At 41.0% G+C, this 144179-nt stretch overlaps 1 protein-coding gene across 1 annotated transcript; it reads left to right on the top strand.

Annotated features, from left to right (window-relative positions):
• The first annotated feature begins 33265 nt into the window (after positions 1–33265).
• On the top strand, positions 33266–122713 carry Ptprc (protein tyrosine phosphatase receptor type C). The gene is made up of 32 exons (XM_048358255.1): positions 33266–33379; positions 33461–33564; positions 76377–76406; positions 78629–78763; positions 81353–81801; positions 84019–84135; positions 84302–84392; positions 85347–85559; positions 86961–87116; positions 89243–89380; positions 94083–94442; positions 96307–96468; positions 98760–98968; positions 100333–100393; positions 102836–102944; positions 103815–103849; positions 104298–104407; positions 106339–106429; positions 106523–106599; positions 108974–109010; positions 109105–109202; positions 110520–110645; positions 111727–111884; positions 112100–112235; positions 112719–112868; positions 113969–114059; positions 115420–115553; positions 116751–116885; positions 118708–118830; positions 119019–119197; positions 120543–120678; positions 122217–122713. The coding sequence occupies exons 2-32, from the start codon at positions 33504–33506 to the stop codon at positions 122490–122492; spliced, it is 4383 nt and encodes a 1460-aa protein (XP_048214212.1). The 5' UTR covers positions 33266–33379; positions 33461–33503; the 3' UTR covers positions 122493–122713.
• The last annotated feature ends 21466 nt before the right edge of the window (positions 122714–144179 follow it).

Below are 144179 nucleotides of genomic sequence, written 5' to 3'. Positions count from 1 at the left end.
TAGGCAGGACCCTATTTTCCCTGTTAGTAATGTCTGATCTTGGTGTTTGTCTTTTGAATGTGATGCACTAATGCTTTGGCTGGTCTCTAACAGATGGAAAGATAGTGACCCCCAAGTGGGAGGCACAGAGAGGAGGAAGAAAATGACCACCCATTGCTGACAGCCACAGTACTCAGCCTAGATTGTCCACACCGTGTGCTCAATCTTTCACAACAGCGCTAGTGACTTGAATCCCAGTTTGACCTAAAGAAAAAGGTGTTCAAAAATAATGTAATTTAAAGATCCAGTCTTTTGAAAAGTAAGACCAGTGGGACTTGATTGCAAAGTCAAGATCACGCGTGGTGTGTGTGCTGGCGGGACCTCAGCTGGCAGCCCTCCACGCTCTGCTCTTGGTCCCTTGGAGATCTCGCACGCCGAGCGTGGGAAGTGGTGCAGGCAACCACAGAATTGAAGCTGAAGAGTTTAGCAGAGCAAATGCAAAGAGCATTTGTGTAGCCAGCCTAGCAAATCCCATTCAGTTGAGTATACACTGACACCTTCCCTAAGCGGAGCATGCAATTGGGGTTCTACAGCTCAACCAGTGTGCTTTTACTGGACCAACATGGGATTGCAAAAAGAGCTTGCTTGGGATATGGCAGAATGAGTTGCCCTAAAAGGAACCAGACTCAAAAAGGAGGGAACAAAGATGGAAGACAGTTCCAAATCACGATTGAGTGGTCTGTGCTTTGTGCTATTTCTTTGAATTGAATTGACAATAGATGTGTAAGTGCGTCCATTCGTGTGCTGACTGCCGTGGTTGTAGCATGGAGCTGTAGAGGGATGGATGGTGGGAGGAGGGTAAGGAGGACACATATGGATTTCAGCCTGGGCCTTTGGGAAAGAGGATTCCAACTGTAGGGGTAGAGGCCCCGCTGAACTCCACAGAGACACGACACTGCCATGTTGTTACGGAATGGTCTCTTGTCCTTTTGTCAAATCACCTCTCTAGGACTGGACTGGGAATGCATTTATCCCTATTAAGTTTTGGAAGTGAACATGGGAATGGAAGCTGGAAACATAAGAAGGACACTAAACATTATATATTCAGCAGGGGATTTCCTTGAGTTACATGAGGTCTCTGAATACATTAAGATCTTCCCACGCCCCACGCCCCCCCCCCCCCCGCTCCCCGCTCCACACCATAGGACAGAACTACCCAGTGCTAAGCAGAAATGTGATCATACTGGGTGTGGTCAGCCATGTTAATGGTGGGTGACAGGAGGGCTTCCTGTCATCTTCAGTAAGGAGGAAGTGCTGTGTGTGTGTGTGTGTGTGTGTGTGTGTGTCTTGGGGATTTCCCACTGTTGTGTGAGTTTCGGTGGGTGTTTCGGGGAAAGGAGGGGGAAGAAGGGACAGGGAGATGAGAAACGAATAGAGCACGTGTAGCAAGTCTGCCAGCAGGTGAAGCTTCCACGGTACTGGACATTGCTCTGTTCCTTCAGGTCTGGGAATGATTGGCTTTAATTACCTGTTTAGTTTTACTCCCATATTTCTGGGCTACCACATCTGCTTTTAATTTTCTGTCCATTACCAAAGCAATATATATTCCATGAACAAAATATGGAAAAGATGTAGAAGACAGGGAAAAGAAAATAAAACTGGCTCATAATTCTGTCATCCTACAATAACCACTATTTAATATTCCATTGTGTTTCCTTGTAGGTATTTAGCTTTACAAAATAGAGATGATACTGTACAGAGTGCTTTATATCCCATTTTCTTCTGTTTTCTGAGTGTCAGACTCCCAGATGTTCTTTACCATTCGAGAAGTCACTGGGTGACCCTCCACCCTAATGCTGCCCAGCTTCTGCCCACGACTGGGCACTTGCTGCCTCTCAATGGCTTCCTCCATGTCTTTCTTAGCGTCCACAATCGTTCCAAAAAAATCTCATCTTTGATTTCACATCTAAGCCTCTCTTTGCGATCATCCAGCAAAACCTCAGCCAAACTACCTCTGTAGTCCATATTAAATATTCCTGGAGAAAAAAAAATTACAGTTATGCCAACTCAGTAAATGTTGTTCCCCTAACATGATATCCTTCCTTAGAGGGACGTGTGAATGCACCACTGGCTCTCTTCATTGCCCTCTGACCTGAAGACTCTGTCTTTAGCTCTCATCTGAGGCTATCCTGTAACTTTAATCATTCTCTTGAATGTCTCCACTACACTCAGCACGAACATCCCCTGCTCCGTGTGGACATCCTTGAGCCATGTCTCCTTTCCTTTAGCCTGGAGGACTTTCTGACTGTGACTTGTACAACCTTGTCATGTAACACATGCTCAGTAAGTGCTTGCTAAATAAAAGAGCAAAGAAATCAGAAAAAAAAAACTTATTTTCCAGCCTCCACTTGCCAAGGGGAATTTGCTTCCATTGTTCCCTTGCTGTGGCGAGCGGACTGGCTGGAAGCAAGAAGCTCATGGTCACTTTTGTTCTATCACACTCCTCATACTTCTCCACCAAAGGAGTCCCCCAAACAGAAGACATTGTTCCCCTTGTGTGACAGGGCATGATGTGATTGGGTGTGTCCTATCAAACCAAGACCCGTCCCTCAGCTATCCAGAATTCTTTTATCTTAAAATAATCTCTAAATGGAGACAGATTTGTCACCTGACTCCTGACATGTTCACTGCAGTGTGTTTTATAACTCACCAGCCAAGTAAATGACTGAATTCACCTCCTCCCTCAAGTAAATGTTGTTTTTCTCCAAATGACACCCTGTCCTATCTCCCTCTTCTGGCTTCTTAAATGTTGCACAAGATAACTGTCTCCCAGAGTCTGCACAGATCCAGCATGAGAAATAACGTGCTGTGATTTGCGAGCTTTCCGGTTGGGGGTGAGTCAGGACTCTGTGACGTTGTGTATCATCGAAGAAACAGGGAGCTCCAACTCACTCAGCAACATATATTTCCAATATGAACTTTCTGGACAGTACCCTCGCTTCAAGGGTTTTCAGGCATGCATGATATTTGGAAATGTTGTAAAGATATTTTACAACTTAGAAAGAAACTCCTGAGTCCCCTGTATCTATAACCAGCGTCCACAATCCCTTCTCCAGAATAACTAATTATTGCTTCTCCTGTGGACAACTGTGAAATTTATTGAACATATTTGGAAGATATAATATGCCCCAGAGAAAAGAAAATTAATAAATGCTTGTATATCTAGAATGAGAACAAGTAACAAGGGAAGACAAAGCTTCATGTTATTTGACTCCCAGATACACCTGCTCAACCCAGCAGAGACCTGTGTCCTAATAAAGGATAAATTGCAATCTGAGAGCTATCGATGCACATTTTGACTATACTACCAAGGTATTTATTTCCATGTCACATAGCAGAATGAGACAGGAAATCTTCTATTATTTATGGCAAGTAATTCATCGGTATACAACTCTCAAAGGCCTGACTTTCTGCTTTATAACATGATCTCCAAATGCAATAACCATCTAGAAGCACTCCACTTCCTCTTGCAACTCACAATGGCCTTCTTGATAAATATATTCTTCTCTCCCCAATATATCTAAAGAACGTATTTCGATTTCTTTACTGAGAAGCACAAAGTGTTGTGAAACAGGGAGAGCAATGTATCTTCTATGAAGATATAAAAAACAAGCTCGTGTCAAGAAAGTGTTTATAGGTACAGTCCCCAGTTGTTACAATCGAGTTTTCTTTTGCTGGTCATTGTACCTCGTTTATCTTTCACTTTCTTGTATTTTGATTTCTAGATGTTGGACCCCTCTGGACTGAACATCTTGTGTATTCTGCACAGTAACTGAGGTTTTTCCAAAACTGGAGACTATAGTAAGAATTGAAATCCATAAGCAAAATGTTCAAAATAAATCAATCACAGCTCAGTTCCTACCTCTCCTACATTATTTCGAACATAGAGAAATGAAGGGCATTACAAAAGGATTCCTTATCAGAATTGCCTTTAGGAATAAAATATACTCTAAGAGTTTTGAGCTGAGGGGCTCTGACTTCATAGCTTTCTTTCAAAAATATTGCTTGTGTAACAAAACGTACAAATACACAGACTTCATAGAGAAAAAAGCATTTGCTCCCTTCCTCTAATATCTGCTTCCTCCTACTACCCTGATCCGGGCTGAGTGCCAGTTCCTGTGGCAAGGCCTTGAAAGCAATGTGTAGCTCCCTATTGATTGAGAACATACAATTTGGCTCCAAGAAGTCTACAGAATGCATCAGGAGTTAACACTGTTACCTACCTGCCTTCAATGTATCTTTGTTTGCTTACCACAGGAAAAACAATTTAATAATAGGCAGTTTACAGTCTTGCTTATAGTGAACTGGTGACATTCCGTTCTCTGGGTACTGGCAAAACTCAGCCAACAGACTTGGTGGTTGTTATTTATTTATTTAATAAAGTTAGCTTTTAATGGCCCATTTGTGATTGAATCCAGAATTTCATAGACTATATTACTAACTTCTGGTATAAGTAAGGGCCCTACATTCTACCAGAAATTTCTGGCTCTGTCTACAAGATAGACATATCTGGTTGAAAATGAAATATGATAGCTATTTTGTTTATATAAAAATTCTAGCTTGGATATTGTAAATAAACTTGTGGATTTAACCCAAATGAAAAGTAAACATGGACATAAACGATAAATTCACAAATACTGTTGTGAAAAGTTGCCCCTGTTAACTTGTGTATCTCTAAACAGAGGACAATAATGATCTCAAATTCTCATGAAGTGAATGTATTTGGAAAATACAGTGTTGTTAATGGTGATTACACCATAGGTCATGATAATCAGAAATGCCAGTTTAGAAACTGTCATTGGCAATAGATTTTTTTCCTATTGTTTTTCACTATTACTTTGAATGATTATGTATTTCTATTGAATTGGATGGAGTGTGACTCACTTTTTGTTTTTGAGGTAGGGCTGTTCTAGAGGGACGGGATTCATTTTCATTTCAAAGAGGCTTTGGAAGAAATAAAGATCATTTCAAGTCATTTCATTTCTTTGTTTTGATAACTTTTTTCCCTAGTCAAAAGAAGCAATTCTTATTTCTGACCCAGTGTAAAGTAAATAATCGAACCTGTATATAGGGCTGGGGAACACTTATTTGCAACATAATAAAAAATGAAATAGAAATCAAACATAAAATATAGAAACATTTCAAAACCCTCCTTCTTCAGGCTCCAAGTGTTTCATTTCGCAGGCTCTGGTCAGCGGTCCTTCCTGCACCTTTTTAAAGGGCCCTGAGTGGCTTGGCTTTCTGCCATGTGTTTTCCTTTCACCCCAGTAGCATCTATGTTTTAATGGCAACCTCTGGTGCTACTTAGAATTTTCTCTCTTTTAAATGCCTTCTTATATCTAAAGGGTAAAAGAAAAGAATCAAGGAGATACTCTTATTCTTTTTTTTTTCTTTCCTGCTTTCCTTTCCTCTTCCACTCTATAGAAAATAAAGTTCAGGTATTTAAGATCCTCATTATGAAGATGTGTATAATTAATTCACAAACACCTATTTCCAGATGTCATTTTGTTGTTGAATACCTAATCTGGCCTCATAGTCAAAGAACAAACACTAGATTCATGACACCAATCCTTTCTGCTTTTGGTTTATTCTACAAATAATCTTATCAAGAGATAGAGATCAGGAGTTCATTCCCCCAATGCTACCATACCCAAGTCAAATGAAATTTAATCTTAAAAAATTATTTTCATTTATCTTATAAATGAAATTTTAATTTTGAATATATATTGAAGAACATTCTTCAACAAAGCATTTGTTTTTCTCTAGAAAAGAATGTGAGCATGAATAATAGAAAATTTTGTTCCTAAAACTGTGCTCCAGTGGCTCCACCGAACTTCAACCAGAAGGCCAAGGACTGCTTTCAGCATTGCAGGCTGTCAGTGAGGGAGTCTGCTTGACTTTACAAGTCATCGCTCCTAAAGTAAAAGGACTTGACCAGATGGCTTCAAATTTCTTAATTACTGTATACTGATGAATTTAGCATAGTGAGTCACAGGGCATAATTAGAACTAGAACAAACAGCAAATTTACCTTTGTAAACGTGTTTATTACTCAGTTTAGCTTGGCATTTGTACATTGTGTGGTCAGTTTTTTGTAATTGAAATGAGAGTTAAGATAATTGTTGGATGCCCATGGCTTACACTTGTAATCTTAGCAACTCAGGAGGCTGAGATCTGAGAATCATGGTTTGAAGCCAGCCTAGACAGGAAAGACCACGAAGCTCTTATCTCTAGGTAACCACCAGAAAACCAGAAATGCAGGTGTAGCTCAAGTTGTTGAGCACCAGCCTTGAGCAGAAAAACTGAAGGGATAGTGCTCAGGCGTACACACAAAATAGAATTACTATAAGCAGAATTAAATTTGAAGGTGTGATAATCATCTGTAAGACACACAAGATAGCAGTACTTACTCTCGTTGTCAATGTTCCGACAAATGTACATAGAGCACATCCCTGTTACATACCGGCTTTGCTGGTCCTTGCTTTTCCTTTAGATATTTCCCCCAAGTTTCTGTATTTATTCTTCTCCACTTCTGCATTCTCTAAGTCATCTTCTTCCCCATCTCTAGCTTCAGTTATCACAGAAATTATGGACTTACTGAATTACAGGCTTATTGGGTAGCTGACAAAAGCTATGAAGCACCTCATCAAAGATTGCATGACTATGTGCCAGCTAACGTTTATTGAGCAGTTATATGATTTATTAAATATTTATAATAATCTTATGAGATTGGACAGATTATTAAAGATCCATAGCCCTGTAATGATGTATTCCCAAGGTCTATATGACAAGGCTGAGCCCCAAGTTGTAGTCTTTGGGGGTACGGTGGGCCCTTTAGAGGTGACCTTCTATGAAGACCTTATGTCATTAGCATCCTGTCCTTGAAAGGGATTTGGGGTTCTGGGGTGGGTGATTCCTCTCCTCTCCTCTCCTCTCCTCTCCTCTCCTCTCCTCTCCTCTCCTCTCCTCTCCTCTCCTCTCCTCTCCTCTCCTCCCCTCCCCTCCCTTCCCCTTTCCTCTCCTCCCCTCTCCTCCCATCCCTTTCTCCCTTTCTCCCTTCCTCCCTCCCTCTCTCCCTTCCTTCCTCCTCTCCTCTCTTCCCCTCTTCTCCCCTCCACTTCCTTCCTTTCCTTCCCCTTCCTTTTAATTAGTTTTCTTCCCTTCTCTAGCTGTGACCAGGACTCCATTAAAAAAACATATTTGTAGACCATATTCACTGAGGTATAACAATCATACAATCAATGACAGGTAATTAAAGTATACAGTTTAATAAACTTGAACACACCTGTAAAACCATGATCGTCTTTAAGTTAGCAGGCATATGCATAATCTTCAAAGTTTCTGCAACATCTTTCACTCGCTCCTGCACAACCACCCCAGCCTCCCTGGACACAGCCAATCACTTTTGTATTGCTACACAGCAGTTTCCGGGTTCTAGAGTTTTCTATTAGTAGATTCACGTGATATGCTTGTATTCGACAGGGTGTATGTATTCACTCAGCTCATTGTGCAGTCCATTCACAGGGTCATGTGTAATAGTAGCTTAATCCCTTTTATTCTAAGTAGTAGTCCAGTACGTGATTATGACAAACTTTTCTTATTCATTCACTTATTGATGGATATTTAAATTGTTTCCATTTGGGGATTATTATAAGTAATGCTGTGATGAAAATATGCTTTCAAATTTCTTAAGTAAATAACTAGGAGTTAATTGGCTAGCGTGTATAATTTATATATCTTCAACTTTTTTTTTTTTGCAAAATTGCCAAACATTGTTGGAGAGTGGCTGTCCTATTTACATTTCCATCGTCCATATGTGAGAATTCCAGTTTCTCTACATCCTTGGCACCACTAGGTATGGTCAATCTTTTTAATTTCAGCTATTCTAATAGGAGTCTTGAATAGGAGTTACCCTCATTTCCCTTAGGACATATTGAATGAGCATCTCTTCAGATGTAGATGTGTCTTTGCCATCCACGGGGATTCTTCAAATGTCTCTTCAAATATATCCCCATTAAAAGAAAAACAAAAACCCAAAAACCTGAGATTCTTTTTCTGTTGTCAGTTTCGAGGATTCATTGTTTACCTGGACATAATCCCATTCTATACCCCAGTAGCAAGAGTTTTCTTTGTCTGTGACTTGTCTTTTCATTGCCTAAATAGTAGCCTTTGAGATCAGAAATATTGACAGTATACAATTAGTTCTTTTTGTTTTATTGTCTTTATTATTTATTGTTTTATCATTTTTGTGTTTTTTCTTCTGAATTTCAAAAGGTAGGACAAAGGGGTTATGATTCGATGTGTCTACCAACATGGCCAGTGGCCAGTGCGTCTTTATCAGTCACCTCTTCCACCAATCATCCCCATCCCAATGGGCCTCCCCCCAACACTTTTCACATTCCCACTTTCTTGTAAATCACATGTGTACCTTGAATATTCTGGCTTTCTTTATGCCCCTTTCCTTTTTGTTGTTTTTTTTTTTTTAAGTTGATTCATCCCTTCCCATTGCTGCCTTTACAATCTTATTTTAGCTTCTTAATATTTATTTTGTTAACCTGTCTTTTTTTCTTAACAAGAATTGTTATTGATCCTTTATTCTTCTTTTCTCAACTGGGCTTGCCTCTTCTAGGTCCCTTGAATTTCCATGAAAACGATATAATCAAATTGTCTGTTGCTGGGCTGGGGATATAGCCTAGTGGCAAGAGTGCCTGCCTCGGATACACGAGGCCCTAGGTTCGATTCCCCAGCACCACATATACAGAAAACGGCCAGAAGCGGCGCTGTGGCTCAAGTGGCGGAGTGCTAGCCTTGAGCGGGAAGAAGCCAGGGACAGTGCTCAGGCCCTGAGTCCAAGCCCCAGGACTGGCCAAAAAAAAAAAAAAAAAAAAAAAAAAAAAAAAAATTGTCTGTTGCTACAGAAGAGCCTGATGATATTCCCTTTAGAGCTGTGTAATCTGTAGGCCAACAGAAAAACACATTGAGTCTTGCGGCCGATGAGTAAGGATCACTTCTCTGTTTATATCACTTTACTTACACTTTTCTCAGTAATTACTTGGCGGTTTTTAGTGTACATGGCGCGGAACCTCTTCTATTAGAATCATCTCTAAGTTTCTGATTTGGGGCACCATGAAAAAATGATGCCTCAATAGAAGTTTTAAAAATTTTTGCTTATTCATCTGTGACACAAAATTGATTTTTATTATTGATCTTGTAGTCTGATACCTCATTAAGCTCATTTACATTTTTTCTAGTACCTTATTCTCATCAGATAATTTTAGAAGTGATCACACCACTGTCAAATAAAGCAATTGTATTTTCTTATAATTCTTATTAGCTTTTAGTTATTCTTTCTTTGATGCTCTAAAATTTTATTTTTACTTCTAGCCTTGTGATCTATAGTTTATTATTACAAATAGTTTTAATTATTTAATTCTCTATAGGATAATTCAATTTCATATTAATGCAATCATTAGTCAGTCTTATTAAAATTCTTAAATATTTATAAAATCATGTCTAATATATCTAAGTAAAATGTGGCCACTTAATAATGTTTGTGTGCTCATTGCAGTAATCAACATATTATTTGTACATATTAGTGGTTTTCATGTAGAAGTTTTCAGTGTAGCATACAATGATCATGTCCATTCACTCTTTTTCCACCCTGTTTCCTCCTGCCCTTCTCCTCTTCCTCCTCCTTCCTGCCTCCCTGTCTTAGTAATACCTTTAATACTTTTAGGTCATCTTTTGGCTCTATCATAGTGGGTCAACTGCGACTGTTTGAGACCTCAGCTATGTCCTATCCTGGGAAAGATTTCATGTGCATTTAGGAACGATGGAGCATGGTGTTGGGGTGAGTTCTCTGTCCTTGTGCTAGAGCCAGTGCTTCCCTTGTCCTCTGGTTCTTCTTGTGGCTTCTGCCTGGCTGTGCTGGCCATTATGAGAGTAGAATTATATAATTATGTGTGTGTGTGTGGGGAGGTCTCCAATTACTGTAGAGCCATTCATTTCTCCCTTCAACTTAGTCAGTTTAATTTCATATAGTTTGAAGTTCAGTACTACATACATGTTCAGTTTTTAGGTGCAGAAATGTTGCTTTAACTTCTTAACTTATGGGTGTTTTCTTTATGAACTTAACATGTCCTTTATGCTTCCTGTAATCTTTCTAAATTTAAGCTATTTTTTTCTGGTAGCAGCAAAGACACCCTCAACTTCTCTTTTGGTTACTATTGCATGAAATAACCTTTTTCCATCCTTTCATTTTCTATCTATTAATATTTTAGAATGAGGAATAAGTCATATATAAATATATATGTATATGTGTGCATGGGCAAGGTAATAGGGTATAGTTAGCTCCTATATTTTTACGCTATCTTGTTAATCTGTCTTTTGATTGGAAAGATTAATTTAGTTATATTTAAAGTAATATTGATAAAAGGTACTGAGTTCTGCTATCTAGCTATTTGTTGAGTTCTTTAGAATTCAGTTGATATTGTTAGTGAAATTTTATATTTATTCCTTTTTGTATATATTTGTTAATTATGTGTTTTGTATTGAATTCCTATAGGGTTATTTGGGAAAGGGAGAGGAGGAAAGAGAGAAAGAGGGGGAAAGTTGGGGAGAAGATTATGAGAGAAGAGATAGCTAACCCACTCTCTTGTCAGGTAGAAAGTATTTGTGTGTGTGTGTGTGTGTGTGTGTGCTGGTCCTTGGGTTTGGTCTCAGGACATTTGCATTGTCCTTGTGCATCTTTTGCCCAAGGCTAGTGGTTTATCACTTGAACCACATCTCCACTTCTGACTTTTAATAGGAGGTAAGAACCTCACTGACTTTTCTGTCCAGACTGACTTCAATCCTTGATCCTCAGATTTCAGCCTCCTGAGTAGCTAAGATTATGGGTGTGAGCCACTGGTGCCAAGTTTAGAAACATCTTTCCTTCCTTCCTTCCTCTCTTCCTTCCCTCCCTCCACCCCCTCTCTCTTTCTCTCTCTCTTTCTTTCTTTCTTTTTCTTTCTTTTGTCAGTCATGGGGCTTGAACTCAGGGCCTGGGTGCTGTCCCAGAGCTCCTTTGCTCAAGGCTAGTGTTCTACCACTTTGAGCCACAGCACCACTTCCTAAACATCTTTTCTTGAAACTCCCATAGCACACGCATTATAACCCACCTGTTACTGGTACTGAGCAAGCAATCCATCTAGAAGCCCCAGGTACAGAAGGGCCTGCAAAAAGATGTTACCACATTTCCATGATCTCTTGTGGGTGATCAAATGGGAGAAGAGTTCAGGAGCCATCAGAAGACAGTTTAACCATCGGGGACTTCCCTGTACTGCCCACTCCACGCCAAACGATACGAGAGTAGTTTATTAGTTCCACCCTGGAATTGGCCTGTCCCCAACTTTCAATATTCTAACTATTCTGTAATAAAATTGGAAATATTGCCCATTCTAGTTTACCAATAATTCTTTCCACCTTTGCCATTCTCTTTTGGTTCCTGTGTTAAAATGGGTTGAGATGAATTTTTAGCTTCAGGACAAAATTTCTTCTTTGTTTTTGTTTTTTTTTTTGTTTTGTTTTGGCCAGTCCTGGGGCTTGGACTCAGGGCCTGAGCACTGTCCCTGGCTTCTTTTTGCTCAAGGCTAGCACTCTACCACTTGAGCTACAGCGCCACTTCTGGCCATTTTCTGTATATGTGGTGCTGGGGAATCGAACCCAGGTCCTCATGTATACGAGGCAGGCACTGTTGCCACTAGGCCATATCCCCAGCCCCCAAAATTTCTTCTTAGATTGAAAGTTTCCATCTTTGAATCCTTCCCCCCATCCTCAGTGCTCCGGGTGTGGTCAGTTTGACCTCTGTGTTGTTCCCCTTCATTCGCATTGTTTCTTGTTTTGAACGTCCCATGCTGGTCTGGCTGGTTTCTTCACTCCCATTCTTAGTTCTCTATAACTCTTGCATAATATAATGAAAGTAGATAAAGGAGATTTTGCTTTTTTTTTTTTTTAAAGCATAAGGGATTTGCCTCAGTGGTAGAGCGCTTGCCTGGTAAGTATGAGGTCCCAATCCACCAGTACCACCACCACCACCAACTATGATTAAAATAAGGCTAAGCGTTTTGAAATGACAGAGGACAAAGAGAAAGGAATAAAAGCAGAAGTCAGACTCTTAATGACCTTTCTGTTGTACAAGCCCAAGCGCTTTAACATCGGCCACACCCCAGAGACTGAGAACTTGAGGGAAGAGATTAGAGCTGCTCTGTGAACATTATTTACACACAGCTGCTCTGGCAGTGTCGCCCGCACCCGTGTGTGTGTGTGTGTGTGTGTGTGTGTGTGTGTGTGTGTGTATTAAAGGAAAGAATGGGTTAGAGTTGCAAATTATTATGGTGATCGTTCCTAAGTCATTTATAGCCAGAGCTTTTTGAATTAAGTTTTCTTTCATGGAAAACCTATCCCATGCTCCTTTTGACATATATTTTTAATTTGGATAGCTTTGCTAACTAGGCTATAAAATGAAGGGAACAAGTAAAGTAGTGTTAACACTGAAATAATGTACATACAAAATGGAAAGCATTAAGCAGGTTATTCTCAATCCTGTAATTTTACAGACTCTTCCCACTTCAAGCATCAAGATTTTGTGTGAAAGTGTTCATTGGAATCACACTTTTACCATTTTGAAGTGACACTTGAAGACTTTTAAACACCCAAGAATATAAAAGCTAATACATATAAGTAATTAGGGAAGAAAAAGCCCCTGAGAGGAAACAACTAGTTTACTAAATACTAAATATAAAAACGCATCAGTTGCCTAAAATGAATACAAGATTTTTCACAGTATTTTTTTGTGTTAGTCCCATGCCTATTAACAGGAATTTTTGTCTACTGCAAGTAATGGGATTTTTTTGTCTTTGCGTTATGTTTTTCTTCTTTGAGTCTCTGTCTTTTGTGTCTTGCTCTGAGCTATCACCCATAGTAAACCAAGATAATCCACGTAGATGGTAATTTTTTGTCAGAACCAAGACACTAATTGGAGATAATCCCCTGTCTCTACACCGACTCTAGGGTCAGTTGTCTAAACTACAATGTCCTAATTAACCTTGAACTCTACTGTTAGAGTTTTGCTATTTCTGTCTATGATTGACACGCTAAGATCTGGGCAATTGGATCATCCATCCAGTTGCATCTGCTAGTTAGGAAATGCCTGCAAGCAAGCTCTTCTTTTAAAATCTGCACAGCAGGAGAGATTTTTACAGAGATCAATGTGTGTTTCTAAAGGCTACTGAGAAGAATCTCTCCAAAATTACACAGAACCCATTCTTCCTACAACATTTCTCCTACTCCATGACAAATTATTTCTCCAAACACCCTTGCTCTTAATAGCTGCAGCAATAACTTTAAAAATGAGTTACCTTTCCTTTACTAGGATCTTATTATTTAATTTTATCTTCTCCTTTGTCATAACAGATATACACTCTAAACTACAAAACAATTAAATCCAAAATATCATCATATTTTTAAACCCTACTGTTTTCCTTTGCTTCTTTATTATAATTGCCCTATTGGTAATGTATCTGCTTCTGTGCTCAACCCTAGACCTTTCTTTGTGGATTATACTACAAGGCTCTTACTTAAAAGTCGATGTGTTACCATAATGCTTGTAATAAACAGATCAATGGATAAGATCTGTTATTACTTGAATCAGAAAGCACTCCATTGCATTATGAAATCAAAATATATTTAGTCAGAAATACGAACAACAAGTGGAACTGAAATCCTCTTAATGTAATGACAAAGGTTGATTTCATTTTGAACAAGTCTATGTGATGCGATTTGTCCACTGTTGTCTTGGTAACCTCACCTTACTGAAAAATCTTAAGTGTGTTGATTCTCTGTTACTCAGTCTCTGAGGAATGATAGCTATCAGGTTAACCTTATCTCTTGGTCTAGCTTGGTCTTGAACTCTCTGAAAGACAGATGTTCTTCATATGATGGGGAGTGGGCAGGAGAGAAAACTCACATGAAGCCAGTAGGAAACCAATAAAAAAAAAATTGTGGTGCATTTCTCTGGACTCTCTGGAAGAAAAAGCCACTCAAGAGAATGAAAATGAAGTCACAAATACAATTCTGTTCTTACTTAACAGGTGGCTGTCCATCTTCTGTCTGTAGGTATATCTTTAGCTTAATGAAGTTGCCAAGAATTTTCCTTTTGGAAAAAGGTGTCTGGTTTTGTCGTTACAGTCGTTTCTAGGGGTAAGTATGTCATAGAAGCAAATGGCAAATACTGGACTTGTGCTACATTAAATCAGTGCTTTGCAACTGGGGACAGTTTTCCCTCCATGTGATCACGTCTGCACACGTGTTGAGTGTCATAACTGGGGTGGGAGGAGCTTGCTACTAGGACAGTGCAGAGTCAATGCTAGAGGCACTGCTGAACAGCCCCCAAAGTCCCAGGCAGACTCCGTAACAAAGAATTCCCACACCAAAGGCGTCAATCGTGAGAAGACTCACATGAACTCGAACAAGATCTGCCAGGTTAAGTCATCCAAATGGGGAATTTCTGTATAAAAAGTCAAGGTTGTGAGTCCTTTTGCTTTTCCTTTTCTTTTTGGAGTGACTACAATTTCCATCTTCAACAGCGTCCGATGAAAAGCTCCTCAGAGTGACCAAGTCTGATGAAATAGAAAATAATTTGGTGGAGGCGGCAGAGTTGGGGGGTGATTTGTGGCAAAGCCCCCCCCTTCCCCCCAGGAGCTGCCTTTTGAAGAGAGGGAAGAAACCCCTGTGTATCAAGCACTGGTATGCAGCTCATTAGTTACCGCACGGCATTCTGTTCTTTACAAGAGACACTTCCTCCAGGGTTGCGATGGGGGGAGAGGACCCTCGAGGGATGGGAGCGGGTGGGAAGTTTGCAAGTCTGAGAAATACAAATCTTTGAGGTGACTAAATTAAAAACATGCTAGGAAGCTATAAACTCACTACTGAATCTCTGGCCTTGGGTCAGAGTCCCTGCAGGAGAGCTATTTCCTCAGTGCCGGTGCTTGTTAAGTTTTTCTGTAAGCAGCAGCCCAGAGCTAAGTCAGCTCTGAGCAGGACTCTGCTCGGCCACATCAAAAATGACAACAGGCGGGCCCTTGTGATAGGCATGGTGGGAGGTTCACCCCGGGTGAGGAGTTTGCCACAGCACACCCCGGGGAAAATAGCAAGGACGAATCTAAATGTCTGCTTCATTGAAAAATCACTTTGGATGGCACAAAGCCTTTCTTTCTTTCTTTTTTTTTAGTTGAAAAGCTACCAATTTCTATATTCATATGTGTAAGAGACAGAGATTTGCGATGGGCTGTGCAGAACAACTCAGTGACAATTGCTGTGTGTTGTCTTCTCCATACTCCTCATCAAATAACACCACACCCCGATCCATTGGCTTTATAGTTTGTGCTTTGTGCTTTGCTAAGAGAGAAAATAAACAGTGTCATAATTACACACCGCAGTTCCAATGCGTTTTTAAATCAATGCGATGAGGAAAAAGAAAAGAAAGGACTGCCCAAAGTTAGGCTGTTAACACTGGGCAACTACTCATGCCATCTGGTAAGTGTTTTCAGGACTGTGGCTGAATAGCTTTGGAGGCTCAGGGCAGGAACTATCACTGGTGGTGAGACTAAGACATCTTGGCCTAATCAAACAGCAGAAGCCTGAGACCCACTGGCTTGTTACTGCTGAGTAATGTCAGTTAAGAAAACCCAGTAATAAAACTGAGACCCAAAAGACTTTGCTTCCTACTCTCTAGGCCTGCTGAAACCAATTATGTTGTAGATGTTGAATATGGAATTAGTTGAGAATAATTTCCAAAGTATGCATATACAGACACATCCTAAGACAAAGTCCTAGGATGTCAACTGCAATAGACAAACAAAATTCTTAGAGGTGTTCATAAAAGAGTTTTTTTTTTTAACCAGATATCTCAGCTCTAACTATATCTGTATGTCACATTCAGTAACTCTATTCCTAAATATTATATCACAATTTAACATTATTGTTATTATATCTCAGCTAAGTCTGAAATATTACAACGTAAAGATGTTTACAGAAATGAATGTTAACTTAAAAACATAACTGAATATCACATTAGCATCCCAACTTCTGAATCCTCAAAGCAAAAGGAAATTTGTTGTATATTTGATTAGGAATTTTCCCTTTCTTTTCTCTGAAACAGTGCCTGTTTCTGTATTTTTTTCTCAACTGTGGTTTTATTTCCTTGTTTTCTTTTGAATCATCTATCTGTATTACAATAATGAATATTGAATTGTGTAAGTCCCCTGTTGCTATTGCTTAGATCGCAAAAATGTATTGTATTGAGATGATGTTCAAAATACCCACTTTATTTGGTTTATCATGCTTAAGATATGTTCTTTTAGGTGTTTATATTATCCATTATAGTTTGAAATGCTAAAATAATCAAGACACTCGTTTTGCCAAATTTTGCAGAGTCCCAGATAACAGCTTGTGTTATTCTACATAAATAAAGTTTTTGTGCTATTGGGAGATGGATATAGTTGGAAACCTTCTGATTTCTCCAGGTAAGGCACACTATTTAGGGATCTTTGAAATTGTCAAGTCCCTGCATGATACATCCTGTTAAATACATGACGGCCCTTGTTTTGAAATTTTAAGAGCTTTTTTGTAGTAGTGATTTCTACCAACCGACCTTGTTTTTTAAAGCCCCTTAAGATACATTATTTTATCAAACAAATGCAAGAACAGCCTGTGAGCTGTGCTAATTGGCCACCTCTTTCTAAAACCAGGTTAGAATTCTAGCCATGTATAAACCAAATGGTCTTCTATGCTTTTTAAAAATTGATTTATTTATTGTCAAAGTGATGTACTTAGAGGTTACATTTCCTATGTAAGGCAGTGAGTATATTTCTTATAAAACTTGTTACCTTCCCCCTCATTATTCTTCCACCTTCCCCCCTCCCCAATTCCCTCGCCCCTCCCCAGGAGTTGTACAGTTCGTTTACAGCATCTAGTTTTGTAAGTACTGTTGTTACATTGGTTCACCTTTTACCCTTTGTCTCTCCATTTTGATGTTCCCCTTCCCTTCCCTTCCCTACTTCCAATAAACATATACGCAATACCCAGGGTACCAAAATCAGTTACAATGACATCAGGGGTAAAACCATGGTGAAGAAAGACAAAAGAAAATGTCATAATTTCACATGGTACATTGAACCTAACAACAACGATAAACCACTTATTTCTATAACTTGGAGTTCATTTTGCTTAGCATCATCTTATATGTTCATGTGTATATAGCTATTGAGTAACTATGATCTTCTGCTAGGACTATCCTAGACGTGTACTAATTATTACCAATGAGGGAAACCATAAAGTTTAAGTTTCTTTGGGTCTGGCTCACTTCACTGAGATATAAAGGTCAGATAAAAATGGGAAAAGAATTATAATCTTTTTATTTTAGTTACACTAACCACAAAAAATGTCATTTGGTTTCTAAAGATGATACCATTATCAATTTGCCTCTGAGCAAGCCAAACATTTGACACTAGTGGATTCTAATGTGAAATAATAAGACATCAGCTTAATTCAGAGAAACATTTCTCAGAAAACTTTCTCTCAACTCAAATATGAATTGAGTTTATTAAGTTTAGCAGATTTATTATTATTTTTGCTATCATACTCAAAAGCACAATGGCTGGGTACTGGTGGCTGATGCCTGTCATCTTAGCTACTTCGGAGGCTGAGATCTAAAGATCACAGTTCAAAGCCAGCCCAAGCAGACAAATACAAGAGACTCTTACATCCAACTAACCACTGAAAGAATGGAAGTGGTGCTAACTCCAATGGTACAGCATGAGCCTTGAAAAGGCTGAAGGACGGTGCCCAGGCCCTGAGTTCAAGCCCCAGGACTAGCACATACACACACACACACACACACACACACACACTCTCTCTCTCTCTCTCTCTCTCACATACACACACACGTGCAGTGGATGTATAACAAAATCATAGCACTCCATGATTACATCATTCAAAAACCACTTTACTACATTAAGTTTCAGAGTTTCTGTGGTTAAGAAATTTGTTTATATTCGCATATAAATAATGTTGTGCTTATTGATAGAAAGGGAAATTGCATTGTTTTCTTTACTCACAAAATATACCTAACCAATTCATGTCCTTTGGTATTTATGGAAGGATTGCTAAAAGAGATTGATAACCAAGTGGGAATAAAGAGAGAGATTTATCCTTAGTACTGCTGAACAAGAATGTTGTTACTGTTCTTTTACACTGTTAATAAAGAATCATATGGTATTACTAAGCAACACGGCTTCCTCGCCTCCCTGGTGTTACTGTATCCTAAGAGTCAACAACCAACCACCAAGCAAAACCAGAAGGCAACACAAAGAGTGTGGGGAGGCCTCTGGAGTGTGTTTCTTCTTGGAAAGAACCCCAGCAGTTCTGACGTGATGGATGCGGCCAGGATCTCCCCGTTTACAGAAGGCACAAAGTAAGACTGTGTGGAGAAAGTTGCGGTTCTTCATCCTCTCCCCTAAGCCCTGGGCAGCCTCCTCCTCACGCTCGCGCCACGCCTCTGCCGCTGGCTTTTCCGTGGTTACTTAAAGATAAGATTCTCACACTCTTTCTTGCCCAAAGTGGCTGCAAACCAAGCTCCTCAGATCTCAGCCTCTGTTGTAGCTAGGACTACAGGTGGGAGATACTGGCACTGAGGAAAAGAATCGGTCTCTTAAATGCTTAAGGCCTCCGGAAAAGGACAGGGATCATGGAAAATGTTCTGGCCCAGGTCCTGTGTCCTCCCGTTGAAACCTGAGCACCCTGAACGTATGTACCCCTTGCTAGTCTGGGCTGAATTCTGCTTTCTTCAGCCATTTGATGAAGGCAAACCCTTCTGGGTTTCACAAAAGGAGGGATCTCTTTCGTGAAATCCTCTAGGATGTCCACTGTCTTAAGAATTTTCTTCCTATTCTTTTTAAATATTGGAGTTGTGTACATTATGGAACATCACGGTTAGCTTCTGCTGGCTGCTCTTTCTTTTCTGTTCTACATCCAACCCCATTTGGAGCTGTAAATGTTGGTATTAATAAATGCTTTTAATTCTAATTCCAAGTCTTTTAGGAATAAGAATACTTTGGGAAAGGCTGTCATTTCTTTTAACCATATAAGAACAATCTATTTATAATAGGAGCAAATTGAATGTGACCTGTGACTTGTGCTTTTTTGTTGTTGTTGTTGTTTCCTTGCTGGTTCTGGGCTTGAATTCAGGGCCTGGACTCTGTCCCTGAGCCTCTCTGTGCTCAAGGCTAGCACTCTACCAGTTGAACCCCAGTACCACTTCTTGCTTTTCTTGAGTAGTTTATTAGAGACAACAGCCTCACACTTTCCTGCCTATATTGGCTTCGACGCATGATCCTCAGATCTCAGCCTTCTGAGTACCTAGGATCACAGGCATGAGCCACTAGCATCCAGATTACTTGTGCATTTTTGGTGTAATATTTTAGTATGTTATAACAACAGAACATACAGAACATATGCTCATGACTTAGGCTGAAGTCCAATTAGTAGAACCAACATAACCAACAATGAAAACCAATGATCTGAGCTTCCAGCTCAGGAAACTTGACATAGAATTGCAAACTGAACCATTGTACTATCTAACAAAATGATGTGGATAGGAGCAAATGACCAAAATGATGAGCTATAAAATAAATATGTGTGAGAAAATTAATGAGACCAAGAAACCATTTTTTTGTAAAGACAAAAACATCTGTAGCAAAACGGAAGCAGATACTATTAAATACCAATATCAATCATTAAGTTTGGTAGCAATTCAGATCTTATAAACTCTGAAAAGACAACAAAAAGGTCACTAAAAGGAGTTGTGTCATTTGTCAGAGCTAAAATATGGAACCAACCCAGATGCCCTTCAGTAGATGAATGGATCAGGAAAATGTGGTACATATAGTGGAATTTTATGCCTCTATCAGAAAGAATGACATTGCCCCATTTATAAGGAAATGGAAGGACTTGGAAAAAATTATACTAAGTGAAGTGAGCCAGACCCAAAGAAACATGGACTCTATGGTCTCCCTCATAGGGAATAATTAGCACAGGTTTAGGCAAGTCACAGCAGAGGATCACAAGAGCCCAATAGCTATACCCTTACGAACACATAAGATAATGCTAAGTGAAATGAACTCCATGTTATGGAAACGACTGTTATATCACTGTTGTAATCACTTTCAACATGCCATGTGAAACCGTAGCTTCTATTGTTGATGATCCTCTTGTATCCCCTTCCTGTGGTTGTACCAACATTATCACTGTATCTTATCTGAGTACACTGGATACTGTATATACTCGTATTAGAACTAGGGAAGTGAAAAGGAATATCAAAATTGAGAGACACAGGATAAAAAGACAAACGACTCCCAAAGCAATACTTGGTTTACACCAACTGAACAACTCACGGGGGGAAAGGGAAAGGGGGTGGGGGGAGGGGAATGAGGGAGGAGGTAACAAACAGTACAAGAAATACACGCAAGGCCTAACGTATGAACCTGTAACCTCTCTGTACATCACTTTGACAATAAATAAGGGGAAAAACATTAAAAAAATAAAAGGAGTTTTGTCAACAAAATGATGAATCTGAGTTTAATTAATGGTTTCTTTTTTATTGTCATTATCTAGTTGTACAGTTACCATTTGACACATGAGTTTGTGAATAGAATGCACCTTTACTCAAGTCTCCCCTTCATCTTTCTCCCTATCCCTCTCAATCCCACCCTTCCTCTAAACTTTTTTAATTTTATGGGATGTGCATTGAATTTTATTAATTAATAATTTCTAAAGAACACAATTTATTAACTCTGTCTTAAGATAAATTTGGGTACATAAGGTATTTTAAACTACAAGTTGATTTATTCATTAGGAGCCTTTGCTTTCTCCTTTCCCTTGAAAATATCACTGCGCTCCTGTCCATTTTTGTTGCTGAGGCTCAGAACAGAATAAAATACTAACACCAAGATGAGAAACATATAAAAACAATATACCAAGGACCATACGTCACGATATCACTATAGACTATATTCTAAGAATACAAGAACCATTCAGGAGCAACCAGCATATTTTACCCCACAGTGAGACAGGTAAATACCCACGTTTGTCCCCTGAGCATGCCAATGGAGCCAGGAAGGCTTCCAAGCGCCATGTCTGTGACCTTCCACCACCTTCTACCTCCTGCCCTTGCCCCTCTTTCTGCAGTCCAAGAAGCCGTCGAACCTAGAACAATCACTCTCCGGCCTACATTCCAGAAACCAGGTGGCAGTCCTCCCAGCTGTGGTCACGTGACTGGCAGGCGTGCTCCCGGGGGACAGGTGTCCCAGGAGGACCCTCGGAGGCTGCTGCCCAGGCCCGTGTGGAACAACAGCCTTACCAGGCTCCCCTCAGCTCTGTCTCCCCCTCCCCATCACAGCTTTGGTCCAGACATGTTGCCTTTCAACTGTCCATTCCTCTGCTCACATGCAGCCCCAAAGCCGTTTTCCTGGGCCCCTGGGTCTTCATTTCTGAAGGCCCCCAGGTCATATAAAAGGGTATTTTTAAGTTAGCATCAATTCGTTGTCCACAGTTGGGGGGGGTGTTGTCATCTTGATTAGGAGCACCCCCTTTGTTCCTCCCTTCTACTCTCTCCCCCTTTGCAAACCAGTCTCATCAAGGCCATGTTTGTTTTTCACAGATGCACACAACGTGCCCCTTCCTCCACCCCAGATCCTACACCCCACGCCAGCCAGGTTTCAACTTCCTCATCTTCTTCTTTGTGGAGGTGCATGCTAATTGTCCGAAGGAGTTTCACCATGTGTACATCATACTCCAGTCAGATTGATTGCATACACACAGTCCTTTATGTGTATATGTATATTTCGGGTCTAACCTAAAATCTCGGAGAAAAATATGTGACCTTCATTCTTCTGAACTGATTACTTCATTTAATATTATAGTTTTCAGACCCATCTGTTTTCCTACCAACAACACAATTCTATTCTTCTGTATGGATGAACAATATTCCATTCATCAGTTGTAGGGTCACTAGACAATTTGTGTAGATTGGCTATTGGGAATAGTGAGTAAATAAACTTGGGTGTAAAAAATGGCCTGACTGACATTCTTTTGGAAAATAAAACTTTGATTAGATTATATTTGTTATGATTTTCTGTTGTTAATATATTCTTGGTTATAGATGTGTCAAGAGGTGTCTATTTCAAAGGATGAAGAAAAATATTACTTTAGTTCTCCCTGTGATAAAAAGTTATGCCAAATCTTACACAAACTGATAGAGATAACGGAACAAATGAAACATTTCCTATTTTGTCTTAACGAGTAAATCTTATTATCAAAAATTTACTCTAGTACAATCTTATTCTCAAAAAATGTACACCTACTCCCAAGAAAAGTACAGAGCAATGCAAAACTACAAAATTAAATATTAACACAGAGAAAAAAAATGAGCATAGCATACCAAGTACCATGTATCACTATAGACTATATTCTTTAAGAATATAAGGACAATGTAGTATCCAGAAACAACCAGTGTATTTTGTACTATAATGAGATAGGTACAGAAAGGAAGAGAGAGAGAGAGAGAGAGAGAGAGAGAGAGAGAGAGAGAGAAAGACAGAGAGACAGAGAGACCAAGAGACAGAGACAAGCAGACAGGAAGAGACAGAGAGACAGCCAGAGACCCATGGGGACAGATAGAAGGACTCGGGAGCAAGGGACACAGCCAGAGCCACACAGGTTGACCCAGGGAAATAGAACACTTGTGTTTCTGCCTCTCTTCTTCTTCCTTTCTACTCCAAATCCCCAGCCTATGAGTTACACTGCCCCCATTCTGGGCAAGGCTTCCTTTTTTCATAATCCACTCTGAATTGCAGGAGCCATACACCCAGGACTGTTTCAGGCCTTCCCAAGCTGCCAGGGGGAAATTCAGCTCGAAATGGAACCCGAGTCAACCCCGGATGTGCTGATTCTTCCCCGGGCTATGAACTTCACACTTCCACCTGCCATCAAAGGGAGCAGATGTTGGGCTCAACAGAAGACACCTGCCAATTTGTCTCTGGAAACTGGTGGATGGGTCAGGGCTGGCGAGAGGGTCTGGAATCTGAGGGTGCTAGCATTCCATGGTGCGTCTCACACTCATCCCAGAGAAGATGGCCCTTCCCCCGAGACCAGCTCTCCATCTTGAGCACGGGACACCTGGGAGATTCCCAAGGTTCAATCCTGCCCTTTGCCAGCTGCAAAACTGAGGCCTGCTCAGAGAAGTTAAATTTGCAGGTTGCTCAGTTAACTCGCAGAAATATTTGGTATGTCATCCAAACTCTATCCATGATACAGCTGTTAGTGAATGTTTATATAAGCCTAGTTCAAGCTGCCATCAAACTGTGGTCCTCAGACTCAGCCTCCTAAGTTTCTAGAATTTACAGGTTTGAGCCACTAGCACCTGGCTTCTATTCCTTTTTAAAATTTTGCACTCTCGTATGAAAGTGATACAGGATGTGAGTGTAGGTCATTTATAAGATGTAGCATGAGGAAGGAGAAAAAAACCTCCAAGCCAGCTTTTTGATAATGTACAGGCATAATTTGCTCATAAAACTTTGATTTGAGAGAGATTCTTGTTGCAAATATAATAATCAGTTTGACTTTTGGTTTAGCTTGCCTGCAGAATATAAATCGTTCTCTCAGATATAGAGAAAAAGGTAGTGTTAGAGGAAGTTATTCATTTATGATTTCATGTTCTTTGGAATAAACCCCCCTCCCCCCCACATCCACACAGAGAGACACAGAGGCATACTCAAATGCTCACCTAAGTGGAGAAGAAGAAATACGAGTGCAATCGAAAAATAGCTGAATTCCATCCAATGTTTCTTGAGAAGGTTGCTATCAGTCACATTTATTGTGTACATAGACGAATGCTTTTCTGGTTAATATCAAGTTCATGTATTTCTCATATAGGGTAGGATTAAAGTCATGATGTGATTTACTTCGTGCATTAAACATTCGAATTTTACAATATCTCAGTCATTACAAAAACAAAACTAGAAAGGACAGAGAATTATGTCATCTGACAATCTAACAAATAATAAATTACCCGCCTATTTTGCACACTGTGGATATGGCTCTGCAGAATTTGCACTTGCTTAACACACAAGTGCACTTGTACATTAGTGGGACCTTAGAAACAGTGCTCCGTAGACTCTTCTCCGTTGATCAATATATTTTCACATGGGGGGGGGGAAGATAGCTAAGTTTATCCATGAATGTGCATTTGCAACGTCCTATCCTATCACTATGCATTAGTTACACACATACCTTGAGTAGAGTGGCAATTTGAATAGTAACATTGGCTACTATTAGAGTATTACAAATTAATAGTACATCAGAGCATAAAGACCAAATAGGAAAAGATGCCACTACCTGTAAGTTCAGCCTTTGGGATAAAGTTTCATGCTTATTACGGTGATTATTGTTATTAATATTGTCCGTCGTGGGCCTTGAGCTCCGGGCTTGGATTCTGTCCCTGATCATTTTTGCTGAAGGCAGGCTAGCACTTTACCACGCGGAGCCACGGTGCCACTTCTGGTTTTCTGAGTAGTTGGTTGCACCTAAGAGTCTCATGGACGTTCCTGAGGATGGCTTTGAACTTGGATCCTCAGTTCTCCTGAGTAGCTAGGATTACAGGCGTGAGGCACTAGTGTCCGGCCTCTACACGTCTCACTTTACAAACTCCTTGAGTCTGGCGCGCCTGTAATCGTTGTTACCGAGGAGGCTGAAAGGTGAGGATCGAGGTTCAAAGCCAGCCTGGACAGACAAGTCCTGGTGAGACTCTTGCCTCGAAGAAACCACTCGAACGCCGGGAGTGACGCAAGTGACAGCTGTGGCTCAAAGTGGGAAAGCACTGGCCTTGCACGAAAGAGCGCAAGGACAGTGCCCCCGGGCCCTGAGTTCAAGTCCCACACCCATCAACAAACAGAACAGTGTGAACAAAAGATGTGGCACGCTGAGTGTCTACGCGGATTCGAGTCCTCGCTGGCCCTGAGCACCGTGGTGTGGTTTTGACTCTTCTCTCTTCGCCTGGTTTCCCCCCACCACCCCACCCCTAATCTAGGCCTTGGACTAAGAGCCCAGGCCGCCCCGCTGGGTGCTATGGAGCGAGCCAGGGGCTGCTGCTTCCTGCTTCCCCTGCGCGGGCCTGGGGGAAGTCGGGTCCCCGGGGCTGACACCGTCGGGGGTGGGGTGGGGTGGGGGGGGGGTCAGGTACTGTATGGTTGAAAGGGGAACCGCGGACTTCCTCTCCCAGTGCAGCTCAGCGGAGCGCGGGGCTCTGCTCACATCACCCCAAGAGCGAGCGGGTGTCCTCGGCCCAGGAAGACCTCCCTCCACCCCCCCCACCACCCCCCCTCCACGCAGGCAAGAGGACACGGGGGGCTGTTCCCGTCCTGCCGCCACCAGGCCACCACCCACGGGGTGGGGGTGAGGGGTGAGGGGGGGGCAGCCCGGGGAGAGCAGCCGCCAGGCCTCCTCCTCCAGCAGCAGGCTCTGTCTTCTAGCCATCCCCCCCCCCTCCAGACTGCTCCTTCCCGGGTTGGGACAGAGCCTGGGGGCGGGGGGGGGGGCACTGGCTTCTAACCACAGGCTCTGCCCGGATGAGCTTCGCCTTGGGGTGATGCTGCCCAACGCCCTGATTCCGCTCAGTGTTCCCACCAGGGATTTTATATCATCAGGTTCGCTTTGTCTGAGTGTGTATGTGGGCAAAAGGAGAGAAGTGGGGGGGGGTGTAGGGGGAAGAGAGAGATAGAGAGAGAGAGACAGAGAGACAGACAGAGAGACGAGACAGAGACGACAGAGAGAGGACAGTGAGAGAGACAAGAGTCAGAGAAAGAGAAAAACAGAAAGGAGAATGAGAGAGTAGGAGACACAGATACACATGTGTGCATGCGCGCGCGCGCGCACACACACACACACACACACACTATACACATCACCAGAAGTTTGTCCCACAGGTCACAGCTTAAAAGATGGTAAAAGACAGAACTCTAAATGAAAAGTCACCAGAGGACACGTTAGTCTTTGTTACCCTCAGATAGAAATGGGTTGGTGACAGAAAGAAAGAAAACAGGAAGTAATTAAGAGATACAAAACAGAAGCAGTAGAAGCTGGGTGAGGAAAGAGAGAGAGAGAGAGACACACACACACAGACAGACAGAGAGAGACACAGAGACACAGACAGACAGACACACACACACAGAGACAGAGACACAGAGACAGAGACAGAGAGACACAGAGACACAGACAGACACACACACAGAGACAGAGACACAGAGACAGAGACAGAGAGACACAGAGACACAGACACAGACACACAGAGAGAGACACAGAGAGACAGAGACAGAGACAGAGATTAACCTTTATGTTCGCCCCTGTGCCTCACGGGTCGCAGTGAGCTCTGGGGTCTCCCAGGGCTCTGCCCGCCCGCCCTCCCATCCTAGGGATACACAGGACACACATGCCAGCGCCACACACTGGTAGGGCCTGTTGCTTCCACTTCCTGCGCAACCACGTGGCCTTTATCCAGAGAGTGAGCCAAGGCTTGGACATTATGGCTGCCCCTCCCCTACCAGTGCCCAGTTATCCAGAACCTTCTGTCAGTGACATAAGCAAATCCTGAAGGGTCCAACAGTCTGTGTCCATCAGAAAGTTGGACACACACAAAGGGATACGTGTTTGTTCTTCACTTGAGAGGTTGCATTGTAGCAAGTTTTACATTTCTGACTTTCTGTATTGAGATTCTTTTTTTTTTTTGGCCAGTCCTGGGGCTTGGACTCAGGGCCTGGGCACTGTCCCTGGCTTCTTCCTGCTCAAGGCTAGCACTCTGCCACTTGAGCCACAGCGCCACTTCTGGCCGTTTTCTGTATATGTGGTGCTGGGGAATCGAACCTAGGGCCTCGTGTATCCGAGGCAGGCACTCTTGCCACTAGGCTATATCCCCAGCCCTTATTTTTATTTTTAATAATGTGCTAGAAGAATGTTTTAGTATTCTTTTCTTTTTTACCTTCAAGTTATTCTGGGCAGAGTTTTTCCGTATCTATACCTAGAGTATTTTTGCCAGTAATGTCTAGAGGTCTCAAAACTTCTATTTATATGCATCATTCTACACGATTGGACTATTAGCCAATATACGCTCAGGGAGAGATCACCTTTCCTGTCACCCCTTTCATCCTGATTTGGGTGGATCATGTGACTTAGTGATTGTCACCTGAATAGGTGACAATACACACTCTGTATGCAAAAGCTTTTCTGGGCATTCTTTTTTGAAAGAAACCCCAAGAGATCCTAGAACCTCAAGATCAGGAGAACTGGGTTCTTGAATCACTATTTGGAGATCAGCTGCTAGTAGACTACCACATTGGATTGCGTTGTGAGGGAAAAAAGTATTTTACTCGAATCTTTACAAATGTGTGTGTCTAGCTCTTCTATCAAGTAGTATTACCCATACTAATCAGTGCCAGCAGTACAGTGGCCTTCACTGAAGCAAAGCTACGCATTTGGAAGATCATTTTTCTCATATACACATACAGTGTTGACGATGACTTTGTCTTTGCAAACACAAAGCATAAAGGTGCCAAACTGAGCATGAGTACCAGATAAGATTTTGTTTCCTCAAGCTAAAGTGTTCAGAAATGATCACATCCTTGCTATCTTCTGTAATTCAAATCAAATATGACTTTATTCCTAAGAAACTTATTCTTTGGGTTCGGTCTGGTTGTAAGAAAGCTGATCATCTTAGGTGGCCTATTCACTTTAGCAACTAATTATGACATTTATTGGTCTAAAGGCACAATATCCATATTTTAGATGGCATGCTTGCATTGGAGTCACAGAAACACATCACATGATCCCTTAATGTACCAGGTGCCATAAAGATGACAGAAAAATTCTGTGGGAGGATATTGGCAGGATACTTGATTTCATCAGAGAAGACAGGGTCAATAGAGCTCGTACTTGAAAGATCAGAGTATGGTTAGAAGACTAGGGATGGATGTGGGGATTAGGCAGAGGCTTCAAGGTAAAGAGGACATCACATGTAGCTTGAGAAGACTGTGATTCAAAAGGAGATTTCAGTAATGCCTGTAACTAGGGTAGGGACCCCAAGGGCATCGCGAAGTGGGGCTCAGAAGAGAGGAGGTCCTCTTAAGTATTTTTTCTTTGAATCTTAAATTCAGTGGGAAGATACGTACCCAATGGAGCTTGCATATACAGGAAGTGGTTTCATTTAGGAAAGCATGGACAGTGGTTTTGCAAGTAAGAACTAATTAATATGTACTGAATCAGATCTAGGCAAAACAGGAGACCATTTTAGTTGTTTATTCAAGAGCTGTTAGTAATTAAGTTGGAGGTGATATCAACAGAGAGAAACTGATACATTTAGGATATATTTAGGAAATTTCATAGAGATGTCCTTATAATTAATGAATTAAATGGAGTAATTTAGGAATTTGGATAGACTTATAATAGCTACAAGATTCCACCAAATTCTCAGCACCCTAGTTGGCATGTCTTAGCACAATAAAGGTGATAAAATTTGTATGTCACAAACTGTGTTCTGTCAGCCCAGAGACTGATTCAATGTTGCATCAAAAACTCACATACCCTTACATGGTAAAACCTTGAGAAAACTCAGAGAATGAATCTTTTAAATGTGTCTCAGTCCCTGGCTAAAATAGTTCATGGTCAACTATTCTGAGGATGGGCTTATGAACCAGGGAGCAAGGTGGTTTTGAAGAGAACAAATATGGTTTTGAAATAGAAAATCCCTTAGAGGGGCTTCTTTAAAGAAAGGAGGGAACCTACACTGGGAAAGTGACTTGAAAGTGGTTGCCTGAAGGAACTCTTCACAGAACCAGGATGGTGGCAGATGAGCAGAGCATTCTGCGAAGAAGGAAACGAACCCAGAGCTAAAGAGGTTGGCATTCCGTGTGGCCAGAGTAGAGTGGGGGAGAGGTGAAATGGGAAAGGTGACACGCAGCCCGGAGTGGATCGAGTCACCTCACTGAAATCTAGAGCAATACGGCCAAGTTTGAAGCCAGGACTCTACTGCCAGATAGATGATCAGTTTGGTTGCTCCGTGGAGGGAATATAGAAGGGAGATAAAAATGGAAGCGTCGAGGTCAGTGAAGAGGTTCTTTCAACTCTTGCCTCTTCCGTCCTTCTGGCAGCTTGCCTTACCAAGGATGTCACGCTGGCCTGCATCGCCTGCTTCTGAGCTATCAGCTTGTGAATGTGTGAATGTGCTCTTGTCCATATGCAACAGGTTGTATATTTCCTGTGAGTGTGCAAGACGGGCTTTGATACTTAAAAATCTAGTGTTTCCCGAAGACCTTGCACTTCATTTTAACAGACTAAAATAAGACATATAGGGGCTGGGAATATGGCCTAGTTGTAAGAGTGCTTGCCTCCCATACATGAAGCCCTGGGTTTGATTCCCCAGCACACATATATAGAAAATGGCCAGAAGTGGCACTGTGGCTCTAGTGGCAGAGTGCTAGCCTTGAGCAAAAAGAAGCCAGGGACAGTGCTCAGGCCCTGAGTCCAAGGCCCAGGACTGGCAAAAAAAAAAAAAAAAAAAAAGACATATAAAGACTGGCTAAGGTAGCATGCTCCTGGAATCCAGGCACTCAAGAGACTGAGACAGGAGGGTCCCAGGTTTCAGAACAGCCTGGGCTATAGAGTGAAACACTGACATGAAAAATTCAAATATTAATAAATGAAACATACAATGTTACTCATCTGGCACTAAGCAGTCTTTATTCCTTGGGCAGAATAGTTCCCACTTGCCTACAATAAAATTGAATCTTAAAATACACACACACACACACACACACACACACACACACACACACACACACACATATATAGATAGATATACATACGTACATACATTTAAATACATAACTTGCAAACCCTTCTTTGATGATCCTTTAACACTGCCCAATCTATACTTCTTGAGTATATTTTATATACTTTTCTCTCACTCTGAAGAGAGTCCATTTTACACTTTCTCCTGGCCTCTGATGTTTCTGTGTTTTGCCATCCAGCGTGCCTACAGCGCAATGGTTTGCGATCAGGTCAACAGTGGTAATTCCCAAGGAGATTTCCATTGAGAAGTAGGGTGCTTGAAAGGAGTAGAGTGGGGTCAGGGGGAGAGGGGTGGATGAATGAAGAGGAGAAGAGGGGAAGAAGGCAGCCAAGAATCCACTGTAGAGCCTACAGCATTGAAGAAGAGTGAGGGAAGGGGTGGGTGGGGAGGGATGGGTGAGAATGTTGAAAGGAATGACAGGGACCCAGATGCACTGGATTCATCAACTGCTTTGTTACATGGCAACTCCTTTGTACAATACTTAAAGACAGCTAAAAACAAAGAAGTAGGCCAAAGAGTTGAGCATTCAAAACCATAGCCTTGGGTATCAACATTCATTGTGAAACTTAGGACTCACTTTCGCAGGTACCCTATTTAGTAACCATTTTTAAACTAATATGATGGCCTGTACTTTATACACATAAAACATTATAACAACCTCTTTGAACAGTGAACTGACAGTATAACAAAATGAACACCAGGACATTGGAACATGTTTTGTCAAGGGAAGGGCAAGTGAGGGAAAGAGAAGGGGGTTGATGGATGGAGAAAGGAAAGATAGGTGACAGTAATAATATTCACTGTAAATATATGAAAATGGAAGGAGGTAAATTGGGGAAATGAGTGGGTTGGGGGGAGATGGGGGGCATGATGACGAGGAGGACGCTGATCTAGATGTATTGTACTCGCAGACATGTTGACGTGAAAACTCTCTGTATAACTGCTTAAAGATAATAATAATTTTCAAAAGTACCTGGAATGAAATGTGTGAGGAAAGAAGTGGGAAACCTGAAAGAAAATAGTGTAATAAGATAAAAAAAGAAGATAGAGAGAAATGGGAAACTTATTCAAATCATGAGTTACTTGCTTCTTATCTATAAGACTTTAGACAAATCACCTAACTTCTCTCTGAATAATGGTGTATTGCTCAAATTTGAAAATGTATGTCAACTGCTATACAAACTGAAAGTTCCATAAGAGTGCAATGACAATCATAGCCACACAGAAGAATAATCATAATTACAATATCATTAAAATATAATTACAGCTGAATCCTAGTGGTTCACACCTGTAATCCTAGCTACTCAGGAGGCTGAGATCTGAGTTTAGAGATCCAAAGCCAGCCCTGGCAGGAAAGTCTCTGAGCTTCTATCTCCAATTAACTAGCAGGAAACCAGAAGTGTAGCTGTGGCTCAAAGTGGAAGAGTGCTTGCCTTGAGCAGAAAAGCTCAGGGACGATACCCAGGCCCTGAGCTCAAGCCCCTGACCAATGCCCCAAAAAGGGTAATTATAAAGAGATTAGGCTGAGAAGTCATTTCTGTGTATAGAAGTTTGACTGCATAGCTCTCAAATAGACAAAACAAATTAGCTTCTTAGTATCAACCATGTATTTACCTAGGTACAAAACTCTACAATGATTCTTTATTTAAAAATTTATCTTATTAAACAGGTGATGTACAGAGGAATTACAGTTACATAAGTAAGGTAATGAGTACATTTCTTTTTGAACAGTGTCACCTCTCCCTCACTTTCTGTCATTTTCCCTCCTCTAACTTCCCTTCCTCCCATGTCGTACAGTTCATTTCCCACACAGTGTCTGGTGAGTATCTCTTTTGCACTGGTTCACCCTTGCCCTGCCTCTTCTGTAATTCTTCTCACCTTCCTCAAATCAGATAAACTTATATACAAAACAAAGGGAACCAAACTCAGAAACAGTGACCGACCACAGGGAATAAACCAGAAGAGGAAAAAAATGAAAGACAAAAGAACTGCAAACAGTACACTAAAAGAAAAAAACCCACAAAAACCCCTCTTGTTTCCATATCACGGAGATCATTTCCACTAGCATCATTTTATGTGGCCCTATGTGCATGGCTATTGGGTTATTGCGATCCTCTGCTAGGAGTGTTCTAGGCATATTATAATAAGTCTTAACTGGAGGTTTTAGAGTCACTCCAAGTGTCCTGTCTACTCCTAACTTCCCAACACATTATTCAGAGATCAAATAATGAATTATCCCTTAAGTCTTACTTGTAAATGCATCTAGACATTTTGCTAATGAGGCCACTTCATTCATGCCAAGCAGCATCTTAATTGATAGATTCACTAAGAACACACCAGAACATGATGAGCCTTATATCGATCTCTCAATCAAAATTGATCTTCCTTATCAAAAAGATTGGAAAACTACCATGAGAAAAAAGAAAGTTGTTATAAACAAGACAACACTTGGACTTTATTGCTTTTCTTTCTCTCAACAGTAACACAACGGATATCTCCATTTGCAGTAGATATTAGAGAACTTTTAGAACAGGTTTTGTTGAAGTAGAAAGAACAGGACAGACTGATTTTTTTTTTTCTCACAGCAGAAGCTTGTGGGGAACCTGACAATCTTCTTGAGGACAATTTTGCATAGTAAATAAGTCTTGCTGCTAAAATTGTCTGGGCCTAGGTTTGAATTGTCTTGTAGTGAAAGACACTATTTGTAAAAAGAAAAAAAAAACAACGAACCAGAAGAGTAGTTTATAGATTCATTTGGTTATCTAAATAAATCAAGTTTAAATGTTTAAAAATTCAGTTACTGTGACATCTTTCATCCCCTTTGGAGTAGTCTTGCTGAATACAACATCATTTGCCACAAGGTGAGAACTTGAAGGACATTTATAATTTAAAAATGTGTGTTTATCACTAGCTCCAAGTAGTTGTCCAGTTTTAACATGCCAGTCTCAGAGTTCAGTGCAACTCCATCAGTACCATTTCCTTTCCATTGGTCTCCCCCATCTTTTACAACACATTTAGATATTTGAGAAAATAAAAAAGGACTAAAAAATACTTAAAATCAATATTACTTATGTGGTGTTTAATAGCATATCTCTTGAGAGGAAAATCTTATAAACGACCTCCTTTCTGAGTAGAATTTCTTCAGTTAAGGAAGTAAGATGCATTGCTATGACTTTAAACTTTTTTTTTTTGCAACTTCCTGCGAAGGGGACTCTTCACAACATTTTTGGAGAAGTTAGTAAAAGCGAATCTGACATCACTCCCTAGCAGTACTTGCAGCTAGCAAGTGGTTTTGTTCTTTGGGTAGCAGAGGAGGAAATTGCTCCTCGTCCGATAAAAAGCACAGTGAAGAGTATGTGTGGATTTCTTTTATTTCTTGACTTGGTGTTTTACAGACAATTTTTGGCGAGATAACCTTTGATTTGCCTTGCAGGTGGACGCATGGTGTTTCTCGGGGCCAGGACTGATTTCCAGATATGACCATGTACTTGTGGCTTAAACTTCTGGCCTTTGGCTTTGCCTTTCTGGACGTGGAAGTGTTTGTTACAGGTAAGTAGAAGGATTATTAATTTTTTTTGCCCTTTTGGAGAAACTGGTTTGAAATGGATATTAAAAATAAGTTCTGTTAAGTGACTGACACTGATAAGAAAAATGGCCAAGGTTGCGTTGGCTAGGAGAGACAGAGGCTGTTGTAAGATAGAATACATTGTTTCTGTTTAAAAAATGACAGAAAGGTTTGGGAAGAAAGAACACTATTTAAAATGAAAACACTGCTTATCTGTATCTTTATTTACAAAACAACTAAAGGATATTACAAAAGCAACAGTTGCTTCACCTTCCATGAGCTGGTGAACATGAGTTACTGAAAGTCTAAGGAGTTGTTTAATGACAAATTCTCAGTTTGTATGTTTTAAGCAACAACAACAAGTGCGCTATCTCCCAGTCGGAAGATGTCCTGAGTTGCATGAAATCCAAGTTTTGGGGGGAGAATTTGCTTCCTCAAAATTTGATTATTGTTGAAATATTTTATTGAATCTGTAGGCATATAACAGTTCGGAAATACATTCAATAAAATATTAACTTTCTGCTGCTATTGTCTGCTTCGAGTTAAAGTTTTTGCTAATGGTTCATAAACTCTTGCTTTGGAAATCCTGGGGAATGCTGCCCTTCCTTGGAGCTGCAAAATGTCATGGCCTTGAGGTTGTAGAAATATTTAAATCTTGAAGAACCATGCAAATGCAATGTCCTTCAAAACGAATTGAACCTTGTATAGTCGGCGTTTTGATCTTTGTACACTTGTGGTCTATTTAATCATTTATTTCTTGCACAGTTTCAGTTTAGGTTACACATACTTTTTTCTCTTTTTAATAACATGTTTAATAATATAACATTGTCTCTTTTTACTGACAAAGGAGGTTTATTATGATGTTTTCATACATGCATACATGAGTATATTTTTATTTACTATTATTAACTAACAAAAAGATATACAAAATTTCTTGTGAGGAAAAAGATAAAAAACCTTTTAGAAAATGATTAAGGGGACAGTGAAATGGAATTATTCTAGAAATTCTAAAATAAATGTAGACAATACTTTTTTTTAAAAGTCCTGCTTCTTGAATTTCGCTTCACAATAAGTGTTTTGTTGTTGTTTGTTTAAAGACAGTAAGATGAGATATTTTGTTGTGGTGATATTGTTTGTAGTGATTTTCCAATGGAAAGAGCAATTTTTAAAAATTCCTGTGGGAACAGCACACTTGTGAAGTATGTAATGTCCTGTCATCAGTGAAAAGCAAATCACAAAGAATCATAATTAAATAAAGTACTCTATGTATTTTATCATTAATCAGAGCATATTTTTTTACTAAAAATTTCCCTTCAGGAAATGTTGGTAAGCGGTGTGTATATGTGTGTGTGTGTGTGTGCGCGCGCGCGCGCGTATGCGTTTCGTTGTTGGGCTTGAAGTCAGGGCCGGGGTTCTGTCCCTGAGCTTTTGTGCTCAAGGCTAGTGCTCTACCACAAGTAGAGCCACCGCACTACTTCTGGCTTTTGGGTGGCTAATTGGAAATAAGAGTCTCACAGATTTTCCTGCCCAGGCTGGCTTTGAACCACAGCCCTCAGATCTAGTCTCCTAAAGGTAGCTGGGATGGCAGACATGAGTCTGTAAAGCATTTCTGAGTGAGAATTAAAAGAACACTGAAATATTTTACAGGCAATAGAAAAAACTGTATGAAAGTTTCAAATCAGTCTATCAAATGTTATTTAACATTCGAGAAATCTTTGGATTCCTCATCAATGAGGTTGAGTGAGCTAGAAACCTTGAAACCCACATTGCCTGTAATAACTTCTGCTACAACTTAATGGCTATGCAGAGGGAGATTTATTTTTTTTTAATTTTTATTATCAAACTGATGTACAGAGAGGTTACAGTTTCATACGTTAGGCATTGGATACATTTCTTGTACTGTTTGTTACCAGAGGGAGATTTATTAAGAAAGACTGACTTTACTTGGAATTGCTCACAGTACTATTGACATCAAACATTTTTCCAAAGGGCTTAGTGAATCTTGCTCATTACATATGCTTATTTTTGAAAAAGAATAGTTATTCACGTAGTCACTTGTATCTCTAAATAGTGTGCCATTCTAAGACACACTTGGTGATTCAGTGTATAATTTAGGAAGTATTAATGCTTCAAACTGAACATTTTTATTTAGAAACACCAAATGAAGCAACAAGTGAGTTGGTCTTACATTTTATTTTAATATCTTAACATTAAGTTTGTGTCTAGGATACATGAACTTTTGGACAGCAAACTTATATCCTCTAAATGTATAAAGAAAAATAATCAAGTATAGAAGAAATACCAATGCATTACAACTGGGATGTTTTATTTAATTTCAAACACATGTCAGGAAGGCCAGTGCTTTACCACTGTAGGCATGGATACTGCTAAGTTCTTTTACATGCACGTGTCTGTTCTCTTCTGTGGAGGTTAAGAGGAGATATATTCCTCTTTTACATCGTGTCTCTTCGTTGGAACTAAAACTTTGCTTGTCATTTGTAAGCAGTTGTAGGCACAACAAGGATTTAGAAAGCCCAGGTCACAGGGAGTCTTCTAATAAATGTGAGGGCAGACAAATCTCCATCTTTGAGCAGTTAGAAGTATTTTGCATTATGCCACACAGAGTATGTTGAGTGTTCGGAGTCAACACTGCAGAGACCCGTTTTCTGAACGTAACTCTTCATTTTTCCATCCGCATTGAAAAATCCGCACTTTGCCTTGAACGTCGCCATCTGGCCATGTAAAGTCATGATGTAAAGTGGATGAAGCCAGTCTCGGGAGTGGCCCAGACTTAGTGACTCCATGAGGTTCTGTGATCTGGGAATGACTGCTTATTTGTTTCTTAAAAGCGTTGTTCATGCCGTCCATTTTTCTGAGACTCTCAACATTGCTCGAATTAGGTAGAGGAGAAGACCCAGAGGATTTACAGAGCTGGATGTCCTTTTCCTCTCTTACCCTCACCCAGAGTGCTTTGCTTGAGCTGGATTCCTTCTCTCTTCTATTTGATATCTTCTCATTGGTGAGAAAGAACAACACTCCATTGCTCACAGACATATCTGTGTATAGATACATTCATGCACGCTAGCTGCATATGTGCTGCATAAAGTTACACTAGGTACATACGCTGTTATACATGCTAGTTTATTATGTATCATCTATTCGGGGCCTTTTGCTCACTATCCAGGTACTCAAACACTTGAGCCTTGTCCCTAGTCCTTTTATGCTTTAGCTAGTTTTCAGTAGGGTCTGTCGTTTTTCACAAAGCCAGCCCAGAGCCATGGCCTTCTACTTATGTCTCCCTTATAGGTGGTTTGACAAGGACACACCAATACACCTGGCTTATTTTGTTGAGGTGGGGGGTCTGTCTTATTTGTTTGGGGTTGGATTTGAACTATAATCTTCTCAATCTCTATCTACCTAGTAGCTGGGATTTTATGAACTTCAGTTCTTGGGTTGTTTTATTTTATTTTCTGTTTTGTTTTGTTTTTGTCGCCAGTCCTGGGGCTTGGACTCAGGGCCTGAGCACTGTCCCTGGCTTCTTTTTGCTCAAGGCTAGCACTCGGTGACTTGAGCCACAGCGCCACTTCTGGCTTTTTCTATATATGTGGTGCTGAGGAATCGAACCCAGGGCTTCATGTATACGAGACGAGGACTATACCACTAGGCCATATTCCCAGCCCCTTATTTTATTTTCTATAAGCTAGTTTCATTACATGTTTCTGCCGCATGGCCCGTCCCATGCATGACTTATGGCCATTGAACTCCTCAGTCAGACTGAAGCTCATGGTGATAAAAGAAGAGAAAGAGAACAACCTCTGACAAAGAGGTCAGAAGAGAATACGAGCACAAAAACAATTTGGGCAAGATTAGATAAATTAATTTTTCAGTCCTTAACACACATTGTCTTCTTTTTACTTTGTTATCTCATACATACATAGTCTTCTTTGCTATTTCACACATATATATTCATAGACATACATGAATATGTATATGTGAATACATATGAATGAATATACAAATATATATTCATATATATATGAATGGTTTTATATATGTCTATATATGAGTATATGTATGTGTGTGCGTATATATGTATGTATGTATACGTATGTGTATATATCCACTGCTGGCTTTTTGGGCTTACTTGGAGATAAGTGTCTCACGGGCTTTTCTTTTCCAGGCTGTCTTCTAGCCACAATCCCCAGCTCTCAGCCTCCTGAGTAGTTAGGATTAAACACCCAATGCTTGAGAATGTCGTTCCTGACTTTTCTTTGATCTGCACTTTGGTCACTCTGCTCCTGTCGTTCGAGGACTCAGGTTCATCCTTCACATATATATGCCCAGGGGGAGAAAAGTGAGACATGGAGTGGAAAACTCAGGCGTTACCATGAACAGAGTCAGGGCCAGCTGTTGCAAATCCTGTTTGGGGGGGTCGGTGGAGGTGGGGTTTCCAGAGCAAGCTTTCGGGAGTGTGTGACTGGACTTCAGACCCTGAAGATCCAGGTAGACAAGGAGCAGGGCAGTAGCCATATTGATTCACTTTGTTCATGGATACAGCTCTAATGGAGACAAAACTTCACATTTAGAACCTGGGTTTGTATGTCTATATGACAGAGACAAATTCTCATTATGCTGATATTCTGTTTTTCCAGTTATCCTAAAATTATGAAATGATGTATGCAGCACAAATAGATTTGAATCTGAGCCTACTTAAATCTGAATTCAATTTGTCTAACATCTTCCCAAGGATGAGTTATCTGACACATAGTTGCCTAGTGCCAAAGGGTAAGGTACTAGAGTATTTTCAGGATATCAGATTCATTCAGCAAAGTGATCTCCATTTCGACATCATTTCCAAGGATGCAGAAATGAAAAATTTATAGCAAGTATTGATTTTGTGCACATAGACCTAGCCAATGCATTTTAAAGTCTTGAGAAAACTCAGCCTGCATTCATTCTTGTTTTATTTGCCAATGTGTTATTTTTAAATTCTAGCAAGCCTCAGGCGTAATTAATGTAATGTTGAAAGTCATGTTTGAGAATCACCAAAGATCATGAAAAAAAATAGAGATGAAAAACTCTTCTTTTCTCTCATTCAAGACAAGCATACATGTACAAATATATGAAGCTACTGTTTGCAAACTTTTCTATGTGCATTAATATTTTCTACAACTGGTTCAGTCCTGAAAGTTAATCAGAATGACTTTTTTTTTTTTGGCCAGTCTTGGGCCTTGGACTCAGGGCCTGAGCACTGTCCCTGGCTTCTTTCCGCTCAAGGTTAGCACTCCGCCACTTGAGCCACAGCGCCGCTTCTGGCCGTTTTCTGTATATGTGGTGCTGGGGAATCCAACCTAGGGCCTCGTGTATCCGAGGCAGGCACTCTTGCCACTAGGCCATATCCCCAGCCCCAATCAGAATTACTTTTCATATTTTACTAGATTAAGTACTACAGACTCAAGCTCCAACCATATGAACGTATTTTATGGTATACATACATATATATATTTATACATATATATGACCTCTATTATATATAACATGTCTAACTTTCACTTTCTCCTAACAATGACACAAAGGTCTGGAGTGAAGATGCTAATTCACTGAGAACTTCACTGTTCAGATTTCACTTTTTGAGCTATTGCAAGCCTAAGTTATAATGCAACGGTAGTGCAGTCAAGTGAAAAGAATCATATCTATATATTTAAAAATAACAGCAGACTAAAATTTGAACAACTAGGAGAAAATCTTACAACTAGTGCTTACACTGAGTGGAAAGCAAGAGCAAGGGCAGAGCCGACGGTACACTTTATGTACCGTGAGTGGAACACTTGGTATAGGAAACTTAATGAAAATCACTGCTAGGCAAAAAGAAATTCTCTTCATTTCAAGGAAATTAGGAATGACAGGAAGTGAAGCAGGAGCCATTTCCACTGGCCAATGTCATGGCATCTGGAGTTAGAAATGTTTTTGAAATCTATTCTATGCGCTGTGTAATGTTGGTCTCAGTCCTTTTTCATCTTTATGCTACAGTTTCCTTCTATAAAGTGTCCTAAGCATTATGAGTGATGTTTACAAAAACACTTTGAAAACCGAGAAATCGTCCTTAAATGTATACAGTGTGTTCATTGCATCTTATGGCAGCAGAGCGTGTAGTAGGTCTTCAATACTGAATGATGTCCTGTTCTAACCACATCTCTTCATTGAAATCCCAGGAGGAGGAAGAGCAGGTTAAAAGTTCTGTGGTCAAGGACAAAGACTTGGATGTCTTTGATTTCCTTTAACTTGGCACTCCCTTGCTTTGGGTATGTTTCTAGGTTCCTCTGGCTGCGACTTTATCGACACATTTCCTAAATCCATCCTACCTACTATTGTATGTCAGGGATGCTGGCCTTTGTTGTTCTTAACAGTAGTTCTGTTTTCCTTCCATTCTCCGATGCTCATCTTTAAGATTATCAGGATTATCTCTGCACACTCACATCTGTACATCTCTCCTTGAATGGCTTCCTGTGGAGTAGAGAATATTTGCACCAGCTGATTTGATACTCAGGATATTTTGACTCAGCCTTTATGAAAATAAACACTAAATACTGTGTTAAAATATACCAAACACCTGCAAGATTTCCTTGAAGTGCAGGAAAAAAAATCTCCACTTAACCAACTTAATTCCTGAGTATTTTTACCTAACCTAACTAAATAATTGCCAATATTTCAAAGTTTATTTTGCTGAACTAATATTGAGCTGTATCATTTTCATTTAATTATTTACACAAAACTATTACACTCATAAATCAATGTTACCCACATCAAATTATGAGAATTATAGCTTATGCTTCTGGGGGTTTTATTTTGTAGTCATTATTTTTCTGAGAGTAATTTTAACTATGCACTAATAAAGATTTAAGTCTTTCAAAAATGTTTTAATTCTTTTTAGCCAGGAACATTTTCTGTATACTGTTTTAGTGCATGCTCATTTTTAGTTTATTTTTGCACATCAATTTTACATAAATGATAACATAATGTCTTTTTTCCCCCCTTGAAACCTGTATTGGGCAAGGGTAACCACTTTCAGATTTCTGTTGTGTTCTTGTTTCTATGAGTGATGTTGATTTTGAGATGGAGAGCTCTTTCCTCTGTGTTCATTTTTAAATTCTTAATGCATTTTTCTTAATGAAAATTTTAGAGACAGTGTTGTTCTGCCACCATCTACAATTATAAGGCTGAATGCTTTTGTACAATGTCCTGACCATCATAGGCACTGGGTACCAAGTTCTTCCTCATTCATGGAACCGGAAGTAGACAGAGGTATCAGTGAGTGCAGGAAGTATCCACGCATGGTGTCACATCACCTGACCTGGCTCTCTGCGTCTTAGGAAATGGATAAAAGCAGTGGGCACTGCCTGTGCAATTCCAGTCAGACCGTCTCCATTTCCCTCGCAGGATTTTTAACTACTTTGTGACACCGACTATATTGTTAGACCTTGCATTTCCCTAAACTTGCATTTCTTTTTGTGAATTAGTGGCCATGCTGTTTTTCCCCTTTATACCATTTTCCCCACAATTGAGGAAGTTATAATTGCTCTGCAAAACTTAGCTCAAAACTCATGTCCCCGGGAAGCTTCCTCTACCTCTTACATACTCTCTCTTCTGCCTCCCCCCCCCCACCTCTTATTTTTTGTGCCCATCTTGGGGCTTGAACTCAGGGCTTGGGTGCTGCTCTGATCTTTTCTGTGCAAGTCTAATTCTGTACCACGTGAGCTTCACTTCCGGGCTGGCTATGAACTGTGATCCTTAGATCTTTAGATCACAGTAGCCAGGATTACGGGCATGAGCCATGAGCACCTGGCTTTTCTATCTATTTTACACCTGGTAACATGGGGTGCTCTACAATACACCTTGCTTCAGCTGGTTAATGGTGATGATACTCTTTTATAAATTATTAATATAAACTCATTAGTTAAAGTATATATAGATTATGTCTGTAATCTTAGCCACTCATGAGGCTGAGATGTGAGGATTGTTGGTTGAAGCCAGCCTAGGCAAGAGAGTCCATGAGACTCTTATCTCCAATTTATCATCAAAAAGCTGGAAGTGGAGCTGTAGCTCAAGTGGTGGCGTCACAGACTTGGATGAAAAAAGCTAAGGGACAGTGCCCAAGCCCTGAATTCCAGTCCTAGCACCAGCACAATAAATAAAGAATTAAATAAATAGTATCTATATGTGGCATAAAACTTTCCTTGTTAATACTACTCATAAGTACCCAGTACTGCATATTTTTTCTGCAGAATTTTCAAGGAAAGATATTGGGAGGTATGTATATTCTCATTAGCTATTTTACAAAGAAAATGGGTAGACACAGGAAGGAATTAATCAGCAGTACGCATGGTTTATTTCATAATTTATTCTGTAAAGGAAATATTTATCTAGAGAAAACAGTCAAAACACGTATAAGAACATAACACATAAACACATGCTAGGCATTTGGGTCATTTTACAGAGTGGTCTCCCAAAGGCACCAGCTCCTGTCAAAGGGGTTTGGGAGAGGTGGGGGCTGGATTTAGTTTGGGTTCATCTGTTGCCTGGTCTATTCTTCTTCCCTTGGACTTATCAATCTTGTTCAGCCTGATACTCAGAAAATTGCAGGCCAGATCACGATTTTTGACAAAGCACAGCAAGACCAACAGGTTGTTGGTTGACCATTTCTCAGAGGCCCTTTGAGTGCACATGACCCCATCCCCTGCTCTAGCTCCTTCTAAGAACCCCAGTGCCTGGAGCCCCTTCCATTCCTTTGACAAAGACTAATTCACTGGATATTGACTTCCCTTATATAAAAGCAAAAACGATTATCTTTGATTAATCTGCCTTTACCACACATGCTGGCGTCCCTCAGGGGATGCTAAAGTGGCCTGTTCCAATCATCTTGAAGAGGAAGCTAAGCGAATGTAGGACTCGGTCTGTCTTGGGGTGAGTGATACCGGGAAAAGAGCGGATTTTCCCTTGCCTAGTTGTTTTTCTTATATTACATAAACTGAAAGCCATTGAAGAACTCACCAAGCTTTGTGTCTTGAAGTGCAAGGGAAGTAACTTGACCTTTAACGTCTTTGATGGTTGAGGTTCTCATCTCACTGGAGGAAGCGCAGACACCAGATCATCCTCTCCTAGTCCCAGAGCCACTGAAACCAACCTGGTGGAGCCATCTTCCGAGTCTCCCTTCCAGAGACAACTTGGCTAAGCTCCGGAGAAAGAAAAGGAAAAAAAAATATGCTTATGGTTTGTTTAACGTGACTAATAGGAAATGCCAATCCCATCACTTAAGTCAAATATTCTACTTTTGACTTCTTAGACCCACCTTTCCAAACACTCGTATAGATTCTAAAATGACATTTTAAACCAAAATCACATGCACATGTTTCAGCTCTTGATGAACCTGTGTTTTTATGTCCTGAATTTATCAACGGTTGTCTTAGGTTTGGTCAAAAAATAGACTGGCTAAGAAAAGCTCAGGGATATGAATAGGATATGACTTTGGAGTTGGAATAGGGGAAGAAGATTTTTATGAGAAGTTGACAAGCATAGTAAAGGAAAGAGAGCTGATAAGAGACATTAGACTAGTTGAATCTTGGCTTTCAAGGCCCTGATTCTGCTAATCACAAAGCATTGTGGAAATGATCAGTCAGAGCTCAGTTTCCTCAGATGTAAAATGCAAATCACAAGAAGTAATAAATGGGATCATTCACTCACTGGTTTATCAAGTATTTAGTAGGCTGTCCGTATGTGCAAGAAGCTGTTCTAAAATAGAAAAATGTATTAATAAAATGTATATTCTAACAGAAATGGAGGGACAAAGGGTGAACGAATGAAACAGGGCAGTCACTGGACAGACGGGAAAATCTGGGAGAGAGGGAGGGAAGGGGGGACACTGTACAAAAAGAAGTGTACTCGTTACCAGACTCACATAACTGTAACCCTTCTATATATCATCTTTATAATAACAATTAAAAACTAAGATACCCTTATATTCAAGCATGGAGAGATAACATAACTAAAACAAATCAGATAGTAATAAGTATGGTAAAGACTATGAAGCAGTCTAATATAATAAAGACAGGCAAGATTCAGAGGCAGATGTTTACTTTTCTTGTTGGTTGTGGGGCTTGAACTCAAGGCCTGGGCACAGTCCCTGAGCCTCTTCTTTCTCAAGGCTAGCACTCTACCACTTGAGCCACGGTGCCACTTCTCGCTCTTTCTGAGTAGTTTATTGAAGATAAGAGAGTCTCAATGACTTTTCTGTCCAGGCTGGCTTTGAACCTATGATCCTCAGATCAGCCTCCTGAGTAGCTAAGATGACAGCCATGAGCTGTTGGCACACAGCTGCAAATGCTTCTTGAAGCAGAAAAGTCAAAAAGATCTTTTTGAAGAAGTGTCTTTAGCAGCTGACATGAACTAGAGATCGTATGACGAGGAACTGGCAGGTGCAAAGGCCCTGTGGCAAAAGAAAACAAATGGTTGGATTCAGAGGGTTCAGGTGCATGCTTCCTGGTGAACAGAGACTGAGAGGTGAGAAGGTAGACAGATAAGCAGGAGAAAGGTCTGTAGAGCCCCGTGGGGCAGGATGAGAGTCTGGATTTCACCTAAGTGTGCAAAGAAAAATTCGAACCTTATTTCCATGTGACAGAGAGTTGCGGCTGCTGTGAAGATAAGAGATTTGATATAAAGCACGTTGCGTTGGCAGGGGGTGGAGGGGAGCCATGGTACTCTGTACTCAGGGTTGGCAGTGGAGGTGGTAACAAACAGAGGGGTTTGTGTCACATCAAAGGAAGTGTCTACTTGCGACAAGTGCAGACCTTGTAGAGAATGACAGGCCAGCAGCTCTCCCTTTGAGCTTCCGGAATGGGGGAGCTGGGAGAGGGGTGCAGGGTAGAGGCTGGTCTTCTGCCCATGGCAAACACCTGGCTGTGGCTAGCTCGCACAGAGAGACGCAAGGTGCCCGCTGGACACGAGGAGGGACGCGCCACGAGTCCCAGATTTTACAGTCATGGCACTGCTGGCACTTCAAGCTCCAGGGTTGACTGTGAGGCCATGGACCAAGCTCCCAGCCCCCAGCACCCTCTGCATCTAGATCCACCCCTGCCCCCCAACCCAGCACCCTTCCTAGGGGGCAGCTCGAGAGGAGGGAGGAGGAAAACTGGAAGCAGCTTACGGTGCCCTCTGTGAGGGCAGAGCAGGGGAGAGGACTTGGTGGGAAGTAGTGAGACTTTACTCAATTCCGCACAGAAGCCCCAGCTCCTGACATCTCTTCAAAGGTCAAGTCACAGTTAGGAATAGCGGCAAGTACCTCTATTTAAAATCGCCAGAAGAGTCACTGTTATCAAGGAATGTATAACAATGTTTGGAATAATTATCTTCAAATAATGCATCCCTAGTTGGATTGGGTGCACCCCCCCCCCTGCCCCCAAGAACGTTGCAATGTTACTTAATTCATTTGAACAGAAGTTGTATAGTATATGGAGAGACTCCTAAGTTAGAAGGTGAGCTGACATTGTCTGGAGAATTGCCTTGGCCCTGTTAGTTGGATGCATATATTTTGTTTCACTGCATTTTGATTAAAAAAAAATAGTAAAAGATACTATTTAAGCCAGTACTTGGATAGGTTGGGAATTTGTTATGAGTTTATTGGTTACATAAAAAAAGCTGTTTTAAAATATGATTTGAAAGCTTGAACATCTTTGAGAAATTTGAAAGCAATTGATTATTAAAGTGGTAAATATTAGGTGGAGGTTACTATCACTTATAGTTAAAAATCAAACAAATAAAATGGCAAACATATTATATATACACTATATATGTATTATACACATATCACATGTTTTTATAATACATATATATGTTTATAATGTTGATTTCAAGTGTGGCAAGTTTTCTCAAGCGACAAAAACCTCAGGAGAGATTTTTTAAACCTTTTCAGCTCACCCTGTTTTGATGAACTTGTAGATAGCTAATAAGAACAGTTAGCTGAAAGACACAGTGTTGATCAGCCTGAAACTTTCGTTAATGTTTTATGGTATTACTACACTTAGCATAAGTTTACAACTCATCACAAAGAAATATGTCAACTTCGGTTTGTTGACCCTTAGAAAAGATACTGATTATTATATCCTGAAAGGAAAATGGTTATGATTAATTAGTTTTTTTTTCTCATATGAAGTAGCAAAATTGAGTAAGGCAGGAAGGGGAAGTAACGAAGGACACGCCCACCCGCCTGTGTGCTTCTTCCTCTTCGCACTGTGTCACTCCTACCTGTTGTTCCTATTTGTTAGGATTGCTAAATGAATGTACAAATACTCCTCGGTCATTCGTTCTTAAAAAAATCTTTCATTTCACTGCATTGATTTTATTTGATTTTATTTTGATTCATTTTATTTATCTTATGATGCTAGGAATCAAATCTATGACTTTGCATAATATGCTGGACCAAAACGTTACCACTGAGCTATACTCTCAATCCACGAGTTTTAATAGGCGAAGCATAATGCTTACATTGGGTGCAAAAGCAATCGAAATATTACTAGCATTTATTCTGGGATATAGTAGTTTAAATTTTTTTTTTCAACTTACTAAAATTTCAGTAGGGAAAAATATCATAAGTACACAGGGAAAACCACATCCTTTTCTCTTTCTTCCCCTGCTTAACCTTCATATAAATATCAAGGAGAAAAATAATATAAATAAGACAAGTTAAGTACATCTGATTCACCCTCATTAAAAGAATAAATGTGGGGCTGGGAACGTGGCTTACTGGTAGAGTGCTTGCCTACCATGCATGAAGCCTTGGGTTTGATCCTTCAGTACCACATCCACAGAAAAAGCCAGAAGTGGCGCTGTGGCTCAAGTGGTAGAGTGCTAGCCTTGAGCAAAAAAGAAGCCAGGGACAGTGCTCAGGCCCTGAGTCCAAGCTCCAAGACTGACAAAAAAAAAATAATTGTGGGAAAAAGGATGAGAGGAGGGAGAGACTGGAATGAAGTGTGTGGGTGTGACGTGCATGCTGCTGCTGTGTTTGAGGAGTGGATAATTGTGCTCAGGGCTTCAGGCGATGGAGCAGAACATGTCATTCTTGGGACACGGGAACTCTCATGCATGTCAGCAGTAGAGAGATGAAAGCCTAGTAAACCCAATGATCTGTTTTCAATCATGGGAGTTCCACTGTGTACATGAATATCCTTGTGTAGAGCTCTTCATAAAGGGTGGTGAAATCGATGACTAGACTAATCTGTTGTTTATATTATTTATGGTTAGCATAATTGTTACGCTGTGCATTTAGAAAACTAGAAAGGAGCTTTCATTCTAGGAGTTAAAGGATAGATATCTTGACTCTAAAAAAAAAATCACACCAAGAAATACCCCATATATAACTCTTTTAAGTGAAATACAGAAATACAGAAAATTTATCTGTTGTCAGTGTGGACTCCTATTTTGTAATTCTTCTACAAATTTTTACTCCGTACAGAATGAAAGATTAAAGGAAAATGCAGATCAGTGTGATTCCTAAAGCTATGATTTTGTGCTATCTTGTCTTCTGCTTATGTAGTATCAGACCTAGAAAGATAATTCCTTCACAGTCTACCTATCTGCTCGACAGTAATCTTTATACTTTAAGACAAAATCTATACATAAATATAAGTAAAATCAAAATAATATGCCTTATCTGCTAATCCATCCACGAATCCATTCCATATTTCATACAGAAAATCTTACTTTGCTTAACAAAGGCTGAGCCTATGGAATTTTCAAAGATGTCACATGTCAAGTATCAGGTGTCCTCATTTGCCTTTTGCTCTGGGAGTTAACATGAGGATTGGGTGCGAAAAGACCACATTTCCTCCCTCTGCCTTTTCTACCAATCCTCTTTTATAAATAAACATATGTCACATTTGCTAATCCAGTTGACATGATTCTAACATGTACTGTTTCAACATACAATGAATTATGGCATTCTCAAAGATTAAAAAGTGCATTTGAAATCTCTTAGAAAAATGATATGAAGAGCTAACCTCCAAAGTTTGATTTTCCTTTATGGTGTCAATTGATTGAAAGGCCATCAAAATGCGGTTCAAGTGTCTGTGGGTTAACAATAATGATGATGGTTGGCTCTGCATATATTCCTTTCATGCAGAAAAAAAAGATTATTTTTTTCTGATTGAAATAGATGATAAAAAATAGCATGAGAAACAGGGTTCGTCTTCTTATTTTATAATGAAAAGAGATTTGAAATTAGAGAGCCACCAAAATCTATGTAGATGACAGAACTTAGTTTTGTTCTTAGAGAGAACAACTGTACTTTTTTTTAACTTTCTCTGTTTTATTGTGTAATTTTTGCAGTTCATGCTAAACTCTCCAACTGACAAAATTCAGCACACAGCAAGTAACTTCAGTTGCTTGGTCGTTCTCTTGAAATGCAACTTGCTCTTTGACTCACTTCAATTTTTCTTACTTAATATAAGAATAATATGCCTTGTAACTCAAGAAATTTACATAAAGAAGATGTGTCAAAGTTCACCTGGATATATATATATAGCAGCAGTACATTAACAAGAAAGACTTTTTTTCATTGAAAACAATGAGTATTAAAAAAGAAAATTTAAATGCTGGTCAATAGAGAAGGAAGGGTATGTAAATAAAGTCATAATATTCAATATACAAATATGAAAATGGAACTAGGAAAATTGTGGGATGTGTGGGGTTAGGAGAGATGGGAAGGAACAATGGAAGGGGTGACATTGATCAAGATGGACTGTACTCATAAATTGAAATATTGAAATGAAATCCCTGTGTACAACTACTTTATGATAATAAAATTAAAAATACCCATCAACTATTTCCACATTAAAATGATTAATAATTACAAATCCATTAATAATTTAGGGAAGGTTTTATCTCCAGAAACATATCAATGGCTGAATCCATCAAACCAATTCAATTAATTCAACAATAATATTTTATTCTTTTCCTATTACTTTTAGAGTCTATCTCATGGCTATAGTCAATGCAATTTAATTTATACACCAGATATCAGGAAAAAAGTGTCTTCTCATTATCATTAGAGGCAAGAATGCTTTGTAAACACACCACTTTATTTTTAAATAGCAACTTTGAATTTCGTGTTCTTTACTATTTCATAAAGACCAAGTATTTGTCACAGCACTCTATTTCAGAATTAATAATATTTCTCTTATTTGAACTTGGATACTGAAAATAAAAAGTTTAAAGAAAGAAAAGAGAAGAAATGTCAAAAACAGGGATTTGTTCAAATGGAAGGTATCTTCCATTGTCTAATAACTCAATTTCAGTGGAAGGAGACCTTAGAAATCAATGCTTTAAATTGGTCTACCCCCCCAAAATGAAAAAAAGCTGAGACTCAGCTATGTACTGACTCATCTATTTCAGTGAAAAATGAAGTGTGATCCAGAGTCCTCTCACGATTCTACAGGGCTCTGGTCCAATACAGTGACGTGAATATCAGATGAGACGCTTAAGATCACGTTTGAATCCTCACTCCACTGCTGCTTTTCCTTCATCCCGCTTAGATTCTGTTATTTGATAGTGAGCAGGTTCTTGACTCTTACAGGCCTCGGTTCCTTTGCCATCAGATGGAGGGCACAGCCTGGATCCTCAGTCGTGACCCCACAGGAAATGGGGTGCAGTACTACCCATCCCGGCCCATGCTCCATGATGCCTTTTCCCACATCCCAGCTGTTATCTCAGGCATTGCCCAATGCCCAGAGGGAAGAACTGCTGCCCCTCATCACCCTCACCGAGAACTGCTTGCTTCTTTTCTTGGATTGGTCCAGTGTTAGCATTGTGCTGTTGTAAGCTTCACGGTTGCCCGGTGAGGCCTCAGCAGAGGTGCCCACTAAGCACTGCAGAAAGCACCCACTACGTGCTACTACCGCCTCGTTCTGCAGGCCAATGTAAGACACAGAGACCAGTTCTGTTCAGTCTCTGAATCACAAGGTACTGGTGCTGCTCTTACTGTCCCTCCTCTTCTCTCCCTGTTCACCCTCTCCAAAACACAGACCCTACAGGAGTTGCTAAGGCCATCAGGCACTTGTCTGGCAGTAGGTGGAGACCAGTGGGGCTAGCATGGCGGCTCGGCCGTGCAGTACAAGGGGATTTTCTTTCTCATGCAGTGCAGCTTAGCTCTCCGAGGACCGTTCCTGTTTGTGTTAATTGCAAGAAACGCAGGACATGCAGAGGAGGCTGGGGGGCCAGTGTGTGAGCAGAGCGAACGCTCCTCAGGTGGGAATGGAGAAAGCGCAGATAGGTTGGCTACGTTCTTCCTGGTGGAGATAAAACTTGAGACAGCCACATCCTGTGACAAGAAACTATTGAAGTAAGCAGACTTAGAGCCTAGCGTGGCAGTAGAGTGTTAGCCAAGGAGACTCAACGAGAAGACAAAAAGAAAATCAGTTTTGGAAGGTGTGCTGTTTGTGTTTAGAGTGCACTTAAACCCCCTCATAAAAAGAGCATTCTTCTTCTTTTTTTTTTTTCTTTTGTAATTTTTTTTCTGTTGATTTTTTGAAGCATTTATAGAATTTTGTTTTGTTTTGTTGTGTTTCTTGCCAGTCCTGGGGCTTGCACTCAGGGCCTGAGCACTGTCCCTGGCTTCTTTTTTGCTCAAGGCTAGCACTCTGCCACTTGAGCCACAGCGCCACTTCTGACCGTTTTCTATATATGTGGTGCTGAGGAGTTGAACCCAGGGCTTCATGTATACGAGGCAAGCACTCTACCACTAGGCCATATTCCCAGTCCCAAGAAGAGCATTCTTAACCGCATTGCATATGGATAGATGGACAGACAGACACATAGACAGACAGATAGATATGGATGAAATATTTTTAGTTACCTTTTTCTAACAGAAATATGTGTAATACAATCTATAGCATATGCTTACTAGTGTGGTGATAATTATCTGGGTGATTTTGCTAATCAGAGTGTTGATGATTAATTTTTCAGGGTATTAAGTTTTCTGTGTTTACTAACAGATAAAGTGCTAATGGAGAATTTTCTGTTATTCAGTATTATTCCGTTACTAATGTTACTTTTGACTTTTTCCCCACTCAAGAACTACATTAGAAGCTATACTATTACCTGTTTTCCTTAGATTCAAGCGACGCTGATTTTATTTCTTCCCAAGATGAGATAATAGGCGGCAAAAACAAACCACTTCCTCACTTTAAATTAAAAATAATTTCATGATAAAATTTCATCTGAAATCCCAGATATATTTAAAGTATCCTCTGCATAACAACAAATTATCATGTCAAAAGTAAACTATGTTCATTTCTGACACTACTTCTGACCCTGGACCCAGTTCGAAAGCGGAAGTTACAAAATATTATCAGAAATCTCTTGCTCCATGTTTTATTTTTCTCAATTTCCACCCAATGCAAACACCAGATGTCTGTAAAAGTCCATTCTTGCCACATGCCATCCATGCCAGGCTTCGTCTGCGAGATCTTTGTATGGTTGTCCTCCGGTCTTTCGGCCTAGTGGCTCATCGCAGCCCTCTTCTCGACTGACCACAATCCTGCTAGGTCTCTTCTTGCCATGAAAGAAAGTCGTTTCTAGTGGCCTGTCCCTATCATTGGAAAGGAGGAGTCCATTGTGATTGGTACTCAGTGAACTGGTTATATAGAACCCCATCCACGTCTGTGGCTAGCAGGGTTGGTTTCGTTTTCTTGGGGAAGGTGCGAGCTCACACTGATTGCTCACACCAGTGCCACTGGGCTGGTTGGTGGCAACGAGATGTCTCTCCTTGGGCCTTCTTCAGGGTTTTGTGTTTCCTTTTACTGTAAACTCCTGTAAGACAGAGGTTTCTCCATCCTTGCTCTTGTGTACTCTGTGTTAGACATTCCAGAGAAGCCTTTGAACATATTTAAATCCATTCCAAAATGAATAGAAAAAATGTACCTCTATAACTCTTTTAGTTAATATTGTATCATGAGAATGTTTTCAGTTTGTTGGACATAGATTATTTGATGATATTAAGGACTGGTATCCTGAAGGCAGAAGTGATAAGCTTCTAAGCTTAAATTTTATTTTATTGCAGTTTGCACTATCAGTAATCATATTCATGAAAGAAAGGGATACAAAAACGATTTCATTCCTTCAGAGAGAATGATGAAAATATGCTAGAATGTTCACCATGACTTAAACATCTCTACTGAACCGCGTGCTGGTGACTCACGCCTGTAATCCTAGCTCCTGAGAGGGATGAGGTCTGAGGATCACAGTTTAAGGCAGATCTGGGCAGGAGAGTCTGTGAGACTCTTCCTTCTAATTCAACAGCAAGAAGTTGGGAGTGGAACTGTGGCTCAAGTCATAGAGCACTAGCTTGGAGAGTGCTCCAGCCTTGAATTCAAACCCCTGTACTGGCACACACACACACACACACACACACACACACGGACACACACAACTAACTACGCACGTACACACATAACTCTACCAAATGAGGAAAAGATTACTTTTGGGAAGTGGTAAATTTAGTGAGGTGGAGCACTTGTCTTATACAGACGAAATCAGCACATTCTCTCTGCCTCTTCCACACTTCCTACTCTCCTTCCTAAAAAGTGCCCAATATCTGTGAGCTGGAGTACTACATGCGACACACCTAAATGCTAACTGCAAGATCTGTTGGAACTGCACTCCTGTTCTACTGTCCTCTGTTCTAAACAAGTATGACAATTTAAGTACACTTGGAGGTCTTCAGAGAGCATCAGTACAGTCATCTGGTGGATTTTTTTTGTTGTTGTTATTGTTCATGAAAGTCAGGAAAGAACTTCAGTTCCTCTTCTCTTTGAAGCATGAATCTCTAAAGATGTTTTTCACAAACTGAGAATGTGAAGTTGAATGTGCTCCAGCGCTCCCTTGGCCCTTTCTGCAGGCAACTCCTGCACTGGGCAGCAGTCTCCCTTTTCCAATGTGAACAAGAAAACGGATGTCTAAAATAAATAAATAAAAAGGAAAGAAAAAAAAAAGAATTTCTTCCTAGAGAACATTTTTGCCAACAGTGTTTTCACCGTATCTTCACGGTGCCAGGCATGGTGGTACACACACACCTGTCACCCCAGGACCTGAGAAGCTGGGCCATAAAGTAGCAAGCGTTCCAGGCCGGCCCTGGACTACAAACTACATTTGAAGCCAGTGTTGACTAAAGAATGAGCTCAAATACAGGCTGTCAGCTGTGACGGTAGAAAGGAGAAAGTTGGTTCAGTGGTATGGGAAGAATCTGAATGACTAGAGTGGGAATTCTCGGGGGAGACGCGCAAGGGTCTCATGGGCCCAGCGAGTTTCCATTCTGCCATCCAGCCTTTCTGTCCTCGCGCTGTGGAGACGCAGCCCTCGCACAGTGAGTGATTCAGATGGACCATGACGCGCAGTGCCAGGGCTCTTCACGCCCTGCATCACCCCCACACTTCCACCCCTAACCACATGCCAACCTGCTAGCTTTCACACCCGGCGTTCGAGGGCAGCGTTTCTGATGCCCTCGCTTTCAGTTCTCTCACAACGCAGGTGTCCAGTTTTTGTCCTGACAGGAACGATCCGAGTCCTCCTGTTCCCGGTCTCCACTCATCCTCACCATCCCAAGGGTTTCCGAAGATTGTTTCCTGAAGGTCTAGTTTAATCGTGACCCGTTCAAGCAGCTTGAAATTTGCATTTTCAAAAATCTCTTACACGGTGTGTAAACCCAAGTTCGTCTCAGAACTCCTTTTGAAACACAACATTTATTTTTAAGCATAATCATGGGCCATGGTTTTCTTTATGTGGGTTCTATCTATGTCATGAAAGAAAATAATTTTATTGATAAGTAATAAGGATAATTTTACCAGAAGGTGTCATACATCTATAATCGGAACTCCTGAGAAGCTGAAGCAGGAGGATCATGAGTTCAAGTCTATCTGGGGCAGTAGAATATGACTCTAATATATATTATATAATATATTCTATATCATATGTGATATATAATATATATTAGACATATATGTAACAATAATAATAAACCCAGTTTATACTAATATATGTTGTCTAAAGAATAACTAGATAAAATAAAATGAAGATTTAATAGAAATTGTAGCACAGTTTTGTATTAGTTACTAACAAAACCCCTTTAGCATCCGTCTTAGTAAGATAATCTAGGTATGTACCTCTGCCTTTACATTCTATTTGTTGCAATGTCATCTGTCACAGAGCTGCTGGAAACAACTACTGTCTATTAATGACAGGATGAGAAAAACTCAAAATAAGAACTTCTTAGTATTACTGTAAAACATAATAGTCTTTATAATAATAAATCTTCTTTCAATCTTTAAAATGCCAGAAAAGGACTTAATTCCTTCTGATAGAGTGATATGAATGGCCTAGAACGTGTACCATGACTTAAACATCTCTACCGAGCCTGGTGCTGCTGGTGACATATACCTGTAACCCTCGAGAGCTTTAAGAAACCTTCAAACTGTTGTGGACTATAGGATGCATCGTTGTTCATCATCCTTGCTCTGCACCAGAACAGTATATACCTCATGGCTACGCTGAACTTTGTACCTCTTGACCAAAGTCTGTTCCTCTCCTCTTCCATCACCCCTCATAAACCCCAGTAACTACAAATCTATTTTCTACTGATATGTGGACAACTTTAAATATTCCATATATGAGTGAGACCAAGTGGGATTTGTCTCTCTGGATCATTTTATGTCATGTAATAACCTTTGGGTTCATCTATGCTCTTGAAAATGAGGGGATTTCAACCTTTGCACTTTTTATATTACACACCAACCATTTCAGGGTTAACTAGATGTGGGCAATGTGCTTCCTCCATTATTTTCTGCCATTTTAATCATGGTGATATAAAACAGAATAATTATTTGAATCACTGACACTCACTTCCAGACATTATGTTGCATGTATAAATTAGTTCCCTCTCCTAGTTCTTGTAACTGTGATATATATATATATATATACATATATATTTACTTCCTCATTTTATATATAGTTTAACTCATAAAGGTTAGAGTATTTGAAGCTATTTAACTAACAGATAAGGACAAGATTTGATTGCAAACAACTTTATTTCACTCCGTGTAATGAGGACTTTTCTGGGAATTGTGTGTGTGTGTGTGTGTGTGTGTGTGTGTGTGTGTGTGTTATATAAAAACATAAATTTTAAATTGAAATGTTACCATAGAGCTGAATGCTTCGGTAGACACAGATCAGAAGAGAATAGAAAGTGAAAGAGAAGAAAGAGCATGCATATAATTATGAATATTGAAAAACTTAAAATGTCTTCTCCCTATGTCTATATTTATGTCTTTTTCAGCCTTAAATCCACCAGTGGTTTCCCACCCATTGCCCTGGTTTTTTGCTCTCCTTTTTCAGGGCTGAGTTATCGATGTTACAAGTACTTCCAGCTCTTGCATAGCTAAGTTTCTGTTCTTGCAAAGTATGTCTCTGTAACTGTCAGTTCTAGATGTTTCCATTGGCAATGTGAAGGTTAAAGCTTGTCCTCTGACTTTGGGAACCTCATATCAAGCCTCATTCTTGACTAAACCTTTGCCTTGCGCGGCTAGTGTTCCACACAAGTGGGCGGGAGGGCCTGAATTAGCCTGGCCCCACATCAGAGCAAAGACTGCTTGCCAAGCAGAGGTGGGCGCCTGCCTCTCACTTTCTCTCCCTCATGTGACAGACTCCTAAGCTTCACATCAGCTTCTGAGGAATCAAGACCCTCACCAGGCGCCGGGGGCTCACACCTATAATCCTAGCTACTCAGGAGGCTGAGATCTGAGGATTGCAGTTCAAAGCCAGCCTGGGCAGGAAAGGCTGTGAGACTCAGATCTCCAGTTTACCCTCATAAAAAGCTAGAAATGCAGCTGTGGCTCGAATGGTAGAGGAGTAGACTTGAACAAAACCAGCTCAGGGATAGAGCCCAGGTGGTGTTCAAACCCCAAGACTGGCACACACACACACACACACACACACACACACACACACACACACACCTCTAGGACACAATTGTGCCCCAGGCAGACCTGAAAGGATGGCTACTTCTCTATGGGAATTGTGAACTCTCTGGACTGGAGCTCTGCTGACTTTGTATAGTGATCAATTCTGTTCTTTTGTAGTCCTTCAACAGAGACATATCAAGCTGGCAGGGGTGGCAATTTGAATATAATAATGGCCTTTAAATTTATATAGTTTTTTTTTTAGAAAAAACGAGAATTGCCAGATCAGTTTTAGCTGGGTTATTCCTTTCGAATGAAACATGCTTTAAACGCCTTGTGAAGTAGCAGAGGGTCGGGATGGGGGTGTGAAGATGGGAGGAAGTCACCCAGAGTCAGAATAATTTGGGCTCCTGGCAACTTCTGGGAATGGTTGAAGGAGACTTGGTTAGACTTTTTGGTTTGATGAACAAGAGAAGTCGAAGTAGACACAGGCGCCGCCTGGCCTCCCGCAAGGCAGGGCTGATCCGTTGCCTTACGATGCTCAAGCTCAGGCACCGTCGATTCCTGGTGGCTAAGTCTGCAGACTTTAATAACTACACTTTGCAGATTTTAATCCCTTCCATGTCCTACTCTATTTCTTCAGGAAAGTTGATTCCTCTCTTGGTGCCTTTGGCTTTACCATCTGCAAATGGTGACTATCTGACTGTAGCACTAAGAATAAATGATCAGCATATGCAAAATACGTGCTAGTCATTTTTAAGTTAGGCTGGTTTTTGTGTGCTTGTGTGCGCGTGTCATTTCCTTATGTATAAACAATGCTACCTGTCTACTAACAGAACATTGAGAAGACAAGCTAAAGCAAATTTTTTCTATATCAATTATCATATTAAACACATCCAGTGTACCTAAACTATATTTTTATACTCCATGTGTCTTTGGGCCATCTAAGTATCTCAAATAAGAAGAATGTGTGGTGGAGAGAGGACCAGAAAGGGAAATAAAGCAGTGTCTGCTATGGTTGTGGAGTGGTATAAACAAGCGTCTCAGAACATTGATCTGAGGGTAATGAAGGAGACCAGAGGCCTCCATTTTCTTTGACCAGCTGTGAGAAATAGGAAAGAGAATGCCTTCCCATATTTGGAAGGGAACTGTGCAGAGATGTGAAATGTTTGTTTGCATTGGGTCTGCTTGGTGCGCAGTCTCTGATCATTGTGGAGTGGCGTGACACCAGTAGAAAGTATTTGGGTGGCAAGAAAAAATTAGAAGACATTGTGTGTGAGAAAGTCTCTAGATATGGGCCAAACACATGTCAGTGCCTATGATGTGTTGTGGTAAATGAATGTTATTAGAGCCGCAGAAAACACTGCCGCTGGCTTCCTGGTAGAAAACGAAACTGTTCTCTTTTGTTTTCAACACGTATTTTAATGACCGTTATTTGATTACAAGAATCAGTCACCTAGATAAGTAAATAGTTGTGTGTATGTGTGTGTGGCAGGCAGTACTGGGGCTTGAACTCAGGACCTCATGCTCTTGCTTAGCTTTTTTGTTCAAGGCTGGCACTGAACCACTTGAGCCACACCTCCACTTCTGGGTTTTGCTGGTTAATTCAAGATGAAAATTTCACAAATTGTTCTGCCTTGGGCTAGTTTCAAAACGGGATCCTGGGATCTCAGCATCCTGCGTGGCTGAGCCAGGCTCTGCTCCATCTCCACGTTGCGTGTTTGCTCCAGGTGTGTGTGTGTGTGTGTGTGTGTGTGTGTGTGTCTGTGTGTGTGTGTGTGTGTGTGTGTCGCTCCAACAGGCTGTTTGGGAAGACCTGTCTCCTCTCGGAGACTCCTGAGAGTTTCCAGATTGCCAGGGCAGGGCTGACTTCCCCACCCTGCTCTCCCTTGTATTTCTCATAGGTCATAGCATTGGCATGCATTTTCCTTTAGGCCTTTCTTTTTGACTGTGTGATGCACACATGTTAGCCGTGACTAGCATTGGACAAAGAGAGGCTCAGATAAACTGAGCAACACCAGTGGATAGTTCGAGGCATGAAACTGGTGACTGCTGCCTGGGTGGAACAATGGCAGAATCTTCGCAAGCTTCTTTCCGTTTTATTTTAGCCATCCAACTGGAGATGGTTTTGCCTTTGTGTTGGCCGTCGCCCAGCCCCATGCTTCTATACCTTTCATCTATTCCAGGAAAGAGGCAAGGGCAGGACCCAATGGCAAGAGATTACTGCTGGATAATAAGGCTTTGCTTTTGATTCAGGATAGAAACCACCTCCAGAGGGTTTGTCTATACTTACGAAGTCAGTTATGAAGCGGTGCGCGGGAGCCACGGAGGCTACAATGTTTTCAGTTCAGCCCTCTATGGCAGAGTTAAACAAGGAGGAATGGGCTTCTGAATCACTCTGAAGTGCTTATGGTGTCTGCTAATTACAATCTTTGCCCGTGACTATGTCCATACGAGGCCATTGTATTTGACAAGCTCACAAGATTTCCCCTTGATTATATTACACATGGACAAGATTCTGCCAGGGGGCATTCATTTCTTTGGTCAGTGGGTTAGCTGTCTTACTCAACAGCTGTTAGCGGCAATGCCTGCAGTCAGCTTGGAAAGGGCATAGAAAAGTCCTCATCTCTTCTGTGATCATTTTACTCTATCTGTCTCTTCTGTGAACACTTTACTCTATTTGTAGGACAAGACCTGCACATGTATGCAAACCAGCAATTCGCAGCATCACATACACGTGTATTGAAAAGATGCTTGTGAGAGAGAATTTTCTGAAAAATTTAAGTAGTTGATGGAATTGAAGTCCTAAGACATGAATGTCCTAGCAACTGTGCTAGGAGCACTGTAGAAAGTTCATAGCATGGGAAAGGATGGCACTGAAAGGAAACACAAAAGAGAGTCAGGCAAAATATGGGAGGAGTTTTAGAAAATACACGAGGCTGAGTGTGTCACTGATCTGAGTCAGAGTGACAGTATTGATTGTTAAAGTGCTCAGGGCTGACCTTGCATAAAACCACATACAGAAAGCAAATAGCAGAAATAATCAGAGACAGCCATGCAGCTGTATAGGAAGAGTATTCTGGGTTCTTAAATCCAAGGTAATATCTTAAGGGGACATTTTATATAAGTATATGAGCAGAGTGGTAAGGTAGCAAATCAGCTTGGGTTTTGAAAACTGAAAGTTAGCCAGACAAATAAGAAAGGGAAGAGCTCAGAGAAAAAAAAAGTGTTCAAATATCTGAATTATGGACTTTTATACAAATGACATGTTTTAAATTATGCCAGGACCCTAAAAACCACTACTAAGAATGGAAAGTGAGGGTCACTGATCTTGCAATTGGAAATAACTGCAAATTGGGGGTGGTAATTGTAACTGTATTTGAAGAGACGCGAGGATCTTTAAAAGGAGAGCAATGTGGCAGCAGCTAAAAGGTATTTCAGGAAAGAAAACACAAAGATATTACAGGTTAGGTAAGAGGGGTGCATGTCTGAGACTAAAAAAATGGAATAGAGAAGTCTACTACACTGTGAATGCTAGGGGAAGGGATAAACATTAATTAGGTCACAGGTATTTAAGACTTTAAAAGCACTTAGCTGCTGTTCATTCTGTTCATCTGCCATTAATTATTCCCAGGGGTTACACTGCAGGGTTGTTCTCCTAGGTACCGTGTGTAGTCAGTGTGGCTGTGTGCATCTGTGTATGGGCCTGTATGTATCTTCAAGTATATGTACTGTTTAGGTCTGGCTTGCACCTAGGAGAGAAGGCATGGGTGCTTTGTCTCTCAGAGCATGGCTTAGTTCACTCAATAGGACACTTTTTCCTAGGTCCATCTATCCACTTCCATGTACATATATGGTTCTTTTTGACTTCTCGGTGGATGAATATGCCACTATATATATATATATGTATATACATATATATATGTGTGTGTATATACATATATATACATATATATATATATGCAGTCTAAAACATGTCTTGAGCCAGGGGTGGGGGTATAGAGACTAAGAGGAAGGGGATGAATGAACACACAGAGGAAGGGTGGGTGCATGCAGTCATAATACTACACATACATAGTGCAAACTCAACTAGGAAACTTGGGGCGATGGGTGGGGAGAATGATGGGAGGAGTGATTCTGATTTAAATGCATTGTACTGTGCACATACATTGGCATATTAAACTGAAACACTGATGTATAACTATTTGAAGGAAACAACTGTAAAAATGTGCTGTGTTGATTGCTCTAGATTTCCTGGGTTGGAAAATCCATTTTTCTTTAGGGAGGAATTAAGAGTTCCTTGGAGAATACATATAGAGGGGAAGGAAATGGAAAGAACACCCCAAAGCCTGCCATCTATTCATGCAAGCAGCCCCAGAACCACCTGGCTTTGGCTGTGGTACATTTCACTGGATGGTATTTTAGGCAGTGGGTGACATGGCACATCAGGGCTGAAACACACAAAACCGATGATATTTGATCATGGCTGACTTACACAAAAGCTATCTTCTGATTCTGTCTGATGGCAGCAGTTTCAGAGGACTGATTTCTGTGCCAGCGATATGGTTGATCTAACACCCACACCTAGCCCAGTGGGCATAGGTTACAAAGAATTACAGAAATGCTTACATAGTAACCACAAAATGAACGCATTTCTTTTCAGAGTTTTACTGTGGTAACGTTGAGGACATGTTTGGGAATGACTCATTCTCAGCGTTCTTGCTCAACAGTCTTCATTTCCACCCCCCCCCCCATCCTCCCCCGGTTGGGTCCATACCTGTTGTCTGCCAGCCTTTTCTGGGGTTCGGACTCCTGCCTACCTTCTCTCAGGACTCCTATGCTCCCTTTCCTACTTCCTTACACCACACTGCTCAGTCTGCAAGGCGCTCATGAAACTTTTGAGAAAAGTCGATTTTGAGGTTAGCTGTATTCCTTTTTTTTTTTTTTTTTTGGCCAGTCCTGGGCCTTGGACTCAGGGCCTGAGCACTGTCCCTGGCTTCTTCCCACTCAAGGCTAGCACTCTGCCACCTGAGCCACAGCGCCCCTTCTGGCCATTTTCCATATATGTGGTGCTGGGGAATCGAACGGAGAGCTTCATGTGTAGGAGGCAAGCACTCTTGCCACTAGGCTATATTCCCAGCCCAGTTGTATTCCTTTAAATGTCCCCTGCCACCCCTTTTTGGGGTCTCAAACCTCTTTTTGTATTATTTTCATAGTGTGTTTTAACTGTCCCTAAACATGTCATTGAAGGATCTGCCTGAGTGAAGAACATACGTTTATAGAAGGGTTTTTCCAGCTTCACAGTTTGCGCTCGCTTCCCATTCACTATCCCACTGCTGCTGAGCTGTTTCTCCCAGCATGCTCCTGCAAGAACCAACATCACTTCCTTAAGTAGAAGATTCAGTCCGAGGGACCTGGCTCTCACACATTCACTGAACCCCTCAAAGGGGTGGGATGTTCCTCACTGTATCTTTTCTGAAATGCTTATCTTAGTTTCCATGAACAGCACTCCTCCGAGTCAGTGGAGGCTTTTGCGTTTCTGTCTCCTCTGGCTCTCTCTCCAGCTCCTTACTGCTCATGTTGGCATGCATTCCATTCTTGGGTCCCATCCCTGCTCCCTCCACGAGATCTTTCTGGAAGACATGGTCCATTCCTGTTGCCTGCGTAGCCTCTGCTGGGATGACTTCGGTATACATCCCTTGGCTTTTTTGCACAAAAGTCTGTTTTTCCAGCTGCCACCTTGAGGTGGCCACCGGTGCCAGGCGCTCCCTGCTACGAGAACTGAACTCCGGATCTTCTTCCATGAACCTGCCTTACTCTCATCATCCCATGTGAGCTTTGACACACTGAGAACTGAAGACATAGTTGGGCTTTCCCCTTTTCCTTAATGCTGTGTTCAGTGACGAAAACCAATTCTCTATTTTTAAACTTTTTTTTTCCCAGTTAGGATTTTGACATTTTTAAATATATTTTTTATTTTCTTGAGGTGGTTGTACAGAGGAGTTGCCATTCGGTAGAGGGGTTTATGAATACAGTGTCTCTTGATCAGTGTCACCCTGTCACTATTCTCACCCCCCCACCCCACCCTTTCACTTGCTTTTCTTAATTTTTACTATGCACTGATTTTTTTCAACCATTGAGCAAGGCCATTTATGCACACAGTGCATCTTGGTCTGTGTCATCCTTCAACAGCCTCATCCCCTTCCACCCACCCCTTCCCTTGTCTTTCTCAGTTCCTTGGCCCAGACAGTGTGTTCTGGCCTGCCTTGTACTTATTGACCCTGTTCATTCTTCTGCCCCTGTCCTCTTGAAGCTATTCCTCCCTCCGCCACCCCTGCCCACAAGTACCCATTTCCTAGTACTCATCTTGTTAGGCTTTGACTTCATCCTTCTAAGGAGCTATACTATTTGCATTCTCCATAGATTCTCTTCAACTCCAGTTAACTCATTTGTAACTGCTTTGGTTCACTCAGTGTGCTTACTGCTAGATTTAGAGCTAGCTCACTGCTAGCTTCCACGAATGAGGGAAACCAAGCAGCGCAAAAGTGCTTCTCTGGGTCTGTCTGGCCTCACTGAACGCAATGCTCTCCAAGGCTTTCCATTTCTTGATGAATGAATGGCTCAGTGTCATCCTTTCTGATGGACCAGTAAATTCCTTTGTGTATATAGACCTGTTCATTGACGGGCATCTGGGCTGAATCCATATCTTGGCTAGGCAATTAAAGCTGCAATAACCACAGTTGAGTTGGGTCTTCTTTTTCCCCATGATTTACATGTCGGTCCTGATTGGTCAGAGGGAATCAGGAGGCATTGTGGTCCTTTTTAGCGCCGATTACCTTAGATGAAGGCAACAGAAAAGGAACTTGGGGGAACTTTCCCTCGGTCTGGAAAATGGAATCAGCCCCTTCTCTGAGGCTGTCAGTAATTTTATGAGAATTTGGCCAGGAAGGCAATTAGTTCCCACCCTATGTGTGTCAGAACAAAAATGTGGAAGGACTGGGGGGTCTGATTCCATGCTTGGTCATGAAATCATCTCAGCATTATCAGATGATAAATTCCTCAATGGGAGCTTTTTTCTGTGAGTTGGAGCAAGGACTGCTTTGACAGATTTTAAGCCTTCAACAGTCTCTTGATCCACATCCGTATCTGCATTCTTGTGTCCCTACACTCTCCACTCCCCCATCCGGACCACCGCAGCTTCCTCCTACCTGAATTCTGTCACCTGAGCAATGGAGGGCTAAGCTAGTGGCTCTAATGCCAGCTCTTTTATCACCAGAGTCACATTTCCCTACCAGAAACATGTTCTAATATCATCTGTGTTTCAGCTTTGAAGACTTTCGCCTTCAGAAATTTTGTGCCACCCTGTTCTCCTAGAAAGAGACAATTTCTCTTGCCACTTCATAACTAACATTATTTATTTCAGAAAGTCTCTCAATATTGTCCCCAAGAACCCTTCGGTTCTGATTCAATAGGACATACGACAGTATAATGTAGGGACTCAAAGACCCTCCCTATGACATATATTCTGTGGCCCAGTATACTTGTCACCCAATAATATATACTTGTGGCCCAGTATAGTACTTGATGCTCATGAATACTCTAGTCAACCAGCGATTTCCCACCTGGTGTTTTGTTGGTTGGATGGTTTGATTTTGGTGGTGCCAGATTTTGAACTCAGGGCCTTATGCTTTCTAAGCTGGCACTCCACTGCTTAAACCGTGTGCTCAGATCTTTTATGTTTTAGTTAGTTTTCAGCTCCAGCTGTGATCCTCCTGATCTCTGCCTCCCAAGTAGCTGAGATGATAGGCATGAGCTACTGCCATGGAACAACATCCCTTTCTTATGAGCCAGAACGCCTCATGGCATGCTCATCTCCTTAATGATAATGATAATGATGGGATCGAGGTAGAAAGAATATGAGAGTATTTCTAATGAGTCATTGGGTTCAAGAAGTCACTGTGAGAACTCATCTAGGGAAGGAATCTCTAGAGCAGCTTCAGGTAGGTATTAGATGGTGGACAAGGTGGAGAGCTCCTTTATCCTTCAACGAGGAAATGTCATGGGGTGTGTAGCCTTGTCTCTTTAATGCTGCTAGTCATTGATATCTGCGTTATCAGTGCAGTGTGGCCGGCGCCACAATCGCAAGCATTTACCTGATGTTCTATGGGAAGTGCTCAATTCTAAAATTATTCATCTTAAAAATAAAACACCTTGTCTCATCTCTCCCTGCACTATTTACAAATGCGCATTTTCTTTTAAAAATGAGCTTTTAATTCGGAAATAATATTAGATTACAGAAAAGTTGCAATATTATATAGTCCCAAAGTACGTTTTGCTCAGCTTGCGTTAATATTTATTAAAGGGTATATTTGTTAAAACTAGTAAGTTATCATTTGTGCAGTGCTATTAGCCAAAGACACAACTTTTTGCTTGAATTTCACCTGTTTTTGTTTTACTAATGTCCATTTCATGCTGTGACATCCATTTGAGAATACTAAAGTGGCATTGGCTAATAGCAATCTTGCTAGTCTTCTCTGGTTGGTGACAGTGTTTCAGTCTTCTTTCCTTTGTATGACCTAGAAGCTTTTAGAGAGCTCTTAGATGTTTTGTGGAATGCACTTGAAGTTTAGGTTTTCTGCTATGACATTGAACTTTTATGCTTTTTCTTGAACATGGGTATAAATTGCAAATCGTTTTCCAGTAAAAATTGTTAGCAAAACTATCTCTGTGTGTGTGTGTGTGTGTGTGTGTGTGTGTGTGTGTGTATGTGTTGGTACTGAGGCTTAAACTCAGTCTGGACACTATACCTTAGCTTTTTAACTGAAGAATGGTGCTTTTGAGCCACAGTTACACTTCTGGCTTTCTGCTGGTTAACTGCAGATAATACTCTCATGGACTCTGCCTGGGCTGGCATAGAACAGTGATCTTCAGATCTCAGCCTGCTGCGTTGTTTTAGGATCACAGGCTCAAGTCACCCAAACTGAATCATAAGGATTCAGATGCACATAGCCTAAGCAGTGACAGGATGGCATTTCAAGTTGACAACAGCACTGAGGTCCAGACAGCCGTGACGTGGACACGCATGCTTTCCGCTCTCCTTTCTCTCCATCTATGATGCGTTTCTAGTAAAAATATATATATATAGTTGAACTCTCATCACAAATTCCCACTCACAAGTGTCAGCGAACGCAGAATTCCATACAAAGGAAACCCGCAGCCCATATTTGCCATCTCCTTCCTGGATCTGGTCATTTCCTACCTGAGAGTCGTGTGCCTGGCTGTGGTCTACCGGCTGCCCATGGTGTGTCAGGGGTTTTGCAGAACACACCGGGACACCACAGCAAGATGGCTACCATTCACATACCTGATTTTCAGATGAGAAGGCCATGTGCACTCTAAGGGTTTAGCCTCAGTGGTATAGGGAGCAGCGATTGAATCAGAACTTGCCTGGGCGTCACCCAGATTCCCGCCCAGATGACTAGAGAAATGGTGGCCTTGAGTGATATGGATTGGGAGGAAGGGAGGGAGCAATGGAGGAGGGAAAGTAGGAATGGCAGCCACAGATTGAGCATTCCAGCATGGTACTACCAGTTAGTAAGGAATCGATGAGCACCAGATCTTACCATTATTTCTTTAGGGGAAAAAAACCTCTTAGGAAATTTGCAGATTTCCTGGTTCTGTCATTTTGCACCATTTTTTTTTTAAAGATGTTACTAGCCTTTGCTTTGTGTTCTGAAGTATTATACGTATCTTGGCATGTTATTTAAAGTATCCATAAATGGAGGGTATTATCCATAATTCTTACCCTAAAAATGGAATCTGAATTTATTTTGAGCTTTTCTAATTTTTGTTATCCAAGTCAAAATGTACAGATCAAATATAATTTTAAATACATAACAAATAGTGCATTTTCATAACAATTTAACAGAAATATGTAAGCTAAATGATAACCTTAATTTTGAAAGATAATTAACCTATTAACCTGAGAGTATTAACCTGAGAGACATTGATCTCAAGGAAACATCAAAAAGATGGAACTGGAGCTGTGGCTCAAGTGATAATAGCACCAGCACACAGACCCTGATTCAAACCCCAGAATTAGCACAAAAACAAATAAGTAAATAAGTAAGTAAATAAATAAAGCTATACTACTAGAATTCCTATCCCACTTTTAACCACTACCATGATAATGGTAGGTTTCATACTTTTTAGAAAGTCGTAAGAAGTTAATTAACATGTGAGTTTTAGCAGACTGATGTAAGTCTTCAATCCAGAGGCTGGCCTGTCAGGATTTGAACAACTACTATAACAATTTATAATCATCTTTGAAAACAAATAGGTAATTTCTAGTTTCTAGACAGCTTATAAAAATAATCATTGTGCCTTGTACCATAAAAATTAAATTTGTGAGAAACAAAATTCAAGAGTTTAAGAAAAATGTAAATTTGGTAGAAGGAAGGAACCTATATAAAAATACACTAACTATGGAAAATATTCCAAAGATTTCTCAGTCAGTAATAGTTTCCCAAGCTCATCCTTACTTCATTACCAACATGCAGCTTTTATTCTTTTCAACATTACTCATCATAATTAATGTCTCTTTAACAATGATATGATGAATCTTATTCTGACCTTCCTTCCCACAGAGATGAAATGGATTAGATTATCATAGAGACAGAAATATAAAGAGAAATCTATCACCCTTTCCTAATATTTTCCTGACTAAACTTAATATTTTTTGTTATGCTAGGAAGTGTCCTGCTTTGTCAAGAAGTGGATTTCCGGTGTCATAGATCACACACAAAATGTTTCCCTATCTTTATACATTAGATACATTATGAAATTATCTTAGTGAATTGATAACTACAGAAGAGTGTCCATGTCTGGATGGTTTTATCATTACTGAAATAAAGGAAAACGGGATACCTTTTCTGAATGTCCACCTTGATCAAACTGGTTGCTCCATTGCTGGAGTGGGTGTGGGAATTTGCATTGCAGCTGTCAATTTCATTCACAAGGACAACTAGAATCATGGAAAGCGTTAGTCCAGGACTGTGCCAATGTCAAAAACATCACTTCTAGCTTGGTGTACTCAGCATCCCAGCTACAGATGCTGTCCGGGACTTCAATTTCCCCACTCAGGTTCAAACTCAGCAAAGGAAATAGCTGAAGTGGAAGATTTACAGTAAGTAACTTTACTTGGGCCTCTAGCCACCCACCTTCTGCATGTGGCTGAAGATGGCCTTTAATGGTGATTTTAATAACCAAATACAGCCAAATCTTTTAAATTGAATACCTGGGGCTTGATAGATATGCTGTATGGGTACCCAAGTTGATCCCGGAGAAGGCAGGGCATAAGGGAACAGTGCTTCTGAGGATTTAGCCTGTGGGTATTTAAAAATATTCATTTTTATTATCTTAGTAGTTGTGCAAAGGGGGTTAAAATCAACATGTCGCTTTGTGAGATACATGCGTTTTGATCAATGTCATGCCTTTCATCATCCCCCCGTCTCCATCCATTTCCTCAGTTTACCCAGTTCCATTCTCACATACGCAAGTCAAATATGAGGACTGCATTCACCTCCTTTTCTCCTCCCAACTGCCACACCCAGCCCCCTGACCCCATCTCAACCTCAGCGACACCTTCCAGAGTCCGGGCACTCATCTGTTAAGCTGGGAGTTAACTGAAAGGAGTTGGAATCCTACCCTGAGTATACTGTACTTCAGGTCATATGTTTCTGTCTATATGCAGATGAACCTGGATATGTTGATACAAACAGACTTAAAATGTACATCCAACTTCTACATCTGAGTGCAAACATGGGTCCTTTGTCTCTCTGAGCCTTACTTCACTTACCGGAATTTTTCCAAGGTGTCCTTTTGACGTTTTGAAGGACAACACCCAATCAGTAGGAAAAAAAATTCATCAACTGAACATGAAGTAGGACAGAGGCCATGTTTTCTTCCATCGCATTGTTAAAAAAAAAAACACGTTTGATTTCTTTTGCTTGTAATTGAACTTAAGAAAGAGCTGGTAGATAGATCTATGTCAGCCAGTGAGTGATTTGGAGGAAGTTTTCTAGCTGATTGTCAGGAGCCTGGGCCGAGAGGACGACCTGGCCCTGATCTTGCTGTCTCTGTTAGAGGAGGAAGACTGGAATTCAGAGCCCAGGGTGGGGTGGGGAAATGAAGACATTTGTAGCCCTTTTGGAACGGATCTACCATGCCATTGCATGCTAGCACCCATCCCTACTATTCCCCAGGAGCTTTGTCTGCATGGGCAAGCCTTCCCTTGTCCTCCTGCTCTTTCCCTTCTCTCTTCTCTGTGACCGTTATTGATTCCGCCTCTGCTTCTTACCTCTCGGTGCTTTAGATCCTGCATGAGTGAGATCACCAAGTATTTGCCTATAATTCACTTGATGTCATCCATGTGTATCCATGTTGCTGAGCGGACAGGGTTTCATGGTTTTGTGACCAAATCGTCTTCCACTGTGAATATACCACATCTTCTAGATCCATACATCTATCGATGGACGTTTCCTGGCTACAGCGAGCACGGGAATGCGGGAGTCTCTTAGGCATGGCCACTCATGTCCTCCGTGTATATATTGAAGTCGATGGTGAGGCACCTACCTTGAGCCAGGCTCTAAAGGACTTAGCTAGGGCTTGAACCAGGTCACTTATATACAATAGCAAGTCCAGCTCTTTCTTCAACACAAGCAAGTCTGCCTACGGGGAGCATATTTTTCATTTTGTCCTTTATGGCACCAACACAAATATGGATACATCTGGAAATTGGGACGCACATGGAAATTCGCTGAGGGGGGAAATTTGCCCCATCGTCTGGTGAAGAGACTGCACCTGCCGTTTCAACGGTGAGTCTCAACATGGTACGGCTCGACGTGTGACTGCGCGTAGCCATTGGCACAAAGTCTAGTAAGATGAAATCCAAAAAGGCTTTTAAAAATTATCTTTTCATAAACAAACAATTCTGTTAGAAAGCAGGGTCCTAATTTTACCATTTTTTTTTACAAAGCATAAATAGAATTGAAAAAATATCGAGCTCCTCAAGGTGCTATGCATAACAGTGTTGGTAGACAAAAACAATAATTACTAGTTTTGCTGAATTTTTAAAGTACTTATGAGATGTTTCAAAGACATTGTCTTATTTGTCCAAACAACCTTCTAAGTAAATATCTTCATTGTTTTTTGTTGCACTGGAGTCTTGGTGAAAGTTAACAGTCTTTCTTTATCACTCCGGAAAGCAGAGTAGTAACTTTTGATACATGGTATTATTATGAGGACTGTATGAGATCATGAACCAGATAGAAATTCAGTGAATTCAGTGAATGTTCTTTTTACACTGGAGACAGCAGAAAAACTGATCCACAATGAGTTTTTTTCTTCAGAAACTAAAAGACTATTGCTATCCTTTCTGATATGTATTGTTTCTGAATGTGGCTATATTCTTTTAATAATTTTTGGCATCATGAAGTCACAATTTAGTGAAAACCTAAGAAGACCACAATGGGTGGAAATCCTCACAACATGGGAAATGGTTCTCAACCAGGGCGGAGGGGCTCAGAGTCAGAGCGCCCACTTTCTGTGTCTATTTTCTCCCTCACTGGTTCTCACAAGCGCATCTAGTGTGTTAGTAAAGAAGTCACTTGGTGCTGCTCTGTTTATTTGCTGGCAAGGAGTGCCATGTATTTCCTACTGTAGACACTTCACCCAGGAAGAGAAAGACTTGCTCTTGCCCTTGATTACGTCCCACCATCTCGTAATCTTGTGGTCAGCCAAATGGGACTTCTCTCTCCCATGACTTACTGTTTTCTTTCCAGTCTATTTTTGTGTTCAAGCTTCCTTATTCCATTTATTAATAAAATTAATTCTTGGGCAAAGCGAGGATGCCTTCTTGTACTATGAAAGGTAAAAAGAGGGGGGTCTGGCTTACTTTTTTCTTACCACTTGCAAGTACTTTTCAAAATTATGCATTTTTGAAATAGAACAAATCTACCAACTCCTCCCCCCCCAATTTTTTTTTTTTACCATAGCGTTGGAAGTTTTCATTCAAGCAAAACCAAACTAACCTAACGTTCAGTAATGGTAGCAGCTAAATGTACACTCCAGCAGCGAGCTTCCGACCTGAACTGGAGAAGTTGTGGTTTTGCCCCAGATGGGCTGATTATGCGGGTGCTATGGCAACGGCTTGCAGCATTGGGAAGCTACTGTGTGCTTAACCACATGAGTTGCAGCCTCTTCCTTTCCTATAAAGACTCAGAAGGAGAAAAACAGAACTGTGCGAGGAGGAGGAGAAACCACAAGCGCAGCCAGGGCCCTGATGTGAGAAAGAAGAAAAAAAATAAAGAAACCTGTGCAAACAGCCATCTTGTGAGAACAACACACAAAACCTCTGCTGCTGGAAAGCTCCCCAGCCAGTGGCTTCTCTCCTGGTGCCTGGCTCCTCAATGACAAGAAATGAGTAGCCCCTTGATTGGTTCTTGATTGGGCCATCTGCAGCTTTGGGGTGGCCTGGATTTCCTACACCTTACCACTTATTTTCTATTATTTTTTTTCATTGAAATTGTGTGTGTGTGTGTGTGTGTGTGTGTGTGTGTGTGTGTCACTTGGGGGTCTTGAATTCAGGGCCTCTTACTGCCCCCCTTAGCTTTTCCCCCTCAAGGCTGGCACAGTTCAGCACAAATGCTGAATTTAGCTTTGTTTTTCCTGTAGCTGAGAGCTGTTGGTCAAGCCCAGGCCTTCTGTGAGTCAGATGGATCTACAGTGCAGCCTAAACTTCTTTTAGTACAAGTTCATCAGTTGGGCATATATTTAGTTGGCACACTCCCCACTGTGATAGAAAACAAGGAGAAAATATGAAATATGGTCAATACTGGCCAGGATTGTGAGAGAAAAATTAAGAGAAAGCATGACTACTTCTGGCTTTTTTGCTGGTTAAAGATAAAAGTCTCACTGAGTTTTCTACCAGGGCTGACTCTCAGCCTTGATCCTCAGAGTCTCCTAAGTAGCTTAGACTATAGGTGTGAGCCTCCAGTACCCTGCACAATGTTTGTGATCTTATTTTTAGCACATACATGCATGCACACACTCACAGAGGTTATGCAATTTCATAGTCTCTGGATTTCAGCAATAGGTATGGCTAGGTTGTACACATTTGACCTAAGTAGAAGAGATGCATGCGGACGATTCTTCCTTAGGTTCTTTTCTTCCCCCCTCCCTCCCCCGGGGATGGGGGTAGGGTGGAGGGGTGGGGGGGGGTGGAGGGGGGTGGCCTCAGGCACCTGCGTGCTCTCTAACCCCACTTCTTACAAGTTAAAGGTTTGATCAGCAAAAGCGTTCTCCAGTTTGCTTGCTTCAAAGTATGGGACACAATAAAGCAGAGCAGTATCAAGCATGGTTTAGTCTTTTTCCTTCCTCGAAGATTTGTGTAAAAATACCAGAGTGGATGAATTCATCTTTGCTTTTGTTTGCTACAGGCCTGTCCAATTCTCCTCCCCTTTCTTTGACTGAAAAAGAAGAATCCCCCTCTTTCAAAACCGTCGACACTTTTTGACACTACCTTTTAATGTGCGATGCTCAGAATCCCATTTTGATGGTCCATATATCATATTTCAACCATCATTCCCTCACACACTTCAGCAAAAATTCTGAATTTAATATTGCTTTTCCTACGGCAGAGTGCCATTGAACAAGCACAGGACTTCTGAGAGTCAGCCTAAACTTCCTTTAGTACGAGGTTTTTAGTTGTGCATATATTTAGTTAGGCTTCCTCTGCCCCCAACGTTGTGATAAAGAATAAAGGGAAAGCATGACCAATATGTGGTTGCACATAAAGGTAAAACATGGCCAATTTCTCATGTGTGATCATCTAGCCTGCATTAATTTTCTGTCATTTGCCTAATCAACATGGCTCAAATTGACAACATGACTCCATAGGTTAAATACAAAGGCTCTTTATTTTTATGGTTAATTTCAGAGGATTGTATAGATGCAAAGTCACAGATACCCCAAAATGAAAATAAAGATTTTGTTCTACTGTGCCTGCTGCTTCCCTTAAAAATATTGAATTATTGGATTTTATTCTACCCCAAGGTGTTAAACACTTTCTCTCTTTTCCTCCGCTGTAGTTACATACTAATACCTCTCCTAATTGCATTTTTATTTTAAATGTATGGTACGAATGCCAAACTTTCAACATTTAAAAAAATACTGTAAGGCCTATAGCAAAAAGTAAGAATATTTCTTTGGCTCTATACCTCATCCCACCTTGCTTTTGAGAACAAATGTAAATGCTAAGGTATTTTACAACTTGTAAATGTTGTATTTTGTTGAACTATTTGCTATTTCTTCTTTCTTTCCTTCAATACTTCCTTCTTTCCTTCCTTCTTTTTTTCTCTCCTGCCTACCCCCTTTCTCCCTTTCTTCCTTCCTTTCTTCTTTTCTCAGCCAGTGTGTATCGATCTGTTTTGTTCTTGAAATATGACTCATCATTACCTCTTTTTGTTCATGCCTGCAATATCATCTCATATCTGAGATTCTCAATTACAGTTTTACAAGTTCTTCTGCTCTTTGTGTTGTTTTTCCTGAGTTATTCTGTTTATCTTGATTTCTGTCTTTCTTCTTTGAGAGTTTGGTCTGGTTTTTGTAGTATTTGTATTTATGAATGAAGCCTAAAAATGTATGTTGAAGCTCTCTGGAGTTTGATGGCACTTCTAAATTCATAGGTCTTAGCTAGATTGAGGGAAATCAGAAAGGCTTATGCTCTGTGAGTCTGTGTTTTCCTATCTATCAAATGAACTCCAAGCAGTAGATTCCATTAGAATCTTAGTTTGTATATGAGTAGAGAAATCTCTGGTTCTATTTTCTGGTAGCATCTAGCACTTATTTTACTCAATAGATTCAAGACAATTTAATTACATAATCCATGTTTTACCATAAAGTCAACAAAAAGAATAAGAAAAATTATTATTAAAGGTCCTACCTCAACTATTGTTATGCTCGCGTTCAGGACCCCCGAAAGACCACCAGAGACCAAGACCCATGTAAACAGCAAAGAGGCATTTATTGCGAGCTAGCTCGGACCTCCACTGATGACACTCACAGGTCCCGAGTCACAATCTACCAGTCTTTTTATATCAGGAAACAAACAACTCTTAAGCAATCTGGGGAAACTTCCACACAGTCAGGCGTATGTTTGTTTAACAATACATCACACTAAGCAAGCAGAGGGAAAATAGGCTAATCTTATCTATAGTTAACTTTGTTAGCAGAGGGCCATAGTTAACTTTGTTAGCAGAGGGCTATAATAAAACTGTTAGCAGAGTGCTAAACTGCATTCCTAAAGTTAAACTTCAATCTCTGTTTATATCTAACACATACATCCTCCATTTGAGACATTCAGCAGTTTTTCTCAAAAAATGTTTTGTGCATGCTTTCTGTCTAACCTCCTGATTTAGGGGAGAGCAAGCTTAGATTTTTAAGACGGAGTCACTTAGGCCCTTTTCACTATAATACTTCTTCCAAGTATTACTATTTCCCTATAGATTATATAAAGTGATAGCTAATGATATTGGAGGATTAAATAAGGATATAAAAATACTCAGGAGGCTGAGATCTGAGGATCGCCATTTGAAGCTAGCCGGAGCAGGAAAATCTGTGAGACTCTTATTGCCCATAAACTACTCAAAAAAGCTGGAAGTGGTGCTGTTCCTCAAGTGGTAGAGCACTTGCCTTGAGCGAAAGGTCAGAGATAGTTCCAGGCCCGACGTTTAAGCCCCAGAATGGGCAACAAAAAGCAAAAAACAACAAAAACTATATAAAGAGATATGCCTTCAAAGATATTTGAAAGGACTGCCACTATTGTTATTATATTTACTGATAAATCAAATGAGAGAGGAACGGTATTTGCTTTGGTTCTTTGAAATCTTGATGACAGCTTTTCCCATGGAATTTTTACCTTTTCACTATGCGCTAATCTAATGCGGTTTGTTGAATGTTTTGTCTGGGGATCAAGTTCCAGGTTTATGAAGCAAAAGTGGAATCTCTTATTTTGTATGTTTTATTATTACTGTGTTATGCTAATAAAGCAAAATCATATATAGTAGAGGGCTTCCAGCTTGCCCTTCCTTTTGTTTTGATTTGGTTTTGCTTTTTGCTTTTATACACCCTTGATGTTTATGGAAGTTAGGAATGCATGCGTGTGTTCTAGGGCTGCAAAACAAGCCACCATTCCTTTTAGACCTCTACTCATAATAAGTATTTATTTCATCTGTTTTGCTTCACCCTTCTGCCCTTGCACTTTTCTTTGATTGATTTGGGAACTATCCAGGCTTAAATCCCCTTGAAAATGGTGTTCTTTTTTTCCCCCTGGAAGGGAGGTGGAATTGGTGATATTTAAAGCAGGAGTATTCCTTTTGAAATGCCATTTCTACTTAAATTGATTCCTAGTTTTGTGCTGAAATCTCTAGTTAGGGATTTAGGGGGTGTGACTTCAAGGAAACTTTGATTTGCAATCATTTAAACATTTTTGAGTTGTAAAAGAAACATATTGGGAAAGGTAAATTCAGTAACAATACATGTGTTAGAGTAACACAGCTTTGAAGATCAAGTGTTCTGTTATCTACATTTTCATCCGTTTAATGCAGCTAGCCAATTCCTTAGATGATTCATGAGACTGTAATGGGAAGCAAAAACTCTGGGTGAGATGATTCACAGATTTTTAGTGCTCTGGTGCCACCTACTGCAATATGACAAGATATTCCTTTTTCTACATCACAAAGGCACAGGGCCCTTAAATGCAGAGAGGAGAAAATTGTGTCCCCAGAATAAAGCCAAAGTGTTTCTGTTCTATATGGAAACATTAATCACACTCCCGTGTGATTTATTTTGTTGTGTTTGTTTGATGTGTTTAAGAGTATGTAAAAGAAAACTAGATGCAATTCATACTTACCAAAAATTGTCACCTTCTTTATTTTCACACAGCTGCACGTTTACTGTCTTAATACACATGGGTGTTTAATATCTTTTTATTTACTTACCTTCGACTTGACTTCATATGGGTATGTGTGATGTTCAATTGAAGTTTATAATAGTATAATATCCTAGTATTAAACACATGTTTATTTTGCACAACTTATTAGGTCTGCTATGCAAAGGTCTTCTTTGCTTTTATTACGAGTACTTGGCTTCATTAGAGGTAGATTGTGGGTGCACGGGGCTGAGCCATGGGCTCATTTGCAACCTTGTTAAGCAGATGACTCTGTCTGCACACTTGGCAGGTAACAAGCAGGGTCACGAATAGTTGAATATTTCACACAGCCAATCTCTTCATGCCATTACTTTTAACAATAAAAATTCAGCACAGTTGCTCCTACTTAAGATTTTGGCAGTGTTCTAGTAATGTTTCAAGACAGACGTGGGAGACTCAACTCTAGTCACTACTCAGATAACCTAGGAAGAATCACAAAATCTAATGGAGACATTGAAAAATGACCACAGGCATTTGGTTGGTATAGTGCCTCTAAACGCTTAATTAATATCACCCCGATTATTTATGCAGACAGAATGTTCACAGACGTATTTGTTAGTTTGCTAATTGTCTCCATTGGCAGTCATTATAGTTCTTAGAGGGGGAGGGTTGAAGAGACAAGCTTTTTTTTTTTTTAACCAAACATCACATTCTTGAGTAAATACGCCAGGAAGTCCTCCAACTCCTAGAATGTGAGGCCACATACCACTTTTAAGTAGTTAAGTAGTTAATTCAACATGGAGCCATGAGGACTTCTCTACCCAAATGGGCTTCTTACATGCCACCCTCCAGATCTCAGGCTTCAATTTTACTTTCTGTGTGCTGTCCCTGCTCTTTGCCTACGATGACACTACAATGCGATCTGTCACATTGTGGAGCGTATAGTAGGTATTCAATAAAGATCTTTAAGTTACCAAATATTCATTTGGTTAAAAAAAAACATCCTGCCAACAGTCTTTCCAAAGAATTTCATAGTCTTGAAATCAATCCTAGCAGTTTTCTTTTATTGTCCTACTTTCCTTATTCTGCTTGGGAATTGAAAGAGCAGTCACATGGATTTGGCATACTTCAGCTTGGTAAATATGACAGCAATAAAGGTAATATAAAGCCAAGCATGGTGGTGTGCACTTGTAATTCCAGCGATGCGGAGACTAAGTCAGGAGGATACCAAGTTCAAGGCTAGCTTGGAGTTCATATCAAAACTATTTGGTGGGTTTCACTGCTGAGTTGGTTCCCCTTCCACTCTCCAAACCAGATAAACTTACCAAGGGTACAAAAATAAAAAGTGGGAACAAACCAAAGAAAAAAGGCAAGAATCGAAAAAAAAAAAAGACACAAACAATATAACTAAACAAAACCCTCTTACTTGTATTTCTTTGAGTTCATTTCGATAAGCACCGACGCTACAAATGAACTATGTAACTTTGAGGGGGAAAAGTCTGGAAGGGAAAACCACAAGGGAATGAGGGAAGGGGTGACACTATTCAAAAGGAAATGTACTCATTACCTGACACATGTAACTGTAACCCCTCTGCACATCACCTTTATAATTAAGTTTTAGGAAACGATCTCAAAAACCAGTGGGAGAGAAGGGAGAAAGAAAGAGAGAAAATGAGAGAGAAAAGAAAAATAACAATATGGTTTCATATAGTTTTATTTAGGTAAATGGTACCAAAAATTCTCTTATATTTAAATGTATTTATGTTTGTCATTCTAAGCCAGAAACTTTCTTTCTCCTATTTTTCAGGACAAAATGAATTTCCTACCAGCCCTGGTAAGAATTTATATTTTCATTTTATATGTTGGGTTTTCTTGTTGCATAGCTGTATGTTTAATGTAAATATAATTTTTATACTTAATCAAAAATAATTTTAAAGATAAGTTTTGTAATCCTAACTCATTCTTGACATCCACTTGCTTTAAAAATTCCTGTTTATAACAAAAAAATTAGTAATTATTTAAACATAAGGCTAAAATTCCCTTTATGGCCAGAGATTTCAGGGTTTTCTTCATGTGTCTGTTGACCATTTTGACGTTTTCCTCTGAGAAATCTCCATTTTTTCCCATTAATTAGTTGTGTTTTGATTCTTTGGGGATCTGGTATATTGAACTCCTTGTGTAATCTGGATATTAGGCCATGGCCACACATATAGCTGGCAAAGGTCTCTCATGCTATAGACACTTTTTAAAAAAAAACTTAGTAACTATGTCCTTCACAGTGCAGAAATTTTTTAGCTTGATGACATCTCATTGACCCCTACCCTCAAATCGCATATTTGAAAGGAAACATTGGTGGCTTGTTTCATGAGACTGACTTATTTAATTCTACGTGTTGATTTGACATTGGAAGACTTCAGGTAGCGACTTCCCTGTTGCTTGGTTGGCTGTGTTGGATGAAATGAGGGGTCCAGGTCTGATATAAGTTCAATTTGCTTGTGTGTTACCTAGCTATGACATTCCAGGCGTCAAACAGCACTTTCATATGTTTAGTTCTGCAGTGTTTCCTGTACATTGATTTGGGCCAGGTTGATGTGCTTCAGATTATTTTTATTGTATTTAGTAAAAACTAACTCTTACCTCCAATGTTACTAAATGAACCTAAGATTTCTTAGTCATTTTTATTTTACTCTAATTCTTCAATTTTAGCTCTTAATTTTTCCCTTGTTTTTTCTTCACTTCTACTCTGTATCTACCTTCTCCCTATTCTCCCCTTCTTTCCATATTTTATCTCTCACTCTTTTTTTTTTTTTGCCTGTCCTGGGGCTTGGACTCAGGGCCTGAGCACTGTCCCTGGCTTCTTTTTGCTCAAGGCTAGCACTCTGTCACTTGAGCCACAGTGCCACTTCTGGCTTTTCTATATATGTGGTGCTGAGGAATCGAACCCAGGGCTTCATGTATATGAGGCAAGCACTTTTGCCACTAGGCCATATACCCAGCCTTCTTTCACTCTTTTATTCAAGCTTGTTGAATATTTTTGTCTTAACCAGGTTTGGATCAGTTGAAAATTTAAAACTATACTTTTTGCTATTCAGCGAAGTTAAATCATGTTAAGTACAGAAAACATTGTAAAAAAATACAACTCTATAACCCCTGAGTACATGTAGATTTTTAGAGATGTTTTCCCTGTTCTTTCAAAAAGAAATACAAATCTTCAGTAACAATGGCATACAAATTTTAAAATCATTGAATACAGGGTTTTTACTTTGCCCTTCACCTGGCCACATCCACTACATTACAGTCTGCTCACATTTTTTCCCAAGGAAAACTGGAAAAATGTGCACTATTTTATATTGTGTCTCTTTTGTTAGCATGAAGTCACATACATTGTGACATTTCAGTAAACGTGGGCCATTTTCGTGCCAGTTTGGGAATTTTCTTTTCTTTCTATTTCCCTTGCTTAGTTTGCTTTTGATGAGAAGTTCTTGGCATTTTTACAAGATCTATTTGTATATAGGCAACGTCTCAAACTTACCCAGTAGAACTCTGTCTTTCCTTTTATTCCTTTCTCTCCTAGAATTTTAGCTCTTGTAGCAATCCTATTCTAATATAGCTTCCTGTGTTGTTTCCTTCATCTCTCTAATTCTTTTAAATGTTCTTTTTAGCATCCTTATGCATTAGATTTCATCCTTTAAAACCTCCTTTGTTTTGGTAGCTGAAAGTCCAGCGATAGAATGAGAAGAGAGAAGGCAGAAGAACCACTTTTGAGTCCATTTCTTCATTTTTATCTCCACCTCTGTTTCTACAGCTTGATCTGTTATATCTATCTGCAGATTATATTTCTGCATCTATATTTTCATGTCTGAATAGATATTTATATGTACATATGCTTAGAAACCTTGCCCACATCACACATGTATAATATATGTTATGTATTGTGTGTGTGTGTGTGTGCGTGTGTGCATACGTAGGTTGAGGAATTAGAACACTGGGGTGTTCTACTTTCAGGATGTGATTTGCATATTCATTTTCTCCTTCTTCCACCTCCCATTAACTTAGCAGGAATGACCACAGAGCAGCTCAGTGCTTGGCCTTCAGAGGACCCTTTATCTGCTCACACCACTGCACTCTCACCCACAAGCACCTCTGGAGGAGAAAGTACCTCCCAGCAGGCCACCTCTCCTCCCGACCCAGGTACTCAGGCACTCTCGACAGGTGGCCCTGGATGTATATTCTCCACTGACTTCAGCTTCCAGTTGCCTTGTGTTTTATAGAATTCTACAGTGATGGAAACACCTTTGCTTTTAAATGCTGTGTGCTGTTTCTAAGTGTGTGATTTTGTTCAGACGCGTGTTGGAAATACTAGGTGCCTAAGAAAATGGGGTAGCTGAAAGAATGCATGGCGGTGGGGAGGGAACGGAGTGGGGGGGGGAGGGAGAGAGGTCGGGGAGGTTGGGGGAGAGTCAAGGGAGGGGAGGTTGGGGGAGAGTCAAGGGAGGGTTTCCCTCTTTTCTTGGATCTCCACGGTCTCCACATGCTCCATTCCTGCTCACAGGTTTCCTTCTGCCCAATTCCCAATTTCTGGTCCATATCAGTTCTGCCCTTCTTGGCAGGTCTCATAAAGTGGAACATTCCCGTTTCTTTGTTCCATGCCAGGTTTTCATAACCAACAAGTGGTAGAATAGACGGAGCAGTTGCTTTTAAACATCCGCACTGAGGGTTGGTAACTTGGATCGTTACGTGGAGTTCTTCCAGAGATTTGGGCGTGTTAATTCTTCCCACATTTTATTAGAACCGGTTTATACAAGGGGATTCCTTTCGACATATCCAGTCCACGTAAGCAAACAATGTGCTGTGGCCAAACTTACCCCTACTATCACTCTCCCTCATCCAGTCTCCCTTCTTCCTAAACAAACCTCAACAAGCTAATATTTCCTGTGCAAACATCAAGTTCTCTCAGCTTAATGTCTCCATTCTCACAACAAAAAGGTAAAATATTTCCTCCTCCCTTGTCTTCCCAAAAATCGCGTGCAAATCATTTCTGGAGCTTTACACCTAGATGATTTTTGTTTAGATTAACTATTCAGAAATATCAATGTCCTTTCCCAGTATATAAGCCCACTCTGTCTGTCTGTCTATCTACCTATTTGGTTTATAAATTCAGCTACTTGCACATTCTCAAGCTAAAGAATTACATGACAGGCAAAAAATGGTCATATCTTAGAACGAAATCAAACAAGGAAGTCACACACATATAATGAGACAATTATTATTGTGAAGAACTGATACAATACACACACACACACACACACACACTTTAAAAAACTAGTAAAAAGGCTGCCTCATTTCCTTACTCTGGTTGCCATGAGAACTACAGCAAAAAAAAAAAAAATGGTGCTTTTAGCAAATTCTTAGAGGTAGAAATTGTAGACAGGAAAAAAAATATATAAAATAACCACAGAGGATTGTCCCCCAGGGGTGGTTGTCACACAAACTACTCTGTTCTGCCCAGATCAAAGAGTATTTTTGTGGCACAGTGGCTAATCTCACTAATTAATGATCTATTAACATTAGTCAACCTAATTAAAATTCCAAATGTGGCTCTTACCCTGTGGCCAGGATCATCTATTTACCAAGTGAGAAGTGGCTTTCCAGGGAGGAGGGAGGGGAGGGAGTCCAGGGAGGGTGAGATGGGGGTGTCAGGCCCACACAAGAAGGGAGGAAGGGAGCCTGAGAAGGGAGCCGAGAAGGAGCAGAGAGAGAAGAGCAGAAAATAACGAGGAGGAGGTCTCAAACAAATCTGTATGATTTCTGGAGCTTTCCACCTAGATGATTTTTGTTTAGATTATGAACTGTTTTATGAACTCTTTTAATTCAACCTGTCACTTTGTAAGTACGATGCATCCCCATCAGTATGGCCCCTTCCGTCATCCTCCTCCTCCCCTCCTAGCTGGCTCTGCACGGCCATTGCAGACCTGTGTCCAGGGAGCTCAGCTGGAGCACAGAGCCAACTGTACAGGGCAGGGGGGCTGAGCCTCAAAACGGTGAGCTGGCCACCCCGGCTGTTGCTGGCCTGTGCGGGAATTCCAGGTGGGAGGTGGGAATGAAGTCTGACAAGGGGGAAAAGTCAGGCAGGAGCAGCGCGCAGCTCCTTCCTCCAGCTCCAGATTCTATGCCAATCAGCTCACGAGTAATTGGAAAGTGAAAGATGTCAGGCTTACATCAAGTTCATTGATTCCCAACCAAGCTGATTATCCCCCCCCGGACCAAGGCATCTACATAGTGAAAAATAACCTGTAGCTAGAACGAAATGAATTCAGGTACTACCTAGACAACATTTAGCTCCAGCTTAAGAAAAATGGACAGCCAGGTGTTTGTGGTGAATACCTATAATCCTTGCGACTCAGAAAGCTGAGATCCAAGGATCGTGGTTCAAAGCCAGCCCTGGCAGAAAGTCTGAGAGTCTCTTATCTCCAATCAACCACCCAAGAATCCAGAAGTGAAGCTGTGACTCAAGTGACAGTGTGCTAGCGTTGAGTCAAAAAAAGCTCAGGGACAGTGCCCAAGCCTCGAAATCAGGCCTCAGTACTGGTACACACACACACACACACACACACACACACACACACACACGTATTCATGCACACACACAAGTATCGCTTGCACACAAGATCTTTCCTAAGGAGGAAAGGGTGTAGAGGCGGCCTGGGCGCCTCTTCCCGTGTTAGGTCCATACTGGCAGGATGGCAGAAGTGACAGTGCCGGTGACCCTTCTGATTGCAGGTGTCCCAGAAGAGACGACTCCAGCCAGCACTTTCTCCACTGCTGACACAGCCTCCACCCCGGCAGCCTCCCCCGGTCCTGCACACACCAGCTCTGCTGCCTCACCCGCACGCACGGCCACCGCCATTGGCATCACAGACGACGCCTCAGGTCTGAGTCCCACGCTAGGTGCTCAGGATGAGGACGCGCAAAACCGAACGCAGCCAGAATACGGACACGTATACGTAGATGCACATGCATGGACATATGCACGTGGATATGTATTTTATAATATGACTAGGGTTTGCACTCGGGACTGGACATGTGATAGGCGAACACTCTACCGCAGGAGCATGCCCCCAGCACATTTTACTTTAGTTGGTGCTTTACGTAGGTACTTGGACTTTTTGCCTGGACTGGCTTTGAACCAAGATCCTCCTGTCTCTGCTGTTCAGGTAGTTGGATTTCCAGTGGAAACGACTGAGCCCAGTTCACTGTTTGAGATAGGATCTCACTAGATTTTTCTTTTCTTCTTTCTTTCTTTCCTTCCTTCCTTCCTTCCTCCCACCCATCCTTCCTTCCCTCCTTCCCTTCCCTTTCCTTCCTTCCTTCCCTCCCTCCCTCCTCCTTCCTTCCTTCTTTCCTTCTCTCTCTCCTTCCTTCTTCCTTCCTTTCTCTATCTTTCTCTTTCTATCTCTTTCCCTCCCTCCTTTCTTTCTTTCTTTCTTTCTTTCTTTCTTTCTTTCTTTCTTTCCTTCCTTCCTTCCTTCCTTCTTCCTTCCTTCTTTCTTTCCTTCTTTCTTTCTTTCTTTCTTTCTTTCTTTCTTTCTTTCTTTCTTTCTTTCTTTCTTTCTTTCTTTCTTTCTTTCTTTCTTTCTTTCTTTCTTTCTTTCTTTCTTTCTTTCTTTCTTTCTTTCTTTCTTTCTTTCTTCGTTTGCCCGAGCTAGTTATGAATCAGGTCCCTCCTATCTCCACATACGATAGGTACTATTTTACTCCAAGTATGGTGGTTTGGTGGTTATTGTTTTATAAATTTTCATATTATAATATTAAATAAGATAAAAGGAACTTACCAGTAAGTTTTTTTTAAAAAAACTTCACAGCAAAGCATAGATAACAGATGTTAATGCTATATATCTCTGGAATTAAATCCAATTCTCCCATTTTCTAGCTGATTTTAAGGCAGGGAACTATATCTGAGCATCCATTTTCCTTTCTTAAATATAAGATATGATAATATTCATGTAATAAGATTGATATTCCTATGAAATAAGCAAAGCCTGATAGACCATGGGAATTCTAAGAAGGTAATCAGTATCCTTATTAGCACTCAAAACAAAGAGAATAATTCAAAGGGAAGTGATTGTTTTGAGAAGGTTGCATAACAGGTAAGAAATATATTAAGGAGTAAATAGTTTCCCCTTCACACGATACAATGTTTAAATCAAATGCCTTGAAATTGCAATTTCCTGAAAGAGCTCTGTATAGACAGAGTTATTCTTGAAACAATCACAATTCAAAGAAGGATGCGCCCAGCAAAGTTTCAGTGAGGAAATCTGCTTTGCTGCAGAGATGAATTTCCTGCCCTCTTCATCAACTCTGATTCCTCTTCATTTCCTTGCAGATTCGAACCTTACATCCATGGCAGCAACCACTTCTAGCTCGGCAGCAAGCACTGTCACTCCAACCTCAATAACAGGTGACAACCTTACCCCGGGCACGCAAGCACCAGGCCGGGGAGGGGCCGGCGGCCAGGCTGGGCCATGGACTCTACGTTGGGTTGCCTTTTCAGAGGTGTTGCATTCATTGTTCTCCTCTGTAGTGTTGAGACAGGATGGTTAGGCCCTCACCTGCCTTGTGCTACAGCCCTTGAGACCAGGATAGGTGGCTGGACTTCCACCATATTTCTGCAGCCGCATGGCTCAAGAACACTGTGCTTTATGAAAACATGCAGGAGACAGACATGGCCCAGAGGCTATTAGAGCCTTAAGAGCAGGTTTTACATTAGTGTGGAAAAGGATTTCTTTTGCAAATGATGGGTAGGAGAAGACTGAATGTAGTTTCAGTCAGGCAGCCAGGGGCCGGAAGGTCAATGCCAGGGGCCTCTGGGAAAGGTCACTGACATGGCTGAAGCTCTGACTCAGCAAAGCAGAGCCTGTCAGCTCAGCATCCTCCCCAAGCTCTCAGCACTGGGAATGATACAGCTCACATCCCTTCTCCCTCACGGATCTCATTTCTTCCCAATTCTTTTGTTGTTGCCGGTGGTGGTCCTGGGGCTTGAACTCAGAGCCTGGGTGCTGTCCCAGAGCTATATTTTTGCTCAAGACTAGCACAGTACCACTTTGAGCTACAGCTCTAATTCTGTTTTTCTGGTGGTTATTTGGAGATAAGGGTCTCATGGACTTTCCTGCCGGGGCTGGCTTTAATCCTCAGCCTCCTGACTAGCTGGGATTACTGGCGAGAGCCACCGGTCCCCAGCTCTTTCCAATTCTTTAGTACAATGCAATAGATACTTACATAAGATACTAGTCGTTTTTTTTGAGAAAGCCATTTATTACCCTAGATCTAATATATGTACAAAGAGCTAACAAATATTATTAAACTAGAGAACAGAACAGCTCTGTCCTATTATCTAACTTTAAGGAAACATCAACTTCACTCGAAAGAAGGGTCCGTTATATGTCTAGTTGGAGATTAATGAAGATAATGAGGACACTTCAAATATCTTTGGCAGTGAGTCCATTCAGCCATGTAAGATTTCCCAGATACCAACACATCTTAATACCATTATCAGAGCTGTATTGGTAGGATCGTCTTTATGACAATGCTTTGGAGAACTAGGTAATTAGTTTATAACATTTGTAGTTTTGAGGTCAGAGCATGGCACCAGGCAAATTGCATAGTGTTAAACCTCACTAGAGAGACTTTACAGTTTATGATGTTGAACCCTGCCAAATTACCTTTCCCCAGAATGAGTGTAGCAGATATAACCCCAAACATAAATTTAATATTCTACTTTTGTTTTCTCTTCCAGCCACTACTGAAGCTAAGGTACCATGTGGTAAGTTTGTTTACATAGAGGCAACATAAATCATTTTGGAATGACATTGTAATTATTTCTGTCGTTATTCCATGAATTCAAGCTGAACTCTCCTGTTCTATTTTCCACCAATGACTTCTCAATCTTAGGAGCCACTACCCCTGAATTGCAAGATTTGGTTTTCATATTCAGACTTGAGTTCTGAATACTAGAATTAAAATTCACTACCTACACAGTGTCAGTAAAGCCACTTCATTGGCAGTTTAGGTGTTTGTGAGATAGAATGATATCAAGTTTTTTTGAAGTGAGAGCAAATGGCATTGTGTTCGTAAATGTTAAATATGGATTACATGTTCAGCGTCTACGAAGACCAAAAAGCAAATCTAACCACAAAATGATGATAGCTCCCTATCATTCTTGATATGTACACATTTTTATTTCTTATATTTCTATGAATACTTTGTTAGTGATATCTTATTTCTTAAAACTAAATATATGTTTATTATTATCTTTAAGCAGTTACACAAAGGAGTTGCTATTCAACTGAGCATTTTTGCATACAATGCATCTTGATCAATTGTTTTACAATTATGCACTAAGATCTGCTGCTTGGTAGCTTGTTCCTGTAATCCTAGCTATTCAGTTGTCTGAGATGTGAGGATTATGATTTGAACCAAGTCTGGACAAGAGTCCATAAGACTCTTATCTCATTTAACCGCCCAAGTAGCTGAAAGTAATGCTGTGACTCCAATGTAGAACACAGTCATGAGGGGGGGAAAAAACCAAGTGAGAGCATGAGGTCAAGCTGCAGTATTAGCAGACACCACATGTACTCTCTCTTCCTCTTTCTCTTTATCATCTATCAATACACATATCTATATTAATAGATATACATATCCACAGATACTTAGATATGTACATTTATTTTTAATTGTCTTAGTCAATCTTAAAGGATAATCTTGTCTTTTCTTTCAGATGAAATTTTTAAGAACAGACCTGTGAAATACCAATATGACAATAATACTCAATTGTTTGAGGCTAAAATAAATTTTTCTAAAGAAACAAAATGTGAGTCTGAGAATTGCAGCCGCAGCTTCCAAGGACTGGCTGAATGCTCATCAAAGACAATTAATATAACTGATAAGTCTTGTTATCCACCTACATCTTTAATATTAGATGTACCCCCAAGTAAGTAGAAATCAATTTCTGTTTGCTTGTTTATAGGTCTGTGTGTGTATTCCAAGAGACCCCAAGAACTGGTGGAAGAGAGCTCTGAGTGGCAGGAAGTTATTTCTGAGGAAAAAGAAGTCAGCTCTTAGGGTCAGGAAGTCAGCTCTGAGGTACAGGAAGTCAGTTCTGGGGACAGGGTGGGTTTCTGCTCCCTTCAACCCAAGAGACTATGGAAGTAATACAAACCTTCTCCTTTGTATGTTAGTTACCCCTGTTAAGTTCTTTCACAAAGACGTTCATATTTACTAGATATAACATGCTACTAGATGATCATACATAAGCTACCTCTTTTATTTGATTCAAGTTTTTCAATGTACATATATGTGTGTGTGTGTGTGTGTGTGTGTGTGTGTGTGTGTGTACTCATTTGTTCTTTTTGAACAAATTCCTTACGGATGTCAAGGAAAAACACAAAATGAGGGATTTTACATTTACAGAAAGAATCAGAATTCTTTCACAAATAGAGAAGAATCTCAGTCACATGAAAGGGTTGGAGCTAGTTTTGCAAATTCAGCCACTTCTGGAGAGGGAAGGGACCAGAAGTGGCAAACAACATCTACCTATGGCTGAGGAATTGACAGAACATTCTAGAAAAAATGTCTTTCAAAAAAGGAATACAACGACTGTGCAGTTGTTTATACCAGTTTATATCATTTAATAATCCAAGATTAGTGATTTACTCACATTTGTTTATGTTAAAATTTGATGTGTTTTGAAAACATTCTTCTAATTTACTCATTCCCTCTGAACACTGCTGACATTGATAATGGCTCCGGTGGGAAATCTCTTCCACAATGGGGAAGCCCCTAAGACTCTGCAGGATAATGATTCCATTAAAACCAGAGCTAACAAAATAAGAGCCTATGAGTTTAAAAGAAAATGAAATGTTTTAAAGTGTGAGAAGCTCTCTTATTTAACGGTCTCAGATGAAATCCCAAATGAAACACTGTCAAAGTGTCTAGTGTTAATACACAGTAAACATTGTTCTCTATATTGAATGGTAAGTTTTGAAAGTCTTAGAATGGGAAGGGCCCTGCTCTCTTCATTACACAACATCCTCATGTATGTGCATTCTATTATAACCCCATTTTACCCTATTTCATGCCCAATTTTGTCCATTTCACAAAAGGAAAACTGAAAACAATAAGAAACTAAATAATCAAGAAGAGTTACTAAAGTTACTAGATATAACTTATGCTACTAGATGACCATACTAAAGTTATTCAAGTTTGTCAGAAGCTATCTCAATGCTCACTAAATTTTATTTCCTGAAGATAATTTCTGCACTTCATTTGGGAAGTGATATTACTTTCATATTGGGAAATATTAGTCAAATCTATTTCTGTGTTCTCTTGACAGAGAAGGAAAGGTTCAAATTAGATGATTGTACATCTAAGGAAACAGCAAATACTTCCATCTGTTTACAGTGGACCAGAACTGGCGCATTTGCTTGTGAAGAAAACAAGTTTACATACACATTTCAGTGTGTTAATCAGAACACACAGATCGTAAAAGGTTGGTGGTAGAAAGATATTCTAGACATTGCTTGATTTTGCTCTTCACTTCTGCCTCTTAGCCTTTTACAATTTTTGCCTGTTGTATATTATGGAGTCCAGTGAATGTATTGACTACAACACTCAAATTCTAGTGGATAACTATCCTGGAAAGTAAAATTGAAATTAAAAGCTCATTAAAGAGTTTTCCTGACAGTTGTTATACATCAAACCTTGTTGAGGAGATGAGGAAAGAATATCATAAAAGAAGGATGCAAGCCGGTGCTGGTGGATCACACCTGTAATCCTAGCTACTCAGCAGGCTGAGGATCTAAGAAAGGCAAGAGTGTCCATGAGTCTCTTACCTATAATTAACCACCAGAAAATCAGAAGTGGTGCTGTGGCTCAAAGTGGTAGAAAGCACTAGCCTTGAGCAAAGGATCTCAGGAATTGGGTCTAGGCCTTGAGTTCAAGTCCCCTGACCGACCCCCACCCCCCCCCCCCAAAAAAAAGATGCAGTTCTTTACTAGGAAGGAAAAGATAAGATGAGATTCCATGATTCCTGGGTCTATTAATATTCCATCAACAAACTTCAGACACAGTTTGAGAGCATGTGTAACAGCAAAACAGCAAGTGTTCTTGAAATGATTTGGAGTGAGAGAGCCAATAACTGCAACAACATTTCCATTGAAATGCTTTTGAATATAATGAGATGGTCACTTCTAGTGTTTGGCATACAGCCATTCCTAGCACCATAGATGTGTGTGAGCATACACACACATGCACAGAGAAAGGAGTGTGACATTGCTTGCAATTGCTATCTTAAAGGCTATGACATATGGCTATGATCCATAGAGTACGAGGAAAACAAGAACAAATGTATAACACCCTATAATTAAAAATGATGCCACTAGGGGAGGCTTGGGTTGACCAGGCATAGCCTAGATAAGGAGTGTCCCCAAAAAAGATATGAGACCAGCCTAATGAGGGTTAAGCTTTTGACAGAGGAACAAACATCAGACTGGAGTCATCTGTCATGTAGCTGTGGAGTTTGCAACTTAAGTAAGGCTGCCCGGTACCACGTGAAATAACAGACTGGTTTTTTGTTTTCTCCCAGTTTTAATGTTCTGTAATGTATTTAAACCCTTATTTAAATAAAACTTGTTTTCAGAAAAGAAAGATCAGGTACCGGTGCTCACGCCTATAATCCCAGCCTCTCAAGAGGCTGAGATCTAAGGATCACAGTTCGAAGACAGTTGAGCACAAAAGTCTGTCAGGCTCTTCTTATCTCCAGTTAACCACAAAACAGTCAAATCTAGAGCTGTGGCTCAGGTGGTACAGTGTCAGCCCTGAGAAAAAATGGGACAACCTCTAAGCCCTATGTCCAAGTCCTAGAACTGGGGCTTGCACACACGCGTACACACACACAGAGCTCTATCTAGACAATCTGTCTCTGTAAAATATGAATTATAATATCAGTGTCTGAAGAGAGAATACTGATGAATGGAATGACTGAATGAATGCCGTATTTTCTGAGTTAATTTAGGGACCACTGCCAGGCTAAATCTATCCTCTCCTTTGTGGAGACGCCAAGCCTTTTATATCCCCTTATGTGTTCCCTATCACTCTCTTCCTTGGTAGGCGTGGGCTCTCGGAGAAGCTTCAAGAGCTTTCTGTTTATTCAAGGGAGGGGCAATCGAACTTATAGCAGTAATGACGAGGGAAGGAGAGGGACTGACCAGGTGCTAACGATAGGCTAATGAGCCTGTCCGTCCAAGAGCAGCGCCCTAGGACCTCCCCCACGGGCTAACGTCATTTCCCCACAGAACCGCCCTCTGGGCTCCTGACCACACAGTGGAGAGGAGGGGGCTGGTTTGGCTGCCTCTTCTGGCTTGGGAGTGGCTAGCAGCCAGCAGTCCCAGGTCTTAAAGGTATAGCCATCTCTTACAGTCCACCTTAAATGAATTGTGATATTTGCTAAATATGGTCTTAAAAGTTGATTATAACAAAATAATTTTAAGTAATTTTAGTATTTGGACCATTTTCTTATGCTTTAATCTAATGAACATTGTACAATTATAAACACCTAGAAAGTAAAGTTATATGTAATATAGTAATGTACTCATATGTAATTCTTATTTCTTTCAGGCACTGTACCATTTCATAGAAACCAAATTATTTTAGAAGAACTTCATCCCAATCAAACTTATAGTTGTGATGCAGAAATATTCTATAATAATCACAAATATACCAGCCAACAGAAATTTATTAAAACAGATTTGGGGAGTGAGTATTTTGCTTTTATTTTGCTTATATGTAGAATTGCTTTCCCTTTTATTTTCTTGCAGATTTTTTTGAGTGTCACAAGAAATAATAGTAGAGACTAAAGAAAGGATTTCAGACAAGAAACGACACTTTTTAAAATAAATTTTTAAAGTTGAATTTAACAATAAATTATAACACGGGCACTGGTGGCTCATGTCTATAATATTAAGCTATTCAGGGGTCTGAAATCTGAGGTTTGCAGTTTGAAACTAGCCTGAGAAGAAAAGTTTATGAGACTCTTATTTCCAATTAATCACCAAAAGAACTAAGTCAAATTAGAGGTGTAGCTCAAGTGGCAGAGCTCCAGTTTTGAGTGAAAACGCAAAGTGAGAGCATGATATTCTGAGTTCCAGCATGCAAGTACACACACAGACACACACATGCATGCAAGCATGTACACACACAGACACACACATGCATGCATTTTCACACACAGACATACACACAGATATATAGGGCTCAAATTTTGGTGATTTTTCTTGCTTTGTTCAGGTTCTAGTTTAGGGGTTGGAGACATAGCTCAGGTAGTAGGGTACCTGCCAATGACCATAAAGCATCTGACAGTGAGTTTGAGTCCCAGTCTTGGAAGAAAATGAACCAAACAAAACAGAAGGCAGTTATTACAAGGCTGTGTTAGAAACCAAACAGAACTGTTTTCTTACTTGTCATTGCATTCTCTCATGATTCTCTTCCTTGTGAATTCTGACCGTTCTTCTCTATCAGGTCCTGCCACTGACTATGGGAGGTACAACAAGGAAAGAAATGAATAAAGTATAATGCTACGTCTAAGTGTGTGTGGATGGAAAAACAGTCATTTTAATTATTAAATAGATACTAATATAAGTAAATAACAAAATGATAATACGTAATAGCAACTGAAAACTATACTTCTAGAAATTAATAGCATTTGGAAAAGTAGAAGGGAATAGGAATAAAGAGTACTAAGATTCCTGGATCCTTTAGACATATAGATATTTCAAGTAGGTTTAGAATTTTCTAGAAAAATCAGCTAACTCTATGAGAGACAATACAGCACAGACAAATGAATGTGTGAATAATTCCACAAGGATTAGATGAAAAGTAGAATAGAATTTCTTCAAGTTCTAAGATGTCTAATTTGAGTGATAGATAAAGTATGCAATTATCTAAACCCATTTACCTAGGAAGGATAAATGAGTTGGAATTAAAGCTGTAACTACTTCTCTGTCTGCTCCCAGGGCCTGCGCAAAAACACAAATTAAAGGTGGAGGATAGCTCAGTAGCAGATGCTTGCTTAGCAGAAATGAGGTTCAAGATTCAATCTTAAGCATATTTGCAAATAAAAAAGTAGCTTTGCCGACAAGTTATCTGAATATTTGACAGATTATTCTTAATTAACTGATTACACAGGACAAAGGTAAAAGTTCATCACCAAATCGAAAATTAAGAAGATTTACCTTCACATTTTCTTTTAAGTATTTTAGAGCATTCTCTCTGACATTTAGCTGTATTATTCCTTTTCAGCCAACATTTATAGATGGTATAAAGTAACTTCTCAATTTCATTCTTTGTGTATAACTATTCAGTCGTCCTACCATCATTTGCTAAAAAAAAACTAGTCTTTCCCTCATGGAATGGTCTTGGTATTCTTGCCAAAATTAAGTGGATCATTATGATATGTTTTCTTGGAGACTTTTCTTTTTATTCCATTGATTTCCATACATATGTTGATACTAGCTCTAGGCTTTTCCTGACTTTTGTTTTATAGTAAGTTTTGAAGTTGAAAATTGTGTCATTCATTCTACTTCCCTATTCTTTTGACAATAAAGAGGTCCTTAAATTCTAGGTAAGTTTGTTAGACATCTTTTCAATTTCTACAGACTCCAGCAGGGATTGTGATAGGAGTTGCCATTGAATCTGTCCATTTGTTTGGGGAAGAAGGTCACAGTGCTAATCTTTCAGGTTGAGGGCATGAGCACCTTTCTGTTGATTCCCTTTCATTTGCACCCAAGATGCTTTGTGTACCTGTTGTTCAACTTATTCCTAGTTTAAAGCTATTTAATTTCATTTTAGATATTTTATTGCTAGAATATAGAAATGTGATTGACTTTTCTAGACTGATCTTGCAGTCTGTTAAATTGCAAAGCTGCAGACTTTTCACAAAACATACCAAGGTGATTCAAACTTTGTAACCAAGGTCTAGCTGAGAACAATGGGTATGCCTAAAACCAGATCTCCCTGAATGCTCCCAAGTAAAATAAACAAGAAGAGCAAAAGAAAACCCATATAAAATTATACCCTCAGCAAAACTAAAGAATAAAAATAAAAATGTTGCAGGGGATTAAGATTACATGGTCTACAAGTCAGTGTAACAAATAGAAATACAGATGTACAGATAAAGTAGATCAATAAAGAGAATTCAAAATCCTAGATGGCCAAATTTCACAGTGGAGAAGAGGGATAGTGGAAAATCACCTCAATAAATTATCCTGATTGGTAGACTTATAAAAATAGTGAACATCAGATCTTGCCTCTCAATAAACTCACAAATTCACTGAAAATGTTTCATAGATCCATTAGCTAAAATTATAGAATATTACACAGAAGAACATCTTGATGTCTTTAACATGGCAGAACTTTCCTAATAAACAAAAAGGAAGAAGGGCCACTAGCTAATCATCAAAATGGAACCATCTTCCTGCTTTAAGTAATTATGAAAATAAATCTAGCCACAGATCATGAGGGGATATCCACAGCTGATTTTTAGAGATAGACACAGAGCATATCTAGCTACAAAATAAAGCATCCAGCAGTCCAATTTTTTAAAGTAGGCAATTAGAATTGATAAAGATGGAGGAGAATGATGAAAGGGATGACATTGGTCAAGAGGTATTATACACATAATCTGTCTTGGACTGAACAACTTTTCTTGTACAACTAGTTAAAATAAAGCACAAATAGGCAAATACTTCATATATATACTCTATGCATGAAGATACTAACAAACAAATAGCTAACAGACATACAAAAGAAGAGGTCCAATGTCATTAGCCCTCTGGGAAATGAAGGTACTATTACAAATGCCCCAAGAAAGCTCAAATTGAAAAGACTAACAAGAATGTTGGTGGGATGTGAAGTATAGCCCAGTCGAATTCCTCCAGATATTTATCAAAATGGACAACTGTCCACATGACAAAGAAGATTCACTCATAGAATCTGCAATCTGGAAACAGCTCAAATAGACGTTGACTGTTGAATCTTGATGCAGTGTGGTAGTAGATTTTTCTAGTGGAAGACTGCTCCTATTAGACAACTTACGTTACTATAATGAAATGCCCTAGGCAACACAATTCGGAAGGGAAATAGCTTTAGATGGTGGGTGTGGAAGTGGATTTGGGTTTCTGGTGAGTAATCAAATGGTTGGAACACTGCTCACCTTGTAAGTCCTGAAGCAAAAGGGGAAGAATAGGACCCATTATCCAGTCTGAGGGCATTTCCCCATGCCCTAAAGACCCAATACTCAACCTCTTCTCCCAAGGGTGCTCCAGTTCCCTTTAGAACTATCCAAGGGACCAAAGAATTTTTTAACTCATGGACATTTGAATGACTAAGCATCCAAATCACAGCCTTCGTGACAACAAAGGAAAGGAACGATGCTAAAGAATATCAGATACCCAGAATGCCACAATCAATGCAAAGTGACATATGGAAAACATAGTTTACCGTTAATATTATGTATATATACTGGATGTACAAACTACGTGTAGTCAGCAGTGTCAGGAGGCAGGTCTGATGGGGAGAGAGCGTGCAAAGGACTGGGTGCGAACAGGCACAGAAGGAATTTGGTGAACGATAGAATTGTTGGTCAATTGCAATGGTACTCGTATGGATATACACATTTACCCTAATGCAGCAAGCTATGTCTCCAAGGGGTACACTTTAATGTCAATTATGTCTTATAAATCTTGTTGAGAGACAAAGTATCCATGTTTTTCCTTATGTATGGAAGCAGGGACTCAAATGGGGTGGGGTGGAGTCAGGAGGAAAAGGTAGAGGTGTGAAGAGGAGAAGAGGGGGAAATGCAGACAAGAAGCCAATATATATCCTACAACAGTAAGAGGAATGGCAAAAGTGAGGGTAGTGGTGGGTAAGAAGGTCAAAAGGAGTGGTATTGATCAAGATACATTGTATTCATAAAGTGTGTTATCTGCCAACTAAATTATATACATTATTTTTATAGCTAAGTCAGATAAATACATGAATAAAAGAAAACAAAAAATAATTAAATTCTTAATTTTAGGTTCCAGTGATTACAGTGCAATAAGAGCTATTCTCATAACAACTATTACATTTGTTATTGGTACACATTTAGCATTGGTACAAATGGAAGATCTTTGGCAGCGCAATGACTAGAAATGTTGACATTGGGACAAGAGCATGTAGAGGAGCAAGAGGCCGCTCTCATGCATCTTCAAGTGACAAATGCCAAGGGCTCACTCCAAAGTGACTCTTCTAGGATCATTAACTCCAAAGCAAATGTAGTAAATCCAGATATCTTGCTCTAAACCTCACTGTTCATTCACAACTAGTTGAAAGACAGCTATTACCAATGAAGGTTTATTATATAAAGACAATTCTTTTTATGTCTCTTTTTTGACATCACGTATTCTTTTCCTTTGAGCAGCTCCAGAAATGCCTGAGATTCACATTTGTTCTGCGAAAAGTGCAAAGGAAATATTTGTTGAATGGAAACAGCCTCAAAACTTACCTCATGGATTTATCTTATGTCGTAATGAGTCAGGTAATAACTGTACAGAGCTTAATTCCAAGAAGGAAAAACCACGAGTTTCAATTTGGATTAATTTCTTCAGCCAGAATTCGGGCACAGAACCTATGAAGGCCCCTGGTTTGCCTTGGTTTGTGACGGGCCTTCCCTCCTCAAGCGATTTCCAGTCCCAAATGCAACAGAAGTCCAGAATTTCTCTAATTCTTGCTTACTTCTCTCAATCTGTCTTACCTCCAGTCTTCATGCTCCAACATGTGGGCAAAGTCTTTGACAAATAACACTCATCTCTGTCTTGTAGAGGTTACGTAAGCCATTTGCACTGTCTTGAACTTTGCATCTACACTCTTAGACAGCAAGCAAAACCCCCAAACTTCTTCCAGGATTAACTGTAGCTACTACGTGTGTAACCTAGTGTGTAGTTACCTAATACTAGGTGAATAAAGATAGACGTATGCATTAGACATGGAAGTCAGTTTAGTGGGAATCTTGGGTGGGTTTTGTTAATATTTAGATTACTGCAGGAATTAAACTTGGGCTAGATCAAACCTGAAATCTTTAGATGAAGTTATATAAGGGACCAAACATCTCCTAGAGAAGGTAAAGTATCTATAGTGTTTCTAGAAGGCAGTGGGCATTTGTGAGGCCTCATGGAGGCTCCCACACTGGAGCTGGCCTTCTTCTTGATCCTGTCTTCATAGGCTGAGGTTGGAGTGAGTGTTTTACCCATTTCCTTCTCTGTGTTTAGTGGGAAGGAGCCGGGAGACCCCCTCACAATGGGCAAAGTCAAAAGACAGCAACCATGCCCAAATGTGGGACCTTGTCATTTTATCTTTTGATAACATGCCTCCCCCAAGTGTTTTAAATCTGAACAACCAAAGTAGTAACATAAAGTTAATATACATGTAATTTTCAAGTCAAATACTATGAATAAGAAAAACCAATATGAGGCAAGAGGCCTGAGAGTTGGAGGCCAGCTTGTGCTACATGAGGAAAGGTAGAAGGAAGGAAAGGAAGGAGGGAAGTAGAAAGAGGGAGGAAGAGATAAAAAAGAGGGGGAGGGAAAGAGAAGTAGAAAAACAGAAAAAGGAAGAAGGAAAGAAGTAAGAAATGAAGGAAGGAGAAAAAAAGCAAAAGTAAGAAAGGGAGTGACTGAGGGAGGAAGGGAAATAAGAAGTAGAAAAAGAGAAAGGGAGGAAAGAAGGGAAAAGAGGAAAGAAAGAAATAAGAGAAGAAAGAGAGGGAGGAAGGAATGAATTGAAAGATGAAGAAAGGGAAAGAATAAAGAGAAAGGACCAAAAAAAAAAAAAGAAAGAGAAAGGGAGAGAAAAATGAAGGAAGCAAGGAAGGAAAATATACTGGGGATTTTCATCATTTAATGTTAGTCTTATAGTGACCTACTCCCTCCCTAACATTTTTTATCCTACCCTTTTTTGTTGTTTGTTTTTATTTCATTTGACTAATCATCAATGTCAGGGCCCAGTGAGTTTTGTTTGGCAAAGCAGACTTTTCTGTCAAAATGTTAGAATACATTTAAGTAAGTCTCTTGCTCTTGCTTGAATGTCCAGCCAGAATCTTCTATTCTCATCAGCAGGTCTCTAAACTCAAAACACTTCCTTCTTTCTCTGCTGACCTTTTCTCTCCTTGAACCCATTCAGCTTCACACATCTTTCAATGAACAACTCAGATTCCTGTTTTCCAGCAAAGCTTTGCTCCTTCCTGGGGTGGGGGGGCCCCAGGACTTCCTACAGTGGTTAACTTAGTTTGGGAGTATAGATCTCCTCGTCGGCAAGCAGATGGTTTCTCCCATGCATAATTGCGCTTATGTGGCTAGTTAAGAATTGCATATTAAGGAAAATTGGAGTTTATGAAAAGAGGCGACCAAAACAATCATTTTAAACGTTGCAACTTATTTGTGTTGTAGTCTGCACTGGGAGCAATACCTCCTTAGGAAGAAAAGAACCCATTTTTCTAAATATGTTGGAACTTAGTCAATATTTGATGTACCAAATTAACTTAAGATTAGTGCTTGTTTAAAATTGAATTTATTGAGTGCATCTGCTGGCCATCCAGAATTTACCAAATGATTCATATATATATATATATATTTTTTTTTTCTTATAAGGAGGAGAGCAGTGCAGAAACGTGACAGCCAGAAGCACTACATATGAGTTCGCCCACCTGAACCCCTATACAATCTATCACATATCACTCAAGGCCTACGTCATTGGAAGAGTACAACGTAATGGAAGTTCTGTGCAATGTAAAAGTCGGACCCTAGCAGATAGTAAGTTCTGGGCTTTCTTTCAAGCTTATTCTCTTAAATAGCATGGGGCACAGAGTTAGTGCTTTGCTTTACTTGAGAAATATATTGGCCTGACTTGCTTCTTACTGTCAAAGTTTATAATAATTTTCAACAAAATCATGTAAAAAAAAACCCAGCTCTCTTTGGTTCTCTGTGTTCTGTAGATCATCATAAAATTTCTAAGAATATAGCATAAGATTGATTAATGGGTACAGTTTGTAGGATTTCGGACAATTGAACACCTAACCAACTTAGATTTAAGTAAAAAGACATTGGTGACTCACTCTTACAATCCTAGTTACTTGCGAGGCTGAGATTGGGAGGATTCGTGTTTGAGGCTCGCCTGGGCAAACAGGTGAGATCCCTTTCTCACACAATAGCTGGGGAGGATGGTAAGCGCATGCCTGTCATCCTTCCATACCTGCCGGGAGAGGCTGAGGTCAAGAGGACTGCAGTGGCAGGCCTACCAGGAGATGTGTGTGTGTGTGTGTGTGTGTGTGTGTGTGTGTGTGTATTCATACATATATGTATATGTATATATACATATACTTATACATATATGTATACTTCATCTTGATGGAAGAAACTGAGCATTGTGTCATGTGCCTGTTATTCCAGCTACCACAGGAGGCCTGGAGGGGTCTAGGACTGCAGTTTAGGATAAGGGAAGGAAGGAAGGAAGGTAGGGAGGGAGGGAGGGAGGGAGGAAGAAAGGAAGGGAGGAAGGGAGGAAGAAAGGGAGGAAGGAAGAAAGAGACAGAGGGAGGGAGGGAGGGAGGAGGGAGGGAAGGAGAAAGGAAGGAAAGAAGGAAGGAAGGAAGGAAGGAAGGAAGGAAGGGAGGGAGGGAGGGAGGGAGGGAGGAAGGAAGGAAGGGAGGAAGGGAGGAAGAAAGGGAGGAAGGAAGAAAGAGACAGAGGGAGGGAGGGAGGGAGGAGGGAGGGAAGGAGAAAGGAAGGAAAGAAGGAAGGAAGGAAGGAAGGAAGGAAGGGAGGGAGGGAGGGAGGGAGGGAGGGAGGAACGGAGGGAGGAAGGGAGGACGGGATGGAGGAAGGAGGGAGGGAGGGAGGAAAGAAGGAAGGAAGGAAGGAAGGAAGGAAGGAAAGATGGAAGGAAGGAAGGAAGGAAGGAAGGAAAGATGGAAGGAAGGAAGGAAAGATGGAAGAAGGAAGGAAGGAAGGAAGGAAGGAAGGAAGGAAGGAAGGAAGGAAGGGAGGGAGGGAGGGAGGGAGGGAGGAAGGAAGGAAGGGAGGAAGGGAGGAAGAAAGGGAGGAAGGAAGAAAGAGACAGAGGGAGGGAGGGAGGGAGGAGGGAGGGAAGGAGAAAGGAAGGAAAGAAGGAAGGAAGGAAGGAAGGAAGGAGGGAAGGAAGGAAGGAAGGAAGGGAGGGAGGGAGGGAGGGAGGGAGGAACGGAGGGAGGAAGGGAGGACGGGATGGAGGAAGGAGGGAGGGAGGGAGGAAAGAAGGAAGGAAGGAAGGAAGGAAGGAAAGATGGAAGGAAGGAAGGAAGGAAGGAAGGAAAGATGGAAGGAAGGAAGGAAAGATGGAAGGAAGGAAGGAAGGAAGGAAGGAAGGAAGGAAGGAAGGAAGGAAAGATGGAAGGAAGGAAGGACATCCATTGAGCTTTTGATCATTTGACATCATCTAGATACTCATCTAGGTAGCGGTTTAGACAGGCCAAGGCTTGGAGCCCTGTGTTCCGCTCTTCCTGAGTTTCTGAGCTATCACAGAAAATGAAGACCCTGTGCTGCTTTCCCCTGAGGTGTGCAGTTAGCAGTTTGTGAAAGGAAGGAAAAGAGGGTCTGTGTTGCACAACAGACCACGGTGTTTTCTCCCGGGCCGCCCTGGGCCGGCTGGTGTCCTTGGTGCTTCACAGCCACCTCAGGGCTCTAGGACACCACGTAGTAAACAGCCGATTCACTCTAAAACCATTCCGGTGTTAGGCTTTTAACACATTGCAGGAGCTCATCTGGGAGCCAGCGGCTCACAGCTCCTAAGCCGAGAGGCTGGGCAGCCTGAGATCCCCAGATCACAGTTCCAGTCCAGCCCCAGCAGGAAGGTCCACGGGACTTAGCTCTAATAAATTAGCAAAAATAAAGTCAGCCTTGACTGTGGCTCACCAGCCTTCAGCAAAAAAAAGCCAAATGAGAGGGCAGGGCCCTGAGTTCCAGTGCCAGCACACATGGACTCTTATACCTTCAATCGCGCCTATGTGGTCAAGCCCCGTTGACAGTCATCTGTGAAATGAGTAAAATGACAAATCTGCATGTGCCAGGGCCCACCCAGGTCAGGCGCGTGACTGTGACTTCGAAGTCAGACAACAGCCTGGCTGTCTCCTGCGAGCCTCCGCTGGGGGTGAACGGCCCCAAGGTCATCTACCGCTTGGAAGTCCAGAGCGGGGATGCTCTGGTGAGGAACGAATCGCACAGCGCCTGCCAGTTCCTGGTGGAGAATCTCCACTACTCCACCCAGTATGAGCTGCGGGTAAGCAAAGCTCGGGACGCGCCTGGCGAAGGTGTCAGGGGCAGGGCGGGGGGCTGGCTGCAATTGCACTGTTGGCAGCTGTTCAAAAACGATCCCTGGAAGTAACAGGTGTGGCTTTAAGCCATTTTTTTCCCTTAGATGATTTAACAGATTCGCAATGATGTAATCAGAAGAAAAACGGTCGTCCCTGTGTCCTGGATCAACCAGATCACCATTTGATGTCTTTGCCAAACCTGTTCTATACCTTGATGGTTTGTGTTTTGCGACTGGAAAAAAAAAATAGCTTTAGTCAAATAGGAGAAAGAAATGTGAGAAGCCGTTTGCACGTGGCATGAACACGAGGAATCTTGAAGTGGTCAGAATGCCACGTTTATGAGTTTATAACAATTGACCTTATAATACCTGTTTTTAAAAATAGAAGTACGTAGAAGTATTATAGCTCAAGGTGTGCAAATGTTTCTGAATGTTCTGTGAATAATGAAAATAGGTTCCATCTAAAGTAAAAGCTCACATATATATTTGCTTCACTTTTCACATTTTTTCATTAAGCGATTCCAATGTCATTATTCACATTTACTGTACACAGATTTATATTCTTCCAAGATATACATTGCCGCCTTATTTCTTTCAGTTTTCCTATATGTCTGCATTATTTTTCTTTATTTGAACTAAATATTATGAGCCAAACATTTATTATATCAACCTCTTACTTTACCACTTCCATTGCACACAAACATATGCATTTTATGTGCAGCTCATTGTAGCACATTGCTTAATTTCCCCTTTTTTAATAAAATGTGAAAATCTTAGCATATTAATAGTAAACTTCAACCTTAAGTTATGAGTCTTGGATATATTGGACTTTGTTTCCTTTTCCATTTGTATCTAGTTTTTGCTGCTTGTGTTATATTACTAAAAATAGATCAACGCATTTTTGTATCTTTCAACAGCCTTCTCAAAAATGTTGAACAGGGGCTTGGGGATATGGCCTAGTGGCAAGAGGGCTTGCCTTGTGTACATGAGGCCCTGGGTTCAATTCCCCAGCACCACATATACAGAAAACGGCCAGAAGTGGCACTGTGGCTCAAGTGGCAGAGTGCTAGCCTTGAGCAAAAAGAAGCCAGGGACAGTGCTCAGGCCCTGAGTCCAAGCCCCAGGACTGGCCAAAAAAAAAAAGAGTTTAAAAAAAATGTTGAACAGCAATATATTGAAATAATCTGGGAATTTCAGCTTTATATTAGAGCGAATCAGCATTGTTTTTAGGAAAATTCACAGCACGACATGAGAAGTCATGTGCTTCACATTGTGAGAGACACATGCCCATTGGAAAGCTAATTTATTCTCTTTTGATTGTTGACATTTAGGTCTATGTGTACAACGGGGAACACTCTGGATTTGTGGTCACTAAATACCAGTCTACGTCCTGTAAGTCCCTCTCCCCTGACCCCAATCTTCATGCCAGCTTGTACCCGGCTGAATTCGTTTATAACTGAACTTACCTTTAGTTATGTCATTCATGCATCTTCCACAAGTTTCTACAACATTGAGAAATTTCAGGGCAATCATCAATAGGTGAACATCATATTAAACATGCCATATCTTAAATTCAAATTCAGAGGTTCCATTGATAAAAAGAGTGCTAGATTCATAACGGAATTATAAGAGGATGTATCTACATAGACTAGTAAGTTCTGATTTTTGCGAATGACCCTCTCCCCCTGTTTCAGAGATACCTACCTTCTTATTCCCGTTAGTCTTGTCTTCTGTTTGTGAAACTTGGCTTGTCAAAAGTGACCATATGTATATATTTATCCTGATTTTTGTGATTAAAGATAAGCATGCCTTTGACAACACTACGGCTTTTTAAATGTTTAGTAGTATTATTTGAAATATTTTAACCAAATAAAGGTACAAATTAAAATATCCCTTAATTTGAATGTCATTATAATGATGAAACTAACCACGATATGTTACATCATTCTCCACCACATTCACCTCCTGACAGTGGCCACTTTCCAATATGTCTGTCTCTGTTCTCCTTATTGTTTTCTTGACAAACCCGAGCATTATGGCAAACTGCTCCTCTAGAGTAACAAATGTGACTCAGCCTTTGACTGGGCCATTTTCTGGTCTGTTCTTCATATCCACTGCAAATCTTGTCCCTAAGCCAGAGACCCAGAAAACAAAGTCAATGTCCTATAGCCATTAGTTCTGCAAGTTCTTTAGATGATAGATACCTCTCTTTTCTACTCATCAGACTTGCTGAGATTGCTCAGGCTCGAACTTCCCTCCTCTCACTCCGTTACCATGATCCTGTATTTTCATTTCCTCACTGTTAGTCAAGTTCCTGAGGGGACAGAGCCATTCTGTGCTCACACCACAGAATATACCTGAAGAACCGAGTCATGCTTTTTTGTTAATGAACTTACTGAAGCAAGTCCTAAGCTACTAGTATCTCTGTAGAATCCATCGTAATTGGTTACTGTGGATACAACATTAATTTATACTCATTTTGGTACTGTGTCTCTTAAACTCTCACTTCTGGAAAATAAGGCTCCTGCTTTGTTTAATTTTCTCAACTTGACCTTGGTTATTTGGATTTATTTTAATGGTTCTGTATCAATTTTTAGAATTACTGTTTCTATTTCTGTGAATATTGTTCTTGGGGTTTTGATTTGAGGTTGCCTTGAATTCTGGATTGCTTATTGTAGTACAGGCACTGTAGCAATATTTCCTCTTCCAGTCTATGAGCATGGATGATTTACAGTATTTTGTGCCCTCAGTAATTATTTTCATCAATTTTTTTTATTATTTCCATTGTAGAGATTCTTGATATCTTCTTGATAACTTTGGATACACTTTGTTCTAGCTATTTTTGTAGCTGTTTTAAACTGGAGTTCCTCTATGTCTTCTGCTTCAAACAATTCTCTACTAGTGTGTAACAGAACTTCTGCTTTTTATGTGTTGATTTTGTACCCCATTTTTTTTACATATTTACTACAATGTTTGGCAGCTAATAAAACTCAATAATGTGTTTTGAACATTAAGAAATTAGTAGTTACTGTGTTCTAGGCCCTGTAGTAAGTGCTTACTATAAACTAAGTAATTTATCATCATTTCAGGAGTTAAGGGTCCTGGAAGTCGCAGTGCTGTAAATGGCAGCCGAGCCATTTGGCTTTGGAGATGAGCTGCTACATCACTGTATGCTTCTGACCCATTGCACGGTTGTTAGAAACCAAGCGTGAAATGTAATTCAGATTAAGATATTTCCAACACATAGCCTTTTCTCTGCCCTTTCCCTAAGAAAGGGTATGATTTTACATTGAATTTCAGTGACACTTTAAATCCAGGCAAGTCTCAGTTTCCCTATGAAATGAAGTCATTTGGCCTCTTGATGAATTGGTTTTATAGATCCGGGAGAGTGTAAGAGGGCTCGTCTTAGTGAGGCAGAAATAAGATGCCTTTTGCTTCTACATATAAACTGGAGCTATGTGATTTTTGTCTCTGAAAATGATAATCACTGGCTTACCTCATGATCCCCTTTAGAGTGGAATGAATAACAGAGAATTAATTCTGAATGATGGTATTTCAGAAAAGGACATTATTTAAAGGAAGGAAAAGGAAGTTCTTTCCCATATTCTAACTGCTCTCTTTAGCTGGCAATACTTTTCTGGGTTCTAAATAAAACAGTCAACATTTCAAAATCAGGAAATTACCATATTTGGTTTCATAGTAAATTTTTTAATTAAAAAAAACTTCAAAATAAATGAAAAAAAACATTAAGTTACAAATTTGTAAAGGATAATTATCCAGGTAGTGTCATAAAATTTTTGACCTTCCATTCTCTTCTTGTTTATCTATTTCTAGATAATTCCAGAGCATTGATTATATTTCTGGTTTTCTTGATTATTGTGACATCAATAGCCCTCATTGTTGTACTTTATAAAATCTATGATCTGCATAAGAAAAGATCCAGGTAAGGGTTGACATGTTAATTTAAAATAAGGGTAGTAGTAACGGTGTAAGTTCATTTCCATAGGCAGCAACAGAACCAGATTAAGACATATGAACTACAGATGACTATGGGACTGAGTTGTGGATCAAAGACTTTTATTATTATGTTATTGGTGTATATTATGTCTTCATATTTTCTATACTTATTGGTGAGAATCTGGACTTATCTTACTAAGCAAAGTGGGTTGAAGGAATTTGGGAATGCCTAAACTAAAAGGAAAGAGGTAACTCTTAGGAAAATGTTTATTATTTTGCCCCAAAAGAGCAATATTTTAAGAGAGATGGGAGAATTAAAACATGTAAAAGGCAGAGATATGATCATGGTGGGATGCTAGACCTGGCAAATAAGCCTGAGAGAGTCTTATCTTCAGTTAACAAGAAAAATGTCAGAAGAGGAAATGTGGATCAGGCGGTAGAGTACCAGAAGAAGTTGAGGAAGAAAAACTTAAGAAAAAGTTAGCAAGAGTACAAGGCTCTGAGATCAAGTCCCAGTATACACACACACACACACACACACACACACACACACACACACACACACACACACACACACACAGCTATTTATTCATGTATCTGAGCTTGATAGAGAATTCTTGTTTGTTTTCTGCATCATTCTTTTTTGTTATTTCCCTCCTAACTTCCCTCTCTCCTCTCATTCTCCCATCTCTATCTCTGTTTTTCTCCCTTCCTCTCTTTTCCTTCTGTTCCCCTTGCTTCCATTTCCTCCTCTCCTTAATACACTCATTACATATCATTAACTCAATTAAGTTGAATGTCAGCTAAATTCAATGTGTGTTAAGAATATAGAAACTAACATTTGTTGTTTTCACAGCAATTTAGATGAACAACAGGAGCTTGTTGAAAGGGGTAAGTGTGCATAACTTTTATTGAAGACTACTCTCTATTTTGTATCAAAATTTTTCATGAGCAAAGATGGAAATAAAGATAATAAAAAGAAAAAAGTCTTTAAAAAGATAAAATTGCTATAAAATGCATGTAATCAGGAAGCAATACAGATATCTTTATAATGGCAATATTTGGTCTGGGCTTTCCTCTAATACATAGAGACTGGGGGAGGGGGTATATTCTAGTAAAGGGCACCATGCAAACCCAGAAGGAGACTGAAGGACAAGATTTTGATGTCAATGATTTATAAGCAAATGCTTGCTTATATGTGAGTGAGATTTCCCAGCCAGAACATTTGTGAGGAGGAAAGAAGCAAAGGATTAAATCCAAGCTGCAAATTTCATGAGATGAACATGCCTGTCTGCTCGGTGGACATGACACTGGTTCTGAATCATTAACCTCCCTATAGATGATGAAAAACAGCTGATGAATGTGGAGGCCATTCATGGAGATACTTTGTTGGAGACCTATAAAAGAAAGATTGCTGATGAAGGCCGGCTTTTCCTGGCTGAATTTCAGGTACGTTGTGTCCTGGGTATAGGACATGAAAATCAGTTCAGTCATCAGGATACTAACATTGCACATCAATTATATGGCCATTGCTTTTTTCTTTTCTTTTCTTTTTTAAACGTAATTTTATTGTCAATGTGATCGACAGAGGAGTTACATTTACATATGTAAGGTAGTGAGCACATTTCTTGTCAAACTTGTTACTCCTCCCTCATTTTTCACCCATTCCCCCCAAGTTGTACAGTTAATTTTCAAAAATTGTCTTATGAGTATCACTGTGGCATTGGTTTACCCTTTGTCCTTTGTGTCACCAGTTTGTTGTTCCTCTTCCTTTCTCTAATTCTGATAAACCTATATAAGAATGGCTGATAAACACATGAAGAAATGCTCAACATCTCTGGCCATAAAAGAAATGCAAATCAGAACAACATTGAGATTCCACCCCACCCCAGTTAGAATTGCCATTATCAAGAAAACAAATAATACCAGATGCTAGTGGAGATGTGGCCAAAAGGGAACACTACCACACTGTCGGTGGGAGTGTAAACTTGTTCAACTATTCTGGAAAGCAGTATGAAAGTTTCTCAAAAGACTGCAGATAGAGCTCCCCTATGACCCAGCAATCCCACTCCTGGGCATTTACCCAAATGACCAAAAACAAGACCACACTAAAGCTACCAGCACAAGTATGTTCATTGCAGTATTATTTACCATAGTTAAGATATGAAACCAACCCAGATGTCCTTCAGTAGATGAATGGGTCAAGAAAATGTAATATATATGTATATGTATACACACATTTATATACATACATACATACACATACAATGGAGTTCTGTGCTTTCATCAAAAAGAATGACATCACCCCATTCGTAAGGAAATGGAAAGACTTGGAAAAAAATCATATTAAGTAAAGTGATCTGGACCCAAAGAAACAAACTCTATGGTTTCACTCATTGGTAATAAATAATGAGTACATGTCTAGGATAGTCCTAGCAGAGGATCATAACAGCTCAATAGCTTTCTGCCTATGATCATATAAGATGGTGCTAAACAAAATGAATCCAAGATATGGAAACAAGAGGTTTTCCTTTATTGCTGTTGTTTTTAATGTACTATGTGAAGTTACTTCTTTTTTCTTTAGTTTTTTTTTCTTTTCTAAATAAGGTAGACAGAGGAGGTTTATTTGAAAGTGAAAGACAGACAGAAAAGTAGATTCTCTGTGGAGATGGCCCCAGATGTGGAAGTCCAGTGGATCTTTCTTGGAGGGCAGGGACTGTATCAGCAGGCTCCTCCCATGCCTCCTCCTCTTGGCTTCGTGCCTGATTTCCTTGATGGCTTGTGCATGTACTGATCCAGTCCTTGCCATTGGTTGAGTGGGATCACGGGGCTTTGGGGGAACAAGTGCCCTGCTGTGGCCACATTTCTGCCATGTGTTATGTCTCCCACTTTCTATCCAGTCTACCTAACCACAGAAACCTAACTCTCAAGCCACTGCCTGGACAAATTATCCCACATAATAATATTAGCAAGGTAGATATTTGCAGGCCAGGTAAGAGGTTGATGAGATCATACTCTGAAGCTAGTAAATATGTTGCTAGAATATTTTATTTTATTATGATCAACATTGAAACCTATCACAAAACCTATTGTACTTGTGCTCTAGATAACTATCCAAGTTTAAAATGACTCAGCAACTAGTTCTAAACTTACCAATTTTTAATGATCTCTGTTATGAATGTAATCCGTCATTTTCTGTTTTTAGGAAGCACAATATTTATTTTTGCAAAATTCCTAGTAATGGTCAGTTTAGCTGTCATGTGCAAGTTATCAGTGCATTGAGCAGGATATCTCTTTGACTCCATGTGATAACTGGCAAAGGAAAAAAAAAATCTTTTCCCAGAGTCTGCTGCAACCCAAAGACTCTTTGTGTCTTCCAGAGCATTCCCCGTGTGTTCAGTAAATTGTCCATCAAAGATGCTCGTAGGCCTTTCAACCTGAATAAGAACCGCTACGTGGACATCCTCCCTTGTGAGTATGCGTGGACACGTGGAACTCTGCTCTTCAGGCCGCTGCATTACCCACTCTCTCATTAGCCTCCTCTTCTCTTCCTTGTTTCAACAGATGATTATAATCGTGTTGAACTCTCTGAAATAAATGGAGATGCAGGGTCAAACTACATAAATGCCAGCTATATTGATGTGAGTACAGTGACCACACTATGTGACCCCCTTCACATTTTATCCTTGACAATTAGCCTTCTTCTTTTATCTGTGCATTCCACTCAGCCCCTTCCTTGTCTTTGCAAAATTTTGGAGGAATCAATACAAATATTTTGAAGTAAAGCCCATATCCTCATTAAGACACACAACACAATCATCTGTGTTAACCAGAACAGTAATTCATTATATGCATAACAGTTCTAGGTGCAGCCTAGGATTTTTCCTCTTGGCAACAAAACAAAATTATACTAAAATTAATATACTCTAGGGCCTGTTAAGTGGTGGATAGTGAACAAATGTTCGATGCATGCATTTCTAGAGGAATACCACCTCTACCCCGTAGGGGTCCATACCCTGTACTCATGAAGTGAGCAGTGAGAGGCTCAGAATGATTCGTTTTCTTGTCTTGTTCACATCGTTTGTAAATCCTGAAGTTGCAATGCAGCTCGGGGCTACTGGGCTCGAAAGTGTTGGACTTCAATTACACATAACGAACAGAGGCCCCAGTGCCCACTCTATTCATACCAGAGTGAGAATACTTGTACCCGAGGCATCTCTCCAAAGTAATTTGAAATCTTCACTTGTTATACAATTATTACATCAACACTGCTTTACCAGAGTCGTATGATTTTGCACAGTTTAGAAGCATATCTAGACTGAAAATACATTCTCCCCGAATCTAGCATTTGTCTAGTATGTCTACTACAGAAAAAGTAATATCTGTGCTAGAATCTTATTTATACTGCACTTTCCTTGTACATAGGAAGAAAACACCAAGATTTCCCAAACACTTGTGAAAAAACAATGTTAATACTCACATTGTTCCCAAATCTGCATTTATTCACTGAATACATACTCACAGATATATTAGACACACAGGGACAAATGCCCGGGTGGCAGCTGGTACTACTATAAAAGAAGGAGTCAGCAAACTTTCTTGGGAGGGCTCAAATATGTCTGGCCTGTGGAGAGCATCATCTTTGTCACAACTACTGAGCTCAGCAGATGAGGATGAGGCTGGGTCCCAAGTCCGGGGACTGGTTCCCTTAATAAGGAGGGACCGTCACACACGGTGACTCAGAGACTGGTTCCCTTAATAAGGAGGGACCGTCACACACGGTGACTCAGAGACAGGAAGTACCAGGAGACAGGTACTTGAAAACGATGGGTCAATGTCGAGGGGATGTGGGGGTAGCTGAAGAGAAGAAAGGGGGGAGAATGCAGTCAACATTCACTGTCTAACCCACAAAACTAAGAAAAGTGGGGAAAGGGCGTTAGAAGGGAGGGTTGAGATTACAACGGTGACATTGACCAAGCTATATTCATAAACTGCTTTGCTGAATGGCAACTCCTTTGTACAACCGCTTAGAGAGAATAAAACAATTTTAAATTAAAAGCATTTAAAGCAAAGAAACTAAAAATGAGCAGATAATATGAGAGATTTTTGAAAGGATTGAGTAGTTTCAAGGGAAAAATAACCTACCATTCTGTTTAAATATAAATGGTAGCTATGAGATCTGGTTATAAATGATGTTTCTCTGACAGAGCTATGAGCTCCTGGAAAGAAAATATCTTCAGCTTCTAGAGAGGTCCTTGACATAGTGTAGCCAACTCAGTAAGTACTTGCTGCATAAATGAACATGAAACCAATCCCGAATTCTGTGGCTCCCATGCAAAGCTCATCTCTCTCTATGGGACTTTGCTTGCTACTCAGGGAAATTTAAAAAGTGTAAGATAGTTCTAGAAGACATTAGCCTATGTTCTCTGTGCTCCTTGTCTATCTTGGTAATGAGAAGCACACATGCTAGGCAAGGAAACAAAACTGGTGTTATCACTTACTTGGAATTGCATAGAAGGACAGTAAAGAATCAGCATATTCCATTGGCGGTTAGAAAGTAGGAGAGGAAGTGTAATTAATTAATTAATTAACCCCCCTGAGGAGTATAATGGAGGAAATTGCATAACGACCTACAGGGTAACTACATGACTAGTGAGAAGGCTCAGATAGTGACAGATTGTTCTACAATGGTTGGAGGAACATTAAATATGGGAGTATCTGCATTACTCTTGTAAATTGCTTCACCATCCCAGATAAGAATGAAATATACCCAACAGAAATGCGTGAGACTTATGAGTATCGCTTGCAAATGTCAACAGACCGTTTGGAACTGTTAAATGTCTCATCATATCCCCTTCATAATTTAATTATCTTTATTTAATAATAAAGTATCAGGGAAAATTATAGCCAAGAAGTGGATGATCTCAACCAACTTTTTCTAGCTCATAATTTTACATATTAATGAAGAATTGACTATACAGTACATGGCATTTGATCTCTGTGTGTTTGAAACAGGGCTTCAAAGAACCCAGGAAGTACATTGCTGCACAAGGTAATGCATTTGGTATTTCAACATTATGCTTGAAAAATCCTTTTCTTCCCCTTGGAAGGAAGTATTTCTCACCTTGTGTTGGTTGGATTCTTAGGTCCCAGGGATGAAACGGTGGAGGATTTCTGGAGGATGATCTGGGAACAAAAAGCCACAGTGATTGTCATGGTCACACGGTGTGAAGAAGGGAACAGGGTGAGGACCACATGTTCCGAGCGCCAAGGTTGGGCTTGGGAAAGAACATGGCAGACTGCATTTGGAGAAGCCATGCGCATGGGCTTGTTGACTGGCAGAGATATTTCTCTGTTTTGTTCAGTGTTAATATTCAGTTACGTATTTGTGAATGTAGAAGAATAAAATTGTTACATATGTAAATATATAAATGTGTAACATTTAAATACATTGGCTTCATTGCTAGGTTTTTTCCTTGGCTCCTTTTTTTTATTTTTTGGCTAGTCCAGGACCTTGAATTCAGGGACTGAGCACTGTCCTTGGCTTCTTTTTGCTCAAGGCTAGCACTCTGCCACTTGAGCCACAGTGCCACTTCTGGCTTCTTCTATATATGTGGTGCTGGGGAATCAAACCCAAGGCTGCACGTGTACAAGGCAAGCACTCTTGCCACTAGGCCATATTCTAAGGCCCTTTCCTTGGCTCTTGACTTTCTATTTTCAGTCCCAGGGCTTGAACTCAGGGCCTGGGCACTTTCCCTTATCCTGCTTGCTCAAGGCTAGCTCTCTACCTTGTGAGCTACAGTTTCACTTCCGGCTTTTTGGTGGTTAATTGAAGATAAGCGTCTCCTGTACTTTCTGGCCTGGTCTGGCATTGAACTGTGATCAGGCATGAGCCATAAGCACTCAGCTTGGTCCCTAATTTTTGAGCATGATTTTAGTCTCTATGTGTTAACCTCATAAGTACTTGTGAATACTCCAAGCAAAGCTGACCAGGGGCAGATAGTTCAGAAGGCAGAGAGTTGGGTGTTAGGAGGAAAAGCCCCTGGGCTACCACCATTGCCCTCATCACCCTGAAACGGACGGACCACAGCAATCCCTTCCTTTCTGCAACTGGGCAATCTCACATGCAGCTAGGTCTGGAAAGTTCTGCTAAGTAGATAGAAGGAGATCCTTTTGGGCCATATTAATGAAAAACGATACATTTGTAGCCGTGATTTAAGGTATATAGGCTATATTCTCATGAAAACACAAAAGACATGTTATAATTATACTCCTACTTGAGGAACGGCTGGAACTCTTGAAAGGTGGGAAAGAATGACGGAAGTGGTGGCATTGATCAAGATGCCTTGTACTTGTGACGGATTAGTTGAATTGAAACCCTTTGTATGACTACTTAAAGATAAAAAAGGTTATTGTAAAAAGAAGAAAGATAATTTTTTAATGGAATAATGAGCAAAGGTTTTGGTACATGCAGATTAATGCATTTTGGGGTTGGTGCTTTTAAAGGTTGCTTTCTCCCAGTGAAAAGCTGAATTCATTTATTTATCTTTTCTAACTCTAGAACAAATGTGCAGAATACTGGCCATCGATGGAGGAGGGGACACGGTCTTTTGGGGATGTTATTGTAAAGATCAATGAACACAAGAGATGTCCAGATTACATTATTCAGAAGCTGAGCATCACAAGTGTGAGTTCATCTTATGAATATAATTTGGCTTTGCTATGCTTATAGGAAGAAAACGCTGGAAGATTAAATATGAGAAATTAAGACACACCTAGAAACAATCATTTAAACCATCTTGAGCAGGAAAAGCTGGGTTAGATCATGAATACAAGCTAACCGACTCAAATTTAAGTTCCTGGCCCAAGACCCATTGGTCCTTCCAAATCAAAAGTATCTATTATGGTGGATCCTTGAAGCATTTTTCAAAGGGTACATTAGATGTTTTGAATCAATGATTAAATTATTAAATGAATAAAGAGATCATCCTTTTCAATGGGTCCTAACTGTTATGGAAACCATTTTTATGCAGATGGTACAACTCACCAGCACTATCAAGTCCTAACTACATAGGAGAAACAGAGCACTTCATTCAGAAAATAAAGAGGTCAAAGTGACCTTGGTAATAGTTGAAATGGAAGGTAATGGCATATTGTATAATTCCACATGTGAGAAAATTCCAAGTAAACAAGCTTATAAAGGCAGAAAGTGAGTGGCTGCCTTGGGCTAAGAGGTCAGAACAGGAGCAAGTGGGCTCGTTAGTCTAGACTTTCATTTTATGGTGACCAAACATCCTACCATTATTTAGTAGTGGTGTGTCACTTTGTGATTCAAATCCAAACACCTTTTCATTAAAAAAAAAAAAAACCCAACAAGTACGCAAGGAAAACTTTCCGATTTGTGGACTATATCTCCAGGATGATGTTTGCTTTATGTAAAGAGTTGAACTGTTTCCTGCATTCCGTTTTTGTGGGAGGCTTTGGGTGACACCCATTCATTGGATGCTCTTCAGGTAACAGTAGTCAGTCTGGATTGCTGTTCCCAGTCCACTGAACGCTTTCCGATGGGAAAATGATACACCAGCTAATCCAGTTTGACTATTCATTGTCTCAAGGCTGGTTTAAGCTGAAGGCAAACCCAGCCCCGGCTGGGAGGAGCACCCCGAAAGAGTCCCTAGCCGCAGGAGGAGGAGGCCTGGCGGTCGAGTTCTGTAGTTGGCTTTGAGAAACCAAAGGTCGCTTCAACGAAAACTATTGTCTTGTGATAGAAAAAAGAAAAGGCATCGGGCAGGGAAGTGACTCACATTCAGTTCACCAGCTGGCCGGACCACGGCGTGCCCGACGACCCGCACCTGCTGCTCCGGCTGCGCCGGCGGGTCAACGCCTTCAGCAACTTCTTCAGCGGGCCCATTGTCGTGCACTGCAGGTAGCCACCTACCCACCCACCCACCCACCTTCCCACCCGGCCTCCTGACCTTCTAGCTTTCAGATAGCGCCTCTCCTTTGTGCCCTGGCAGGTTTTGAACCAAGTCCACCTCACCTATGCTTCCCATGTACAAGCTGGGATTGTAGGGGTGGGCCACGGTGCCCAGAAAGAAACATGATTCCTAGCTCTGCTTACGTGTGCGTTTGTGTTCCCAGTGCGGGCGTGGGGCGCACGGGCACCTACATTGGGATCGACGCCATGCTGGAAGGCCTGGAGGCCGAGGGCAAAGTGGACGTGTATGGCTATGTGGTCAAGCTGAGGCGACAGAGGTGTCTGATGGTGCAAGTGGAGGTGCGTCCCGACGGGCGAGGGGGGGCTTACCTGTGCGTTGGATCTCTTCTGGAGCAGTGGGAATGAGCATGATCGTAACGCAGACAGAAATTCTCCCCCAACTTCCAGATACAGATAGTCTTACCTGAAAACAAAAATGTGGTAACTGCCCACCGCACAGACATGTGCATGTAGGTGTACTATGGAAAATAGATGAATGTTACATATATTTCAATGCAGCATGTCATATATATATCATAGCAATAATGAAATACCATTTACACATACCAGACTGGGATAAAAGGGCCACGACATCAAACTGGGACACATCGGGTGAAATGAAAATTGAGGAGATGCCATCAACAGCATAATGTAACTTCTAAAGTTCAAATCTTGCCTTGAATTCTTTGCCCTGGTCGTCTTTGGACTTTATGTAATCATTTTATGTCTCAGTTTGGTCTTTGCAAAAATGGAGATTGAGGTAGTGCTTCCTTCTTATTGAAGGCCCAGTACATCCTGATCCATCAGGCCCTGGTGGAATACAATCAGTTCGGAGAAACAGAAGTGAACTTGTCTGAATTGCAATCCTGTCTCCACAATATGAAGAAGAGAGACCCGCCCACGGAGCCGTCTCCACTGGAGGCTGAATTTCAGGTACTGACGAAAATTACTGGTCCACTTTCTGGGTGTCTGCAAGGCTCTTGGCATTCTTCTTTGACCTGGTTCTCAACATAATCAATAAAACACAGACTAGTGAAGACCCTAAGACTGGGATAACTTGAAAAAAAGGCCTGGCTTTACACAGCTATTATATAGGAGACTTAGTTAAGCCCAGAAGTCTGATCCTACTGTAAACACCTTCAACTGTTCCTCATTAACCTGGTACAAAAGAAACAGTCAAAACAAGAACCTATTTGTAGCCACAAAATTGGCCTGCCAGGGGCAGTGTGGCATCTCATCTTGAAAAACTGCATCTGGTTTTGGTTTGCAAAGGAAATAATTAGAGGGTTTTATGACTTATTAGGAAGTCGAACTGGCTAAAGCTGGTAGACAGAAAGTAAAAGCCAAGTGTATGTGTCCTGACCTGTTTATTAGACAATTATTCTTACCACTAATCTAGAATGTCGTTGCCCATGGTTTCACAAAGGTGGTGGAGCTGTCTTTTCAAACTGCTTAGTTGTCAACTTGAGCACAGGAGGAGGAGAGCTCAAAGCCAGCCAGGGTAGAAAGGTTGGCCACATTACATCTATGAGTAACAAACAAAAAATCAGGATGGAGCGGGGCACTGATGCCTCACACCTGTAATCCTGGCTACTCAGGCGGCCGCGATCAGAGAATCACGGTTCAAAGACAGCCCGGGAAAGAAAGTCTGTGAGACTCATCTCCAATTAACCACTCGAAAACGGGAAGAAGAGGAGCTGTGGGTCAAAATGGAAGAGTGCTAGCCTTGAGTAAAGAGCACAGGGATAGTGCTGAGCCCTGAGTTTAAGCCGCATTACTGACCACACACACACATACACACACACACACACACACACACACACACACACACACACAGAGTCAAAATGGGGCATGGCTCAATTGGTAGAACACCAGCTTTGCAAGCAAGCTGAATGAGCACAAGGCTCTGCGTTCAAAGCTCAGAACGGACAAAAGCAAAGATGAAATGCTTTCTTTCTCTGGGGACTCATGCTCCGATAATTAAGCTCATATCTAGATTTTTAAAGGCATTTTCCCTTGTGCTTTCTTCTCAGAGACTTCCTTCGTACAGGAATTGGAGGACACAGCACATGGGGAGTCAGGAGGAAAATAAGAAGAAAAACAGAAATTCTAATGTCATACCATGTATGTTATTTTTATACCTTATAAAGATGGGTTGAGCTGGACTTACTAATTTTGGTTTTAATTATCTTTAAGTAGTTGTACAGAGACGGTGCCATGTTACTAAGCAGTTTATGATACAATGCTTCTGGGTCAGTGCCGGCCCCTTGGTCCATATCGTCCTCCTTCAACCCTCTCCTACCCTGACTCTTTTTAATCTTGTAGAATCTATCAAGAGTTCCTGACATAAGTCAGGTCAAGAGTACATTTCTTTTTGGGCAATGTCTCCCCTTCCCTCGCTCTCTCCCAGTTTTCCCCTCCCATCCCCACCAACAAGATGTATAGTTCCTTTTCAACACAGTGAGTTCACCCTTTGTCCCTCCATTTCTGTCCCCCTTTAACTTCCCCAAAGATAGGTAAATGAACAAACAATATAAAAGGAAATTACAAAGCACCCGGCAACAAACAAACAAAATACCTCTTTTACTTCCTGGAGTACACTTTGATCAATATTATTCATTTCATAAGTATGGTCAGATGCCCATAGCTATTGTGCCTATGTGATCCTTTCCTAAGAATAAACTGGATAAAATATAAGCCAAACTGATAAACTAGACAAGCAACTAAATCACATTAAAGCAGGGCTGACATAGTTATTTCTACAGAACCCTTTACCAATATAGTGAAAATATAGAATTGATCATAATGTAAACAGATTGACCAGGTTATTATACATTTAAAATACTTTTATTATTATCTTTCCATAGTTGTACAAAGTGGTTTCAACTCAATGTGTCAGTACACAGGTATATATCTTAATCAGAGTTATTCCTTCCATCCTTCTCCATGGTTCCAAATCCGTGCCATTCCCTCACTGGGGAAAAAAAAAACAAAAAACAAAAAACCGAGAGAGACAAATTTAGGACTGAGTGATTTTTGGATTAATAATATTGAACCTGACATATGTACTCAAGGGATACTTGTAATTTACTGTTAGTAGAGTAAATGGAGTGAAAAATCTAAGTTATGTATCTTTGTAATGCACCTCAAGGAGAATCATGATATTTATTCCTTAGAACAACTAGAACGTACATGTAGCAGATTGAAGAGTATTTTTTATGTTCTTTGTTTTCTCTTGAAGCATTTTGGAAGCCATCTAGTTTTAAGATATATTTTAAATTTGCTAATCAGTACTTAATGTCATGTAAAATCTTCCTGCGTGCCGGTGAATGTATTTACCTCTGGATGAGTGTTCATTTCCACATGCCTCTAGTTTGATGATTTCTATTTTGTTCGTGGTGCTGGAGGTTGAACCCGGGGACTTGAATTAGGAGTTTGAGCTGCCACTGAGCTACATCCCCTGCCTTTGCTTTGTTTCATACAGATGACTATAACAGAGTACCCCTCAAGCATGACCTGGAGATGAGCAAGGAGAGCGAGCCTGGCTCGGATGACTCGTCAGACGAAGACAGTGACTCCGAAGAAACGAGCAAATACATCAATGCGTCTTTTATAATGGTGTGTATTTCATTTCCACACACCCGTGAGCTCACCCTATGAAACTCTTATCTGTGTGGTATAATGGAATAGATCTATGTTAGATCATCTAATAATTTTATACAAGAATCCTGAGCCTGGTCATAACTACATATTGATTTACACAAACGTTCAACTTTTAATGATGTATTTTCTTTTTGTGTCTGTGTGCACCTGTCCTGGGGCTTGAACTCTGGGCCTGGATGATGTCCTTAAGCTTTTGCCTTTTTTATTTTTGGCTCAAGGCTAGCACTCCACCATTTAAGCCACAGCTCCACTTCCTGCTTTTTTGGTAGCTAATTGGAGGTACGAGGCTCATTAACTTTGCTGCCCAGGCTGGCTTTGAACAGCAATTCTCAGACCTCAGCCCCCTAAGAAGTTAGAATTGTAGTTTTGAACCGCAGGAGTCCAGCTTGTCTTTTAATTTAATGAACAACTTAAAGCCCAATGGGTTTGAAAAGTAACAATACTGTTGGCTATATTTTATGACAAAATATGATTATTAACACATTCATTTAATAAGTAAAATTTAAAAAAATGCCAGAATTTGGACATTTTTATTCTTGTCCAGATATACAAATTATACAAAAATTCACATTTGTGTATCTGCATAGTTAAAAATATTTTATTCTGATTAACTGGGGTATTGTGGCTGTGTCACATATGTTATAAACAAGTCTCAGTTGAGATTTCCAATTGAGGAATTTTCAGCAATCAGTAATACTTGTTACATATACACTGTATTGGATTGTTTCTTTTCCAAATTTTCCTAAAACACATGTTCACTTAATATTAATTGAACTCTGCTACATCATAAGAATGTACACTACTAATAAAAAGAGAGAAATGATGAAGATGATTTCAAATACTTATGTAAAATCCTTTCATCCTATTGCTCTAATTTCTCTAGAGGAAAAATATGATCTTTCGGAAGCAAAACTTTTTTGCAAGAGAATACCGTATGTCTAGGGCTTGATTTTATGTTATTAGCTACAAGTTATTATCAGAATATTTTACACCTAGCTCTATATTTTTCTTGGACCTGAGAATCAGCATAGACTTAATTTCTGTCACCACTTTGGCATCAAGGTGTAAAACCATTTTTCTAAATGGCTAATAAAATTCCAGTGCTGTCTTCAGAGGGGAGTGCTAACCACGTCCTACCTTTGCTTTTTAAAGAGTTATTGGAAGCCAGAAGCGATGATAGCTACCCAGGGACCATTGACGGAGACCATCAGCGACTTCTGGCAGATGATCTTCCAAAGAAAAGTCAAGGTTATTGTTATGCTGACAGAACTCAAGCATGGAGACCAGGTCAGTGCTTTGGAGACTCAAAAAAAAAGAAAGCCTTTCTATTACAAAATGTCACTCTCCCATTCTTGAGTTGCTGGCATGATGGTAACACTGTGTCTTTTTGACCCCTCTGTGTCCTAATTCCACCATTTAGGAGGACTGGGGCCATGGTGGCGGGAGGGTGGGGCTTATCTGTCACCTGGTGCTATAGCTCTCATGGTCGGCTCTGCAGTCCTACACAGGGCTCGCTGATTGTCCACAACACAACATCAGCAGTGCCCGGAGAAACTGTAGCTCTTTCTTCCATTGAGATAAAAGACCAAACAAACTCCTCTTCTGACATTAAACACCACCAGAAATGAGGCCTTCATGGAGCTTTCCATTTCCCTCTTGTTTGCAGGGTTTACAACCCCGTCCTCCATTCTGGACAAGCAGGGTTGCAGACTGCCTTAGCATTTGCATTATCATGATTCAGCCTTAATTTACTAACATTTGTTTGGTGGTGGTGGTGGTTGTGGAGCTGGAACTCAGGGCTTGGGTGCTGTCCCTGAGCTTTTTTTTATTGCTCAAGGCGAGTGCTCTACTACTTTGAGCCACAGCACCACTTCCAGTTTTCTGGTAGTTAATTGAAGATAAGAGTCTCACAGAACTTTCCTGCCTGGGCTGGCATTGAACTACAATTCTCAGATCTCAGCTTTCTGAGTTGGTAGGATTGCAGGTGTGAGCCACCTGGACCTGGCTTATCTCTCCCTCTTGACCTATCTATACTATCTCTGTTTCACTTGCTCTCACTCTTGCTTGTGCTCACTGTTGGAAATTACAGGGACTTGAATTCAGGACTTTAGAATTTCTAGACAAATATTCTGTCTCTTAAGCCATGTCCCTTTTCCTCATAGATTTGTTTTTTGCTGTAGTTTTTGCTTTTCTCAGAATAAGGACTATGACTCTCCTACTTGCACTTTTTCTCTGTAGCAGGAATAGCACCTGTGAATCAGCATATTCATCTTATTTGTTAAGATGAAGTCTTACTAACTTTTTTCCCTGGCTAGCCTCAGACTGAGTTCAACCTCCAGAATAGCTTGGCTTAAAGGCATAAGCCACAATACCCAGCCTATTCGTGTGTAAAGGTATATATGTTCAGATTTCCACCATGGAAAGTAAAGAAACAGAATGAAAGTACAGACCAAGACTGCCCACAACTGAGGATGGTAGGATTGAAGTTGGTGGAAAGCAGCAAAGAGAGAAGTTGGAAACATTTTGGTAATTCACACACACTCCAATCTCACCCTGGCTTAGATAGTCCATCCATTTATCTCTTCATGGAGTTGGTCATTAAGATTCAGGGAGGAAAATCTTCCTTCATCAAAGACCAGTGGGGAAATGGGAGGGAGGAAGGCTGAGTCATGGAGGACTTATGACTGATGTAGCTTAATGTATGAATTTTGAAGAAGTGGCCAGGATGTAGAAGGGATGAACAAATCTCACATCTCAGAGGATTCCACTAGGGAAGACAGAGCAAGTCCTGGACCCCCTGATCGTCCCCAAGGTTTCTTTCCTTGCCCACGGAAAGACCACATATTTGCTAGATGGATCTTCACCATATTTAAAATAAAATGTAGATTTTTATGGTTAGTTGTCAATTTTAATACATAATTGATCATTTCCCATTTAATAGAAAATAAGGAAGGTGAGAAGGAGGAAGAAAGAGGGTGATGAGGGAGAGAGAAGAACAGAGAGAGATGAGAAAGGAGAGAGATTCTTTGAATGCTTTACATCGCAAGTGCATAGGAGTAGAATTGGTTAAACCCTGTTCTTTTGGTTAAACTGTGTTGTCCTTATCTAGGAAATGTGTGCCCAGTACTGGGGGACAGGCAAGCAAACCTACGGAGATTTAGAAGTTGACATGAAGGACACAAGCCAATCTGCAGGTTACACCCTCCGAGTATTTGAACTGAGACATTCCAAGGTAATAAATTATCTTGAAGGCATTTGTATTTTAGTGTAATTATCTTGATGGCCAAAGTAGTGCCAGTTATGTTACGCAATCAAAGACACCATCTTTATGAATGCTCAGAATGGAATTTTTCATTGTGTAAATGGATGCAGCCGTGACAAGCGCTGGGCTGAGCTGGGCTCCTTCTATTCTGGTTTCAGAGGAAAGACCCTCGTACCGTGTTCCAGTATCAGTACACAGCCTGGAAAGAGGAACAGCTTCCAGCAGAACCCAAAGAACTAGTCTCCATGATTCAAAGCCTCAAACAGAAGCTCCCCGGGAGGAATTCTTCCAACGGGAATAAGTATCATAAGAGCGCACCTATCCTAATTCATTGCAGGTGGGTGAGACAGGATGGAAAGTACTTGGCCTCTGGGCTCGCACTTTCTCTTAAGTTCTATACACATCACCACTTGGAAGACCTTGGAGGGGCTCTCTACTTCCTTGGGTTTTCTCTCCATAGCACAGATGCTATAGAAATGATTCCACTGTAATTCCGTAAGTGAAAGCTGTGATTTCTCTCATACTAACTTTCATGTTGCCTTCACATTTGGGAGATCCATTTGGTTGTGGGCTACTCATTTTATGTTTGGAGCAGTATAAACTTTTGTAAGATGTGGGAAGGTAGGGGGAAAGAGACCACATTATTTTGATGTAAATCAGTTTCTAGCTGTGCCAGGATTGTCTCTAAAGCTCGGTTGTTTTTCTCATCCATTATAACTGGTCCTAACCTTTTTCGATTTAAATCAGCTATATTTACAACCACAAAGAACTAAAGAGGAGAAAGTAGATCATTAAGGCCTAAGCCAAATATTTTTAACTTAAATTTTATTATAAAGGTGATGTACAGAGGGCTTACAATTACATTAAGTTAGGAAATGAGTATATTCCTTTTGATGTTACCCCCTCCTTCATTTTCCCCTTACCCCTCAAGTTGTAAAGTTAATTTCTAATGTGGTGTCTAGTGAATATCATTGTTGAATTGGTTCACCCTTTGTCCTGCTGTTTCTGTGATTCCTCTTCCCTTCCCCAAATCAGATAAACATATATAAGACAACAGGTACAAAAAAAAAAAAAAAACAGTGACAACAAGGACTAAACCAAAGGAAAAAACAAGAACAGAGAAATAAGTACAAACAGTGCAAAAAACACACACCTCGTTTCCATTTCTTGCAGTTCATTTCCATAAGAATCATTTTATATGGGCTATATGCACATAGCTATTGAGCCATTGTGATTCTCTCCTAAGAATATCCTAGACACATTGTAGTTACTACAAGTGAGGGAAACCATGGTGCCTAGTTTCTTTGGGTCTGACTTATTTCACTTAAGACTTTCCAAGTCTTTCCATTTCATTACAAATAGGGTGATATTCTTTCTGATGGAAGCATAGAATTCCACTGTGTATATGTAGCACATTTTCTTGATCCACTCATCTACTAAGGGGCATCTGGGTTGCTTCCATATCTTAGCTATGGTAAACAATTCAGAAGCCAAATATTTTTAAACTACAGAATTATCAAAGTCATAAATTGACATAGCTTGCCCCAGAATGCATTAAGCAGAAAGAAACTAGCACTTAAAAAAAGATGGTTATAATAATCACGAAGTAAACAAAAATGTGTGCCACGGTTCTGTTTCTGTGCCAGTATCACCTTCTCCTTTTTCTTCCGTTCCTTGTATAGGGATGGAGCTGAGCACACAGGCGTGTTCTGTGCTTTGGTCAATCTTTTGGAAAGCGCAGAAACAGAAGAGGTCATAGATGTTTTCCAAGTAGTAAAGTCTCTGCGTAAAGCCAGGCCAGGGATGGTTACCACATTTGTAAGTATACCTCACGTTGACTTCAATGTGCTTTGCATTTTTATTTGATAAATTTCCCCTTCCCCTCCCCTCCCCTCCTCACCTCCCTTCCCTTTTTCACATTGAAATATTATGTATATAAATGAGACTTAGTGTCTGCCAGCAATTTGCTATGACAATTCATGAAGGATACTTTTCTAAATGTGAAGGAACTGTGTAATTTCCCTTTTTGTTAGACCATTACCAATTAGTATCATCAAATAACAGAGCGTCCCAAAATTTAGTAGCTTGCAGAACATTAATTATAGTTCATTACTAGCGGGTCCATCTGCTGCCGTGTTCTAGTGATCTGTTCCCGCCCAGCTGATGAAACCAGGCTCATGCATTAGCTGATGCGCCCATTGGCTCTGACTGGTCTAACATGACCTCCGCTGCCCAGGGCTGGTAATCGGCTGACATTGAGGGATGGCAGCAGGGATGAGTGGGCCACAGGTCTCCCCCATCTATAAGTTGGACCCAGATCCTTCACAGGAAGTGACAGAACCCCAGCAGCGTGAGCAACCCACAAGTGTTTCACTCTATACTTTCTCAGCCAGTCATGCCTCGAACCCAGACCCACAGGAAGGGTGGGAAAGCAGAAGAGTCTGCATTCACTTTGCAAGGAGACGAGGGGAGAGAGCGAGCGTCATGGTGTGCTGGCAACGGTCACGTCTCCTCCTGTGTGACTGTCGCTGGGTTATCATGTGGGAATCACTAATTATTCACAATGTGAGCACAGTGACTAAACACCTCAGAGACTTTCAGTGTGGTATGAACTGAGGGTGCACAGATCGATTTTTAAAATGTGACCTGCCTGTGTACTTGCAGCATTATGAAACTGTTCAGTACTGAAAAGGATGTAGTAGTTACAATGACAGGGCAACTCCAAGAGCATCACTGAGGCCCCTTCCTGTAAGCTGGGCAGATCTGCGTGAGCTTGCTGGTGCAGGTATTGTTGCTCTGGTTCTTAGATAATGGGCCAATGTTAGACAAGAGGAGAAGCACAAACATGGCTTCCTAGTCCCAGGCCTGGTGCTGAGATGTCCCATGGTTGGCTGAAGGAGGGAACACCTGTTTGGTGTGACCATAAGGTCCATTGTGACATTTCTCTGCAGTCACCTCTTTAGAACCATAGGCAAAGTTATTAAGATGTTTTATTTTTGTTGCCAGTCCTGGGGCATAGACTCCGGGCCTGAGCACTGTCCCTGGCTTCTTTTTGCTCAAGGCTAGCACTCTGCCACTTGAGCCACAGTGCCACTTCTGGCCATTTTCTGTATATGTGGTGCTGAGGAATCGATCCCAGAGCTTCATGTATATGAGGCGAGCACTCTACCACTAGGCCATATTCCCAGCCCCATAGGCAAAGTTATTTAGGATGCTCTTGAGGAGAACACGCTGAACGACCCTTCATTCCTCCAGACTTCCACAAGTCAATGGTTATTCTTGCTCCTTTTTTTCCATTGGACATAAAACAGTTGCGTCAGCCTCCCTCATAATTTTCTGTCACTTTGCTTTGCTAGGAAGAGTACCAGTTCCTCTATGACACCATTGCTGCCTACTACCCTGCCCAGAATGGACAGGTCAAAAGAGCCAGCAAGCAACAGGATCGAATTGAATTTGATAATGAAGTGGACAAAGCAAAGAACGATGCTAACTGTGTCCATCCACCTGCTGCCCCAGATAAGACCCACGACGCAAATGAGGAGGGGGGAAGCTCTGAAGCCACACATGGTGCCCAGGAACCAGAACATTCTGCCAATGGTCCTGCAGCTTCAGCTTTAACTCCAAGTTCATAGGAAAAGACATCCCTGGGGCACCACGAAGTCTCCTATTAGTGGTTATTCTGTGTTTCTTTTTTTACTACTATGGTGAAAGTATTTAAGTTGCTTTGGCTAAAATGTTTTGTACAGTCTTACGCTTATTTTGAAACTTTTTTCAGCAAAAACATCTGTGTGTGTACATGTTTCTGTTGGCATGTGTGTGATGAACAGAGAGACTGAGAAACAGAGATGTATGGGTAGGGGCAGGGGGAACACTTTCAACGGAGCCCAGATTCTTTTGAGAAATTGTCTTTCTGTCTTTCTGAAGAAAACGCACATCTTATATTGGAGCTGTGAGCTTGAAGGATCTGTTGTTCAAATCATCATTGGGTGATCATGAAAGAGTAGCAACATGGACTTTCTAAAAAGATCTCAAGATGTTCCTCCTTGTTCTGTTTGTGGATTTCTTACTGTTTTTTCTTACTTCTACAGAGCGTTCAAACAAGTCGATAATGTGTGTCTAGCTACTATAAGAAGGTTCATTAAATTAAAATTAGAAAATCTTATACTCCAGTGTACTGAAACTTAGTTCACTATCTTTTTAAGCATATTTAATCTAATTTAAAGATTTTTGAGGAAGCCTACCTTCATAACCACAGGGGTTTATAACTCTACCACATGGATTACCTTCTGTATGTTTTGTGACTATTATTGCTTAATATTCTTGACTGAATCCTTTTTGTTACAAGTGAATTTAAGGATCTTTGAAATAAATGCAGTAGATATTGAAGCTTCTGTGATTAAAAAATAGGAATTTGCAAATATATTTGTGCCAAATATTTATATATGAAATATAATATAGTTATTTTGTGAAATTCAGCTTTGATATGTGAAAAACAACATTGAGTATGCATAATTCCCATTGTAGGCCAGGAATCTTCATTAATGTGAATTTATTTTGAATTTCTTAACAGTTTAAGAACTAGTATTGATAGCCATCATAAAATTAAGAGATTTCCTTTCTTGTTTATAGTATGTTAAGTGTATCCTATGTTCAAATATAAAAATTAAATGTAGCTCTTGAAAAAAAGGTTTTACTACAATAAGAATGTTTTCAGAATATTTTTGGGGATCCTAGTTTTTTAAGAAGGATGCTCTAATAATGTAGGTTCTGGGATCTAAAAACCTCAAGAAGAGTGACATTTTCCCAAGATGTAATAAAAGCAACTTCTTTTCATGAACTTTGCTTCTATGACATTTTTCACATACCTCCTTTGTGTTTGGTTGATTTTCCATATCTTTACCCTCTGATTTTAAAGGGCTTAGCTACTCATCATTAATTACTCTCTACACAACTCATTTAATTTTGTTATTCTAATTACCATTGCAACACTTAACAATTAGTGGTTAATCTTTAGGATACTGTATAGTCCTTTGCCATTAACTCCCAGATGAAGAAAAGTGAAACTTCACAATGAAACAATTTCTAATATAAATATGTATATATACATATGTATATCAAGGTTAATTATCCTTCCTTTGGACTCACCAGTGAATACAGAAGCCTGATGGTCTCCATTTATGGGCACCAGAAAGAAATGAAATCTGCTATTATGGCTCTCACTAGTCACTCAGACTTTGGCATGTTGTTTTCTCCTAATTAAACTGGGTTAGTCTCCATTTATGAGACAACATAGTTAAAATGTTGAGATTCTGATGCTCATTAGAACCATGTGACAGGCATCTATTTTTAGCTGTGAAGTTGCTTCAAACCACAAAGAGCAAAACTTATAGATTTTAAATTACATCTGAGTAAAATTTTCCTTCAGGGGTTTCAACTGTGAGGAATATCTCCCAGATGCAAAAGTTTTGTCTTTGAAATTTGTTTTTTCTGCTTGAGACTTCCCTTTCAAAGCTACAAATGACATAGAATGCCATGGTGATTTCTATTAGTTTTGGTGGCAAGCTAGAAACATGTTTTCCCTTTTGCAAATGGGAGTATGTGGAAAGGGACAGGCAAATAGTAGCTCAGAAACCCACTGAGAGGTGGGGAAAGCAGGCTCCCGAGTATGAAGTTATAATTATAATTTTTATCTTTAAAAGGAATGGTAGGGGCTGGGAATGTGGTTTAATGGTAGAGTGCTTGCCTCGCATGCATGAGGCCCTAGGTTTGATTCCTTGGTACCACATAAACACAAGCACACACAAAAAGTAAGAACATAAAATACAAAATGAAATGAAATAAGATGTTTAAAAGAAATGATAATATATGGACTAGAGGCTCAGGTTTGGGGCCATGGAATCAATTTGTAGGGAGCCAATCAAAAAACATACAAGAGTTCTTTGTGGACAATTGTCATAACCATTATGAATACCAAGACCCAGTTCGAAAACTAAAGCTCACACTCACAAATTAAAATATCCAGATCTAAGAAAACAGTTTCTGAACCCTTCTTTGTATTGATTGTCCAGAAAAAGATTATGCTTATGCTTAGTTTTTTTTCCTTTCCTTACCCATAATTCACTGGGAGTATTAAACACATTTAGTCATCTTGAAATTCAACTCTCAGTAATTTTGTGCAAGCTAAATGCTCGTGGCTCAAACTTGCAATCCTAGCTACATAGGACGCTGAAATCTGAGGATTGCAGTTTGAAGCCAGCCTAGGCAGGGCTTTTCTAAGACTCTTATTAATTAATAAGCAGAAAAATAAAAGTAGAGCTGTGCTTTAAGTGGTAGAGTACCAGCCATGAGTGAAAAAGCTAAGGGACAGAGCTCAGTCCTTGAGTTCAAGTCCTGGTACCAGTATAAAACAAACAATTATTTTGTACTTAAGTGACAACTATTTTGAGAAAAGAGATGTGTATTTTAGTATGTCCATGCAAAGGGTAATCTGTGTGAAGTCACTAACCAAAAAATGTCTCCACAATGATAACTTTAAAAGTGCAAATTTCCAGCCAGAATTTTAGTATGTGCTCCATGAAATTTTCATATCTATGTTTTCCTTTAAATGTCGACAATAAAGTTTACTATTTCTTACAATGAAGTAGGATGTGCCTTGATTTTTAATTTGTACTGGTGATTTGTTATAACATGTCCTCCTTGAGTGCCACAGATCAAAATGAAGGCGCTGATAACTCTTCCCTGATATGAAAACCTTCTAGTGTCCAAGCTCAGAGGAAATGAATGTCTGTTCACACTCCTAGGAGAGGTCAGCCAGCTTTGCATTCTCTTGGGCAAATTTTCTATCTGGAATGATCTTCAGTTTCTTCAAAGAGACACATTCAAAATTAGGCCATTTGATTTCCTGTTTTAAATGAGACTTTATTGCACTGAGTCTTCTTTTTTTTTTCTTTCTATAAACCGCTTTTCATTTTATTCCTTCTTGCAACTCAAAATGACTGTTACTTTTTATTTATTTATTTTTTGCCAGTCCCGGGGCTTTGGACTCAGGGCCTGAGCGCTGTCCCTGGCTTCTTTTTGTTCAAGGCTAGCACTCTGCCACTTGAGCCACAGCGCCACTTCGGTTTTTTCTGTATATGTGGTGCTGAGGAATCGAACCCAGGGCTTCCTGTACACGAGGCGAACAGTCTACCACTAGGCACATCTTATCTTCATTTTACGGATGAGGAAGGGACCCAGTGACCCACAGCTGTGTGGTGAGTGACAGCCAAGCTCCCAGCCTTCTTTCTACTCTATATTCTTGTGTCCTTCAACTTGGCTCATGTGGTTTGGCACAGTTGAGAAACAATCTGGGTTATTTTCTCCCTTTTCTCCATTGCATGATTAAAAACAAAACAAAACTGCAGTCGTGTTGCTTTGAGCTCAACCAGTAAGCTTAGATGAGCTCACTCAGGTCATTGAAATCATTACAGGAATATAAACACACCCTTAAACATTCATGGAAAGGGATTGTACTCAGGTATATAAACAAAGATCACCCCATCTCTACAGTGTGTGCCAGGAAATAGAGCCTTTCAGCGCACAACAAATGTCATCACCGTAACAGTTTTCCCTGTGGGGGTCACAATGCCCTGTGGTCATGACAGAACCCATCCGTCAGCATTTAAAACCTGCAGAGTCTCCATCCTTGAGTCTTTATGGACGGACACTGAGAATCTTTCTGACCTAGAAAGCCCACATGGCAGAACGCCAGGGAACCAGAACTTAACTGTCAGTGTAAAGTAGCGCATTTCCCCGTAGAAGAAAGCCTCGGTCCACACACGGCTTTCATGACAGCAGCATGGAGACCCCTGGCAAACGTATGCTTTACCTTCCAGGGGGCGGGGAACGGATGGGTGTATTAATATGGGTCACACATTTTCGTCTCTTGTCAAAGAATGAAAACGATTGCCTTGCTGGGTGCTGGTGGCTCACGCCTGTCATCTCAGCCAGCCGGGAGGCCGAGATCTGAGGATTGCGGTTTGAAGCCAGCCCGGATGGGAAAGGTTGTGAGACTCTTAGCTCCAATAAAACTACTCAGAAAAGGCTAGCCGTGGCGCTGTGGCTCAATGGGTAGAGTGCTAGCCTTGAGCAAAAGAAGCTTAGGGAGGACTAGCAGAATACACACACACACACACACACACACACACACACTTAAACTTTCACAGCCTGTGAAGCTCCGAGCTCCAGCCCTGGCCCTGCAGACATTAAGGATTGCCATTATCAGCCAACTGGAGTCACGTGAATCTCATGAGAAAATGGTGAACACTGGTGTAAACCCAGTGAGCATCATTTGGATTGTCCAGCGTGTGTGTGTGTGTGTGTGTATGTGTGTGTGTATGTGTGTGTGTATGTGTGTGTTCCCTCTGAGATGATTCTCATCTGGCACCTCAAGTTCATTTCAGTTTTACAAAATGACTTCTTAAATGAGCAAGCTACTTTGTAAACAAAACACGCTTTGACACTTTTCTCTCTGTGTAACGTAACATTCAGCCATGGAAGTCAGATTTCTCCTTGATGAGACGCAGTGGGAAATAAACTCTATTTGTTCTTTCAAGAGGTAGCAAAATGTTTGTTCACAACTTAAAGGCAGGACATACTAAAGGTCAAAATCAGTCAATTACAACTTACTCAAATCACTAAAACCCACTAAGTTTCTCTCCACAGATTTTTATGTACTGTGTCTTAATTTACTTCAGTGAATTTTGGCAATAAAATCAATGTTTTCTCTCTCTGTCTATAAATATATGTACACAAATACATGTTTAACATTTGTGTTATATATTATTTATGTCTATGTTATTTATTTATGAATTTCATATTCATGTATGTATATACTAAATATAGAGAGATTAATTTCATTTAGCATTACCAGATGATATACTTGTAGGGTGTTCATTGCTTCACATAACTCTATGGGTATTGACACAGAAAATACCTTTCCATAATATGTGGATCTGTATTTTGTGATTCTATGTAGCAACTACAATTATTACCAGTCTAAAATATATTTCGATATTAATTTTTGCAAAAGGCAATAATGGAAATGATCAGGAATTTCTCTTTACTTCTGGGCATGCTCTTCTCTCCCTTGCGGGCCCTTCCTTCAGTTCCCTGCACAGCAACCTTGGCTCCTTTCCGAGTAGGCTTCCTTACTCTTGGTGCTTGCTGCTCCACTGGAAAAGGTTAGTAATTCTCCAAACCTTAAATTACCTATTGGCACCATTAGATATGAGTGAGTCCACGTTTATTCAGGAACACGGTAAGATCTAAGGCTTTTGTTGTTGTTGTTCTGAATTGTCTTTTATTATTTCCCATGGTATTCGCACAGATGTGAACAAATGCATGGCTATCCTTGTATGCCCTGCATCAAATTGCTTCAATAATAAGAGGAAGAAGAGGAAAAGGAAGAAGAAGTGGGAGGAGGAGGAAGAGAAGGAGGAAGAAGAAAACAGAGTCAGAAGGTAGAGAAGCCCTTCACTTGCTTTTATTCCTAGTCTCCTTAAACTCACCGTATTCATTTTTCCTTTACTACCTCAGAATGGATGCCCTAGCCTTTATCTTGTCAATCTCTTCGCCTATGGTTTTAAAAAATAATTTATCACTTGTATGGGGGGGGGGTGTCATTGTGACATTTGCATATACACATGCAATCTAACCCAACCAAATTCCCTCCCTCCTCCGTCTCTCCTCCTCATCCCCTTCCCACGTCTTAAAAGAACCGGACAGGTTTCAATTCTGAAATTTCATGTTCCTAAAAACCACTTTGGCCATATTCACCCTTCTTTTCCTTCTCCCTTGGCCCTCTCCATTCTGTCCCAACACAATCTGCTTTACTTTAGAATTAAGTATTATTTTGTAAAGCTGATATCTGATATATACATGATATATATATATATGATATATGTGTACTAGAACATATGAGCAATAAGAAAGTTAAAGGCCATTCCAAATCTGAAAAGCAAGGAAAATAGACATTGTCGAACAAGAATTATCAAAGGCCCGAAGCACATGGCAGAGAGGATCAATTTCATTCCTACTAAAGAAATGCCAATCAAAACCACATTGACATAGCACCTCTCTTATATAAATAAGCAAAATCTTGTCCATATCTTTTTGTGAGGGTTGTGGGGTCATAAGGATGCTCATAACAATTTTTACCAGTATAATACAAAGAAATCCAGGGGGCTCTCATTTCTCCTTTTGTGCAGAACCAGTACACAGTACAACATATCTGGTGAGTTATTCTCCAAAAATACCCACGTGCTTTCTAATGGTCACATTCACAACTTCTTAGAAACAACCAAGTTGCTCACTTCCAGGCAAATGGTTGGATAAAGGAAGGGATTGCCACTTAGTGAAGCAATACTTACTGTGACTGATGTCACCCCAGGGGGTGGTTGTATGGGTGGAAACATACATTCTAGCATTCTCTTTCAAATTTGGATTTGTACATCTATTACCTACTTTTTACAATCAATGTTTAAAACATGTATACACATTTTCAAATATTAAAAACGTCACTAAAGTTAATCTCATCATTTCTATGCATATATAGAAGGCAGAAATAAAGGGAGGGAGAGATGGAGAAAAGGAGATAGGAAAGGAGGAAGAGAGGAAGGGAGGAGGGGAGAAAGGAGGGAAGGAAGGAAGGAAAGGAGGACAGAAAGGAGGAAAGAAGGAAAGTAGAGATAAAAAGGGGAAGGGAGAAAAGAAGGAAGAAAAGGAGGAAGGGAGGGAAGAAAGGAGGAAAGAAGGAAAGGAAAAGGGAAGAATTGAGAAAAATAAAAGGAAAAAATTGGTCAAAACATACTTCCTGGTGTTTTTCTTATTAACCTTGCTTTATATAAAATATTAGAGCTTCCATATTACTGTAGATCTCTTACATTATTCCTTGTGAGGGATTTCCCATTATTAAATTCCTTGTTTTCCTTCATCTCTAAGTTAGCTTGGTCTCATTGCCAGTGTGGCCTTTACATGACTCTTTCCGTCCGTTCCTGCACACTCGGATGCCTTCAGCTGTGTTCACACTTGAAAAACGGCACGGAGGAGGTGTGAAATTCAGAAGTCACGTTGGCAGTCCCGGAGAACATGACATGGGTTCAGAAAGCCAAATGAACTCTGCCATAGACTGCAGTGGTTCAAGACGGAGCCAACTCCAACGTTTGTTGGAAGTATTAGCTTGTGCCTTTTCCCCTCTGGGAAGTTGCATGGTTCCTTCTTGACTGTCAAAATGCAGAAACTCCACCTGTCTCAATCTTGGCGTCCATCTTTCTATACTATTTCTTCCAGAGACACAGTTGGATAGGCATCACTGTTATAATTACTTTTATTTACAGTATGCTTGGATTTCTCTTTCACATACCTGGCCTCTTTCAGAGTTACACATGGCCTTTGTTTCCTTTGGGTTTTTGAGGCATTTGTCTCTGCGTTCAAGAACTGACAAGTCTCATCCTTACTTGTTTAAATCTCTTGGCTCCAGTGGTTGGAGTCTGGCTTCTTTGTCTCCATGAGATCCCTTAGGTTCTTGGTCATCAATATTTCAAGATTTCACAATCGTGAGAGATGGGACGGAAGTCTTTGGTTTTTAAATTTTTCCATTTTAATCAGCAAATTCATCCTGATTTTTTCTAATTTCCTCTGTAATTTCCTATTTTCTTCATTTCCATTTCTCTGTTTTCTCTTTCATTCTCTCCTCCCTACCCATTCCTCTTGCTCCTGCTCCCTCTCCCCCTCCCCCACCACCCCTTTCTCTTCCTCCTCCTCCTTCTTCCTTCTACCTATACCCTCTTCTTTCGTGTTTGTGGTATAGAAAAGAGGGATAGGATTACCTTTGTGTTGAGCCTCTAAATTCCCTAACTTTAATTTTTTATTAAGATATTTTTATATCTCATTGCTTTTTGTTCTTCAAGAGCTCAATCTCCAGTAATGGCACTAAATAAATAAATAGACAAATAAAGACAAACATTTTTTTTTCTCCCCATGGTAAGTTTCTTTATGTTAAGCCAGCCCATTAATAAGACCAATTCAATGTTCTAACTTCAGCCAAATAACACACCTCAGGTTGATGTTTTCTTTACATATATATATATATACTTATATATATTTAAGTTAGAGTTATTGGACCAAAAATAATAAAGAAATACAAATTCATTAACTTACAATAAACCTGGAGTTTAACCTTTTTGATTCATCTTTACAAGCTGAGAGCCCAGAGATGTGATGTGGAAACTGAGTTTGCTTGTGTACTTGTTTGATACAGAGAAAATCTCAGAAGGAGATTCAAACTCCACGACTCAGTCTCACTCCAGTGATTTATTATCTAAGTTTCTCATTATATAAAAACTTTACGTTTAAACTCTAGTTTTGATAGGATTTATTATTCATGCCTTAAAAATTCTTCTAAAAGTTAATTTGGTGGAAATAACTCTCTGAATATAGGAAAAAGTGTATAGAGGTTGGATTTCATAGTCCAGAACAGTTTTTCCATCTAAAACTATAAGCTTTCTTGTTTGAAAGAGTGCTGACAAAATCATGTTTCAAAGAACGTTTTTTTTTTTCTGATTTGTGCATCTGTTTTCTTTTTAAGCGACAGAGAATAGTATATTTCATAGAAACAATTTTGTATTTTCTCCATGCTAATGTGGTGGAACGCATCATTAGCTTATTGCAAAATGCAGATGAACCACCAGGTGGCGCTAAAACCCTTGCAATGGCTGTATTTCGACGGAGGGCAGATTCCGAATGCTAAGTTTGTTCATGAGCTGCACAAAATCATCACACCTGCTTTCATGACAAGTCTTCCTGTGCCTGCTGATATTTTATAGCTGTGAAACTACTCGCACTTGATATCTCTAAGATCATTCAGTCATCTTGTTGGTTTTTTTCCCCTTGTGGAAAATGATTTTTTTTTCTATACTACATTCCACGCAGATTTCCTAAAGTGTCCTAGCCAGCTACGTCCACTTGCTTCTTAGAGCAATCTCCTCCTCTCTCAGTGCTCCTTCTCTCCATGGCTCCCTGCAGGGTGAGCATGTTTTAATGTCAAAACTCCCCTATCTGCCAGCCAGCCGCTAGCTACTGAGATCTAAGGATGGTGGCTTGAAGCCAGCCACAGGAATGGTCCTCTTTGGTTACTTTCTACTACGTAGCCGAAATCTAAGTTGATTGGTGTTGGACTCAGTCTCTCTCTCCACAGTCATTTCCTGGGCATTCAATATATTGAATCTTAATATTTGTTGGTGTCTTTTTCCGTGGCTCTCGGCTGCTAAGGTCTAGAACTATGCCTGAGCCAAAGCTTCCCAGCCAGATGAGATGAATACCTTATATAACTTTATTTTTGCTTTTTAAAAAAACTTATGATGGCGCTGGGGCTTGAACTCGGGGCCTGGGCACTGCTCCTTGGCTGTGTGTGTGTGTGTGTGTGTGTGTGTGTGTGTGTTGTATACAAGGCTATTTGCTCTACCACTAGAGCCACAACTCCACTTCTCGCTCTTGGATGGTTAATTTGAGATAAGAGTCTCATGGACTTCCCTGCCCAAGATGGTTTCGAACCGTGATCCTCAGATCTCAGCCTCCTGAGTAGCTAGGATGACAGGTGTGAGCCTCCAGTGCACGTCTCTCCCTTGGTTTACATTTTCCCTGGACTCCCATTCTTGAGGTCCAGGCTGAGACAGGAAGCCTCTTGCCCAAGCCGATTTCTCCAGCCTGCTTTCTACTACAGACTGTGTTTTAACTACTCAGTACCCAGAAGGCAAACAAGTTCCCTCCTGGGGAGAGAATAGAAGTCCTCGGCTTCGCCATCAGTGTCCGCTGTGATCCAGCGTCTGCGGGCTGCAGCGTCTGAGCAGCATCGATCCGTCTGGCCTTGCGACCTCTATTGATGCCAGGCTCGCCATTGCCCCCGGGGGCCTGTCACTCCGAGAAGCCCGGCGTGTGCACTGCATTTCTGTAGGCACCGGAGTCCATGCATGCCGTCCTCCCCAGAGATGGTCGCCAGGACGTAGGAAGCATTGTCTTTTTTTTTTTTTTTTTGGCCAGTCCTGGGGTTTGGACTCAGGGCCTGAGCACCGTCCCTGGCTTCTTTTTGCTCAAGGCTAGCACTCTGCCACTTGAGCCACAGCGCCCCTTCTGGCCGTTTTCTATATATGTGGTGCTGGGGAATCGAACCCAGGGTGCCACTAGGCCACATTCCCAGCCCTGGAAGCATTGTCTTTCACAGAGCTTCCTGGCAAGAGGCAAGAGTGGCCTGGTGTGTAGACAAACGCCCTTTCTCCTTGGCACAGTGGCATGGATCACGTGCTCACGACGGGCACTTGGAACCAACCGATTTCACAGACCAGGGATGTGGATTGGACGCCCCTTCCTGGAGGGTTCTCCTGTCCTTAGACTTTGCTGCTTTCCCTACTCTATCCATCTCCATCCATCTCCCCGCAGCTCAGCAGAAAGTCCTGCTAGCAGTGGCTGCACCCTGCTTGCTGGGCCCTGGGTCCAGGGCATGAGTTCCACCATTGCCAGCCTGCCTCCCGCTGCCACCCCTGGGGGATCCCAGCCCAGTCCCAGGCTCCCCATCCGCCTCCAACCCAGGGATCCGGGGCACTTCAACGAGTAGAAAGGAGATTCGGCTTTCCCTCCCTCTCTCCCTCTCTCCCTCTCTCCCTCTCTCCCTCTTTTTCGTTCTCTCCCTCTCTTCCTTCCTCTTTTCCTCTCCCTCTCTTTCTCCCCCATCTCCCTCCCTAACCCTATCTTCTTTTGCCCTTCTTTTCTCCTTTCTACCCATCTCTTTCCCCCATCTCTGTCTCTCTGTCAGTGTCTCTGTCTCTAGCTCTCTCTCTGTCTCTCTCTCTGCCTCTCTGTCTCTCTGTCTGTCTCTGTCTGTCTCTCTGTCTTTCTCTCTCTCTCCCACCCTGACACGCATGGTTTTTCAACTGAGAAAATAAATGTTGCATGAAGAGAAAGTATTGCAGGCTGCTCTCCTCTCCTTGCTGGCCTTCCCTTCCTCTTCCGGGTTGGGGACCCCGGGGCCTCCCCGCTCTCTGCTCCTCCAAGCTCTGCACTCACCCGGGGACTCTGGGGGACCAGCGCTTCCTCCTCTCTCGTTCATTACTTAGTGAGTCATTTATATTAATGAACCTTGCGATGGGAAAGTCAGTTAGGTGGCCTGAAATCCATTACAGCATGTCATCTTAAGGCGGTTCTATTTTCTTGACTTCCCTGGTGTGTGTGTGTGTGTGTGTGTGTGCGTGTGTGTGTGCATGAGTGTGTGTGTGTAAATAGCTCGACATTCTTAAGAAAGTGGTGGATGGAAATAATAGAGTCCTTAAAGTTGGAGGTGAACATGGGAAGTATTTAAGGCCGGTTTTGAAGGGGTATTGATTTTCCTTTTTCCTCTTTGGTGTCCCAGTCTTTGTTGCCTTGTTACTGCGATGCAGGGCCATCGATTCTGAGAGCAATTGCTTGACTTTTACTTCTCACCTTTGGCTACCAATATAAATAAATAAAGAGCGGCTTCACTCTCTACATGGATTTTTCTTTTATCCTAAGTAGTCTATTGACTAGCTTTTTACCCAAAAGAAACCCATGAAGGGAAACCAGAAGGAGGTGCGGGGGGAGCATGCTGTTTTGTGTGCTTTTAGAACCCAAACGAATTAACTAGAAGAAATCAAGTTCGATGCATTTCTCTAACACACTAAACATAGCATGCAGGAATAACTTCAAACATCTTTTCTTCAAGCGAGTTTATTTAAGGTCCTTGGCGCACACACAGGCTTCTTGGAGGCCTTCGACTTGCAACCTGACACCTAATGGTTTTCCTTTTGGCTGAGAAACTCCCCAGACAGAACCCGGTGGTTGGTCATGTGACCAGGGCAGTGCTCAGGCCCGGGTGTGAGGACTGGAGGGAGGGTGGAAATGGCAGGGAGGGGTGGGGGCTGGAGGGGAAGGGGGCCCCTGTGTTTAAGATGCATCAGGCAGCTACAACCTCCTCCCAGAGTAGAGGCAGGCTGTGTCCTTAGAGTCCAGCAATGACCTCTGGAAGCTGAGTGAAGACACCCCGGGCGCATGGCTGCCCTTCTGAGCAAGGCAGGCTGGGAGGTGGATCAGCCCCGGCCCTGCAGAGACCGCGGCTTGAACCTCCGTCCCCCAACAGTCACTTGAGGCGATTCCTCTTTAAAAAAAAAAACAAAAAAACTCTAATCTTTAGATACTTAAAAATGTTTATTCAAGGTACTGGAGTAAGTATTTTATGTTTATTCCTTTAATCACAAATGCACATGCAATCAAATGGTAGGATTTCATTGTGTAAGATTGGCCCAACATAAGAACTCAGTAGACAATGACAGCTATTATTATTATTATTTATTTTTGCTAGAACTTATTATTTGCTAGAGCTCAAGCCTGAACTCAGGACTTGAGCATTGCTACTTAGACTTTTTTTTTTTTGGTGCTCAAGGCTAGCACTCTACCACTTGGGCCACACCTCCACTTCTGGCTTTTTGGTGGTTCATTGGAGATCAGTGTTCCACAGACTCTTCTGTTCTGGCTGGCTTCAGTGATCCTCAGATCTCACCCGGTTGAGACAATGACCCTTGCAAGGTAGCTATTTTCCCCCGCATTAAAATGTGGAAATGGGTACCCATAAAAACAGTTACAATGCAGTAAAGCTGAGGCTCGGGCTTGCGTCCACCAAGGGTGTTAAAACCACCAAGCCTATAAACAAAATCCTGTTGTCAGAACCCTCTCATTCCCACTGCTTCTTTTCCTGCCCATCCTTGCTTAGCTGGACCCGCTGATCTCCAGGTATCACACATTTTAATTGTCTTGCCCCCAGACCCAACCTGACTTAAGCAAATTCCAAACCAAACTCAGCTTCCCCATGCTATGGGGCAGGTTATTGAATCACCCTTCCTGTTACCCTTAAACACAGGACGGAGAGTTCCAGCACTGACCACAGAGTCGTATCTTGCCCCCCCACCACCAAGGCCTCCGGGAGGGGGGAGAAGGCCTGCTGGCACCAGCCACCAGAGCCTGGCTGTGCTCTGGTCAGCACTGGTGACAGGGGATGCTGAATCCCAACTGCAGAGCCAGCCCTTCCAAAGCTCAGGACCTCCCTCAGCACGCCCATCAACACACCAACTTCAAATCCAGGACAGAAACTTAGAATGATTGAAATAATGTGCCCAAGGCCGGAGGACCCTATGCCTGGGTGATAGTAACCATAGTCATCTTCTGTATTTGTTACTCACTGATGTAGAAATCCCCAGGAACGGAGTTAATGGAGTGCAGAGCTGTGCAGGGGGGAGAGGGGCTGGAGCGCAGAGACGAGAGCTCCCCATCTGAAAATCAGAGGCTGTGTTATGGCAGAAGAAGAAACCAGACACCGAGAGCAGCTAGTGACCTTTACAAGCGTTCACAGCGTCATCATGGACACCAAGTGTGCTGAAAGTGTGAGGAGGCTTTGTGAATGCCACGGATGACTTCTGTGCTTGCACTCACAAAGAAACCCCTGCCTAGTGTAGTGGTACACGACTATAATCCCAGCTACTCAGGAGGAGGAGGCAGGAGGGTGAACATTTGTGGCAAGCCTAGGCCGAGTTACCAGGATCTTATCTTTAGGATGAAACACAAACAAAAGGACTACTAGCCCTAAGTTCAATCGTTGGGACTTCCAGAAAACCAGACAAAACAAAATAAAACGATACCAAAAGTTTTTCATCACACAGCTTGTGATCATTTACTAGCACACAGAAACAATGAATAATACCTAGCAACAACCTGGACAATCGTGTCCCATTTCCCCAAGCTAAGCACCAGGCTTGGTTTCTGCTGGGAACTGCAGCTGAGCCTGGGAAGGAAGGGCCATTGCGTGAATGACTGGATGATTGTGGGAATAACAACGCGGAGGATCGCGCCATAGCTACACGGTGACAGCATTTTAATTTCACACGAGTCCTCTTTAGATTGTAGCTGAAAAGAGACAGAGTCGGGGGATGGAAGGAAGAAGAAGGAAGCAAGGAGGAGGGAGGGAGGAAAGAAGGGAGGGTGGGAGGGAGGAAGGAAGGAAGGAAGGAAGGAAGGAAGGAAGGAAGGAAGGAAGGAGAAAAGAAGGAAGGAAGGAAGGAAGGAAGGAAGGGAGGGGGAGGGAGGGAGGGAGGGGGAGAAGGAAGGAAGGAAGGAAGGAAGGAAGGAAGAAAGGAAGGAAGGAAGGAAGGAAGGAAGGAAGGAAGGAAGGAAGGAAGGAAGGAAGGAAGGGAAGGGAAGGTCCTCTGTTTTCTGGTAGTTTTCTTTCCACAGCTAGCTGCCCACAAGAGTCTATGGACAATAAGTTTCTATCCAAGTCTATCAGAGGACCTGTGAGGTAAGGGTGTGTGTGTGTGTGTGTGTGTGTGTGTGTGTGTGTGTTATTGTAGCAATCTGTTTTAACTAAGCCAAACTTCTCTGCAAGTCTAGTGGAAAGGCTGAGATCTTCTCCAAGCCCCATGGAAGCCATGTTGTTCTCTGACTCTGGCTTCCAGGGTTCTCGCTAGGAAGGTGGGGCTGGGGAGGTGACAGGGGAGGGTTAACATAGGAGCCACAGGCTCCCCTTCTCCCCTCCCTCGGTGGTCTGAATCACCCGCAGTGGCCGCCGGCTGTCCTTGCTGGGCTGCCGCCCTGGCTGCAGCCGAGGTCCAGGCATAACAGGCCCGCCCTGCCGCCCCAGACCCGGCTGTGCGCAAGAAGAGGCGAGTGGTTGTTTGTACTTGGCCTGGGAGCCGGGGGCCGGGCCTGGCTCGGGCTTCTCACTTCTCTGCGACCTGGAATTCCCCAAATTAAAAGAACTAACAAAATGTATTACAAAAACAAACACAATTTATTTTTCTTTTAACAAATAAAAACGAATGTATGCTCAAGTTTGGTTGTCTTGAAGCCAGCCAACTGCGTGATCGCCTGCCAACTCTCCTCAGCCCGAGTGTCTCAAGCTCAGCGAGCTTTGCCCTGGCTAGTAAAAGTATAGACGTGCAAGCCAACCAACTGGCCCAACATGCTCCTCTGATTAATACCTACACACCCTATCTATCTACCTATCATCTATCTCTCTCTCTAGAGAGAGAGAGAGAGAGTCTGCTTCTAGAGTTAGGGAAACTTGTTTTTAAAAGCTGTAAATGGGTGCTCTGTAATTTCTAAACAAGAGATGCCTTTGGTTTCTATTTTTGCCTATTAACATCTTTTCTAAGTGGTAAGGTGCGAATGAAAATTAATTCCTTCTGCTGTTCAGTGCTAATATCACCAGTGAAATAAATCTGAAATTAAGCAAAACCGTAATAATAAGAGGAATAACAGAAAGAGAAGTGTTCCTGTAGTCTGCCACCAATAAGTGACGAAATATTGATTCTATTTTGCAGAGGTATTGGTATCCCTCTTTTCCTTTTCTCCTTCCTTCTTTCCTTCCTACCTTCCTTCCTTCCTTTGGTTCCTCTTCCTCTTGGAGACCCCTCTTGGGGTCCTTCTTTCCTCTGTGTGTGTGTGTGTGTGTGTGTGTGTGTGCGCGCACGTGTGTGTGCGTGTGTGTGTGTGTGTGCGTGTACACACACATACTTGCCAGTACTGGAGTCTGAATTCAGGGCCTGGCACTCTCCCTTAACTTTTTTCACTCAAGGCTAGTGTTCCCCATTTTGAGCTTCACTTGGGCTTTTCGGTGGTTAACTGGAGTCTCAAAGACCATCCTGCCAGGCCAGCTGCAGACCCCGCTCCTCAGATCCCAGTCTCCCAAGTAGCCGGGATTATAGTGCTGGGCCTTGGGGGCGGTGGCCCTGGCTTCAGTGAGAGCCGGGCGATGTACAGGGGAGCCCTGTCCCCACGCCACGCCCCTCTGCGTCTCTGCTCCCGCTTCCCCAGTGAGGGGCTGCGTGGGGCTCCATTGCCACACGCGGCCTCCCCCTCTCTCTGTGATCCGTGTTGTTTGTCCATCTCCCCCCTTGCTCCTTCCATCCAAGCTCCCTGAGAACTCCATAGTCCTAAACTCATAGCAGAAATCATTTACAGTTGTGCTTTCTTGTTTTTCAAATCTTGTCTAATATTTTTTTTTCTTTTTAAGTACTCTCCCACAAATAGTCTTTCCAAATTTAACTGTAACCTCTGCACTACCATATTTGGTGATTTCTTGGGGTCCTTGTTTGTCCTGTAATTATGCTTCTGTGAGCGCAGAGTCCCTCGCCCCAGACTGTCTGTGGCAGGCCCCCCCCTCCCTCCCTCCATGGCACGGCTTGGGACTGGACCTAACGCAGGGTCCTGCTTTCTCCCCCCTCAGCACACTGTGGTCTTCCAATCTATCATGAAACCCAGGGTGGTGGGTCACTCTGGTTTCGATGACCTCCAGTCATGGAGTACGTTCTTCACCACTTTCCTCCGCACTGCCCATCTCCATCCACCACACTGGACCTCTCCTGGATGCCCTGCAGATCCCATGAGCATGCGAGCCGCAGCTGTGGCTTTCACACACGCACACACACACACACACACACACACACGCACGCAGCCCCCAGACCAGAAAGCAAGGCGTGAGCCACACAGCCCGGCCGAGGGTTCACTTTTCCACCTGCCTTTCACTTGCTGGAATTTTGAGCCAGTCCTGGTCAATGGGATTTGCAGCGAGTGTTCTCCAAATCACGGCCTCCCTGTGGCCTTTGGTCCCGCCCCCTCCCACTGGGCCTCGGGTCCCCAGGCCTACTTGATTCTCCTGTCATGAGGGCTGTGATAGGTGCTCATCATCTTAACTCCTGCTGCCAATGCCCCAGTGCGAGCCTCCACTACCACTGGACTAGACTGCACCCACACTGTCTCAACCTCGCCAGGACACAGGGGTTCCTACCATTGGCTCATGAAGCATGTTAAGTAGCTCATGTTAATCAACTTTCCAGCAATACTTTGGGGATGTGTGTGTGTGGTTCTCCAATGGCTCACAGGCTGACTGCCTTTCCCGATCTAAGAGTTCCTTGTGCATTCTGCGCTCCTGACGGTTCGGTCTCGTCCATGAGTGCTAATGCATCTACAGCTTCTTGTTACCACGCACTGTAGTGTATTCTCTCTTCTTGGAAAGCCATGAGCCTGGAGCTAGCTAGACACTGTAAAATCTATCTGTCCTTTTTAGGCCGGGTTCAGATGCTAGCTGGTCCAGAGATTCCATTTCTGAATCGGGGCTCCATTCCCCTGGTGGATGAATCCTCTTGGGTGTCATTTCTCCTGCAACTCAGATCTCCCATTTTTGTGCCTCCAGAGTTAAGCCCACCACTCACTTGGGGGTGAAGACATTCTCAGTGATTTCAAGAATAAATGTGTGGGATGAGCTGAAGGAGGTCAGCTAGTGAAGAGGAAAAGTAGAGAGAACAAGATGGAAAAGAAGTGATGTGCAGAAGGGCAAGGAAAGTGGAGGCAAGAGGGAGGAATATCAGAGAATAGCTGGGAAGGAAGGAGGGAGAGGATGGAGGAGACCGATCATCTTCACCAGCTAGACAGTTACATTTTAAATCTCCTCAACTTGGTACCATGGGTCAGTATTCAAATAAGGCCAACATAGAACAATAGTCATTTGAATTATTTCTGTCCTTTATTTATATCCTGCCTGTAAATAGTTCCAGTGATGCCTGCTGAAACTCTCTAAACCTCTCTGGTTCTGAGTGCTGTCTGGCCCACAGATTGTCCTTTGCTCTAATAAATTCTGTCAAATTTAATTTGTGGAAAGTTTCCCTTTAAATATAGATCTATATATCCATATTACGTCTCACAAGAAGAAAGAATAGCAAAAGAAAGTGTTTGTTGAACAAGGATGTAAACATTTTTTTTTAAAAAGCACCACCAGGATGGAGAATGTCCTGACATTCCCCGATAACTCAAAACAATTTATAAAATGTCTAAAGGAAGAATGCATGCACTTGAGAGAAAACGCAATTTAAAATATTGATTTGTCAGATGCCAGAAAGTAAATGAAAGAGGACAGTAAATCCATCAAGAAGCAAAACGGAATAGAAGTCGGGAATCTGATTCAAAACACGAAAGAGAAATTTAACAGAGGAAAAAGTTTCGAATATCTGTATTTGAAAATCATTTAAGTAATTGGATAACATAATAGGCATAGAAAGTAGAAATGGGATCCAGCACACACGAAGCGAAGGGCATGGAAGTGGCCAAGCACTCGGGTTCATTTTTCTGATAACCACAGAAGGGCTTCTGGGTTTTAGGGTCCACAGTGGGTGGCACATTTCAGCAACCATGAGAACCACTGATCTCTCCTGTGTGTGTGCACCCCCCCCCCCCGACACTTGCAGAGGTGGACCTCATTTCCCGTTCATGGGAATCAAGGCTGATCTTAGGCTGGGTTCTGCCAAGGGCACGATGTCGATGGGTGCGGGATGATGGTGCATCTGTGTCCTAGCCCCAAAGGAGTCTACCAGCTTTCAGCTCAGCTCAAGACAGAATCCCTTCCTGGCTTCCGCAGAATGAGAAGGCTTTCCTAACTTCTGCTGCCTGTAATGCATCCCGAGTATGTTTATTGCATCACTCATCCCCTTGTGTATTGCTACAATCGAGATCTGAAAAATCGGCTGACTTGGTGAGTGGGCTGGTATTGACTGAAATTATTGCAGGGCGTACTGAATACCCCCATTAGGGGGGATAGCCCTGTGAAAGGAAGCTTATAAAGGAAAGAATGAACTGACAGACAGTATCTGGAGGATAAGAGGGGCCTGAAGTGGTAACTGAATTCTCTGTGCATCTTCCTGCCACTCCGAACTAGGTCTTGGATAAGTATGTGCATACTTAGTCCTGAATTCGGAAGGAAATAATAGAGGAAATTATATATATGTATGTGTGTATATATATGTGTGTGTATACATATATATATATTTATGTATATGAATAATGTCTGAATAAGAGTGGGAGGGGAATTGGATAAAGGACAACACTCTCATTTGTGTGTGGCCAGTGGTAATACTAATTCTTACCTCAGGCCTGAGTCTAAGAAAGTATTGCTACCCAGTCAGAGAGGTGAACATCAAACCCCAAAACAAGCCAAGACAGTCACTTACAGAAAAGGGCACACAAATTATCTGCAGAAAACAGAAACCGCTCATAGACTGGTTTACTTTGAAAGAGTTTATATGTATCAAAAATACCAAAGACTAATATTTCAATAATTCATTGATTTTTTTCTCCATTCTATGCCTATGGTTTCCCAAATTTTCATCTACTTGTGAAACAAATACCTGATGTCTTCTATGGAAAAACCACCCATTACCTTAGCGAGGTTATATGTTTGTCTTTTCAGATAATAATGTTGCTAATCTTCCTTTACATTTTCTCTGTTAGTGATCTTTTCCCAGTTTGATTTATCATACCATTTATTTTGACATTCAGAACCCATTCATTCATTCGTTCATGCAACCAATCAATATTTAGTAAGTGTCTATTCACTGCCAGATTCAGCACATTGAAGTTGGTATACAAAGGCAAACTAAATAAATGTAATCTTTGCAGCACTAGTAGAGTAGAACCTGAGGTTCTGTAAAGAGAAAGCCTAAATTACAGTGAAATAGTAAAAATAAAATTATGGCACCCTAAATAAACACTTGTAGATTTAAAGAGGAGGCTCTTTTACTATGATCTGGCCAGCTCTGAGACTGCAAGAAAGAGAGTGTGGTTTTAGACCATCATAATAACCAACAGGGCACATAGGCCTGGCTATCCCTTGATCAGAAAGTAGTCATGCTAGGCCACTTGTCTTCAAAAGGGCTGGAAATGGCGGTGCTGAATGGGCTAACTCTGTGCTCAGTAAGGTCCAATGCTCCAAAAGGGGAGAAGAATGGAATGTGGGGAGAATTGTAGAGTTTAGCAGCACATTGTCAAACATACTATAGACCCCATGAAGGCTGTGCGAAGTAGTATCAGTGAACTACACCTTTACCAGGAATGGCGTCATGGACATACTAACATGAAATTAATTGAAGCTGACAGTGTGTAGAAAGAAAGCCACTTGTGGAAAGTTTCAACAGTTTCTAGATAGGCCTCAGTGCCTTAGCATAAGACAGACACTCAATACATAGGCACTCAGTGAAGACACTTATGACCCATTGTCTTCAAATACCACCACCCCTTCAGCAGCTCTATAGGCATTTTCTAGATAGAACAATCACTATTAAAGTAATTGTGTATTTATTCAGTTGAGCTGTCTCAGTCACTCCACCAATTCACATTTATTGAGTACCTACTATTGGAAACCTTGGAAAAGAAAATATCAAACCAAAGAGAATCCCTACAGAAGCCCAGTCTACTGTAAGAGGAATAAAATAAGTCTGGTCCTTATGCAATGCATTTATCTTATAGCAGAACTTGGTAAGTGGTACTGGGTGAAATGAAATTTTCCAGCAATGGATAAAGGTTTTCCTGAAGATATAATTAAATAACACCCTACAGGATGAGAAGGAATTGCCTACTGAGAAAGGAAGGGACAGAGAATGGAATGGCTGGACAGGTCGGAGTTGTGCCATGTACAGGTTGGTCTCATGTGCCAATCATGGCCAGTGGCAAGACAAGGGTTAGACATAGAAAACTGCTGGACGGCGCCCCTCAGTGAGTGTGGTAGACTGGAGAATCTCAATCTATGTCCAGATGTTCTCCGGCACACCACGAATCTCACCGGGAGCCAATTCTCTCCAGAGGACTGTAGGAGATACTTCCAGCGAGTTATCTGAGTCACGGCTTCTCCACTTTCTCTCGGCAACTCTGCACCTGGAAGCAAAGGACTGGGACATTGCGAAGCAGAGCCACTCAACCAAGCTGGGTGTCTACGGCCCGGTGGGGACCTTCGGGCTGCACCTCAGCCTGTCCTTCTGTGTCTCGCAGACCTCTTTCCCTTGCTAAGCATGCATCCTTGTGCTCCATCAGTGCCCCTGTTGCAGAAGACCTGGCTTCTTTTTATTTTCGTGCATTTTTATTGTCATTATTAAGGTGATGGTCAGGGAGTCAGGTGATGATTACATTTCTTTATGGACGATGTCACCCCCTCCCTCGCTCTCTCCTGGCTTTTCCCTTCTGTCCCTGCCCACCGTTGCTGTGAGGATTAAGTGAATTAGCTTCTATAAAACCCTCAGCATAATGCCAGGCACATCATAAACTCTCAATAAACGTTAACTACTCATCTTCCTCATGAGATCCTGGGGAAGAAATAGAACAATGATAACGCAGTGAGACACAAAACCACCACTCGTTCACATGCTTAAAGCCAGTGTTCCTTTCGGAGACCCATCAAAGTTTTC

The sequence above is a fragment of the Perognathus longimembris genome, chromosome 11, assembly GCF_023159225.1.
Source record: "Perognathus longimembris pacificus isolate PPM17 chromosome 11, ASM2315922v1, whole genome shotgun sequence".
Taxonomy (NCBI): Eukaryota; Metazoa; Chordata; class Mammalia; order Rodentia; family Heteromyidae; genus Perognathus; species Perognathus longimembris.
Note: the sequence above shows the minus strand (reverse complement) of the source record. Positions and strands in the feature narration are given on the sequence as shown.

Coding starts and splice junctions, on each gene's coding strand:
- Ptprc (XM_048358255.1), top strand. CDS start 33,504: ATGACCATGTACTTGTGGCTTAAACTTCTGGCCTTTGGCTTTGCCTTT. Junction 116,886..118,707: donor AACTCAAGCATGGAGACCAG/GTCAGTGCTTTG, acceptor GTCCTTATCTAG/GAAATGTGTGCCCAGTACTG. Junction 118,831..119,018: donor TTGAACTGAGACATTCCAAG/GTAATAAATTAT, acceptor TTCTGGTTTCAG/AGGAAAGACCCTCGTACCGT.